The sequence below is a fragment of the Pinus tabuliformis genome, chromosome 1_1, assembly GCF_031772625.1.
Source record: "Pinus tabuliformis cultivar Carrire ecotype Pingquan chromosome 1_1, CPIR1, whole genome shotgun sequence".
Taxonomy (NCBI): Eukaryota; Viridiplantae; Streptophyta; class Pinopsida; order Pinales; family Pinaceae; genus Pinus; species Pinus tabuliformis.
The window spans coordinates 792,901,469-793,045,647 of record NC_142297.1 but is presented as its reverse complement, the minus strand read 5'-3'; the positions used below and the strand labels follow the sequence as shown (position 1 = coordinate 793,045,647).

General features: G+C 39.3%; 1 protein-coding gene and 2 pseudogenes across 5 annotated transcripts in view; all 3 read right to left on the bottom strand.

Annotated features, from left to right (window-relative positions):
• The window catches only part of LOC149216383 (uncharacterized), a 51,048-nt gene extending 11,883 nt beyond the window's left edge, over positions 1-39,165 (bottom strand). Inside the window, exons 1-2 of one of the 5 annotated variants that reach the window (XM_089392782.1) lie at positions 38,939-39,165; positions 38,492-38,678 (exon numbers count right to left, since the gene is read on the bottom strand). The gene's annotated coding sequence lies outside the window, so the exon portion shown is untranslated. Of the gene's footprint in view, positions 1-38,260; positions 38,396-38,491; positions 38,853-38,938 lie in introns of those variants that run through there. The other 4 variants (XM_089392783.1, XM_089392780.1, XM_089392784.1 and 1 more) reach the window with 4 other exon arrangements.
• An 11,018-nt stretch (positions 39,166-50,183) lies between these two features.
• Positions 50,184-99,607, bottom strand: LOC149216382 (ultraviolet-B receptor UVR8-like; annotated as a pseudogene).
• A 30,053-nt stretch (positions 99,608-129,660) lies between these two features.
• On the bottom strand, positions 129,661-131,739 carry LOC149216381 (putative serine/threonine protein kinase IREH1; annotated as a pseudogene).
• Positions 131,740-144,179: the final 12,440 nt, after the last annotated feature.

Below are 144,179 nucleotides of genomic sequence, written 5' to 3'. Positions count from 1 at the left end.
GGAGCGATTTTCGGGAGCGCGCTCCCGTAAAAAAATTTGCGCTCCCTGGTCTGTGAGGGAGCGCTTCAGGGAGCGATCGCTCCCGCGCTCCCGAAGCGCTTTTTAATGCTCGGGAGCGATCGGGGAGCGATCGCTCCCTGATCGCTCCCGGGCATTAAAAAACGCTCCGGGAGCGAATTTTAAAATTCTGGGAGCGATTCGGGCGGAAAAAAATTCCGCGGACCCGAAAAAAAAACAAAAAATTAAACTAATTTTTTTGGATTTATAAGCCCAATGGGCCAAAACAAAATCATTTCAATGAGATTGAGCTTGAGTTTGAGAGCAAAGGAGCAAGGAGCAAGGAGCCAGAGCTGAGGAGCGAGGAGCAAGTGCCAAGGAGCGAGGAGCAAGCTTGCAGAGGTAAGTAACTTAATCATTTAGTTAGTTTAGCTGGTTAGGTAGTTAATTTGGTTAGTTTCATTTACCTGTTTGAGTTTAAAGATCATTAATTTAAATTAAATTAATAAATTAAATGAATTAATCCCAATAAACTAAATTAATTTGCAGATTCAAGACTCAAACCCTACCAACATCAAACACGATGGACCTGAGCATTTTTATTGGCATTTTCCTCTTCCTGGTCCCCTTTCTGGTTATTATGGTGGTGGAGAGTAGGAAACGGAGGGGGCCTGAAACTGAAGAGGTGGATGAAGAAGCCGGAGGAAGTCAAATAGGTGAAAACCCCAGTGAGGAGGATGTGGAGGGTGAACATGAGGGTCAAAAAACTAAACAAGACCAAACTCCATTGTGGAAATATGTTGAGAGGCCTGAAACAGGGAGAGGGGGTGGAACCACTAAATTTCATTGCCCCCATTGCAACACTGATTTCACAGGCTCATACACCCGTTTGAGAAGACACCTTTGCGGGAAAAGGGCATGGGATGGAGAGAAACAAATAGGAATCAGAACTTGCGACGCGGTGTCAACAGTTGATAGAGCCAAATACATAAAGGAAGAGGAGGACGCCCAATACAAAGCAAAAAGATCAAGGGGTTTCTTTGAACCAAGCTCACAAAGAACTCCTTCAGCATCCTCCCAAGGCAGTGGATATGGACATGGAGGCTCAGGGTCATCATCTTTACGCCGTAGAACCATATCAGATTTCCTTGATGAGGGGTGTAGGAATGATGTGGATTCAAAAATTTACAGGTTCCTCTATGCAAATGGGATACCATTCAATGTTCTACGCTCACCTTATTGGCACGAAATGGTTTCTGCCATAAATGATGCCCCTAAAGGATACAAGAGCCCTGGGTATGACAAGGCAAGAACAGTTGGCCTTGATCATGAAAAAGCAAAAATATCACATTCTTTGAATAAAATGACAAGTTCTTGGACTGACAATGGGGTGTCCATTGTATCTGATGGATGGACAAATGTAAAAGGCAAGCCATTGATAAGTGTTCTTGCTGTGTCCCGAAGTGGTCCCATTTTTCTAGCTGCACATGATTACTCAGACAAGTTCAAGACCGCTATCAACATTGCAGAAGCATTGCTTGAAACAATTGAGCGTATTGGCCCATACAATGTCATCCAAGTCATCACTGATAATGCTCCTAATTGTAAGGCAGCAGGAGCAATTATTGAGGATAGATACCCGAACATATTTTGGTCTGGATGTTTGGTTCACACATTGAACCTTCTGTTGCATGATATTGTCAAAAACAAAAATGAACAATACCAATGGATTGGGGATTTGTACAAGAGAGGAAAAAAAATGATAAAATTTATTACAAATCATAGCAATACCCATGGCCTTTTCCGCAGTCACTCGAGATTGGAGTTGTTGAAGATTGCGAGGACTAGATTTGGTAGCTATTACCTCACCTTCAGGCGCCTTTTGAAGGTAAGAGAGGGTTTAGCTAGCATGGTATCAAGTCCAAATTGGCAAGTGTTAAAGGAAAGGGCTACAAATGTAGCTGACATTGCAGGTTTTGAAACGGTGGAGGAGGCCGCTCTTGATGGGCAGTTTTGGACAGCTGTGAGACAGGTATTGGATTTCACCAAGCCAATTTATAACATGATTCGGTTTGCAGATACAGACAAACCAGTGATTGGCGAGGTGTATGAGCAAATGGATACCATGTTGGGGGAAATAAAAGACATTGTTAATAACAGAGATCCCGACTTGTACAATCTGATTCACGATTGTGTGTGTGAACGGTGGAAAAGGCTTAACCTTCCACTACATTGCTTGGCATATATCCTTACGCCAAAATACTACTCTACATCTTGGTTGGGCCAACCTGCAGCAGGGGGTGGTGTTAGGACCAAACCCCATTTAGATCGAGAGGTAACTAAAGGATATCTGGATGCATTAGAAAAGTTGGTGCCTGACAGGGAGGAATGTGCAGCTGTGCGCCTTGAAATAGGCAGATACTTCACTGGCAGTGGTTTGTATGGTAACTTCCATGCAATGGACGACAAAGATAAATTTGATTCTCTCACATGGTGGGAAACATATGGCGGCGACGGACTTTTGCGAAAATTGGCATTGAAAGTTCTTGCACAGGTTGTAAATTCTTCTTCTGCAGAGAGGTGTTGGAGCACCTACAGTTATATACATAATGTGAAAAGAAACAGGCTCAACGAAAACCGAGCAGAAAGCTTGGTTTATGTGCACTACAATTTGAGGTTGTTGAGCCATTACTGTGATCGGGCTAATGAAGATCCCACATATAAAATTTGGGACAATCACCCTGAGGACGACAATTTAGAGGATGGCATTGTACATATGGAAGAACTAGAGGATGAGCTTGTACGGGATGAAGCTGAAGCAGCTGCAGCAGCCATGCCACCTCCACCTCCACCATCCAGTAGCAGTTCTCGGGGCCCGAGTCTTGTTCCATTGCTGTCACCACCTCCATCGACACCCTCGCGTGGAGGCTCTAGTTCTGGTCGTCGGTCTGGGCGGGAGACTCCTAGAAGACCGCCAAGACCTACTTATACTCCTGGAGACTCTCGTGGCAAGGGCCACTTGTAGATTTACAGTTTACTTGTCTTTTTTAGTTTCTATTAGACTTGTCACTTTAGTTTTCATAACTGTTCAGTGTTGAGTTTTGAGTCCTTGACTCTTGACTCTTGACTCTTTCATATCATTATGACATTATGATATTTTTTGTAAACATTATATCACTGTGACAATGAAAATTTGAAGTTTGAAGTTGGGCCTTGGCAATTATAACTCATTGGTAATGATTGTGAATTATGAATATGATGCTTTGTGAAAGACTAAAGTTGTTTCATTTCATCTCATTATTCATGTTTCATTTTATAAATTTTTAACATTTCATATCATGTTAACAGTTAGAAGTTAGGACTTAGAAATATCTTCGATATTACTTCTTGTAATGGTTAAACTTGGCTTACAAGTACAACTTGTTACTTTGGTGATCAATGATGATAAATGTTATTGAATTGAATGTTATTTTAATTTAATATTTTACTAAGGTTGATGACGATTATAATTTCTAGATGATTGATGTGATATGGTTCAATGATCAATTTATGTTTTTTTATGTTTTTTAAGTCTATTTCATCATTCTACATGTTTTTGTTGACATATATGTATCAAAAATTAAAAAATATAAAAATATATATATATTTTTAAAAAATCGCTCCGGGATTCGCTCCCAAACCGGGAGCTTCTGAAAATGGTCGCTCCCGCTCCCGCTCCCGCTTCCGCTCCCGCTCCCAAGTAACATTGCTTTTGTGTAATCTGCAAACTTTCCTACCTAAGGAAATATATATAAAGAAAAAGGTTATTAGCATATAATACAAACAAATCTTAATGTGAGGAGGAAACCAAACATGAAAAGATGAAACAACGAACAAAATACTTATCTTTTGGTAAAATGGTGGAGGCTCCCTCTTAATCCAATCTTTTGAGGGACACCTACAACTTATCAAAATAATTCAAACATGTTCCAACAAGACATGTTAGACCTGCTTCAAAACTTAAAATAAAAAACTATGAGAGATATGTGAGAGAGAGGATTAGTAGTATAAGTCCTTTCTTGAGAAATAGAGGGCATCAAGATTAGGTGATTTCTCTATTAATGATAACCACTTGTGAATGTTTTTCACTTCAATAGATTAGGATCTTCTCTTTCGTTAGATTATTATAGTGTTCTTTTTCATCAAACAGCTACCAAAGCATAAACAAAATAGAGATAAGAGACACGAAATGTAAGCTATCAGATAGGGCCAAAACCTCTCCAACTTGAGAGGAAAACCCAAACGAAATCTTCTTTTTCAATTGACGAATACCAAGACTAAGACCCTTGACCTATTTGACCTCTCCAAGACCAAGTCACAAAACTTACTCTTCTTCCTCGAATCAACGATAGTCAAACTCCTTGTTTATTCCTCCTTCTCGGCTACCTTGTAGTGTTTCGGCTCCTAGGACAAACCTGCAACTTTCGGCCCTAATTCAGAAGCCCTAATTGCAGCACCTTCTACCACTTCGCTTGAATGGGGAGACTTCCTTCTACACTTCGGCTTGATTATTGCAATGTCTTCTCTTTGACTCGGCTTCTAGAATGAACTTACTAACCTTGGCCCTTCCTGCAGCAGATGATGCCTCTCTTCTTCACACGTGACAAGAAATAGTCCTAAAATAGACCAAAAGAAACACCAAAGACTTTGCTCTTCCTTCACTTTTCTTCTCTTGGATATAGGGTTGTTATTGACCCTTAAATCGAACTTATTCACACCTTTCTCACTCAGATTGCCTTGATCGAAAATCTTGCTTCTGAAATGAGGTCGAGCTGCCTATTTATAGTGGTTTGCCAATGTAAATAAGTCAACTTGACAGTCTGACGTGTCATTTGGAGTATTTTTATTATTTCATTTTGTAGCTTACTTGAAGCAGATGTTTTTGCTTGGTCTTGGAGGGCCTTCATATCCTTTTAATGACTCATACAAAAACGTAACATGCCCAAGAAGGGTCCTTCATACATGACATTGACTCAATTTGACTTTATGACCAAATCTAAGGGCTCACAATGGGAGCCATAGCTAAAATAAAATCCCTTGCTCATGAAACCCATGAGACAAGCATTAGAAACATAATTGTATTTTCTTCTTTACATTGATTACATAAAATCACAATTACACATGTCATTATGAAGACCGCACCTAGTTACACTTTTCAACACTCCCTCTTAACTAGGGAGGTATTCAAAATCGATACAAGGTACTTGGACATTCTCAATCTGAAGAATTCTCATAAGAAGAGTCGGATTGGTAACCCATTTGTTTAGCATCATATCAACCAACATTGTCACATAGCAAGGCCTTGACTAACAGCACTATCTCTCCACAAGATCTAAGCTCAATGTTGGCGAGACCAATGATGTATAAACACCCTCATCATTGTCTCTCTCGGAACATACCCACCCGAGTTCTCAGGGTGTGTTCCACCAGGACTATTCTTATCTTGGATTCCCAGTCCTCAAAGAATATCGGTCCTCTACGACTACTCTTATCTTGGATGCCCTAACTCATCCTCAAAGAGCATCGGATGCCAGATGTTTACCCAATCCTCCATTATGTTTTCCCAAGTGAAGACAAGAATGATGTGTCTATCTCTCCCTCTTAATTAGGGAGGACATACCTATTCCAATGAATGAATGTACCTAAACTCCCTCTTGTCTTAAGAATTTTGCTTCCAAATTTCTACAAAGTAAGAAACTTGTTTCCAGGCTCACTCTTAATTAGGAATATACAGCAACTTTCTTATGTTTTTCTTTTATCTTAGTTTCATTAAGTAATTACCCAATCAAAACTCTTCCTTCCGTAGATTCAAAATGAGATAAACCCAATCAAAACTCTTCCTTCAATAGATTCAAAATGAGATAAACCAAGACCTTAGACCAAAGACCTTCCTCCTCCACCAAGTCAACCTTCCAATAAGATACAGCAGCCTTCAATAGTCTCTTCTTGTCCAACAGCTACAGCCCAGCATCAAACCAAAAATTTCGGCCCCAGCTTCACCAGAATTTCAGCCCAGCTTCAGATTTTCGGCCTCCCAACTTCTACAGAATTTTGGCCCCCTACAACACTCCAGAACTTCGCATGTGTAGGATACGAGAGAGAAATTTTGATTTCTTTGCATGATAATGACCTCCTTCTTGTCCATTGAATTTCGCACCTTTTTCTTGCCCAGAAGTTGCAAAGTGAACTTGGAGAGTGAGTGGTCCAAATGAGGTCTAATTGTTTTCTTTATATAGGAGTTTCTGCCCCTTAGTTAGGTCGACTTGTCCAATTTGAGGCCTACTTGGTGGAGGAGAACTAATTGACCTATTTTATAAATAAATTAAATTTCTTCTTTGACAAATGCAGTGTTGCGAAAATTGCGATATAATCGCGATAATATCGAAAAATAGCAATTTTTTGAAAATGGCGATATTATCACCTGATTATTACGTGAATTTTTTTTGGCAAAAAATCGCAAAATAATCACGATAACTTGAAATTATCGAGATTATTACGAAAAAATCCCATTTTTGGGGAGAAAATCTTGAATTTTTTTTTTTGGTCGATTTTTTGATGAGGATGAGGAGCAACAGGAGGAGGAGGTGACACAACCTACCCAGGCTACCCCTGTCACCAGTAGAGGATGTGGTCTACCTCCTGTAGACCCTAGTTCTTCAGCCTCTAGAGCACAGCAGAGTCCACTGCCAACTCCACCGGTGTCTACATCTAGAGGGAAAGCTATTGCATTTTCTCGCAAGAGGGGTAGAGGAAATCAGTGGTATTAGTTATTTGGTTCATTTCATTGTATATGACATTATGACTCATGATATGAGATACATTATTATATTTTTTGTTGATATTTTGAGGCTAAGTTGGGACTCAGGAGTCAAGACTGACTGTTCAGGACATGATTCACTGTTATGTGTGATGTAGCACTAGAAATGATATTACACATCTTATACTAAGTCACCTGACACGGGGATTCGGGACACGTAGGATTCGAGATTCGTGGTTTCGGATTCGGACACGCTGACCCCCCAGAACAGGACATGTTAGGACACGTTATATATTATTTTATTATATATATATATATATATATATTAAAAATTAGATATTATCATATTTCTTACACAAATTTTAATTAATGATACAAATTTATTGATTTCAAACATAGATCTTCATCTATAGCTATTAGCATGCATAGTACATACAAAATTCAAATACATGTTAATCTATTATCTATTTCTTATGCTTGGCCCTCTTGCCACCACGAGAAATGTCTAATTTTTTAGTCTTGTTGGAAAATCAGGATCTTTGTCATTAATATCACCCTCTAAGCATTAATATCCAGAGGTATCTTTGTCATTACCTCTGTATCTGTATAGGGATCTTTGTCATTAATATCACCCTTTAAGCATTAACAAAAGATAGAACAAGCATAACATGTCAAGTCAAGATTTTGTTTGAGTGATGCGTACATTTTTAGGAGGGTCATCATACAGGAGTTTGACAACCAATGTCACTAACATCAAGGTACATAGAGGGATTGGTGCTCTTGATTAGATACGAGTTCCATACCCTAATACATGACAAAATTCAATGGAAACATTGCAATCCCCCAATCCTGAAATCCTGAAAAACTGATAACTCTGCTGGATTTTGAATGAAATCTAAAATTCTACTTTCTCCATATGAAATCCAATGAGGTCGGAACCACTCTCAAACATCTTGAGTCATTTCATGGTAATGTTTAAGAATTTAACATTACCATGAACAGGACACGTTTCCCAAAATCGCGACACGCTTTTGAAAATCGTGACACGACCTCGGATTCTGACGTGTCGGAAAAGGACACGACGTGTCATATGATTTGGACACGAATCCGGACCGAATCGTGTCGGATTCGCTGGATTCAGGATTCGTAGGGGGTTTAGGACGAATCCGGTGACTTAGATCTTATATATTAGTTCTTTTATCATATTTATGTGTCAATGTATGTATTCTATGTTGTAGATGCTTTAGATATTAAAAATTTGAAAAAAAAAATGAATATTTTTGTATTTTACGATTTTTTCCTGATTTTTACGATTTTTTCCGATTTTTTCCCTCGCCGATATTATCCCGATAACGATTACTGCAACATTGGACAAATGAAGCCCAAGAAAGGTCTTTTACATTATGACATGGGAAAGGACACTTGACATAAACCCTAGAAGCCTACAATGGAGGCTTTGACCTATAAACAATTGACCCAAGCATGAAACCCATGCTTTAATAAGTCAATTTCTTTAATAATAAAATTTATTTTTCTTTCTTTTGACAAATACATTACATCATGACTTAAATACTATTATGAAGACTGACACTAGTTACATTCTTCAACACCTACAATCAACACATCTACACTAGTCATGCAAGAAAATGCATAGACTAGTATTCAAGTGCAAAGGAAAACACATAAAATCTTAAATGGGAACAATTTTTGCTGCAAGCTAACAACAAACAACCAATCCAGCCTTCTAATATCCCATCTGCACAACTACAAAACAAATTCACCAATGACAAAACTCATGGGAACTCATTCAGTGTAAAAATGTGATTGGAAAATTTAACTCCTATAATGGCTCTTCACAATCTGAAGATAATGGCCTCCTTCTTGTCCATTGAATTCCGCAACTTTTCCTTGCCCAGAAGTTGCAAATCGAACTTGGTCAGTGAGTGCTCCAAATGAGGTCGAGTTGTTGTCTTTATATAGGAGTTTATGCCCCTTAGTTAGGTCGACTTGTCCAGTTTGAGGCCGACTTGGTGGAGGAGAACTAATTGGCCTATTTTACAAATAAATTACATTTCTTCTTTGACAAATGGGCAAGGACACTTGACATAAACCCTAGAAGCCTACAATAGAGGCTTTGACATATAAACAATTGACCCAAGCATGAAACCCATGCTTTAATAAGTCAAATTCTTTAATAATAAAATTTATTTTTCTTTCTTTTGACAAATACATTACATCATGACTTGAATACTATTATGAAGACTGACACTAGTTACATTCTTCAACACCTACAATTAACACATGTACACTAGTCATGCAAGAAAATGCATAGACTAGTATTCAGGTGCAAAGCAAAGCACAGAAAATCTTAAATGGGAACAATTTTTGCTGCAAGCTAACAACAAACAACCAATCCAGCCTTCTAATATCCCATCTGCACAACTACAAAGCAAATTCATCAATGACAAAACTCATGGGAACTCATTCAATGTAAAAATGTGATTGGAAAATTTAACTCCTATAATGGCTCTTCACAATCTGAAGAGTATACACAAAGTCTTGACAATTGCTCAAGAATATATGCAAATTATCTAAATAGTAAATATATATCTTTTTCATGTGGTAATGAATGTGCGCGCTATTCAAAAACTTATATGAAGCTGAAACTTCTATGTGAACATGTAATGAACCTAGATAATAATTTACTAAATATCCATGGAAAGAGAAATAACATTATCCATGTATTATGTCACCTTTTTTCAATGTAAATACTAAATACGGGTAACAGTCACTCTGGCTTCTGGAATCTAAAGACATTACTCTATCATGTATTAAATAACAATTGGGGTAATCTCTTTCAGCCCTCAAGAATTGCCTCATACTGTCCGAAAGATCTGGTACCAAGTGCCCAATTTTGCTGTTAGAAATCCTCACTGTGAGTGTTCCCTTTCTCCCTCACCAGCCAACCAGGGAATCAATCAAGGACCCTAAGCATTCATGGCCTCCACCCATAATTGCCTCTCCTCTTCACCAGCCAACCGGGGAATAAATCGAGGACCCTAAGCATTCATGGCTTCCACCCTTAATTGCATCTACTCTTCACTCTGCGCAATTAAGTGACATGGAGGATAGTGACAAAGCAACAAAGGACAGCACTGAAACAAAGTAAAGATTCTGAGGAGACTGAGAAGGAAAAGAAGCTAATCCAGAATGTGCAGTCACCAGTGTATACAAAATAATCTCCAAAAATATTTATATACTAAAAAACGGTAGCCTACTCCAACAATTTTGAACTTCTCAACTACTCTCCTACCAAAATGCTTGCCCAAACTGACTTTCATCTTTAATTTTAAAATTGAGAATTAGAAGTCTTCTATTTAAGAATTAAACAAGTTAACATAAGATGTCATATGTAAGGCGTGATTTATCCTCACAGAATCATGAAAAAAGATTGGACATAAACCCCAAAGGTAAAAAGATATGAGGCCCGATTTTGGACTAGTGTGTTAGAAGCCACCCATGTCTATTAATCATGTTGGGATCCTTACACGAGCACACCTACAAGGGGTTGGACAAATCCTTTACATTTTGTATGGGCTCTTAATTTTCAAACCATGCTGAGAAGATTCTGCACTCAGCAAGAACAAACTAGATACTAGGTAGCTGAAAACTTGAAAGCTTCAATCAAAACAGCAGATCTAAGTACAATAATCTACAAACACTACTGCTAAAAATTCGAACAGCAAATACACAGATCTGAACTCTCAATCACATCTATCTTCTCTTGAATACTGAAGGAAGAAAATACCTTGCAACAGCTCAAAGCAAAAACTCACTAACCAACACGGTGGTGTGCTCTGCATGTCTCTTACAGAATAGGAAGAAGAGGGAAAATACAATGTATCTGATCACATGCATGAAGCACTCAAGGTGACTCAGTCAAACCTTAATCCTAGTCTGATCACCCTAGCTGCGTGATAAGAGTGCCAAGTATGTGTGCCTCAACTGGAAGACGAACTGGAGCATGCACCCCCTTCCTTAAGATCTGTGCCATCTACCTAAACTGCAAACTTATAATGCATGAGCACTCCTAACTTACTAGGGATTAGCGTCCTCCTACAAACAACAGATCATGCATGTGAAGACTAACAAAAGCAAAGCTCCAACAATAAACAAGCTCTAACAAAAATGGAATTGCTAAAAACTGAAACAAAATTTAAACTGGAAATAATTGATGGTGAAGGCATGCATGTGCTCTCTACCCAACAGCAGAGTCTATATCTCTGTCTCCTGTTCCCTCATTCAATCAGTTCATCATTACTGTAAGGAAAGGCTGGATATGGGAAAGGTCAAAAAGTCTTCCACAAATTTCATTGGATTGTATGTTTTACATCAAGAGATCAGGATTCTATGGGTATCCTTGATACTCATTCAAGGACTAGTTCTGTGCAACTAAGTGGATAATCTGATCTTTGGACAGCCAGGCAGCTTCGAAAGTGCTACTATAAAAGACCAGTACTACTCGAAGAGCTCCCAATGGAAAGAAATGTTGGGTCAGGCCTAAGCTTTCGAGATCTCAATCTCACCCTGACCAGAGTTAAAATGAAAAACGCAATTCTGGCTCAAAGCACCTATAGAGTCTAAGAGGCCAGTAAACCATTCTTACACTGGAAGGGCGACAGTTTCAGTAACATCTAACTTTCAATGAATATTCCATCTGGTGGTCACCCACTGTGTTAGAAAATAGCAAGCTGCTAGCAAAGACCACATGGTTCTAAGACTTGAGGTCCTTCCAAAAAGGGATTAAGACTATTCATGATATTTTTGGTGTTGCTTCCAAGGATTGTATGCCGTGGACAGAACTGAGAGAGGTCAAAACCAGTATTATCAGAACCGGACCAGTGAACAAGCCAGTTGACCCCAAAAACTGGAAGAGGACTAGAAGCAGACAAAAATCAAAAACCAGTATTATCAGAACTGGACCAGTGATCAAGCCAGTTGACCCCAAAAACTGGAAGAGGACTAGAAGCAGACAAAATTGAAAAATCAGAAACAGACCCCAACCAAAAAATACATAAAATAATCAAATGATATATATATCCATGTGAATCCAAACCATTACACATAAAATATGCAAAGTTTCTCATGTAATAGCAAGGGTGCATACAACCAAAATGGCACCGAGTACAATCCACTTTCGAACCAAAATACATCGAGAATAGGGTTCTACATGGCCTCTAGAATCCAGAAATATACAGTACTAATTAATAACTATAGGCCCTAGACTCAGTAACGAAAATAGCACCAACTGCAATCTACATCCAAACCAACATACATCAACAAAGAGGCTCTAAATGGCCCCCATAGTCCAAAAATAGGCATAGTACTAATTAATAACCATATTCTAGAGTCTAGACTCTAGACTTTACAATCTAATCATAATAGAATCATCTGAATTCTCATCATCTACATCCTCAACATAAGTATATTAAAAAAGGGACTCTGACTTGATTCCCTTGGCCCTGAAGGTAGTTGTCCAACAGCAATGATCAAATCATCTGGCTGTGGAAGTGGATCAAAGTCCCTCCAAGATTTGTCAAGCACTGCTAGCTGAGTCTCCATAACCCTCTTTTACAAAAGATCAATATCATCCAAGACTATGCTACTCGATTCGGTGGTCATGTTCAACCACTGGGTGCACATCTTCAAATCAACCCTTCTATCAGCCCTCCAAATCAGCCCAAGAAACTCAGCTCAAAAACTACAAATTGCTCACATGAATTTTGAGTCTTATGGAGGAGTGGGGACCTATTTAAATAGAGTCGAGGTGGGCCTAGTTAGGTTTAGTGTTTTACTTTTTTCCATTTTATTGATTTTTTTTTTAAATTTAAGTTCAAGTGGTCCCCATCACTTGTTATACAATTCTATACAAAATCAACTAGTTTTGACATTTATGACCAATTCAGGAACAAAACCTGCCAATTCAGGTGCAGAACCTGAAAATTGAGCTCGATGGTACCCATCTCTAGCAACTCCTTAAATATTTAGGTAGGGCCCCCTGTATCTTACACTTGGAGCCTCCTGTCCCATTGCCAACTCCCTCTCTCCATTTTCATCAGTCACAAACAGCGGCTATCACAGACACATTGCTGGACACACAAAGAGGAGTCGAGGACACATCAACAATGCTATCACAGTTGCCCTTACAGTCCCCAGAACAAGCCAATAATGTTAGTTCCCTAATGAGACTTGGCTGGTTGTGATAAGACCAGAAGGGTAGACAGAGGGATGAAGACCACTCAGGTGCCTCGGCCCTTGCTAAGTTATAGGTTATTGGTGTATCTAGCATGCGGGCTATTAGATATACTCTTGGATTATAGTGGCAGCCAGTTGGTTTGATCCCAGGCCTAGACCAAAGCATTCGAACAAATTACTGATTCCCATGGCTAAAAAAATGGTAAGTTCCCAACATTAACCCTAGGAATTTCTACAACTAAGAAGCATCCACAGAGAAAGATTGCCGGGTGGAAGATCAAAGCCACAGATAGATGGTGGGGGTGTCTTGCAAAAACAATGATTACAATAATCCTCCAGCGACAGGCATATTGCTTGCAGTTTCCCTATATATTTTGTGCCTTGTATGTTGGTTTTTGCATCCATGATGACAGTTTTATTTTTAATAATTCCACAGAGAAAGATCGCCGGGTGGAAGATCAAAGCCACAGATAGATGGTGGGGGTGTCTTGCAAAAACAATGATTACAATAATCCTCCAGCGACAGGAATATTGCTTGCAGTTTCCCTATATATTTTGTGCCTTGTATGTTGGTTTTTGCATCCATGATGGCAGTTTTATTTTTAATAATTGTAACCCTGGATTTATTCACCAATTCCAGCTGGATAATTGATAAATTTTGTTAGATATGGTAGTTAAAACATTTTTGCCATAAAATTTGGGGCAACTAAGGCCTTTGTTGCTAGTGTTTGTGCTTGTGGCATGTGCAACACTATTTTTTTTGTACACAAATGCTCATGTGTGTCTATATATATACTGTTTTATTACTAGTTAAAAGTAAGCACCTTTACAAAAAATGAGTAAAAGAATAGATGCAGACACAAATCAACTATTTTGGAAGAACATGGAAACCAAGACAAGCAGAAGACAATTGTCACATCTCTCAACATCTGAAACTAGCTATTCAACTTTATGGAAATGTGTTGTCAAACATAAATTATATTTGAGTATTACACCACAAACAAAATAAAATTGACATCTTGACAAATTATCAAAGCCACAGATGGCAAGAATTAAGTAGCAGCACTCTAGAGTCTAGAGTCTAATGACTAATATAACCTAAAGCTGCATAAAAAAAACATGGTTAAGACTTGCACTACAATAAATGCAGACATAACTAAGCACACTGGCACAATATAGCCAACAAATAACAACCTCCATAAGCCTTTGGATAAATCCAAAAAATATTAAACCAACTGTAGCTGACTAGACAGAAAAGGAAACCAATCAAAAAAATTTAGGAGTGATAGAGACCTATAATTCAATCAACAATTTACTACCAATAACAAGAAACTATTGAAAAGTTATAAGAGAAACAGAGGTAGTACTTCCACTACAATATTATATCTGTAAACAGGTAAAACTGAGTACTAAACAATCTCATATATAGAAAACAATCAACCAAAAGGAAATACTAGAAATATATTGCTAAAATATAACGGGGAAATCATAAGTTTGAATCCAAAAGATGAACTAAACAATCCAAAGGGGTGTTCAACTGTAACTAGAGAACTCACAATTAAACCCATGGAACTCCTAGAGGTAGAATAGGACAAGTTGGAAATGACCCAATTCCAAATGGTACCAAAAAAAAGAAAAAAGCCCAAATAGAGAGAATTCTTATTAACACACCAAGTGAAGAACAATCACAATAGATCATAAGATTTTTTTACCAAGAAAAAGAGAGAGCACATTTCTAGGGGAATATCATTCTAAATAAAGAATATCTACAAATAGCAGAACACCATCGCCCCTTAAACTAATTATGAGACAACAATACTTGCTAGATGACACCTAGAAAATGAAGGTTCAATGAAACTAGTTGTGAAGGTATTGGTCTTAACGAGTCATCATTAAACCATGCATTCAAGACCTAATTGTCAAACAGGCTCAATTGACCTATATCTATGAGGAAGAGATTGTTGCCACTCAACTCCAAAACCCCTAGATAAGCAACCAATTTTTGGATGATTACACAACATGGTAACATACAATTCAACATTAAGCCTGAGTCAAAGATTCCATGGTCTAAAAACAATAACCCCAAAACCCCGTCCTAATTAGTTATATATTCCAATGTGATGGTTAAAAGAAAAATATAGTACTGTTATTTTTTAAGATGAAAATGAGCACTGTTAGGGTCTACAGTAAGAGAGATAACAAGACAAAAGATCAATACACACAATGCAACCATACCAGTGCTTCTAAGAACTCAAACTCCACATAAAACTCCTATTAGGTGTGCCTATTTATAGGCTCATTGATACAAGATCAAAATAAAAAATCAGTGTCCCATAAATGACCCTGACAATAAGTACAGTAAATTATTAACAAAAGGTAGGCTGAAAGAGGTCATCATGTGGTCTTTAAACATTCTAACACCCCCTTAATGGTCAACTCATTGACCAGAACTCCAAGTGCTGATATAAATTTCTCAAACTTGTCCTTACCCAGTGATATTACTTGTTTGGTCATCAATAAAATGCTATCTCAACTCAATCTCTATTTTCCATTTCCTCTCCGATGTCATGGAAATGTGTACCTCACAATAATGTGGCACATGCATGTACATTGGTTCTTCACAAACTCCAACACACTTCGATTATCACAACGGAGGGTAGAGGGAAAAATATGCTTCTAATTCATACTCACATATTCGTTGAAGCCAAACCACTTCACAAGTAGCATCCATAGTTGCCATGTACTCTACCTTTGTCGTGGACAATGCCATTACCTATGGCCCTAATGGTTCTTATTGCACCTACTACCACACTAAATATGTACTTTGGTATCAACTTCTTATCATCATGTGACCTATTTGATTTGCATCTGTATACCTTGTCCACTTGAAATCGCCATTTTTGTTGTACTTGATCCCATAATCAATGGTACCCATCACATATTGAAAGATCATCTTAGCATGTATGCAATATGTGGTCTTTGGAGAAGATAAAACTCTTGCAACCAATGAAATTGCATAAGCCAGATATATTCATGTGTTGATCAAGTAAAACAAGCTATCAACCAATTAGTTATAAATAGTTACATTCATTGGCTTAGAAGTATCCTCCATTGTCAACCTCAAAACAATGCCAATGAACGTTGACGATAACCTACAATTGATCATCTTAAACCCTATGAAGTAACTCATTTACATGCTTACTCTATGTCATAGATATATGTTGTCCCCATATTCCCATACCTCCAAACCTAGGAAAGAATGCATCAATCCCAAGTCTATCATCTTAAAAGTACTTCGTAGTTTCTTCTAGATCAACACTAAAAGCGAGAAAGGATAAAAAACCCTATGAAGTAACTCATTTACATGCTTACTCTATGTCATAGATATATGTTGTCCCCATATTCCCATACCTCCAAACCTAGGAAAGAATGCATCAATCCCAAGTCTATCATCTTAAAAGTACTTTGTAGTTTCTTCTAGATCAACATTAAAAGCAAAAAGGGATAAAAAACTAAGTGTCTGGCTAAAAGGTATATGTACTACCTTAAAGAAGATATAAAATAAGGTACAAGCAATGTCACAGGGTTCGCTGAATTTCGGACCTCAATCTCAATAAAATAATTTTAAGTTCATTGCAATTCGGCAATGGCATTCACCAGCTAATCATACAACCAATTTTCTGAAGAACGAATGCTCTTTATTTCTTCTTGACTATTGAAAAAGTCGAGATGAGAAGGTATAACACGCTCAGTAAATAAGAGATTCAGTTGATCAATCTCGCTCGACATTCCAAGGCAGAAAACTAATTGATCCTTCAAATAGAACCAATATGCGACCAAGGGGATGCGGTCGGCACGTGACTGCAACTGTGACGATGAATATTCTTTAATTGTGCAACTATGGCAGTTAATTTTTGAATCTATCCCTTGAACCTTTGCCACAGTCTGGTTAATTTCTATGAGTTCTTTAAATTTTTGCAACAGTCCTTTAAGTTTTAGCAACAATGCTTTGAATTTTAAAATATGTTATATATATTAGATATTAACCATATATGTTAGAATGTTATTTTTTATATTTTTTATTTTATGATAATTTGTAATATTGTATTATATAATGATATAAAATATTTTATATATTATATATTTAGTATATATGTTACAAAGTTTTACATATATATACAAAATGTTATTTATTATATATAAAATAGAAATATATAGAACATATTATAAAATATTTATATTTTGAAAATATGTATAAATATATAAAATGTGTTATAAAATATTTATATTTTGAAAATATTGTATTATATAATGATATAAAATATTTTATATATTATATATTTAGTATATATGTTACAAAGTTTTACATATATATACAAAATGTTATTTATTATATATAAAATAGAAATATATAAAACATATTATAAAATATTTATATTTTGAAAATATGTATAAATATATAAAATGTGTTATAAAATATTTATATTTTGAAAATATGTATATGGACGAACCTAATGGTGAACCTTATTGAAAAATTCAAATTCAAATCGAACTTTATTCTTGTCGAACCTTAACCATGTGATTTAGGATTGATCTAAATTGGATCCATAAAGAACTATCAAAAGAACCATGTCTGTATCAGGTCGAGACCAACATCAAAGAATTCAAAACAGCGATCAAAAAACCTTTGAACCAGTGGCAGTTGGCAGCTAGCGTGGAACGACGAGGACCTCGATCAAAGCGCGCTGACCGAGGCCCATGGAGATTGCGCGGGAGGCGAAATTAGCCCCTGGGAGGCCCAGATCAGGAAACAGAGGAGGTTTTTGATGCATGATTAGCACTACTCGCGCATCGCTGGGCGAAAAGGCTCGAAATGGAGAAGCCCAGAGCACCTGGTCGCATGGAGAGCCGGAGAACCGAAGGGCAAAAGGCAAAAAGGCTAAAAGCTAAATGGCGAGACCCGCTCTGAAACCAGTGGTATTGATCAGGGGCTCCTTGAACGATAAGTGATTTTGGATGAAAGCGGAGCTATTCCACTCAGCGATTGACGTGTGGCAAGCGGAGGAGAGAGAAAAACGCCGCTCATCGCGGGCTAACGGTCGAGCAAGTCAACCGCGGGAAATGAGCGGATGGCGTTGGATCTGGGGGATCCAAATCGGACGGTTGACATCGTGCCCAATGACAAGACTGGATTTAACGAGGGAATAAGCCGCAGTTTCTAAAGATTTGAGGTCTGCTTTGACCACCACGGTGGAGGAAGACTCATTCCACGACGTAACCGAAGAACTGAACCGTAGAAGCAGGCTGGCGCAGTTACAGGAGGACATGTGGCCACTCCCTGTGAGCTTGGTGATGACGCCGAACAGGGAACTCCAAGTGCAACTGCAGAAGGCGATTCGACGGAGGTGGAAGAGGAACCGAACAGACATGGGAACAAATGGCCTTAAAGCCATGCACAGGTAAAGCAGAAACAGACCAAAACCCCGAGAGGAGGACGAAACACAGAGAGGAAGAACAGAGAACAGAAGAAGACAGTGAAGCAAAAGCAGAAAGAAGACAGAGGGCCGAGCTAACCAAAGGCAGCATCGAGCACCAAAGAGCTTGAGAGATTCAAGCCATCCCCGAAAGGATCTGTCAGACCAGAGAGGTCAAAGGGCTGGTACGCAGCAGAGTCTGTGCACTCCAGTGGCTTGGGGAAGCCAAAAACCACCCAGTCAAGCAAATCTGTTTCAGGTGACTCATATTGAGCTCCTGAATTGTAAATTCTCTGCTTAAGACACAATAAAATAAGGCCACCACTGAGAGCTGGACCGGAGATGTAGCCCTGGAGGATAGGGTGAACTCCTTATTAATTTCCCGTGTTCGTGTATTTGCTTACTGTATTTCTTTGTTGTCTTTCCATTTCAAGTGTCTGTGTATTTGCAATCTAATCGATCTGTTGCTTAGATAACATAGACACACACACCAGCGCATGAGTCTGTAATACCTTTATTTAATAAATCTTTAACTAATGTCACTCATAGGGTGATTATCAAATCAAGTGGTATCAGAGTTTTAGGCTGTAACGTTAGACAAGCTTGTGTTGGTTTAGCTGTTGAATACTCACTAGATCAAAGCTCAAATTAGGAGATGGAGAGTTGGTGGAAACTAATCTTGAAATTGGAAGAGTCTACCCTCGGAAGACAATGTCAGAGGAAGGTTCTGTGGGGCCAGACCCTCAATTCATAAAAAGTTTCCTAGCTATAAAGTCTATGGTAGAAGAAATGTATAGGGACTTTAGAAAGCATAAGGTTGAAGATTCATCAGGTTCTAAACAAGATAAAGAAGAAAATGAGTCTCACTTCCATGACCACTCCAAAGGAAAAGGGAAAGAAGAAAGCTTTCTCACCCCTCCTAATAGCCCTGTGCATAACAAGAAAGCATCTTTGATCAAGCTAGATGTTAAATTTGATTTGCCTATATATGATGGAGAGCTAAATGCTGAAAAGTTGGACAATTGGATCAGACAAATTGATGTGTATTTCAGGGTACAGAACATAGACTCAAACAAGAATAAGATTCAGTTGGCAAGCCTACGCCTAGGAGGCACTGCCTTGGTTTGGTGGGAAGGCAGAACCCAAGCTGATATGAAAAGACATGTTAAGACTAACTCTGTCTGGAGTGAGTTTGTTTCTGCAATTAAAAAGCAGTTCTATTCATTGGCCTACATGCAACAAGCCATGATGAGTTGGAAAACTCTTCGACAACTGAAAGGGCAAAGTGTGCAAGGGTATACTCAAGAATTCAGAAAGAGAGCATTGATGTTGGGTATCTCATTAGACTCACCAGAGACTCTTTTGAAGTACATTGGTGGTCTACACAGCTACATGAAGCATACCATCCTCATGTTTAATCCCACTAGTATAGATGAGGTATCTGTACAAGCTACTCATCTAGAAGCTAGAGGAAAGAATGGAAATCCAAAAGTTGGGGGAACATCCCAATGCAAGCAAGAGCAAGGAGAAAAGAAAGCAAAAATGTAAGGCAAGGAAGGCTAACATTGCACAGAAAAGCAAAGCTTCATGCACTCACTGTAAAAAGGATGGACATGATGATGAGCATTGTTGGATTCTGCATCCAGAGCTGAAACTTAAGAAGTCTGAGGACAAGAAGAAGAAGACTGTTGCAGCTATTCAGAATGATTTGGGGTCAGACTCAGGAGATGAAACAATTATTGCAGCCACAGGTATGGAAAGAATTCTGAAGCATCTACTAGTAATTCTGCTCAATCTGTTATTTATGAAGAAAATGAGAGAAAAAGACATGAACTTTTCCATATTCGAGTTGTTTCCAAAAATCAAAAGATTGATACTTTGTTTGATAGTGGCTCACAAGTAAATCTAATTTCTGAAGCAATTGTAAAGAAATTGGGAGTAACAACTACACCTCACAAGAAACCATACCCATTAGGATGGTTGAATGATAAAGCACAACTACAAGTCACTAGACAGTGCAAACTCAAGTTTTCTTTTGGGTTAGCATTTGTAGATGAGGTTGAGTTAGACATTATTCCTTTGGATATATGTGGGATTGTTTTAAGAAGTCCTTACTTGTATGATAGAAAGGCTATCTTCTATAGAGTTAAGAACAAGTATCTACTTGTTAAAGATGGAATCGAATACTTTGTAAGAGCTCACAAGCTCAAGAATAATTATACTCTCATAAACTCAGGGCAGATGAAAAGAATGATAAATTCATGTAAACAGTTCTTACTAATGGTTGTAAAGGAAAAGAAACCTGATAAAACCAATGTATTTGAGGGTTGTAATGCTGAACAGCAAGCTGATATAGAAAAGGTTGTTTCAGAGTATGATGTCTTACTTCAAAAACCTAAAGGTCTGCCACCCAAAAAGGGAATAGTACATGATATCATTTTGCAGCAAGATGTTCCATGCCTAACATTGGTATGTACAGGTTGTCTACTTTAGAGAATGTTGAAAGCAAGAAGCAGGTGCAGGAGTTGCTCGAGAAGGGATTCATCAGGCCTAAGCACATCACCATGTGGGTCACCAATCGTTTTGGTGAGAAAGAAAGATGGCTCGTGGAGAATGTGCATTGACTACCGAGAACTGAATAAGATAACAATCAAAAATCGTTATCCCCTTCCTCGCATAGATGATCTTTTAGATCAATTGAAGGAAGTTGTTTATTTCACCAAGCTGGATTTGCACAGTGGATACCATCAGGTCAGAGTTGCAAAGCAAGATGCATGGAAGACTGCTTTCAAAACAAAGCAGGGATTGTATGAATGGCTGGTTATGCATTTTGGCTTGACTAATGCTCCTGCTACTTTCATGAATGATGAGATTAATGAATGATGTACTTAGACCTTTTCTTGATGATTTTGTTATTGTGTACCTGGATGACATTCTGATTTTTAGTAAAACGTGGGAAGAACATTTAAAGCATGTTAAGCAGACATTAGATGTTTTGAAAAGAGAAAAACTTTATGTTAAACTCTCAAAATGTGAATTTGGCAAGACATCTCTAAACTACTTGGGTCATATAATAGGGGGAAGTGAATTGAAAATAGATCCCTCTAAAGTGGCAGTCATTATAAACTGGCCTACACCCAAGTCTGCTACAGAAGTGAGAAGCTTCTTAGGAGCAGCACAATTTCTAACTTTTCCTCAATTGCAACTCCCTTACATGCTTTAACAGGATTGAATAAGATGTTTCAGTGGGGAGGCAAACCTCAGAAAGCCTTCGACACTTTGAAAGAAAAGATTAGTACAGCACCTGTACTAGCACTGCCTGATCTACAAAGACCATTTGAGATCCAAATTGATGCCAGTGACTATGCCATGGGAGCAGTGTTGACACAGCACGGTAAACCCATATGTTATCATTCTGAGACTTTTAATCCTGCAGTAGTTAACTATCCTACATATGATAAAGAATTGTATGCGTTAGTTCAGAGTGTGAAAAAGTGAAATCATTACTTAATGGGCAAAGAGACAGTAATACATATTGATCATCAATCACTTCAATATCTACACTTCCAAACTAAGTTGCAGCGATCAAGACATTACAGATGGATGGGTTTTCTATAACAGTTTCATTTAGTCATCAGATATAAAAAGGGCATGCATAACAAGGTTGCAAACATGTTATCTAGACCCATTATAAATGCATCTACCATACTTAAGCATAATTTTGTACTACATGAAAGCTACATTGAACAATATGCTCAGGATATGGACTTTAAAGATGTATATGAAACTTTGGGTCAAGGCAAAAGAGTAGAAGAATTGGATTATCATGTGAAGGACCAACTCTTATATCATTGTGGGAAACTCTGCATTCCACAAACTGAAAGAGTAAAGATAATTAGGGAAGCACATACTTCTCTAATATCAGGTCACTTTGGGGTAAGTAAAACAGTTGCACAGCTGCAAAGGTTTTGTTATTGGCCGAAAACGAATGAGACAGTTTCTAGATAAGTGAGAGGATGTACTATGTGTGCTAAAAGCAAGCCCAGTAATAGAAAACTAGGCTTGTACACTCCATTGCCAGTTCCTTCTCACCCTTGGGAAAGTGTTTCCATGGATTTTGTTGGAGGACTACCTAAATCTAGGAAAGGTCATGATTATCTATATGTTGTTGTGGATAGGTTCAACAAAATGTGTATTTTGATACCTTGTAATAAACAAATTACCGCTGAACAGACTACAAAATTATTCTTTGAACATGTATGAGTTCATTTTGGATTACCCACTTCTATTGTATCTGATCGAGACACCCGATTTGTGGGGAAGTTTTGGTCAAGTCTGTGGGAACTGATGGACACCAAATTGAAGAAAAGCACAGCTTTTCATTCACAAACAGATGGCCAAACAGAAGTAGTTAACAGGACAGTAATCCAGTTACTGAGAGGATATTGCAGCAAACATCCTAAGCTTTGGGATGAACACTTGTGTTATGTGCAGCATGCTTACAACAGAGCAAAACATTCTTCTACACAGAGATCTCCTTTTGAGACCTGTTTTGGTTTCATACCAAGGTCTCCTTTGGATTTTGTCTTTGGTAAAGATATCATGGTTGATGGACACAGTGATGTGGACAGGGCAACTAGGGTCATTGAACAAATCCAGGAGATCCACCAGGCAGTACAGGAACAGCTGGAAAAGAGCCAAGCCAAGTACAAGGCTAGGCATGACAAGCAGCGGATGGAGCATAGTTTCCAAGTTGGTGACCAGGTTTGGCTGTATATTAGCAAGGACAGAATGCAAGGTGAAGGTAAAAAGCTAGAGCCTATCAAGTATGGACCCTTTAGGATACTTGAGAAGATTGGTGAAAAAGCTTTTCGCCTTGATTTACCAGCTTATATGCACATCTACTTAGTCATAAATGCAGATTGCTTGAGATTGTTTGAACCTTCAATGATTGAGGACCCTGAAGAGCAAAGTCAATTGTCTTCATTTGATGACCTGCTACCTAAATATCTTAATGAATTGCAGAAAGACACAGTGTTGGATAGGAAGGTGAGGACGACAGGTAGGGGAGATGTGGAATACCTCAGGATTGGGCTCAAAGGTTCAAAGCCAAGCAGCGCAAAGTGGATTGAGATGGGGCAAGTGAGAAAGCAATACCCTCACTTAGTCGATGCTTGAAAGCCAACTTTTGGTGGTCCAAAAAATTTTTCAGTGGGAAGGTCGTGATTCGAATTGGATCCATAAAGAACTATCAAAAGAACCATGATTGTATCAGGTCGGGACCAACATCAAAGAATTCAAAACAGCGATCAAAAAACCTCTTAACCAGTGGCAGTTGGCAGCCAACGTGGAACGACAAGGACCTCAGTCAAAGCGCGCTGACCGCCCATGGAGACTGCGTGGGAGACGAAATTAACCCCTTGGAGGCCTAAATCGGGAAACAAAGGAGGTTTTTGATGCGCATTTAGCGCTTCGCTGGGCGAAATGGAGAAGCCCCGAGTGCCTAGTCACGTGGAGAGCCGAAGAACCAAAGGGTGAAAGGCAAAAAGGCTAAAAGCTAAACGGCAGGACCCGCTCCAAAACCAGTAGTATTGGTCGGGGGCTCCTTGAACGGTAAGCGGTTTTGCATGAAAGCGGAGCAATTCCACTCAGCGATCGACGCGTGGCAAGCGAAGGAGAGAGAAAATCGTTGCTCATCGCACGCTAACAGTTGAGCAAGTCAACCGCGGGAAATGAGCGGATGGCGTTGGATCTAGGGGATCCAGATCGGACAATTGACATCTCGCCCGACGACAAGACTGGATTTAATGAGGGAATAAAACGTAGTTTGTAAAGATTTGAGGTCTGCTTTGACCGCCACGGTGGAGGAAGACTCATTCCACGACATAACCGAAGAATTGAACCAACGAAGCAGGCTGGCGCAGTTACAGGAGGACATGTGGCCACTTCTTGTGAGCTTGGGGATGACGTCGAACAAGGAACTCCAAGCGCAACTGCAGAAGGCGATTCGACGGAGGTGGAAGAGGAACCGAACAGACATGGGAACGAATGGCCTTAAAGCCATGCACAGGTAAAGCAAAAACAGACCAAAACCCCGAGAGGAGGACGAAACACAGAGAGGAAGAACAGAGAACAGAAGAAGACAGTGAAGCAAAAGCAGAAAGAAGACAGAGGGCCGAGCTAACCAAAGGCAGCGTCGAGCACCAGAGAGCTTGAGAGATTCAAGCCATCCCCAAGAGGATCTGTCAGACTAGAGAGGTCAAAGGGCTGGTAGGCAACAGAGTCTGTGCACTCTAGTGGCTTGGGGAATCCAAGAACCACCCTACCAAGCAAATCTGTTTCAGGTGACTCATATTGAGCTCCTGCATTGTAAATTCTCTGCTTAAGACACAATAAAATAAGGCCACCACTGAGAGCTAGACCGGAGATGTAGCCCTGGAGGATAGGGTGGACTCCTTGTTAATTTCTTGTGTTCTTGTATTTACTTACTGTATTTCTCTGTTGTCTTTCCATTTCAAGTGTCTGTGTATTTGCAATCTGATCGATCCGTTGCTTAAATAACATAGACACACACACCAACACATGAGTCTATAATACCTTTATTTAATAAATCTTTAACAGATGTCACTCATAGGGTGATTATCAAATCAAGGATACAAGACATAGGAGATAAGATAAGATAATTATATTAATGTTCAACAAATGACCACAAAAGTAGGTCCCTGGGACTCAAGAGTACGACTAGTATGAATACAATGTGGCAATGCAAGCACAGCTCCTATATATATATATATATATATGTTATGAGCTTATATAATTTCAACATTTATAGGAGTTGTGCTTGCATTGCCACATTGTATTCATATGTATATGTATATGTATGTGTATGTGTGTGTGTGATCATGAAAAAGGTACAATGTTACAAAATACTAAGTAAGTTTGGACAACTCAAGAGTCTGTCAAGAGAGAGTGAGAGAAGGAGATTGAACAATGATGTCGATGATATCAAGGTATCCTGAATCTTATGGCCAAGGGCAAAGGGGGTGAACAGGGCACTGGCTCACTCTCAAAGTCCTTTGGAACCATTGGGGCCTCCAATTGTATGGTCCAAGGGGGGGAATGTACGAGCTAGGGATACTCATGATATCTAAAATTGGAAAAATGGAAACCCTAAATGGATCATTGATTGCTCCTCGGAGCCTAGAAGGTAGTCTGACGAGCAAAAGGTACTCTAATCTGAGTTCGTCTAGAATTGGTCCCTCTACAACTCTGAGAATGTGTGGCCTAATGTACAAATTGATATCATATTATCATCAATGCAATCTCGATGATGTCAGTTGGCCTCTCAGAGGGGGAGGATAAGGAGAAACCCAATGCCTCACCATTATGTTGTTTGGTGCCTTGTGGAACTTTGCCTGCCATTTGTTGCGTCAATCTAACAAATCAACGAGGCAAGGAAGTATGAGGTGAACAATTTGGTCATCTCAAGGCAAGGCATGGTGTGCAGAAGTTGAAATCTATGGCTAAAGATCTCCCTGATGAAGAGGACTAAGCATCTTTGGTCCTGAAACACAAAGAAAGTAGAGAGGGAGTCCCCCGAGTCCCTATAAAGGAAAGATAGTATCTTCTAATCTTGTATATAAGGGGCACCAAAATAAGGTGCATCTACGTCTCCAGCTCCTAAAGGTGGCACACTTAGCAGACCCTATCAGATCATGGTAAATGGTGATTTGTCTCAATCTAGATTCGATGGGATCTAACCCAAAGTTATCCCAAAGGGATCCTAAGAGAGTGCATCCAATGCCTACACGTCTAAGGGGAAGAAACAATGATTCCATCCCACAGCTCCAGAAAGTGTTATAAGTAGGACATATTCAAGCCCAAGTTTGTCAAAGGTGAGAAACTAATAAGTTTTTGTGCTAAATAGAAAGGATGTCAAGGCATCCTACAGTTTGTTGTTGAGGACAACTAAGGGGACCACAAAACATGCTCCTCGTCAGAGTCATCAATAACTATGAAAGGGCCAATAATATGCACTAGTAAATGATATCCCATACATGAACTGACAGGCACTGAGAGTGCCTACTTGCAAGATCCTGGGGCGGACACAAGAGCACGAAGCCCAACACTACTAACATCCAAGGCCATGGGTAATAAACTGTAGATGGAAGCTTGGCTACTCAAACAAACCTAGGGAGTAGAGTGTTGGATGAGGGTAACCCAACTTTGAGACCCTGAATCAATTTGTTCACTAGTTTGGTGGTGTTCCAAAAAAGGTTACACCTCATGAGTCTCATGGAGTATAACATACCCAACCCCCTAATGCCTTATTAGGGATGTGGGGCGTAACTAGACCCGACCTTCACGATTTATTACGAAAATGGGGTTATTAAATTTCCTCTTTCTTCCATCACTTCAAATCACTATTGTGACACCACCATCATCTCCTGCTTGTCAAGAGCTTTCCAACATTATAAATTTCCTCATTTTGAGCTCTGGGCACCAAGTTATGCCCATTTGAAGACTTCTCCCCTTAAGGGCCATATAAGCATTCGTACTTGCCCACATCGCTGACATGTGGTAGCTCGTAGCCATGTGTCGCCCACACACTAGTCCACGCCCCAGGCCCACTTGTGATGTCAACCCTCGCCATATCATTGTTTCTATGAAATGGGCCTTATCCCAATCTCTGAAGGTTTCAATAAACTGATACTTTGGCTAACCCAATATGTCAATATTCCAAGTGACCCAATATGCTAATATGGAATATCGAGTATCGACAAATTCCTACAACTACGAACTTTTGCAATTCTCAATAGGCCAATGGCCCGATGGCCAACTCAGCATGCCATCTCAAAACTATCAAATCCAACCACAGACCGACACGTGGCAAATACTAATGTCCTTTGCCACATGGCACTACTAATGTGTGCCACATGTCAGTGACCTTTAAATAGTTGGCATGCCAAAAACCCCAAATCTACATGACACATGTTCTCCACTTGGTACTGCCATGTCATTGATTCTGATATCATCCCTCAAAAGTCCCACACTTTGATGCTTCGATGTCATCGTTTACTGTGTCTAATTCGATTAACAAAGATTTTTCCATCCAGTAAGGACCATCAACGGAGGGCCACACCATATCAAGACTTCTACAAAATATGCTTTCAACATACTTCTAAGGTCTTGATATATGGTAAGCCCTCCATATACCTGCCTTTTGGTCATAGCCCCTATGTCAGCCATGCTACCAGGGGCTAAGGCCGAGGCCTTCAAACCAATGCTTTCAAACCAATATTGCACTAATCGTTATCGGGATTAATTCGGCACAGGGAAAAAATTGGAAAAAATCATAACATACAAAAATATTCATTTTTTTCAACTTTTTTAATATCTAAAGCATCTACAACATAAAATAAATACATTGAAACATAAATATGATAAAAGAACTAATATATAAGATGTTTAATATCATTTCTAGTGCCACATCACACATAACAGTGAATCATGTCCTGAATAGTAAGTCCTGACTCATGACTCCCAACTCAGCCTCAAAATATCAACAAAAAATATAATAATTTATCTCATATCATGAGTCATAATGTCATATACAATGAAATGAACCAAATAACTAAAGTCTAATACTACTAATTTCCTTTGCCCCTCTAGATGTAGAGGTCGGTGGAGTTGGCAGTAGACTCTGCTGTGCTCTAGAAGCTAAAGAACTAGGAGCTACAGGATGTAGACACGTCCTCTACTGGTGACAAGGGTAGCTTGGGTCACCTCCTCCTCCTCATAAAAAATAAATAAACAATTTTTTTTCGCCAAAAAAAAATTGCGATTTAATCGACCAATAATATCTCCGATTTGAAAAAATCGTGATTTTCCGATTTAATCGCGATTAGTGCAACACTGCTTCAAACCCCAAATCTCCAATGAAACATTGTGTTAAGGGTCTCTACCTCAAATCCCTTTTCACCCAAAGCAATGGAATCAAAACCCCGACTTTTCTCTCTCCCATACCAAGGATCTCACAACTAAATTGCGGCCCAAACCAATATACATAATGGTTGTTTTGAACCATTAGCTAGCCCCAAACAGTGCCAAAGTTCTTTAGTTCACTCTTTCATGATTCCATCACATGTTCTGGGAAGACTCTTTCCCTTATGTTTCCCCTTTGAAGTCAAGGCTTCTGCTCCTGCCTTTGACATCCACATCATTCACAAGACCCTCTAATAAAACTCAGCTAGTTTGGGGTTTCCCCAGTCTAAGAACCAACCATCGTCATTGGCCATATGGCCAGGATTAGAACTCCTTCAATCCCTTACTTAAGGAACCATTTACTTCTTGTCCATAACATGAAAGGCATGTCACAAAAATATATTAATGATTGAATATGGGCATATGAGCATTATACAGCCATTCCAACTTGATGTACTGCTTCACATCATACATAGACATTGTATAGACCATATTGTCCATTAAGCAGGAACGCATATAAATACAATACATTTCAACAATGATCTTATCTTTCTTATTAACATAGTTTACATCGCAGAGATGAAATCCACGCTAATTACAATTTTATGATGTCTGCAATAATGAAGGGTGAGCCACATTCCACCCCACCATACGCTCAGTTGCACTGTGTTCTTTCTTGTAGCTACACATCCACGAGGCCAAACCAAGAGACCATGAGGGGAGTTCTACTCAGCATTATAGGTTGAATTCATGAAATCCATTCTCCTTCAACAAGTTAACTCATCGGTTTCCTTTAAGATCACACAATGCCCAAAGTCATTGCCTACTTGTTATGGGTGATTTCTTAGTTGCTCTACACAACAACCACCCCAAGGGGCAACATCTCTCATGCTACTAGTAGTGTAACGATGAAGGCCACTGTCCTTCATCCACTCAATGGTCTGTATTGAGTTTTTTTAGCATGTAGAGCCATGGCCTAATCCCATTCCCAATGTGGTCACAACAGAACCTGCACAACACAAGGAGAACCCTTTTGCTCGGCCAAGAGTTCCTCAATGCCCCTTCCAAGTGCTCAAGTGCATGACTTCCAACATTTCACTCGTCAAATGGCCATTCCAAGCCTGCATAGCATGAAAGGAGCCCTTCCCACTCAATCATAAGTCCCTTAGCACCTCCTTTCGATGTCTTCGTGCATTACACAAACAGTCCTCAACAAAATTTATTCAACCCTCTAACTCAAGCTAAGACTCGCCCCCTGACCTTACTCATCGAAATTAGGCAAACCCGATCATGCACGAGGTTCCCTTCTCCTTCACACGAGAGCCCTCCTCTCATCTCTGGTCTTCTCTGCACCCATGCGCTATGCGCTTCTCTCTCCTCTAGCGCACCCACTTGTGCTATATTTCGCTCTCCTCTCTTCCCCTTGCTTTTTAGCTCTACTCTTCTCTGTCCTCAAGCACAAGTGCTTCTCTCTCCCTTCTTTTTTTTTCTCTGCCTTTTCTTGTCTTTCACAATCAACTTCCATAGGTTTCTTCCCTTGATGGGATTGCATGTCATGTTTTCCCATGCTGGTCAGATCAGAGACTTCTAGTGAAAGTATTCAAGAGGTACGTTGCCCATACTCATTATGCAGTTTTGGTACTACTGCCCACTCCACTCATAACTATTGGCAATTATTGTTGCACCTTCCCATTAGATATTTTCTTAGAAAATGTTAACAATGTTGGTCCTTATGAACATTTGGCTCGACCAATAATCCATTGGCAACTACTAACCTCCAATTTCCCTTTGTTTGCTTCCCTCTCCTCATGGCCTCACATGGTTTGTATCATATCAAGGCTTCACTGCTTCATCAGCTACTATTTAAATTGTAATTACAATTATTTTGGGTCTTTGCCCATTTACATGCCCATACAACGATCAATAGTATAATTAAGTACAATTACAATATCAACAGGGTTTTAATATCCCTTATCAGGAATATTCCTCAAACACAAGCAAACTCCAACCAGAGATGGACTGGGAGGGCATTTACCAGATATGTCGCCTCTAAAAAGAGGACGAGATCTGGAGGCTACCTGGCCCTTTCCAAACTCTGTCTAAGAGTATAGGAGAAAACACACAAGTGTTATAGTAGTCGGGAAGCTCAAAGAGATAAAAATAACAATGGTGCAACATATAACAATATAACCATGAGCAGATACTCAAGAAATGCAGAGAGAAATGCTAAGCCATTTTATTATACTGAGTAATAGAATGAGTACAGGAGGTGATCAGAAAGATGGCACCTCGACTTGCACAAGGCAAGTGAAGAAATACACTCAGAATAGCAAAGGATTGGCCTCTCTCTGAACTGCGTCCAAGCTGCCAGAGAACTACCCTGCTGCTGCTAGAAATCAAATGAGCATTTGGGGTTGTTCCCCTCCTCAGAAAATGTTGAAACTCTGGAATCAGACTCCACTCAAGAAACCCAGAAAAACCCAGAAAGCTTTTCTGAAATGGCCAACCCCCCAAAATCGCCCCCTTGAGGACCCATGCAATCCCTCAAGGCTTTGCGCTGCTACTGAAATAAACCCACCACAACTCTGCCTGAAACTCAGCAAAAATCCTCCAATATGCAAGGGTTGATCCCCTGCTCAACCTCCCAGCACAAATCCCCCTGCAAAACCTCAATCCAAAACTCCTGCCAGAAAAAACTGCGTCATCCCTCTCAAGACTGCGCAGTCATCTAAGATGCTCAATCCTTCTACCAAAATACTGATGAAACTACTGCAAAAACACTGATGGAAATACCTTGCCCGAGCAGGCACTCGAAGTCCCCCAAGGCTAAGGGTGAGATCTCCGAACGGAGACACTCAATGCACTAAACAGTGTTGCAGACTAGCTAAACAGCCAGCGTGCTCTAAGTCGAAGTGACTAGCTCAAATGCACATAATCAAATGCCAAAATGAGGAGGCTCCTCTATCCTTTATAGCATTGGCCTCTCTCAATCCCAAGGCTCACCTCCTCCAACGTAGCTTCCATCTTGCCACATGTTTCTCACCATCTGCATAGTCACTCCAAGTGTCTACGTGGGCCCCTCCTCTACGTGGTTCTTTGGGCCCCCTTGGCTCACCTTTTAAGTTACAATGTTGTGCTACTAGGGAGTGTCTTTATTCATGAAGTGAGTATGTCCCCCTCTCCTGACCTTTTTATTTATAAATAGCTATAGAAGGCAAAATTGAGCAAAATCGAATATTCCAATTAGCCATGGCTAATTAGGAATATTACAGTCTCCCCCGGCAAAATGTTGCTTGTCCTCAAGCAACTAAAGTGATGGATGCTGCAAGATCTTCTCACTCTCCCAAGTGGCATTCTCATCCGGTAAATTCTTCCACCTCACCAAGAATTCCCGGACTTTCCTGTTCCGCAGCCGCTTCTCCCTGGTATCAATAATATCCTCTGGCTGCAACACCAAATGCCCCTCATCATCCGTGGGTGGTAGCTCATCTGTCACTGTCACATGTTGTCCCAATGCCTTCTTCAGGCATGATACATGAAAAATGTTATGAATCTTACTGCCTTGGGGCAGCTCCAACTCATATGTAACCTATCCAGTCCTGCGTATCACCCTGTATGGCCCATAAAAGTGGGGCTTGAGCTTCTCAGCCCCCTTCTGCTTCAGTGACGACTGTCAATATGGCTGTAATCGTAGGTAGACCAAGTCCCCTACCTCAAACTGTCTCTCCACCCGAGCCCTGTCAGCATACAGCTTCTGTTGGTTCTGCGTTGTAACCATATTATCCTTGAGAGCTCGGAGAATATCCTGACTCTCTTGGATCCAAATCTTGGCTCTTGGAGCCTTGCTAGCACCAAACATCACGTCAGCAAAAGATAAAGGATGATACCCATACAAAGCATAAAATGGTGACATACCGATGGACATGTGATGAGTAGTGTTGTAGCAGTACTCCCCTAGATGCAGCCACTTCAGCCATGCTCGCTGCTGCCCACTGACATAGTTACACAAGTAGCCCTCTAGCCAATTTTTAACTATCTCTGTCTGCCCGTCCGTCTGTGGGTGATAACTGGTGCTCGATGTCAACTCCGTCCCCACCAACTGAAAAAGCTCCTACCAAAATCCACCCATGAAACGGCTGTCCCTGTCACAGGTGATGGTCTTGGGAAGACCATGTAACCTGAAAATCTCTCTGAAGAACAGCTCGGCCACCTGCGCTACTGTGTAGTGTGTGGATATGGTGAAAAAGTGAGTACTTTGTCAACCGATCAACGACGACAAAGATGCAACCCTTGCCCTATACCATGGGAAACCCTGTGATGAAGTCCATCGTAATACACTCCCACTTCCCTTCCGAAATGGGAAGAGGCTGCAACAGTCCTGCTGGATGGTTCATCTCCCCCTTGTTCCTCTGGCAAACATCGCACTCCCGGACATACTAGAGTACGTCCTCCTTGAGGCCCTTCCATGAGAACCTCTCTCTAATGGCCCTGTAGGTTTTGCTAAACCCCTGATGACTTGCCAATGGTGAATCATGTGACGCCTGAAGTATCTTCTTCTTGAGCTGAGACCCCTCAGTCAAGAAGATTCGATCCCTGTAGTAGATAATCTCATCGACCACCCTATACCTGTCATCCGCCACCTGCCCATCCAGAACCTCACATGCAAATCTATCCTTGGAGTACTCTACTAAGAGTCGAGCCCTCCAGTCTGTGTCCAAGCTCATAAGAGACAACGTAGCTGGCCTGCGTGAAAGGGCATCTGCTACCACGTTGTTCTTACCCTTACATACTCAATGTCAAAATCATATGCTTAGATCTTGCTGATCCACTTCTGTTGCCTCTCCTGTAGCTGCTTCTGCTCCAAAAAGAAATTGAGGTTGTTGTGGTCAGTCTTCACCCTGAACGTGTTACCCACCAAATATTGTCGGTACTTAGCCAACGCATGCATGATGGCCAGCATCTCCTTGTCGTATATAGAATACAACCTCTCGTGCAGAAGGAGCTTCCAGCTCTCAAAGGCTATAGTGTGACCTCCCTGCATCAACACTACACCGATCCCCTCTCCTGACGCACCACACTCCAAAACAAATGGCTGCGTAAAATCTGGCAACGCAAGCACTGGGCAGCTGCTCATAACCTCCTTGAGCCTATCAAAGGCTCATTGCGCTGTATCCGACCAACTGAATGCCCCCCTCCTCGTCAAATCTGTCAGGGGTGCAGCAAGCTGTGAGAAACCCTTGACGAACTTTCGGTAGTAAGTACAAATGCCAATGAATCCTCGAAGTTCCGTCACGTTTCTCGGCTCCGGCCAATCTCTGATGGCCCTGATCTTCTCCTCGTGGACCCTCACTCTGTCCACTCCTATGATATGTCCCAAGTATAACATCTCTGTCAACCCGAACTCACATTTGGAGAGCTTGGCATAAAACTGTTGCTCCTCCAAGATGCGCAATACTGTCTCAATGTGTTGGAGATGCTCCTCCCAAGTCCTGTTGTAGATGAGGATATCATCAAAGAATACCAACACAAACTTCCTCAAGTGACTGTGGAAGATGTGATTCATGCAAAACTGGAATGTAGTTGGGGTGTTGGTTAGCCCGAAGGGCATCACCAAAAACTCAAAGTGCCCATAATGACCTGATACCACTGTAATATCCCTTATCAGGAATATTCCTCAAACAAGCAAACTCCAACCAGAGATGGACTGGGAGGGCATTTATCAGACATGTCGCCTCTGAAAAGAGGACGAGATCTGGTGGCTACCTGGCCCTTTCCAGACTCTGTCTAAGAGTATAGGAAAAAACACACAAGTGGTATAGTAGTCGGGAAGCTCAAAGAGATAAAAATAACAATGGTGCAACATATAACAATATAACCATGAGTAGATACTCAAGAAATGCAAAGAGAAATGCCAAGCCATTTTATTATACTGAGTAATAGAATGAGTACAGGAGGTGATTAGAAAGATAGCACCTCGACTTGCACAAGGCAAGTGAAGAAATACACTCAGAATAGCAAAGGAATGACCTCTCTCTGAACTGCGTCCAAGCCGTCGGAGAACTGTCGTGCTGCTACTGCTGCTAGAAATCAAATGAGGATTTGGGGTTGTTCCCCTCCTCAGAAAATGTTGAAACTCTGGAATCAAACTCTACTCAAGAAACCCAGAAAAACCCAGAAAGCTTTTCTGAAATGGCTAACCCCCTAAAATTGCCCCCTTGAGGACCCACGCAATCCCTCAAGGCTCTGCGTTGCTACTGAAATAAACCCACCACAACTCTGCCTAAAACTCAGCAAAAATCCTCCAATATGCAAGTGCTGATCCCCTGCTCAACCTCCCAGCACAAACCCCCCTGCAAAACCTCAATCCAAAACTCCTGCCAGAAAAAACTGCGTCATCCCTCTCAAGACTGCGCAGTCATCTAAGATGCTCAATCCTCCTGCCAAAATGCTGATGAAACTACAGCAAAAATACTAATGGAAATACCTTGCTCGAGCAAGCACTCGAAGTCCCCCGGGGCTAAGGGTGAGATCTTCGAACGGAGACACTCAATGCACTAAACAGTGCTGCAAACTAGCTAAACAGCGAGCATGCTCTAAGTCGAAGTGACTAGCTCAAATGCACATAATCAAATGCCAAAATGAGGAGGCTCCTCTCTCCTTTATAACATTGGCCTCTCAATCCCAAGGCTCACTTCCTCCAACGTAGCTTCCCTCTTGCCACGTGTTTCTCACCCTCTGCGCAGTCACTCCAAGTGTCTACGTGGGCCCCTCCTCTACGTGGTTCTTTGGCCCCCTTTGGCTCACCTTTTAAGTTACAACGTTGTGCTACTAGGGAGTGTCTTTATTCATGAAGTGAGTATGTCTCCCTCTCCTCCCCTTTTTATTTATAAATAGCTATAGAAGGCAAAATTGAGCAAAATCGAATATTCCAATTAACCATGGCTAATTAGGAATATTACAAGGGTTAAGTTTTGGGAATGTTATAAAGAGGTTGATTGACCACCTTTGGTTTTTTTTTTTGAAAGGGGGGTGTCAAAAGAACAAAATGTTAAATTGGGATGCCAATCCTTGCCAAAGGCCAAGACCCAAAAATCAAAAGTAAGTGAGGAACAAGATAAGTCAAAAACGAAAAGAAAAAAAAAATGATGTGCAAAACAAGATCAATCAAAAGACATCATTAATGATTAAGGCAATGAGACTAAACCCCAAAATCTACTTGAACAATGTGTCGAGGTATAATTTGTTTGTATCCAATGGTATGTATGACGAGGAGCGTCTAGAATTTGTCTAACTTGAACCCAATCAATCTGAAGCAAACTTGTTCCCCACACCTCAAAACCATAAATGACTATGGGCTTAATAATCATGTCCAAGAGGTGCATTTTGGATGAGATGTCCTTGAAATGATTTTAGAAGCACTATCTCTCAAGAAGAGCAAGGACGTTGCATCCCTTATTAAGTTGAGGCTAAAGGGCGTATCACACACTGGAACCTAAACCCTTGAATTCAACCCCTAAATATGTGTAAGTTGTAAAGAACTAAATCTCTTCCCTCTAAAAGAAACTTTTATGAACAACTAAAACTATCTTGCTATCCAAAACCAAATCAATGTCACGTTGATCATCCTAATCAAGTCCAAGGAAAAGCTAGAATGTCTCCTTGCTAACTCCACTAGATCAAGAGGTAGAAGATGCTCTTTAAAGTTTAAACAACTATTGCAATAGCAAGGATTCCCACATATATATCTCCGAACATATCTATTAGGGTTATTCTTCAAGGCTAACAATGTGTATGAAAGTGATACAAAAGAATTTCGTCAAAGACTTAACAATGCACAACTACTAACAACTATAACTATATTATCACTTGACCAAATCAAGACCTGGTTGATGATCCCAAATGAATCAATAGTAAAGCTAGAATTCCTCATTGCTATCCAAACTAGATCAAGGATCTAAACATGCTAATTTAAGTTTAAACAATCATCAATCAGCAAAGATGTATTCTCCTTAAACATGCATCTCTCTATCCTAATTGATGATTGTACATAAATAAGGCGAGGTGGCTTGGCAAAAATGATTGACCTAAATAAGGCTTTGTTCCCCAACAAGCAAAATGATCAGATTTTGCTCCATTTGATATAGCATGCTCCTCATCATCATGTCCTAAGCTAATCTATCCTGAATTTATTCCACACCTGCCCTCGTATTTTACCTAGACATGTATGCATAGTACATACCCTGCTTGATGGAGTCTTGACAATGAATTTCCCATTTCACGAAAAGGTTGTACATTCTATCCGATAACATCATTAAATTCTTAATAATAAAACTGTCTCATTATTTATTTACAAGACATTAAAACATTGAATCGGGGATATTAAATAATAAAATCTCAAGAGTGGCAAAAAAGTTCTTAAAGACTTGGAAGTTTGGGAAAGTGCCATAATATCATGGAATTTACGAGGACCAATTCCCAAAATGAAATTCATTATCCAATGAAAGTTATTTTTCAGAAAATTAGACTATCGAAAGATGTGATGAGAATATTGAGCCAAAGATTTTTTAAGGGTTACGTGAGAATAGTTGTCGATGCAAAGGAGTCAGTGAAGAGATCTGTTTACAGACTAGAAGCCAAAGCTTGTCAAGATGGTGAATTACAAAGAGAATTAGTGATCAATAACAATCTCTCTTTCTGCTTAGAGGTTACAATTAAGCCAATCTAGATATTGTTTTAAACATGTCATTGTGATCCAAAAGCAGACCGTAGTTAGAACCAACCAAAAGCAGTATGCAGATTCACAAACACAGATAATATCTAAACTGCACCTTGATCTCACATACATATACCAAGAGTTGACTGTAATATCTCAAATTAGCTATATTAACTAATTCCAATGAGTGGCATGACACTTTGCCTTGACGGACACCATCTCATCTCCTACCACAGAAGTTAGTTTTTATCCCGAATTTACATGCCGTACCACTTAGAAGTGCCCGTGTACGTTTTGTGGGTCCCTTCCCGTTGCCTTTGCGATGCCTTCTTCCTTGGCAGCTTACTAAAAACGAAGTGGCAAATCAAAGGAGTCAGTCAAGAGATCTGTTTACAGACTACAAGCCAAAGCTTGTCAAGATCGTGAATTACAAAGAGAATTAGTGATCAATAACAATCTCTCTTTCTGCTTAGAGGTTACAATTAAGTCAACCTAGATACTGTTTCAAACATGTCATTGTGATCCAGAAGCAGACCGTAGTTAGAACCAACCAAAAGCAGTATGCAGATTCACAAACACAGATAATATCTAAACTGCACCTTGATCTCACATACATATACCAAGAGTTGACTGTAATATCTCAAATTAGCTATATTAACTAATTCCAATGAGTGGCATGACACTTTGTCTTGACGGACACCATCTCATCTCCTACCACAGAAGTTAGTTTTTATCCCGAATTTACATGCCGTACCACTTAGAAGTGCCCGTGTACGTTTTGTGGGCCCCTTCCCGTTGCCTTTACGATGCCTTCATCCTTGCCAGATTACTAAAAACAAAGTGGCAAATCCCTTGTTGAGGATTCATTCCATTAAGAACTATACAGCACTGTAGGCTTTAAGGTGGAAGCCATTTGCGTTCATCCTATCTTTGGTTGCTACATGATCCATTGTTCAGCGTGTTACTTGAATCACTTGGGCTCTACTATGTGTACTGTGTCTATTTAATCTTTGAAGGCCTATTCAAGAATATGGATCATACCTTAATATGTCAAAACCCACTAGCCCATATAAGGAATAAAAGCAACAGCTCGTATTGGGGCAGGTTCTGCGTCAGTGAATGGAAGATTTTGGAGATTCTCCACAGTGAATGGCGAAACCCCTCAATAAAACAGCTCTGGTTGGAGCACATAAAACCCCAAAATCACCATTATTGGTTAAATAAAAACAAGATGAACACAGCAAGTGATAGAGGAAGGAAAATGGCATCTACCTGCCATATAAGCAGAAGCATTCAAGGCATTCTTGCTGTATTCATAAATGGGGTTTTGCACAACAAATATCATTTGCCAACAGGCAGTCACAGGATCGATTCCCGTGCAGAACCCCAAAAATTTTAACCTTCGGGACCCCCAATCACAATGGGGGTATTGTGCTTTGTTCCCATTGAACCGTCATGACTGCATTTCAACCAAAACCAAATTCGTAAATTCATCTAACGGGCACACGCACAGACCCCATGAGCAGCTCAAAGAAAAAGAGGGAAGAAAAGTGGGTATAAGTGTAACCAGCAGTAATGATCTGAGAAGGGGGCTAAATGAAAAGACTATGTGACCAGAGGGAATGACAATTTACTGAACCTCGAAGAGAGAGCCACCCACGTGACCATCTGTTAGCAGAGGAGAAGCGAAAAGGATATTATAGAGGAAGAAATATGTACCTGGAAATTTTGGGTTCTACTGCTCAGCCTCCTCAACCGCCTTCGTCCTCGTCCTCATCATCCCATCTTCCCCTCCGGTTCCTCGAGATCGAATAAAACCCTGAGCTCACACACGCCCTTGGCGTTTGTCTTTATGTAACCCCACGTTTAATTCCCTAATGTGTCTAACGTCCCCCGTTCAATCCTTGTTTCCAGTGATAATACAATGGTGGTGACCTTCAGAAATAGAAAGGGGTCCATCATTAGTGGAGCTCCCTAGGAGGTCTGAGTGTTACACTTAACTAAAGGGAGGTGGACGGTCACAAAAAATTCATTTGCTCCTTTTAATTGTCAAATGATAATGTCCATCAGCGACTAGGATTGTTAAAATAAATTTTAGAGGGAACTTTGTTTGTGTATGGAAATGTGATTTTTTTTATTGAAATTGAATATGATTTGGTAATATAGTAATTATGAAAAGTTTTTTTAAATATGAATTGAGAAAATATAGTAATTTTCAGATTATATGGTTTATGGGGTATAGAGTAGATAGTGGTTAGGTGTTTTGTTAAGGCACTCTGGATGTAAAGGTTACCAGTTTAAAATTTTATGGTCAAAATCCAGTGATGCTAAGTGTTAGTGTGGCGTAGACTAGGTCTTAGTGATTTTGACAATTTAAATGCCTCTTACTCAAGCCATAAATTAGTGGTGCAATCATCTCAAGACTCACATAAACTACTAAACAAAAAAATAAATTTTAGATGAAGTAATATTTAACAACAACAACAACAAAATTAAGTATTATTTAAATGTGAAAATAAAAGTTCAAAATTTTGATATTGAGTATAATTTAAATGTGAAAATAAATGTTTAAAATTGAGTAGGATGTAAATATAAAAATAAAATCTATAAATTAGTTAAATGGAATTATATTTAATATGTAATTTTTCCATTTTTATGTTAAATATTTTTAAGATAATTTTAAAAATAATGTTTGTTATTTAAAAAATATTTTATACAAAATTGTAAATATATAATAAAGAATTTAATGGATTATTGATTTTTTTAATCATTTAAACTTTTAATATGGGAGGAGATTGGAACTTTATACTTTCTATATATCATTAGAGATACATTTTGAGTTTAGATCTACTAAGCACTTAGAGGGATCAAATCTCTCAAGATGCAAAAATTATTTTGAGTGCAAAACTTGAGGAAAGCTTTGCTAGAGATTTAATTCCTCTTGGTGCTTGGTAGATCAGGAGATATCATGGATCTATGCTAGTTCTTAATAATACTAATGCAACCATATAAATTAAATGGTTGGTTCTTAACAAAAGCAACCATGTAAATTAAATGGTTGGTAAACACGTATAGACATCAATCCATAACAAGCATCAAAACACTTACTTCATGATACATCTCACCTTTAAAAAAATATTTAAAAAATAGCTAAATTATCACTTTATTTTAAATAATTATTATTTTTATTAATTAAAAAATATATGTGTGTGTGTGTGTGTGTGTGAATTAAACATATATACATTAAAAAAAAACATGTGACAATATTATTTATCATAGAGATTCACCCCACTTTACCATGGAGATTGTAAATAGGTTTTCTTACAATATTATGGCTTATCAATACCAAAGTCAACAAAATTATAACTCATTTCATATGACACTTGTTCATATAACATTTTTTTCAATTAATCAATTTAATTAAAAGAGTGGAAAGGGCATAACTACTTTTAAGATCAATGTCAACCTGCTATTAAAAATAGTATAGAATCCCCGATGGGGGTGAGAACCGAGACTAACATTGTTGTCGGGCCCCATGAAGAGTGACAAATGGGTCGGTGGGGAGGGTCGTACCTCCAAGTCCCCTCATACCATGCGGAGGAGGAAATGGCGTACACGAGCCTTAGCTCTCAAACGTGTGAGTATTTATGGCGCATTGGGAAAGGGAAGCGACAACGGGTTGATAAGCGAGATGAGGAAGGTGTCATGATTTCGGTTCAGTGCTCAGGTTTGGTGGTGTAAATATACTTGGCCTCCTACTCGATGGCGAAAGAGGCGTCGGAGGCATGACAAAATTGGTGGTTTCTTGATTTTCTTCGAGGAATTATGGTTTGTTGTGTATAACGAAGCCCAATTCCTTGTTTTTCTCAGGCCTTGCAAGGTCGGACTGGGTTGGCAGGTGCAGTCTAAAAGCAAATGTTATTTCTGGTTCATTTGGGGTAAGGAGTGTCTCTGTAAAAGCTGGCAGTGCCATGGTGAGGCTAGTGTTTGGGAGGCGTCAAGCTTTTGTAGAATTGTCATCCTCCTGGTAGCCAGATCTATACAGTAGAGTGACTGGTGTGGCGGGGAATGTGAAGGTGGTGTTAGCGGCGCTGCCTTAAGTTCGGTCTGGTGGACGAGAGGGCAGCAATTAATTCTCGCAGATGCGAAAACACAACCGGCAGAATTGGGTGTGATTGGCCGGCGATAGATGCATCCTAATCCTCAACGGGGGTGGCCTAACTTCCCAGCGAAGCCAGGGACGGGGAGGGAGGAGGCCCTTGCATTGGCAACCATGTTGGGTGGAAGTGGGAGCAAACCGGTGGGCAAGGCTCAGGGTGCAAGTATTGAAGCGCGCGGAGGGTGAGCTGGTGGACTTCGCGGCATTCAACGAGGTGGCTGGAGATGGGGGCAGTTGACTAAGCGTGGCAGCAGCGATGGCACGAATACACCCCGCACTGGTAGTAGTACGCGGACTCTTGGCTCTCAGAGAGGTGGCAGGCGCAGGAGGGCTCATACAGCTCAAAATGATGGTCGTTGTGATGCCCCGAACCCAAAAGGATTGTAGCACTGCTGCTTGGAAAACTGTCGAGGCCTAATCCAATCCTTGGTGGACCGGGTAGATGCAACAGAACGAATTAATTGGGAAAAGCACGATGAGCTAATGGAAACATTGGAATGCATGCATTACTTCCAGTGTTAGGTTAGGGAGCGAGTCGTGGTAGTCTGGCGAGGACAAAACCATCTAGCGGAGAAAGTGGAACAGCGGGAGACTTGGATGGCGCACTTCGAAGAGCACGTTTAGTGCAACTTTCGTCCTCCGCCTCCTCTAGGAACTGCTCCAGACAACCCAGCTTCAGTCACCTCAGATGATTATAATGTCCTCTGGCTTTCTTTATGTTTTGTTTATCTATTGGAGCCTATGGCCCTCTCATTTGTGGGCAATGTTACTGGCATCTCTTTTGTATTTTTGCCACCTTCTGTTGACTATGGTCAACAAATCCAGTCGTGGTGAGACCACATGCTTTTTGAAATATCGGATGTATATCTTTTTTTTTCTCTGAATGAATAGAATGTTGACTTGCAAAAAAAAATATTATAGAATATTCCAAATAAGTTAAATCTCTTACCATCTACCTATTAATTATTGATAATTGAATTAAAAGTTTGGAAACCTTATTCCAAAATATATATGTCTATTAACTTAATTATTTATATTTATATAAATTTCACATCTTTGTATATAGAAATATTCTTATTTTAATTTTATTAAAACCCTAAAAAAAATTCTACATATGTTGGAAACACTAGGGGGGTGAATCAATATTTTGTTATTATTAACAATTTTTATCTTTTAAAACATTTGATGCACATAATTCATGAAACACATATTTTTATAAGAAACACTTATACAAATTTTCTTTGTAAATATTTTGTAAACTTTCTCATACAAAGTAAGCACCAACTTACAACTTTTGTAGGCACCAAATTGCAAGAGATTTCAGTCCCCTAGTTGAGCATCAACTTAGAAACTTCATAGGCACCAACATACAGGAGAATCTAAGCCCCTCAGTTGAGCACCAACTCAATAATTTGTAGGCACCAACCTACTTCTTCAAGATGCTTCACAACTTCTCATAGTTCACACAAATTGCCCTTCTTCAGTAGGATTTGTCACCGCTATGTCGCTCTTAGGTTTGTACCTTCAACCTTGGTGACAACCACTTGTCCTTCCTATACACTTCCTCTAATCTTTAACTTGGCTTGACTCTTCAACTTTTGTGTAACTCCAAATGGGCTTAAAACAGGTAGTTCCTTCTCCCGCATGACGTAAAAAATATAGACCCAGTGTTAAAATATCTATGGTCACCTCTGACTTTTCACAAGGACTAATAACAGAGCTTCTCGAGCAAAGTTTGGCTTCTTCTGCCCCTTCTTCTTTTTGTACTTGTACACAACGACTGCGCGCTTCTCTTTACTAGTATCATAATCGACAAAACCTAATAGTTAGTTGCATAGACTATTTTGTCAACTCAAAACAAATCCTCTGCAACTCAACTCAACTTAGTACTGTTGAGAAATCCAAAGTGTGGCAAGTTAATTGATTTCTCTTATTATGGCATTATCTTGTGATGTTTTCATTATTATTGTTCTTTCTTTCGATTTATCTTTTCTTATCATCAAGACTAATGCTAAGAAACAAATAGAAGAGGACACAATATGTAGGCACGCAACCAAAGAAAAACCCCACTCTAGGGGAAAACCTGGTTAAAATTCTTTCTTTAGTAGATTCAATACAAGATGAGACGACCAAGCCCCTCACAACCTAGACTAGAGACTCCCTACATCAATTCAACATTGGATCTTAGTCATGTAAGTAGTATTTCATTCTTCAATGTGTACTCAACACGTCCTCCTTGCAAGAATGAGATAATCCTTTACAAATTTCCTATAAAGATATCCATATACTTGTAGTGACCAACACTGTAATATATGATGACCAACAATGACGACCAACACTGTAACATATGATGGCCAACATTGTAATGTATGTTGCCTTCAGTCTTGTGGTGACTTCCCCAAACTCTGATCTCAGTCCTGTAATTTTCTGAGTTTCCTTACTGTAATACATCAAAACTTTACTGTAATTTCGAACTCCATTACTGAGGTTCACTGAATAGTCATCTCTGCAATATCCAAAAAAATTCTTTGAGGTATGCCGAAGTTATGTACCTTCATTCCACTAAAACTTTCTCTAAAATATTTGCGTTGTCTCACTGTGATTACACTGAACTTCATCTCTGAAATACCGAACCTTTCTTATGTGATTTTCGCACTTGTCTCACGAGTTCATCTCTGCAACTAAACCGAGCTCCTTCATTGTGTCCACCGAACCTTTCTTTTGAGATTTATGCGAGTTGTCAATCTGAACTGTGGAGCAAGGCATACCCTCCTATTTATAGTTATTCTCCATAATAAATAAGTCGACATGAGTTTCTTGAACACATGTGTCTCTATATTAGGCCAATATGAGTTCATTGAGGGAAGTCAACTTGATGATGAGGCTGACATCAAAGAGACTTTGATGGAGGATTCTTTGACCAAACAAACTTTTACTTTTGACTCAAGTAAGCAATCCTAAAGCCTAAGTTAATTCAATTAATAATAAAATTCCTTTTGACAAATATATTAAATTTTGACTCAAGTACAATTTATGAAGACCGAACCTAGTTACATTCTTCAACACTCCCTCTTAACTAGGGAGGTATTCATATTTACATATAATCAAATAGGTACATGGAAGATCTCAAAACACATCATCTACGAAGAAGTTTAGGCACCGCAATGCCATGGACTAAATTCCTGACCAGGGCAATCTATCCAAGGCCTCTCAACAATTTAGGCACCGCAATGCCATGGACTAGATTCCTAACCAAGGGAATCTATTCAAGAGGGACTAAGATGTTCTCAAGCTTTCAACCTCTCTAGGTACCATCAGGCTTACTTGTTAACCATCAACCCAGGGATCTACGTGTGTATCCGAGATCAGAGCTCTATGACCAACACCACCCTCCCAACTTCAGTACCTAGACATCAGCACAAAGTGTCGTCCAGATGTCCTCCCAGGCAGTGCTTCACTCACAAAGCCTCAACACTACTTGATCTAGCAAATCAAGGACAACAAATCTCTCCCGATCAAACTGATCGGTAACCAGCATGTTATCAAAACTTCGAGAGATTTACCTGTACAAGCACAACCCCAATCAATAATATACTTTCACATGTTCAGAAATAAACACAAACCTTTGGGGTCTTTTAGACAACTGATGTTGCTTCTCAACACAGTAGGACTATCAACCGAATCATTGATAGAAGATTCTTCAATCAACTTTTCTTTCCTACTTCACATGCAACAACATATCCTCCAAAATGCATTATTCAATCAAAACTATGAAATGCCCTCCCTCTCAACCAAGGAGATTCCTTATATCTAGACTCCCTCTTAATCTCAGGGAGATATCTTATATTCAGGCTCCCTCTTAGGGAGATCATCTTCTTCTTATGAAATTGGAGAATCTTTCATGGCTTCCATTGTTCTTATTAGATTCATGCTTACCACATTTTACGATCATCTTCACCATCTTGAAGATGATGCACCTGCACAACTTAGATAGCAAGTAGAACCAAAACTATAGAAACATGAGGTTAATCATCTCAAAATCTCATAATAACATAAGCATTAGAATTTACAAACATAATCAGCAAGAGACTATACTTCAATACTTCACCTTCTTGCCCAGGTTTTGTTAAACCCTAAATCACATCAATAGCTCAAAATATTAAACTCATATAGGGTTTCAATATTTTTTCAATGATATGACAAGTTCTTTCATATAAAAAACCCTATAAACAATTCAAGCAAGTAATGCATCCAACAATTATCAGAATTCATATGTTAGAATCCTCACTAGGATTTCATACATATCCTAGATTTCACACATGAGCTTAAACAATGATCACAACTTAATCAACAACATAACTAGCTTCTACTAGGGTTTGATGTACACCCTAGATTTATCATTTACACAATCTCAATAATCACTATATAAATTCATAGATTCCAGATTGTCATATCACACATACTAGAGAATTTAACTACTACTAGGGTTTAGTTGCAAAACCCTAGATTTCCCAAACATCATCATCTTAGAATATCAAACTTTGACTAGGGCTTGTTTTGAAACCCTAGGACATATGACCATTAATAATTAGGTCAAGCACACATGTCTAGGAATTCATTATCAGGAATAAGCACATCATATGTCAGACAATACATTAGACATATACTGACCTAGACTAGGCTAGGGATTCAACCAATGGACATATACCTAGGGTTTCATTCCTAGGACCTTACATAACAAGGGTTTTGCTTATAGACCCAACCAAACCCTAAAGATCTAGGGTTTCATAACATAACAAATCAAACCCTACATTACCAAAACCATTAAAGGTTTAGAATTTCAGACAACATTATTCAACCCTAACAAGTTAGGGTTTTCATGATCATGCCAAACCCCAAACATGACATTATCATCAAAAACATGAAATAACATTTCCAATAACCCTAAGCAGGCTAGAGTTTCACACATTAACATTAGCATACCCTTAAGTTAGGGTTTCCAGAGAACCTGTCTAGGGTTCTGTAAGAACTATCAAGAATGTAAGGAGGGTAAATTTACTTAGCGATGAATCACCCTCGACAAGAATATTTATGATTCAAGACAACTAGACATAACGATGTTAGTAATGTAATGAAAATTACAAAAATAAGATGAACATACCTTTTATATTAAGAGAGTTTTTATAAGGTGTATAGTCTACGACATACCTGGAGATTGACAAACCTTTGAAGGATTCCTTAAAGTGTCTTCTTTGTATTGAGCCATGATCTTTTATACATGTAATACATACTTACAAGCAAAACATGTGGTACCAAGAACATGATTTAATTTCTCAAGTTAGATATTCTACCTAATCATGGAGGATGGAATCCTATGATATTGAAAATCAAGTTATTCCTTCTTCCAATCAATATTAGGGCTTTTGCTACACATCCTAGATTACTTATTAGGATTAAGGTTCTTATATGTTATCTAGGGATTACATTCTTTTTACCCTAGACTAACTATAAACTAGGACCATCTAAGATTAAATATATTACAAATCTAAAAGCATACCTTGTATTTACGTACCTCTCATTAGATAGCTCATTAGACTTATTGCAAGTGCATCTTGTTGAGTACAAAATACTTACTTGATTTCCTTAAGTTGGTTCCTTATGCTTGTACTTGATAGATCTTCATAGGCAGTTGTACCAAGTTCCATTCCTTCAACGAGTGGAAGATAGAATATACTTTTTTGCTACTTTGACCTTATCATTGCTTCAGCACTTAGTGCTTCAACTATAAACATATCACTGATCCTGAATCCTTCTTCTGAAATCTATAGCGAAGTCATGACTGTGACTATGACTTCACCAAAAAACTATGAACCCAATTTCTGAAGTGATCAAGTTGTCTCATTGTAGCTTACATCACATTGTAATCCTCATTTTACTTATGAGATTATATGTACTCAATGATCGAACTTGTCTCCTTGTGATTTTCACCGAAACTGATTTGAACTGTCTTGTTGAGGATAGTACTTACCTTATACTTGTGATACTAGATGTCTCGAGTTCATCACTACACTTGTTACAAATTCCTCACTGAAATTTGGTCTAGACTTCACTTGTTTCTGTGGATTATATCACTATCCTATGGAGCAAAGTTACATTTATTCTAGACTGCGAGATCATATAACCTTTCTCTCTGAAATGATTTGACTTTTTCACTGTAAATTTTTTTTTGCTCTCTGTCTCTTTGAGATATACTGAAATCCTCCTTCTTCTTCAAGGTGTCTTGAAAAGACTGAACTAGCTCTCTGTAATCTTAATTCTATAAGCCTAGAGATGTCCTTAAGCTATGAACCTTTCACTGAGAATATTTCAAAGATGCATAAGTAATCTTCAAGCTGCCTTTGATCATGACCTTAGCTCTGATACCATGTTGAGAAATCCAAAGTGTGGCAAGTTAATTGATTTATCTTATTATGACATTATTTTGTGATATTTTCTTTATTATTATTCTTTATTTTGATTTATATTTTCTTATCATCAAGACTAATGCCAAGCAACAAATAGAAGAGGACACAAGGTGTAGGCACACATCGAGGGAAAAACCCCACTCTAGGGTAAAACCGAGTCAAAATTCTTTCTTCAGTAGATTCAAAACAGGATGAGACGACCAAGGCCCTCACAACCTAGACTAGGGACTCCCTACATCAAGTCAACCTTGGCTCTTAGTCTTGTAAGTAGTATTTCATCCTCCAATGTGTACTCAACACGTCCTCCTTGCAACAATGAGGTAACCCTTTATAAATTTCCTATAAATATATCCATATACTTGTAGTGACCAACACTGTGATATATGATGACCAACAATGACGACCAACACTGTAACATATGATGACCAACATTGTAATGTATGTTGCCTTCAGTGTTGTGGTGACTGCCCCAAACTCTGATGTCAGTCCTGTAATGTTCTGAGTCTCCTTACTGTAATACATCAAAACTTTGTTGTAATTTTGGACTCCATTACTGAGGTTCATTGAATAGTCATCTCTGTAATATCCAAAAAATTTCAATGAGGTATGTCGAAGTTATGTACCTTTATTCCACTGAAACTTTCTCTAAAATATCTACACTATCTCACTGTGATTACACCAAACTTCATCTTTGAAATACCGAACCTTTCTTCTGTGATTTCTGCACTTGTATCACAAGTTCATCTCTGCAACTAAATTGAGCTCCTTCATTGTGTTCCACCGAACATTTCTTTTTAGATTTATGCGATATGTCAATCTGACCAGTGGAGCGAGGTATACCCTCCTATTTATATTTGTTCTCCATAGTAAATAAGCTGACATGAGTTTCTTGAACATATGTGTCTCTATATTAGGCCAATTTTAGTTCATTAAGGGAAGTCGACTTGATGATGAGGCCAACAACAAGGAGACTTTGACCAAACAAACTTTGACTTTTGACTCAAGTAAACAATCTTAAAGCCTACAATGGAGGCTTGACCTATAATAATTGACCCAAGCATGAAACCCATGCTTTAACAAGTCAATTCAATTAATAATAAAATTCATTTTGACAAATATATTACATTTTGACTCAAGTACAATTTATGAAGACCGAACCTAGTTACATTCTTCAACAAATACTTTGTCGATCGTTGTCAATATTTAGGCTTATTGTACGTTCAAAAGAAGATTTCCCCTCCTGGAAGCTTGTACCCACACTATACCTTTTTCCTTGATGTTCTAGCACTTAGATAGCCATTACAAATATGTTGTCACTTCATTTCAAGGTTCCCTACAGGCTTGTGGTCTAAATAAGAAGAACTCAACCCCCTCCAATACCAGATGGGATAAAATCATATAATAAAACAAACAATTTACCTTGGTAGTCTTCCTCAACTCGGCCCTGTCTCAACTCATTTGGGCCCTATTCTCTTGGCTAATCCCTGTTCTCCTAGCTCAACCTTGTCCCTTGTTCTCCTAGCTCGACATCCTTTCTCTAGGTCAGTCTACTTGTTGCTCCTCAAACTCAACCTTCTTTATAATAATTCTTTAACCCAAATCTTTGGTGGTCTATTTCATACCTTATTTCTCACGCAAACACAAAATTGGTTGCCTTAAATGAGCCACATGAGTGGCATATTTATAGTGTTTGACATCACCTTTTTAGGGGCCAATTTGTCCTGGGGTCGACCTGTTCACTGGCTAGGCTGACTTGCCCATTGGTTGGGTTGACTTATGCGACTCGCAAGATGTATAATGAATATTCAAAAAATCATTTTTCTTCAACCATGAGGATTTAGAAGGTGTAACATATATCATTGGAAAGTTCTCAAAATATGTTCTTTGACTAAGTATCTTTCTCTTTCATTTGGATAGTGTTTAAAATAAATAACAACCATTTTCAACAATATCCCCATTTATTATTGATGGCATTATTTTGACACTTGTTTCACCTATCTTCATTCTCTCCACACTTTGTGTTAGCTACTCCCCCCGACTGCATTTTCTCCCCCTTTGGCATCGATAACAAAGGATGCTCCTCCTATTTGCATATTTTAAACACTTCTTGACTAGTGTTCCTATTTTTCTGACACTGAGGATTGCTCCCCATGACTTTGTGCTTCCTAAGGACATTTGAATCCAACAGGTTGTCTGATTCAAGGTGGCAAGAACTTTCTCACCAATCACGAAATCATAAATTGGTCAATTATCATTGTCAACTCTAGGCCAAGTTGTGTACGAAGCAATGCAAATGGATATGGTCTATTATGATTGAGCATAAGTGACTTTTCTTAGCCTCTTATCTTGATTCCAGGCATTACCTCAAGGAACCTTGCCCAAGTTGTGCCCTCTCATTGTCTCCAAAACCAAAAACCAACCCTTGTTTGTAACCACAATTGTGTTATACAACCCTATGCTTACTTGAGAAACATAATAACCCTTTAGTGTGTCAAGCACTTGTAAACTTACAACTTTGTGCATAATAACTCTATTTACAAATCCCAAACTTCCAAAAGCCATCCATCCAAAAGAAAATACCAACCCGTCATCGGAGAGGAAAAGGGTTGTAACAACCTTGGGTCAAAAGTTCATGTAATAAAGTTAATAAAGGCCAAAATAAGACCAAGGTCATGGGACATGTATTCCAAGTTGAATGCTGGGAAAAAACATCCTAGTGGGTGTTCATTTGGTTTATTATGGCTAAGGGAAATTGTCAAAGGCTTTGAAAAGGAAAAGAGACACTATTTAGCATTTTATTGATAAAAATAAAGTAAAATAGGAGAAAAGGAAGGTGAAAGGTCACATGATTGCATGTGAGGAGAATTGAAGGAAAAATAAAGGAAATTGAAGAAAATATAAGCCTCAAGAATAAAAAGGCTTCTGAGGATCAGTTCACAACCTTTTTGTCTATCTTAGCTTGGAGCTCTCTCTCTATTCTCTCTCTCATACTCTTGCACACTTATAGCATTCTTGGAGCCCTCTAGCATTGGAGAATGGAAAGCAAAGGAAGGACAAGAAAGAAAAGGAAAGCAAGAATCAAGAAAAGAAAAGTTGGATCAAGCAACAAGAATACTTGCGGGTAACAGGTTGCATGTGTGATTTCCTAGTTGGTTTGTGAATGCATGGTACATGCATGTGTGTATTTGGTTCTCTTGCTGTCATTTGCATGGGTTTTGCGAAGTGTGACAATGGTTTCAGCCTTGCCTTGCCATTTTTGAATAGCCATGGTGTCATGGGGTCCTTTCATTTGGTTGAGCTTTTGATTGTCGAATGGTTTTGGAACCGGGTGAAGTGGTCTCAGGAAAATTTCCAAGGGCCTGGGAATCCCTTGACTGGTTTTGGAAGGATTGTAGTAAAGCCTGAGTGTGGAGACGGGAAAATTTCTCAAGGTATTGGTGAATAAATTCTGAGACATCCAAGCTTGTTTTGGGCCTAGTGATCCCTTTACCGGTTTTGACGAGATTGTGGTAAAGCCTGGTTGTTTATGTGCTCGTTGGGCCTAGGAATCCCTTGACCAGTTTTGGCGAGATTACAGGAAAGCCTGAGGGTGGAGGTGGTTTAATCTCCAGGAAGCCTTGGTTGTTTTTGTCTTGAGTCCCACATTCATGCTTGGAATATGCAACGAGGGTGATTTGCTAAAAGAAAGATTTGGTTCAACCCAATCTATGGTCGAGTGCTACGTGGAAGTCCCTGACTTGGTTGGCTTTTGCATATGTTAATAAAAAAAAATCTTCTTGTATTTCATGAGTATTTGTACTTGCTATTATGTGGCTTTGATGGTTGTTCTATCATGAGTAATATTCCGGTTATATGCTATTTATAAGCATGGTTTCATAACAGGTTCTAGTTATGGCTCTTGATATGTTTGATTTATTGATGAATGGTTAATGAATGCATGAGTTAACAAATGTTATGATAACTATTATGATAGGGCATTAGACCTTATTCATGATTCTCAGATAAGTACCAAACTCCTATGTTCAGATACGCATTCATGACCTATAGATTACATGTTCTCAATATGTTTGATGAAATGACTGTCATGGTTAGGCTTGGATAGGTCAAGGTTTTGACTCAAGTTTGATTGAATGGCATTGTCACCATGTTAGAAATTATTCTGGAAAGCCTCACTGAGTTATAGGATAGTGGTTTGGAGGCTAACCTGGAAATTAGGCTTAGAATCCGGGACCGCATGCTCTAAGCTTGACATTTTGGGCGACAACTGTTCGGATGCAGGCTTATGCATGCAGATGAAGACTCCCAACTGCATGGATGCCTTGTTGTGGGAGCGGTTGAGGGCTCAAGACAAGTAAAAGGCAATCAAACTCAAGATTTGGCCACTTGGGGTGGTTTCTTAGCCTCTGAGTGACCTGCAACCCTATAGGATGTGTTGATATGTCTGTTGGTTGTCAGTTGTCAACCTCACTTCCTTAATGGGACCTAGGAGGTTGGGTCATGTCATAGTATCTCTTTGTCTCATGTTTACCCGACAGACTAGTGAAAGTGGGTAAATGTGGGAGGGGTGGGTTACAGATTGGTATCATAGCATGGTTCAATACTTGGATTGAATGGCCAGAATGTGTTTGTCATGCATGCATGCCAATTTTATATGTGGTTATTGTTATTCATGCATGGTATCTAGATTGTGTTATAGTTTGTGACATCATGCATGGTAACTGGGATGATGATTGAGATGATGTCTATATATAGATATGTTGACAGTGTTGGACCCACCAACATGTCAAGGGGATCTCCTTGGTAAGAAGTCCCAATTAGACCTCAGACCGTTTGGTGTAGGAGTCCGAGCAGTGGGCCGTAAGGTAATGCCTTGACCACGATGTCGCATAGAGGCAAGTAAGATAACTCTGTCACTAGCAAGGGTGTGACTAATGCAGTGAATCAAGGGAGGTGTATAAGAGGTTCTAACACATAGGGGGTGAGATGAGGGTGAAGGTGAGTTCCAGGTTGAAAGGGACCAGTCCCAACTCGGCTAGGAACACACAACACAAAAGGACGTACACAAATTTCGGCGGAGCAGTCCACTCAAATGTGACAGCCACATCATACAAGGTAAGATAACACGTACAACACTCACAGATCAGTCCGAACGAGTGTAATGATTGTTACAACAAGGTTCACGTGAAAGGTCTGTCTGATGTCCGGCAGAGCAGTCAACACAAGCATAACAACATTAACAGCGTATACAACACATTTGCAATAAGATTTATATAATTGCATATGAATCAATTCATACACATATACGTAATTTAAACAACATATACCATTAAGGAAACCGGAGCAGTCCAACTACAAAAACAACATATGCATGAAAATGTGTTGGCTCTTATTATATAAAGAAGTGTAAGTCACAATCATACAATACATCCATGTAAACCTGCTAACCCCAACAATGGAACGTTACATCCACATCCGCCTGCTCCTCCAAAGAGATGAACTAGCTTCATGGAGTGGAGAAGCTAAGGCACGTTACAATATTGTCCAAGCTCTTTCCAAGATAGTCTTATCAGAAGCTTGGTTGACCAAAAGCCCATACAATTAGTTATGAGGGACTATTTATAGCAAAGGGTGGGGTGACCCTTGACATTCCCCTTTGTGGCAGTTCAACTACCCTAATGACTCTTCACCTACTCTATGACTGTTACATCCAACTATTGACACTTGACTTACACTTGACATGACTCAACATTATAATGCACATGTACTCATGTGAGACAACATGGCTTGAGCAAGCCTTGCAAGACATCACTGACACTTGGTCCACTATGATGAGACCAACTCTTTGACATGCTTTTGATGGTGAAGGTGGTGAGTTGATGCCAAGCTTGGTCATTCGTGATGGTGTGCATGCACCTCATGGTGAAATATTGCTGAAGTGAACTTTTGCCTCCGTTGCAACCAATGCATTGGTTCAGCTCCTTCATCTAACTCGTCTGCTAACATGCACATGGTCTTCTTGGGTGCCGCTGAACTGACAACACATTGATGCATAGTGTCCGTGCTTATCTTCAAGTGTGTTTTGGTGGTCATACACATCAACTTGCCAAAGTACATGTTCAACCCTAGTTGGACTCGCTTCGTGTCTTCGCCTTGGTGAGTGTGTTGAATGGGTTGGATTGCATGTGTGTGCTCAACGACATGCATGCTACTGAATCCCTTGCATGCAATCAACAACATTGCTCACCATGTCTGCTCCGTGTTAGCTGCTGGGATGGATCTTTAACTTGTACGGGCGCAGTTTCATTCGTGAGTGCATGTTGTGCCCACTGTTGTTCATGTTCTTCTTGCAAATCATTCGTCTGTCTATGCAGCTTCATGTCCTTCTTGAGTTGTTGCTTCAACATATGCAACTCCTTCTTTGTTCCATTGTCTGTCCTTGTGCGATCTTCATTTCATGCCGTCACCTCACCACCCGAGTCTCCAAAGTTGCTTTCATCATCAATGGATCTGCTTGAGCTTGCAACCTTGTTCTGCCTCCGTGTTGTCAACAACCCTCCTCTTCCATTCGTTGCATTTGGTATGACGTCTTCAACTATTGTTCATGATGTTGCTCGTTGTGATGCTATTGTTGTCATACCTTAATGTCCTTATCTATGAACAACTTGATGTCTTCATGGGTAGGCAAGTCCACGGACACTTGATCGACTGCATTCCCAAGCGTGCTCTGAACAGTGTATTCGTCTCTACTCTCCTGGAAACCATTGTACCTGTACTGGTGAGAGGCAGATGAACACCTGTGATACCTGGAGACATGGAAACACTCATGGCAAGCAATCTGTCAGTCTAAAACAAAAATGAACATGAGAACTGACTTGCAACATACCTGGGTGAATGATCATGAAGGTTGCGCAATTTCGGCCGGGAGGTCGGGAGACCGACTACCAAGACTACACAAGCCACAGTTTGGGTTGCTGGGAGACTAACCAACTACTGGAACTGTGCAATGCACATTCCAGTCTGGCTGTTGGCTGCTCACTGCTGGGATTGCGCAATGCGCAATCTCAGCTGGCAATGGTTGCAGGCTTAGTGACTATGTTGCGCAATTTTCTTGGCCAACAGTCACTCTCCCTTAGGATTGCACAAAATAGGCTTGGGAACAACTGTTGGGAAAAAATGTGCATTTCTGGAGAGGAAGGCAGAGCTTTCTCTCTCAGGATTGCGCATTGTTGTCTTGGTGAGGCAGAGTCTGGGCCAAGGTTGCCTAGACTCAACGACGGGCAACTAAAAGTGAATGTAAGTGCAAAAGCATGGTGATAGTGAGTGTAAGCATAAGTGAATGATTATGCATGCCAACAGCGAATGACATATTCAGAAAACGGAACAACATGCATGTGGGTGACGAGTTTCCCAGTAGGCAACCATTCGTGAAAAACAGTTTCATGCATGTGATAGTAGTGATATGTCAACAAAAATTGGAATGGTGCTAGGACAAGCTAATATACATGTAAATGGCAGCAAGCGTTCAAAGAAATCAAGCAAACAATACTCATACAAGTGAAAACACAAAAAGCGACAAAAATGCAGCACAAGGCATGGGAAGCCAGCTTACCCCAAAACAGTTGAGTTGAATGTGCCGATTGTTCCTAGATGTGATGTGGAATGTTAGAGTTGCAAGGTCGATGTGAGGAATGAGCTCTGTAGCGTCTTATTGATGAGTTTTGATAACATCGAGGTTGTGACGTGCATGCCACAAATCTAGGGGAAGCGACACTTTGTGGGATGTTTCTGAATTGCTCCTTGCATGTAACCTCCAACTGTTAAACATAGATCTCTGATACAAGGGATGCCTTTGCATGTTACCTTAGGAGAAGCAGCCTATGCATGCAAGTCTGTTTTTCTCGGTCCCGGAGGGAACCGGTCAACTCGAATACACATGCAAGAAGTTGTTCAACTACTTGAAGGAAATGCGCATTTCTGGTTGGGAGTTGGGCTGACTGCACAAGAGATTTGTGCAGTTTTTGGGCAAAGTAGCTGACCGTTGCCCAGATTTGCACAAATTCTGGGTTGAGCAGCCATGTTGGGGAAATTTGTACAAATCCTGCTGGGAGTATTGATTGGCAGGATTGCGTAATCCTGGAGCCCAGCAGGCTACCAGACAGGATTTCTGGAGGGAAGGTTGGTTGCGCAATTTTCAAAGGGAATTTGCTCAGCCTGCAGTTGGACCAAGTCCGAGTGAGTAGCCTGTGAAGGGAAAGGATAAAATTGTGATCAACAGGATGCCTTTGTGCAAGAAAGACATTGAAGCTTGAGGACTTGACAAAGCAAGGCAAGGTGTTGTGTAAGGTTGGTAGGGAGGCTCCAAAACAGGTTAAGGCAAAATTTTGGAGGGTGGTTGTAGCTGCTACAACAGGATGCAGGCTTATGCATATGGATGAAGACTCCCAACTGCATGGATGCCTTGTTGTGGGAGTGGTTGAGGGCTCAGGACAAGTAAAAGGTGGTCAAACTCAGGATTTGGCCACTTGGGGTGGTTTCTTAGCCTCTGAGTGACCTGCAACCCTATAGGATGTGTTGATATGTCTGTTGGTTGTCAGTTGTCAACCTCACTTCCTTAATGGGACATAGGAGGATTGTTCATGCCATAGTATCTCTTTGTCTCATGTTTACCCGACAGACTAGTGAAAGTGGGTAAATGTGGGAGGGGTGGGTTACAGATTGGTATCATAGCATGGTTCAATACTTGGATTGAATGGCCAGAATGTGTTTGTCATGCATGCATGCCAATTTTATATGTGGTTATTGTTATTCATGCATGGTATCTAGATTGTGTTATAGTTTGTGACATCATGCATGGTAACTGGGATGATGATTGAGATGATGTCGATATCTTGATGTGATTATTTATATACATGTATTGTGCTAATATGGAATAATTTTGCAGACGAGATAGCCTCCCCTAAACTTCACTGAGGTATGTTGATTATGTTTGTATTTGGTTTATCTAACATGGTATCTTTGCAGGAAGAAGAAGATCAAAGATGACTAGAAAAATGGTGGATTATAGTTCATGAGTCTCCCCTTATAGATCAAATGAGCAGCCAAGACATGAGTATTCTTTAGAAATAGCAGACACTTTGAGAAGTTTGAAGGCTGAAATAAGAAGTTGCAAAGAAGATAATGACAAAACCATAAATGAGCAGCCAAGAGATGAGTATTCTCTAGACATAGCAGACACTTTGAGGAGTTTGAAGGATGAGAGAAGAAGTTGCAAAGAAGAAAATGAAAAAATCATTTAGTCACAAGAGAGACTTGCCAGGGCATAGGGGAAACAAGCAGAGGTCAATGCATTTATCCTTTAGAGTTTGTCAGACTTGCAGAGACATGGACAACCACAGATCAGTTATGGACAGGAGGACACGACTAATGGGGCATATGAGAGCAAGTCTCATGGTGGACACAGGTTGGATAGAGATGGCAGATTCTTGGATACACCTGATGGGAGAGGCAGTGGACATGGATTCTACTGTAGTTATGGTTCAAATAGGTATCATGGTCATCATCACTATCATCCTTATAGGAGGAGTGATAGGGGATATTTCTCAGATGAGTTCAAGAAATCTAAGCCACCTACATTTGATGGAGAGTTGAATAAACCAAAAGATGTAGAGGCATGGTTACTTGGGATGAAGAAGTTCTTTGAGTTGCATGAATACACAGAGAACATGAAGGTTAGGATAGTTATTTTCAATCTGAAAGGGAAAGCATACATTTGGTGGGAAGATGTGAAGCGGGTCAAAGACATCAGGACAAAGGAGTCTAGTTGGCATGAATTCAAGAGACTCTCAGGAAGAAGTACTTGTCAGAGAGGTACTATGACAATAAGGCCAAGGAGTTCTATGAGCTGAAGATAGGATCGATGATAGATGAGGAGTACATGACTAAGTTCCTCGAGTTGTTGAGATATGTGTCCTATATTAAGGATGAGAAAATTAATTTTCATTGATTTTTTAGTGGATTACCATTAGCATTTAAGGATCAACATGAGTATGATGAGCCTCGGTCGCTGGAGGAAGTCACTGGAAAAATAAAACATTGTTATAAGTAATCGAAGCGTAACACTGAGTCTAAGTAGGGTTGGAAAGGGAATGACAAGATTAAAGGTGAATTAATACTGAAGTGAACAAGACCTCAAGATGCAAGTGAGAAAGAGAATGTTGCTCCTTACAAGAAGTTTAATGTAGTAGATAAGGGACACGGACCTCAGCCTGGAGAGCAACAGAATAGAAGTGATTGTAGGAGATGGTTGTAGTGTTGGATATGTGGCAAGGAGCATCTCAACAATGATTGTTTGTTATATCATGGTGGTAGGCCTTAGATCTATAGTGCTCACGAGGCATAGACAGTTGGGGATGTTGGGCAGAGCATTCCTCGGATTTATGCGGCATTGGATGATAGGCAGGCGGATCACCAGGCATTCATTATTGAGATGGAAGGTAAGCTTTGTGATCGAGTTGTTGTTATTTTGATTGACCCTGGATCTAATTATAGTTATGTTAACCCTGACCTGGTGGATAAGTGTGGCTTGAGAAAAGAAGTGCATGCAGATTCTTGGTTGGTGCAGTTGGCTACATGATTTGAACTTAAATAGGAACACAAAAATTACAAATATAATCATAAATACAGAGATGCAACATAAAAACACTTATTTTCATTAATAGAAAAATACTGAATTATGCTTACAAACAGAATGGAAATAAGATAGCTCAGGCGATGGTAACTTATCTATGAGAAGAGATGGGGCGGCTACATGCCAACTGAACTGTGTTAGAATGAGGCTCAAGGGCTTATTTATTATTGAAAAACATGAGAAAACCCTAAATAGCCAAAACCCTAACCCCAGGAGATGTAACACCAACATTTTGTGGGCCCTGTTGGGGTTAGTTAGGTAGCCAACTTCCCGGGGTCGTAACTTGGTCATATTATCTTATGGGTCACTGGAATAATGAGCTGGATTTGGAACTAGATTTGAATAAAGAGAAGAATGGGATTTAGGAAAGGAGTGTACCGAGGGACCTTATTTCTTTGCTCCTGGTGCGTATGATACCTTGTTGGAAAGGTCTCTTGGAGTACGAAAGGTTTTGTCACAAGCCCTAGCTTATGGAAAGAAGCCTGCAATGGACCTAAAAAAAATGTCGTTTAGGGGGTCAAAATTGCTTCGGAAGTTCAGTACCCGAAAAACTGCTAAAAATAGTAAATGATGAAATAAATAAGGAAACATATGAAACTGATTGGAGGGTCTAGGTGGAATAGGCGGGTGGCCACCAATATCCACCTAGATCACTACAAGTACAAAGAAAAGAGTTCATCATTGGGTAAGAGCTTGTGCATTTGAGATGAACGATATGCCTACATCAGCGCATCTGAATGTGCTTCCATTGGGATCGTACAACATGCTTATGGGTATGGATTGGTTATACTTTCATAGGACTAAGGTTGATTATTAAGAAAAGGCTATTGAGTGCGTGGATGACAATGGAGAACAAAGAATCTTGCAGGGTAAGAATAAGGTGACATCCATTAGAATGGTTACAATTATGCAAGAAAAGCGTAGTCGCAGGAAAGGGTGTATATTGTTTGCAATGCATCCTTTCAGTGATAAAGGTAAGGATGTTGAGGGTGTGGAAGTCTTGAAGAGGTACCCAGATTAGCAACAGTTTCAAGATGTATTTCCAACAGAGATTTTAGAGTTACCGCTTGACAAGGAAGTGGACTTTTCTATTGAGTTGGTACCAGGGGCAACACCAACATCAAAGGCACCTTACAAATTGAGCACTCTAGAGATAGTGGAATTGAAGTTGCAGTTGAAGGAAATGCTTGAAAAAGGATACATTAGGTCAAGTGTGTCACCTTGGGGTGCACCAATGTTGTTCGTGAAGAAGAAGGATGGTACTCTCAGGTTGTGTATTGATTACAAGCAGTTGAATAAGGTGATGATCAAGAATAGGTATTTGTTGCCTCGGATCGATGACATGTTTGACCAATTGAAGGGAGCAACAATGTCCTCAAAGATTGATTTGAGATCAGGATATCATCAGGTACGCATCAAATAAGAGGACATCTACAAGACTGGTTTCTGAACCAGGTATGGGCATTATGAGTTTGTTGAGGTTCCTTTTGGTCCAACTAATGTTCCATCTACTTTCATGTGTTTGATAAATAATGTGTTGTGTCCTTATCTGGACAAGTTTGTGATTGCATTCATTGATGACATATTGATATATTCTAAGACTGAGGAAGAGCATGTAGAACACTTAACAACAATATTGAGATTGCTAAGAGAGCATCAATTGTATGCCAAGCTTAGTAACTGTAGTTTCTTTCAAACAAAGGTACATTACTTGGGACATGTTGTTTCCAATGAAAGCACAATAGTGGTGTTGGGTTGTGTTATATTCTTTCCATGACTAGCCCACGAAGTTTGGGGGGGGAAGCCCCCCCTTCGTTGCGCCAATTGCGCAGTGGAGGGGGGGGAGCCCCCCCTTCGTTGCGCTAATTGCGCAGCGGGGGGGGGTCATAGGGGTGGCGGTAGCCCCCCTGTCTGGGGGGTTTGAGGGGGGCGGGTAGCCCCCCTCTACGGGGTCCGGAGCAGTGCCCCAGGCAAATTTTTTTTGGACACTATATTAGGTTGGGCAAACCTACCTATGGTATTGTGCATGGTTTTCGCATAAGGTTTTGGATGCGATGGTTTTTGGTCCATGGTTTTAGACGTGATGGTTTTTGGTCCATGGTATTGGATGCTTCGGCATGTATAAATATGCATTGTAACATTGAAAGGAACACAATGAAAAATCAAGGTAGTCCTGATTTTGGGATCCAGGGAAAATCTCTGTGTATATTTGTTTTATTTGTTATGCTCTCGCATTTGTTTATTTTCTATGTTTTAAAATTTGTATGCAGGTAATTTCTATACGGGGTTAAAGCCTACATTTGGTATTAGAGTTGTTTTGGCTTCAAGGGGACGCTTTTGTTGCTGAGGGGTTTCGCTTGGGCTTGTGGTAAACCCTATTCAGTAGGAGATCTACGAGATTGATTCTGGTGGTGAAACAATGGAAAGATAGAGATTGAGAAATTTAATGGTCAGAGTTTTGAGTTATGGAAACTCAAGATGGAGGATCTGTTGGTAGATAAAGATCAATGGATCGTGGTAGATCCGTGTACTAAACCAATGAGGGTGTCTGTTGAAGAATGGAAGAAGTTGGATTTGAAGGCAAAGAGCACAATACCATTGTGTGTCTCATATTCAATATTGTTGAATGTATCAAGGGAAGCTACAATGAAGGCTTTGTGGGACAAGTTAGGGACTTTGTACCAATCTAAGTCTCTGGTGAATAAATTGTTCCTACAGAAAAAATCTGTATAACCTAAGGATGAAAGATGGAGACTCGGTGACAGAGCATCTGAATGCATTTAGTATTGTGGTAAGTTAGTTATTGTTTGTTGATATTAAAATTTCAGATGAAGATAAGTGCATTAGTTTGTTGTGTTCTCTACCAGATTCATCGGATAGTCTGGTTATTGCAATAGGTAACAATGTAACTACCTTGCAGTTTGATGAAAGTCTCATCCTTGCTGACGGAGGAGATGAGACGGAAAAATATGGAGAGCCAGAATGGTGATGCCTTGTCTGTATGATGACGGTTCCAGAACAAAAACAAAAATAAGTCATCGAGTGGGAGATCTAAATCTAGAGGGAGATCTAAATCTCCAGGAAAACCTGTAAAGGTGGTTTGTTGGAAATGCGGCAAGGAAGGGCACTACAAAAGGGACTGTAAATCTAAAGCTCCTGACAAAGGAAAGGGATCTGATGATGCTCCTTTTGCAGAAGCGAAAACCACCTCAGTTGAAGGTGGGGATGTGTACTTGGATTCTTCAAGTACACATGTAGATCATGAGGCATGGTTGACTCACGTGCATCCTTTCACTTCACTCCCCATAGAGAGTGGTTCTACGAGTATGAGAAATATGATGGTGGTGATGTCTTCTTAGGGGATGATAGGAAGGCTAGAATCGTTGGTTGTGGAAAAGTAAAGTTGAAGTTGCAAGGTGGAAGGGTTAGAAAACTTCCGGGTGTTCTGCATATTCCTCATTGGCTAAAAATATGATTTTTGTAAGCAAGTTGGATGATGTAGGTGTAAAAAAAATGTTCGAGAAGGATACTTGAAAGATGGTTCGGGGAGCACTGGTATTGATGCGGGGAGTTTGGATTGGAACTTTGTACAGTTGCAAGGTAGCACTCTTGTTGATGGGTGCAACAGTTCTATGGTTCCTGAAAGTGGAGCAGAAAATCTAGTGGTCTCTGGAGAGAAGACCATGTTGTGGCATCAAAGGCTTGGACATATTGGAGAGAAGGGCCTTCGAATACTTCATGGTAAAGGTATGGTAGAAGGTATGAGTAATAACTCTCTAGATTTTGATTTTTGTGAAAATTGTGTATATGGGAAGGAGAATCGGGTGATTTTCCCCTCTAGTGGTAAGAGGGCGAAACAAATATTAGAGCTTGTGCACAGTGATGTGTTTGGACTTGTGAAGTTTCCATCACTAGGTAAGTCTGTGTAGTATGTATCATTTGTAAATGACTTCTCAAGGAATACATGGATATATTTCCTCAAGAATAAATCTAAAGTATTTGATAGGTTTAAAGAATTTAAGGCTCTGGTGGAAAACTAGACATAGAAGAAGATAAAGGTGCTGATGAAAGATAACAGTGGAGAGTTTTGCAGCAATGAATTTGAAAAATTCTGTAAGAAGTGTGGTATAGCACGACAGAAGACTACTCCATACACATTTGAGCAAAATGGAGTTGCAGAAAGAATGAACAAGATGTTGATGGAAAGGGAAAGAAGCATGCTTAGTGGTGCCGGGTTAGGACATGAATTATGGGCAAAGGCAGTGGTGACAACATGTTACCTGGTCAACGAATCACCTTCATCATCATTGGAGGATAAGACTCCACAAGAGGTATGGACTGGTAAGAAACCCTCTCTTTCACTTTTGAGGGTATTTGGATGTGATGCATATGTACATGTTTCAAAGGAGAAAAGAACCAATTTGGATAGTAAATCTGAAAAGTGCATCTTTATTGGGTAGAAGGATGGTTTAAAGGGTTATAAGCTTTGGAACCCAGTAACAAGGAAGGTTGTGTACAACAGAGATGTGGTGTTCAGAGAGGTGAAAGATGTTATCAAACATGAAGTCCAACCAAAGGAACCTGAGAAGATAGAGTTTGAGCTTAAGGAGGAAGAATCAGACTCTACAACAGAAGAGGAATCAGAAGACGAAGAGCCACAAACTCCGAGTGTGAGAAGATCAGTTCAAGAAAGAAGGCAGCCAAAAAGGTATCGTCCATATGCTTTCTGTTCAAATTTTGCTTTAGCTATTACTGATGATGATCCCAAAAATGTGAAGGAAGTAGTAGATTCAGAGGATGGAAAACTCTGGAAAGAGGCCATGGTTGATGAAATGGCATATTTGCACAAAAATGAGGCCTGGGATCTAGTGGAGTTGCTGGCTGGAAGGAAACCCATTGGCAGCAAATGGGTGTTCAAGAAGAAGACGAATGCAGAAGGAAAGGTGGAGAAATACAAAGCTCGGTTGGTAGCAAAAGGTTATTCCCAAGTGCTGGGATTTGATTTTGGTGATATTTTTTCTCTTGTTGCCAAGGTAGCTTCTACTAGATTACTTTTATCTGTTACTACTGCTTTTGATTTTGAGGTAGAACAGATGGATGTGAAGACAACATTTCTTCACGGGGATGTGGAAGAGGAGATATACATGAAGCAACCTGAAGGCTTTGTGGTGAAGGGTAAGAAAGAACTGGTATGCAATTTAAAGAAGTCTCTGTATGGGATAAAACAATCACCAAGGATGTGGTATCAAAAATTTGATACATTTATACGGGGACTTGGCTTCACTAGAAGTAAAGCAGATCACTGTGTGTATTTTAAATTAATTGATGACCATGTTATTTATCTGGTCTTGTATGTGGATGACATGTTGCTAGTTGGAAATGACAAAGAAATTATCCAGGATTTGAAGGCCCAATTGTCCTCCAAATTCGACATGAAAGATCTTGGTGCTGCAAACTATATTTTGGGTGTTGAGCCCAACAATTACCTCTCTTCTACACATTTTCCTAAACCTTTTCTCTTCTATTTTCCCATGTCAGTGCCTCATAAGCTATCAAAAGTTGTTATGTGTTGATTTCAAGAATGAATTTGAGTGATTTTCAAATTATATCATTGTGCGTGCTATTTGATCTAGGTTTTGTTTATCAACTACGGAATGTAGCCACTTTCCGCAACTAACTTGCAATTCCGCAGCTGTTTCCATTGTTCTGTAGGTTATAGGTGTCGGTAGGAGAAACGAAACACATGGGCAGCTCAGAAATGATCCACACATGGACGAGGTCCTATCTGCTTAGCCGAATTCATGAAGAAAGGTACCAGTCAAAGGATAGTCAACAGAGAGTCCTACGTCAACTAGGACTCTGTTCCAGCGCGCAAGAAAACCCGAAACCGTTCCTGAACTCATGGATCCATTTTTTCCACCTACAGGCCATCTCCATAACGCAATCCAACATCCACTTTGCATATATTTACTGTTTATGGCAACCGAGAGGCCGAACTTTCGGATTCTGACCTGTTCACGTGTCCATTGCTGAAATTTTTTCTCTAAAATACAGCTATCTATTTCCTCTATAAATATAAGCGTTTGCAACACAAATAGTTAGTCTTGATACTGTTGTTTTAGCGTTATTTTGCTATTGTAACCGAGAGACATATCCTCTGTTTTCATAATACAAAAACTCTATTTTTCACATGGTTGTTTAAAGCGTGGTTTGAAGTGACAGCGTGTTAATCCAAGGTTGTGCAGAGGGCCCATGTGTGGCTGAGGTTCTTCTTTTGTTTTGTATAGTTTTCATGCATATTTTCTCTTATTTGAGCTGTACATTTTTCATGTTTTGTTTATGGTTCTAATCGTTTTATTCCTGTACATGTTTTTGCAACATTGTTATATTTTCCACTAACACTATTCAATGCATTTCAGGATAGGTTATGCTCGAGCTTTTTAATGTAGTTTTTGCATTGAGTGGTGATCTGAGACTTGCTTCCTTTGCTGAACTTTAGTTTTCAATTCCAGTTTTGATGCTTTTATTTAGTGAGATTTGCTTACTGCTTTTAGATAGTTTAAATATCAGTTCTTCATGCTATATGATGATATCTCCAAAGCCTTTAGCTTAATCCCATTTTAGAAGTTAATTGGCGAGCTTTTGTGATTATAGGTGAAGTAATTTGATTTTTCTTTCATTAGTCTGCAAGTAGATAATTTAGATATCAGTTCTTCATGCTATATGATGATATCTCCGGAGCCTTTAGCTTAACCCCATTTTAGAAGTTAATTGGCAAGCTATTGTGATTATAGGTGAAGTGATTGATTTTGCTTTCATTAGCTTGCAAGTAGATAATTTAAATGTCATTCTTTCATGCCATATGATGATATTTCCGGAGTCTTTAACTTAACCCCGTTTTAGAAGTTAATTGACGAAATATTGTGATTATGGGTGAAATCAGTGACTAGTTTCCAGCTTCTTTACTTTTTGGTTTTGAGTGCAGTAGTTTATTAGATTTCAATTCTGTAATTAGGATGGACAACAGAGATAGTAACCTCATTTTCAGTACTTCATCTTTAGCTTGATTTATGTAGCTGCATGTTTACATTTTAGTTCAAAATTTTGATTTTGTAGAAAGCATGTTTTGAGATCTTTGAAGTTCTAAGCTAGAAATTACCATAAGAAGCATAAACCTTGTCTTAAATTCTACATCCACACTTGATCTTTAAAAGTATTCTTAAAACCTTAGAATAGGATTTCCATTTGCATTAAACACTTTAGGAGACCAACAAGAACAAAGCCCAAAAACAAGATAAAAACTAAAAACAGTGAGGTGAGAAAAAGGTTGTCTTGCACATACACCGCACCACACTTCATCAGTTTACGACTCCCGGATTGATAACTTCAGTAGCAATTTAAGACACACTAAATTGACTAAACATTTTGGCACTGTTGCTGGGGAAGTGTAACTAGGTAGCCTATTTCTTACATTCAAAAAAAAGGTGGGAAAATTAGTAACTTCTTGAATTATGCTCTCCTCTTGCTCCTAGTGTGATATGGAGGATCATAAAAGAGAATTATTAGTTTAATAATTTCTTGAGTATGCTCTCTTCTTGCACCTAGTGTGATCTGGAAGATCAGAAAAAGGATTATTAGCCCAATTAAAAATCACAAAAAAAAAAATGACATGCATAAAGCAAGAGATTCTAGGGGAAGGTTTATAGCTAGGGGCAAAATTTCGATTTCTACAACTCCAACTACTTCAAGGAATAGACAAGATACACCTCCATCCCAGACTCATACTCCCAGCCTTAGGATTCCTGGAATTCAAGGGGCAGCAACTGAATTAGAAGATTCTCCCACACTATCTACTAAATCTGACCTAGGAGAAGAACCCTTCTTCACCTCCATAGGGGAGCCTATTGTAGTGAAAGAAGTAGAATTGCCTAGAGAAGAAGAGGAGGTAGAAACTCTTTCTCATCAGCCAGTAATAAAAGAGCCAGAGGAATTTGAGGAAACTATCATGGCAGAAGAAGTACAAGATGGAGAATTTTCACTATTTGGAGGAGGGGGTAGAGGTAGAGGTAGAGGAAATAACAGAGGTGGTAGAGGTAACAATGGAGGAGGTAGAGGTAATAATGGGGGAAACAGGGAAGGAGATAACTTATTTGGATTCCCTATAGTCGATGAAGAAACCCTTACAACAATGAAAACCATTTCACCATCTGTCCTCCCAAACTTTTATGGATTGCGAAGTGAGGATCCTAAAACATTTCTATTTGAGTTTGAAGTCTTATGCCGAACCCATGACTATCTAGAAGACTCTCAAAAACTCAAATTGTTCCCTTCAACATTGAAAGGGGCTGCTTTGAAATGGTTCATGGGATTAGTCACTCAATCTATTAGGACTTGGAATGATATGAGGCAAGCATTTTTGGATAGATATTTGGATTATTGTATGCCTACTAATCATAAGGATGAGGTATTCAAAATGATGCAAAAAGAAGATGAGAACTTGGAGGATTTGCTTGAAAGATTTCAATACAACTTAAAGAGAGCAAAAATGAACAATTTAGATGAGGAAACCTTGAAAGCCCTTTTATTGAAAGCCATTAGAGATGAATGGATAGATATTTTAAACATGATGGGGAAGGGAGACATCTCTCAACTTCCACTAAGTGACATAGCAGAACTATGTGTCCATCTCTCAAGGGGAAAATCTAAAACTGGAAAAGGGCCTAGAGATCCTTCTCTTATTAGAGCAAACAAATCTGCAACTAGGACAGTAAGTAGGGCATAAATTGACAATATGCTTGATGAGTTCAAAACTGATATTCTAGGGAGCCTTAGTGAACAGCTTGACACCCTAAAAATTCAAAACAAGTAGAAAACAGAAGCTGATACCTTAGCCATCTTTTGCCCAAAATGTAAAAAGAAACTTGCTCTAAGAGAATGTCCCTTAGATGCAAAAGTTGTAGAAACATGTGTGATTCGCTCAGAAAGTTATGAGACCAAGGATTGTCCTTCAATCCCGGGCCTTAAAGCTGTCTTTCAAGAGGATCTAAATTCCGTAGAATCTCTTTGTTTTGTTTCAAGACGACCTTGGCAAGGGCAACAAAATTAGGGATTTAACAATTCGATGAATTTTCAGCCCCCACCAAATTGGAATTCTTGGCAACAACCTTGCCTCAACCTCAAAATCAGTATCAATCTCAATCATGGACACAAGGGGTACAAAATCCTTATGGGAGATTTGCTCAATATTATCAATATCCTCCATCTTATCAGGGCTATCCTCCCCCACAAAACCAACAACAAAATCCACAACTTCCAAATCAAATCCCACAACTTTCATTGCCATTTCCACAACAACAACCTCCTCAACAAAATCAAAATCCTCAACTCTTGCTTCCATTTCAACAAAAACCAAATCAACTACCAGCCCAACCATTCCCAAATCCCAACAACAAAAACCCTCAGAATGCTTACATCGTAGAAGGACAACAATTTCCTACATACATGTTTGTTCCTATAGATCTTAATAATGTTCAACTTAGATCTGGTAGGATTTTAGAAAAGGAAAAACCTTCTACAGATGTTCAAGAGCAAGATGCTTCTGAGGAGGATTCTATAAAAGTCAATAAAGGTTCTGAAGAAGCATCCCTTCAAAACCAAATCATTCAAAAAGAAAAACAGAAAGAGTCAACCCCCACAACTCCTATAGTTGAGCAACCTGCATCTGCATCCACACCTCCTTTCCCTGAGAGATTACAAATTGACAAGGGGGTGGAAAAGAAATTTTGTTGCATGACTATGATTTCCTAGATGAATTAAAGAATGTCTGTATCAAGATTCCCTTGTTACAAGCCATTAGAGAAATTCCTATTCTAGCAAAAATAATAAAGGAGTTGAGTATCAAAAGACCAAGTAGGAAACCAAAAGACACAAAAAGAATCCACATGGTAGGAAAAATAGTAGATATCATGATGGGAAAGATTACCATGCAGAAATATGTGGATCCAGGTAGTCCAATTTTCAAGACATAGATAAATGGAATAGAAATTCCAAATACATTGATTGACTTAGGGGCTGCTATAAACATTATGAGTAGACAGACTATGGAACAACTTAAACTTCCTAATCTTCTTTTCACACCTACCTTACTGCAACTTGCAGATAGATTAGTAATCAAGCCAGATGGTGTACTGGAAGATATTTCGGTCTCCTTAGATTCTTGGGAATATCCAGTGGATTTCATGATTTTAACCCCCAAGAATAATCTAGGAGGACACCCACTCATTTTAGGAAGGCCTTGGCTAGCCACAACTGATGCTTTTATTAGTTGTAGATCTGGTGACATGTACATTTCTGATGGTAGTTCAACAAAGAAATTTACTTTGTATCCCCCAGCAAAAGTAATTACAGAAGTAGGAGACAACGAATGGGTCGATGACGAAGATACTATACAACCTGTCTTTACTGTCTCTGAAGTTAGTGAAGATAATCAAATTCTGAACACATCAAAAAACTTTGAAATATCTTCAGAATATGACCACACACAATTTCAGTTAGATTCTAATATTGAATACTTGTCATCAAGGCAAATGTCTCTCTACTCTATGGAAGAGTTTTGCAGTTCCGCAGTTGAAATTTTTCCAGGTAAAACATTGAATATCAACAAAAATTTGGAAAAGTTACAACAGGAAGAGCTGACCAAAATCTTACAAAAACATTATGCTGCATTTGCGTGGGAGTATACTGACATGAAAGGTATTGACCCTAAGACTTGCATCCATCATATCTATATTGAGGAAAACAATAGACCAATCAAACAACCTCAGAGAAGGATGAATCCAAATCTTAGGGAGATTGTGAAAGAAGAGCTCCAAAAACTGCTCAATGTCAACTTCATGTACCCAATTTCAGATAGCCGATGGGTTTCTCCCTTGGTGATAGTACCCAAAAAGAACGGTAAATGGAGGGTGTGCATTGATTACAGAGAATTGAATAAAGCAACCTTGAAGGATCACTTTCCTTTGCCCTTTATCGATCAAGTATTAGATACATTAGCAGGCAAAAAGTACTTTTAATTTTTGGATGGTTTTAGTGGTTATAATCAAATTCACGTAGCACCCGAAGATCAAGATAAAACCACATTTACTTGTCCATGGGGAACTTTTGCCTACCGAGTGCTTCATTTTGGATAATGCAATGCATCAGCAACATTCCAAAGAGCAGTACTAGGAATTTTTTTTGATCTAATTCATGATTGTGTAGAGGTATATATGGATGATTTTACAGTTTATGGTAATACATTTGAAGAAGAATTGGAAAATTTTGAAAAAGTCCTTATAAGATGTAAAGAAACAAACCTTTCATTAAGCCATGAAAAATGCTTTATGATGTTTACTAAAGGTATTGTCTTGAGACATCACATTTCAGGGGATGGGATTAAAGTAGACAAATCAAAAGTTGAAGTCATCTCCTAGTTACCTATTACAAATTGTCAAAAAGATGTTAGAATTTTTCTGGGATTCGTTGGATATTATAGAAGATTTATAGAACACTTTACCAAAATAGCATCTCCACTCTTCAAACTTCTTACAAAAGACTGTGAATTCAAATGGAGCCCTGAGTGCCAATCAGCATTTGAAGTTTTGAAAACAAGAATATCTGAAGCACCTATCTTGAGAGGACCAAATTAGAAACTTCCTTTCCATATTTCTACAAATGCTTCAAATATAGCTCTAGGAGTTGTATTGGGACAAAAAGACTTGGTTCCTTACCATTTACTATACCAGTAAAAATTTGACTTCCATATAGTTGAATTATATTGTGACTGAAAAAGAGTTCTTAGCTGTTGTTCATGCAATTAATAAATTCAGACATTATATAACAGGCTATGAAACTTTCATTCATACTGATCATTCTGCAATTAGATATCTAATGAACAAACTTATTACTAATGGAAAAGTTACAAGACGACTCCTACTTTTACATGAATCAATATCACTGTGTTAGATAGACCAGGGAAACAAAACATAGTTGTTGATTTCTTGTCTAGGATTCAGAATATCAAAGAAGATTCTCCTGTAGAGGATAAGTTTCTTGATGAATACTTATTTGCAGTAACTACTAAAACTCCTTGGTTTGTAGATATGGCTAACAATTTGGTTACAGGGAAACTACCTCCGCATTTATTTCCTAGTTAAGGAAGAAAGATTATTTGGGAAAGTTCAAGATATTCAAGGATTTCTAACGAATTGTTTAAAATAAGGCCAGACTTTGTGATCAGAAGATGTGCCAGGGAAGATGAAATGCCTGATATTCTCAAAGCATGTCATGATGAACCGTGCAGTGGACACTTTGCTGACAAGAGGATAGCCTATAAAATCCTTTCTTTAGGATATTATTGGCCATCCCTCTTCAAAGATGCAAAACAATATGTTAAAAGGTGTGACAGCTGCCAAAGGGCAGGGAAACCTATCCCCTCAAATGAGATGCCATTACAACCTTAGGTACTCATCGAACCCTTTGAAAAATGGGCTTTAGACTTTATTGACCTATTAATCCTCCATCAAAACAGAAAAAGTATATATTGGTATGTACTGATTATGTCACTAAATGGGTAGAAGCCAAAGCATTGTTTTCTGCTATTGAAAATACAATAGTTAATTTTCTTTATGAGGATATTTTTACTCGTTTTGGTGTTCCAAGAGAAATTGTGACAGATCAGGGAAGTCAATTCACATCCAGAATGATGGAGAAGCTGATGGAAGAATACAAGGTCAAGCATAGAAAATCCACTCCTTATCATCTGCAAGCAAATGGTCAAGTGGAGTCCACAAACAAAGTAATTGAAGGCATCATTACCAAGACTGTGCAGAAAGGCTTCCTGAAGCCTTATGGGCCTACATAATTACATGGAGGAACACAACAGGACACACTCCCTATGAACTTGTTTATGGGAAGGAAGTTCTACTACCCATTGAGTTCCAAGTCAAGACCTTCAAGATGGCAGTTCAATTGGGAATGGATCTATCAGAAGCCCAAAAGCATAGACTGGAGCAGTTGAATGAACTAGATGAGATCAGACAAGAAGCAATTCAAAGAACTGATCTAGTTCAACATCAAAGAGCTAAGTGGCATGACAAATACATCAAGGACAAAAAGTTTCAAGAAGGATATTGGGCATTGCTATTTGATTCAAAGTTCAAAGATTTCCAAGGTAAATTTCAGACTCATTGGCTTGGGCCATATGAGATTGAAAAAGTTTTTAGCAATGGAGCAGTAAGAATTAAAAAAATTGATGAGCATCAAACTCCTCTCATTGTGAATGGCCACAGATTGAATATCTATCATAAGCGACTCTCAAAGGAGGAGTTTATCAAAAATTTTCAAGATAATTATGCAATGAGGCTGGTGAAGAAGAATCATTCTTCACGAGCCTAGTCTTTTTTTTTCATCATCATCTAAAAAAAATAAAAAATGTATAAGCCTAAAAACCAATCACTGATTGGTAGTCTTATACAGAAAGTACAAAGTCAAAATCAGAAGCTTCTGACGCCCTATATTTTCCAAAAAAAAATCTATCATTTCACTCATAGTTATTTCATTCCATTTCATTTCATTTCGCTTCATCTCATCATCACATTCCATCAATAAATTTCTTTCAGTTCATCTTCATGTTCACCCTTTCATATATCATTCATACAATCATTTTTCATTTCCATCCATTTCCATTCATTTCATCAAGTCATATGTTATTCACCATGTCAGTTTCCACAGCCGAATTCTGATTCTGCAACTGAATGTTGATTCCGCAGCTAATCCTCTGTTACTCTGCAGTGACAGTCAAGTGATTTGCCTAATAATGATAAAAGCAAGATGCAGGTATGGAGGAGGAAAATCTTGTGAAAATGTTAGCACCTAAAAGCACCTACAGAGGTAGCCAATCAAGAGTTAGCAAAAAGAAAGAGGTATGATTCCAAGGTATGAGCAAAACCATTTTCAAATAGCATTCCAAACACATAATTTGTATAGTTTGTAAATCACAAGCTCCATAATGTGTAATGATTTGATTTGATAGCTGCCTTAACTCCACCATATCCTCCGCATCAATTCTAATGGTCTCATAATCCTCTCCCGAGTTTAACTCGTACTTAGTCGTACATCCGCATTACACTTGTTAAAACAGCTAATCATGCAGATGTGAGCTGATTGACTATGGCTCTCTTCCACTGACGCTCCACTCCGTAGCCTTTTTATGAACCCACTGATGTCCACTCCACAGCCTTTTATGAACTCAAACTCTGTTCTGTTTCACAAGTTTCACTAGTTTCACTCTACCTCCACACTTTCATATCAGGTTTTATGATTCATGGTTTGTTTTACAAAGACTTCTGCTGTATGAAACTACTCTCATTTTATGCTCCACATTGTTCCCATTCTGGAATCACTGGTTTTCTCAGCAACCCTCTTCCATTCTCCGCTCACATAACCATTCTGCTCCCGTGAAACCATTATCTACAGAGGTATCTTCGAAGTAAGAAGGAGGAATGGGTCTTATAGTGAGAACAGAGCCTGATGGAACTAAATTTATGGAGGGATACCCGCAATTAAAGAGCACGTTAAGGAAGGCAAGATGGTTTAAGTTTATTCAGAAGTTCAAGGGTCATAATAAGGAAGTCACAAAAACGTTTGCAAGATCTTTCAATGGTATGGAAGTCGAAATTGGGGACATCAAATTTCCAGTAACAGAGTCATCCATTGCAGCAGCAATAGAGCTTCCACAAGAAGGAGAACAATGGTTTAAGAATAAGGACTTCAATGAAAAGGTCTGGAGGGTCATTCTTCGTAACCCAGGTATGGACATATCCGTTTTTAAACGAGGAATTCGTATTTCAGCCTTAAAGGAAAAATGGACTAGTCTGCTGTTGATAATTCAAAAATTCATTACATGTGAGGGCAGGTATGGCTCTATGTACATGTACCATATAAGATTATTAATGAGTTTCTTGGAAAGTGAAACCATCAATCTTCCTTATTTCTTGTTGAGTAGTTTGAGAAAAATGTCTACCATTGTGCAAAAGAATATAGATGATGTGGAGCCTCATCTCTATCATCATGGCCTTATTAAGATCTTGGTTGAGAATCAATTGAAAGAAAGGAAGAATACATGGGAAGAATTCCTAGTTAGGAATTTCTTCCAGGACCCTCCTAAAATGTCCGAGGAAAGTTCAACAAGGAAAAGTAGGAGAAAAAGAACAAATTTAACCATTGAAGATACTCCTACTGGTGTAACCAAGGAAACCAGTAAAGAAGAAATGCTTTCTGAAACATTGACTGAGATTAGAAAACAAGTAAAACAAGAAGGGAAGAGGAATATTGAAGATATTTATCAAACCCCAGAGCCTTCTTCAGAAGAAGAGCAAGTACTTTCTGAGAGATTAATTAATCTTAAGGAATAGTCAATGAAAGCAAAAGAAAAAGGAAATGAGAAACAAAGTATAGAAAAAGGAGACACAAGCTCACAGGGTTTAAGAAGAAGCTCTAGATTAAAGGGAAAAATGAAGAAAACGCAAATCAAAGGAGCCCATTTCATAGAACTGGGAGGTGAAACTCCAGATCAGTCCCCAGAAAGCACTCCTCCTGATCAAACTCCACAGTGTTCTCCTTCTCCTCAATTAGATTTTGAAATCAGTCCAAGGATTACCACACCAGAAATTGATCAATCTCAGCAATAGATGTATGATTTCATTGAATCATTGGAAAATACTGCAACAGAACAGGGCACTTAATCTAATCAGCCAGGTACAGCTCAGGAAACTTTGATCCAATCATTAAAACAAGAAATTTATTAACTGGAAGTCATGAAAAGACATATCCAAAGGGAAAATGAGACATTGAAAGAGAAAAACAAATTAGACAAAGTTATCCATGACATTACCATGCTGCATTTAGGATTATGGCACAATAAAAAAAGAAAACTGAAAAAAAAAGAATAAGAGGTTGATTAGAGCCCTCATCAATCTCAAATACAGGTGCCTCATGATGAAGCCCAGGATGACAGTAACACCAAGGAAGAAGAAGAAAAGGTTAGATGTCTTAGCAGAAGTCTCAGAGCAGATGAATTGAAGGAAGGATAGTTACAGTTTGGATGCATGAGGACATGCAACATCTTCACAGTGGGGGTATGTTGAGCCCCAGAACTACCTCTCTTCTACACATTTTCTTAAACCTTTTCTCTTCTATTTTCCCATGTCAGGTTCTTCTTTTGTTTTGTATAGTTTTCATGCATATTTTCTCTTATTTGAGTTGTACTTTTTTCATGTTTTGTTTATGGTTCTAATCATTTTACTCTTGTACATGTTTTTGTAGCATTGTTATATTTTCCACTAACACTAATCAGTGCATTTCAGGATAGGTTATGCTCGAGCTTTTTAATGTAGTTTTTGCATCAAGTGGTGATCTGAGATTTGATTCCTCTGCTGAACTTTAGTTTTGAATTCCAGTTTTGATGCTTTTATTTAGTGAGATTTGCTTACTGCTTTTAGATAGTTTAGATATCAGTTCTTCATGCTATATGATGATATCTCCGGAGCCTTTAGCTTAACCCCGTTTTAGAAGTTAATTGGCGAGCTATTGTGATTATAGGTGAAGTAATTTGATTTTTCTTTCATTAGTTTGCAAGTAGATAGTTTAGATATCAGTTCTTCATGCTATATGATGATATCTCCGGAGCCTTTAGCTTAACCCCGTTTTAGAAGTTAATTGGCGAGCTATTGTGATTATAGGTGAAGTAATTGATTTTGCTTTCATTAGTCTGCAAGTAGATAGTTTAAATGTCATTCTTTCATGCCATATGATGATATTTCCGGAGTCTTTAGCTTAACCCCGTTTTAGAAGTTAATTGACGAAATATTGTGATTATGGGTGAAATCAGTGACTAGTTTCCAGCTTCTTTACTTTTTGGTTTTGAGTGCAGTAGTTTATTAGATTTCAATTCTGTAATTAGGATGGACAATAGAGATAGTAACCTCATTTTCAGTACTTCATCTTTAGCTTGATTTATGTAGCTGCATGTTTACATTCTAGTTCAAAGTTCTAATTTTGTAGAAAGCATGTTTTGAGATCTTTGAAGTTCTAAGTTAGAAATTACCATAAGAAGCATAAACCTTGTCTTAAATTCTACATCCACACTTGATCTTTAAAAGTATTCTTAAAACTTTAGAATAGGATTTCCATTTGCATTAAACACTTTAGGAGACCAACAAGAACAAAACCCCAAAACAAGATAAAAATTGAAAACAGTGAGGTGAGAAAAAGGTTGTCTTGCACATACAATGCACTACACTTCATCAGTTTACGACCCCCGGATTGATAACTTATGTAGCAATTTAGGACACACTAAATTGACTAAACATTGGGCATGGAAATTAAAAGAGATCAAACAAAGAGGAAGCTCTGGTTAAACCAGAGGAAGTATGTCGAGACAATATTGCAGATGTTTAATATGCAGGACAGTAAACCGGTGAAGGTTCCTATTCCTGTAGGTGTAAAGCTATCTGCTGAACAGTGTCCCAAGACACAAGAAGAGGAAGAGGACATGTCTCATGTTCCATATGAAAGTGCAGTCGGTATCCTGATGTATGTGATGGTCTATACTATACTAGACATTGCACATGCAATGGGAGTATTGAGCAGGTTTATGTCATAACCAAGGAAGGAGCATTGGGCAACAGTGAAGCGGGTTTTCAAGTATTTGGTGGCACTAGTGATTATGGTTTGTGCTACCAAGGAAGACCAGGATTGGACAGAGTTTTGGATATTCGTGGCTTTGTTGATGCAGATTGGGCTGGAGATTTGGATTAGAGAAGATCTACAAGTGGGTGTGTGTTTAACATATTTGGAGGTGCAATCAGCTAGATGAGTAAGAAACAATTTGTAGTTTCATTATCAACTACAGAGATAGAATACATGGCAGCCACTCATGCAAGCAAGGAAGCAGTTTGGTTGCAGAGATTGTGTTCAATTATGGGGTAAGCACAGGGAGCTATAAGGATAGACTGTGACAGCCAAAGTGCAATTTTCTTGGCAAAGAACTTTGCTTATCATTCAAAGACAAAGCAAATTGATGTTCAGTATCACTTTGTGAGGGATATGATAGAAGACAAAAAGGTGTTGCTGGCAAAGGTGGACACTTTGAAGAATACTGTAGATGCACTGACAAAATCTGTGAGCTCTGAGAAGTTCCCTTGGTGTAGAGAAACAATGGGCGTTACGGGGCTGGGTAAATGACTAAGCTCTCCTGTGGCCCCCTATGGAAAGAAAACAACAAGTGGGAGAATGTTGGGTTGTGTTATATTCTTTCCACGACTAGCCCACGAAGTTTATGGGGGGTTAGAGGGGGAGCGAAGCCCCCCCTTTGTTGCGCCGATTGCACAATGGGGGGGTCACAGGGGTGGCGGTAGCCCCCCCTGTCTGGGGGGCTTGAGGGGGGTAGGTAGCCCCCCTCTACGGGGTTCGCTACCCCCGGGGAAATTTCTTTTGGACCCTATATTAGGTTGGGCGGACTTACCTATGGTATTGTGCATGGTTTTCGCACATGGTTTTGGACGCAATGGTTTTTGGTCCATGGTTTTGGGTGCGATGGTTTTCAGTCCATGGTATTGGATGCTTCAACATGTATAAATATGCATTGTAACATTGAAAGGAACATAATGAAAAAATAAGCTGGTAGTCCCGGTTTTGGGATCCAGGGGAGATCTCTATGTATATGTGTTTTATGTGTTATGCTCTCGCATTTGTTTATTTTCTATGTTTTATAATTTGTATGCAGGTAATTTCTGTGCAGGGTTAAAACCTATAAGTGGATCCAGAAAAGATAAGAGCCATCATGGAAAGGGAAGCTCCTAGGAATGTGGATGAGGTTAGATCATTCATGGGGTTAGCAGGTTACTACAGGAGGTTCATCAGGAACTTCTCACAGATTTCTTATCCCATTACATTATTGCGGCGAAAAGGAAATAAAATTGAATGGATAGAGTAATGTGCAACTAGTTCTGAACAATTGAAGGAGTTGCTTACAAATGCTCCAGTTCTAAAGATTGCAGATCCAGATAAAGAGTTTGTGGTATATACAAATGCTTGCAAGAGAGGACTTTGCAGAGTCCTGATGTAGAAATGGCAGATGATATGCTACAAATCAAGGAAACTAAATGAGCATGAGAAGAATTATGTGACTCATGATTTGGAGTTGGCAACGATTATTCATGCATTGAAGATGTGGAGGCACTATCTTGTCATGTCCCTTCCTAAATTAATTTGGAACAAGATTAATTATTACATTTTGGGGCCAATTTCGGAGATGATGGGGCCCATTCGATTTTATTAGGAGGTTAGACTTAATAGAAGTTATTTTTGATGTGGTTAAGTTGTACGTGGGGACCACTCACACTAGGAGAATACTCACTCCCTAGTTCGAATTGCATTGAGGGGAAGTCGATGGTTAAGTTAGGGACCCACGATGGAGGGAAAATGGAGGGAAAAGTGCTCCACAAAATCTATATAAGGAAAGCATCTCTCCTCATTTCATCATCTTTTGGCATATCTATTTTCTCTTTGGTTGCTCGAGCTGCTTAGCTGAGTCACTTGTTGTTTAGCAAGAGTTCTTCAAGCGAAGAGCTCACCCTTTCTTCGGGGGACTTCGAGTGCCACCCTGAGAGGTTCGTCTTCATTCTTCTAGAGGTGGATTTCATTGTGGTTTCCAGCAGTTGCATTCATCTCCAGGTGGTGCATATTTATGGAGGACGCAGTGAAGGGAGGCCGAGTTTGTTTATAACATCTTTCAGAGGAGTTTTGGCCGGGAGAATTTTCGAAGAGGAGGAATAAGAATTTGGCTGCCATTTTGGAGAGTTTTGGAGTTGGAGGAGAGTGCTCATATCCAGTGTGACTTTTGCACTTCCTGGCCCAGCGCAGAGGCAACATTTGGAGCACACGTGGGAGGTAGAGTATGAGTTAGTGAGGCTGGTCCTTGCCGGGGGAGTTAAGGAAAGCATTTATGGAGGACATTACTACTTTTCCGGAGCCTTGGTGGAGGAATTTTCTTGTATCTTTGCAGGTTGTGTTCTTGAGCAGTTTGGAGGGCATAGGGCATATTGGAGGCCGAATTTGGGAGGTTGGATTCAAAACAAACCCTTTCTGGGTTTTTGTGGGCTTTGGTCAAGGAACTTGGGGTTAATTTTGCAACATTTTATGAGCAGCGGAGGTGGATTTTCTTGCAGTTCCTTTCTAGCCAGCAGTGCAATTTTTTGGGCGACGTAGAGCATTAGAGGAGCAGTCATTTCCAGCATTTGAGATCATTGTCTTATCACCTGGGTTCTGTCACACTTTCCATTGAGGCAAGCCGAGGTGTATTCCTCCATACTATTGTACTTGCTCCATTAATTAATTAAATGGCTTAGTTGGTTCTTACTTTTGAAGTTCTTACGAGCATTTGCTAATTGTTTAAAAGTTGTGTGTTGTAAATCGTTTTCGCTTTGCATGTCACTGTTTATATAAGTTTGGACATTAAATACCTTCTTGGCAAGAGGTTTGTGTTGATGAGTGATCATAATGGGTTGAGATACTTGTTTGACCAACCTAATTTGAATGCCAGGAAAGCTAGGTGGTTGGCCACGCTCAGTGAGTTTGACTTCGAGATTAGGTACATTAAGGGTAAGGAGAATAGGGTTGCAGATGCTCTTAGTAGAAAAGTATAGGTAAATCACATAGCAGTTATGAGCTCATATAGGACAGATTTACAAGATCAAATATTACAGGCAGGACAACAGGATGACATGTATAGGGAGCATATGCGCAAGTTACAGCAGCAGGGTACAAGTGATCAGGATGTGGATTATCATCTTACGACAGATGGTTTGTTCAGATTTAGAGACAGGATCTATGTGTCGAACAATAGTGAACTCAAGAAGCTTATATTGTTGGAATTTCATGTTAAGTTGTATTCATGTCATACAAGATATCAGAAGATTTTGATAGTTGTGAATCTATTTTAGCCATTTGCATTAAACTAAAACTTCCTTCTTGCATACGTGCTCCTCCGGAAGCACTCACCATAATTAATGGAAGAGATTCTGTGGTAGCGCACTTGATTAGAGGGGTTATTTTCTCACCTACTACAGAGCCTATACTAACTCCCATGAACTGAAAATCCATAACTCCGAGTGCGATAGTAAGACCATTTAATTGACCTATGCATGTTTGGAAGTTATACTATTGGTCGAATATGAAGAAAGAGGGCGCAGATTTCATTGCAAGGTGTTTGGATTGTCAATAGGTAAAATTAGAGTGTAAGAATCCAGGTGGTTTTCTACAACCGATTCTGATTCCAATGTGGAAATGGGAGGTCATTTCCATGGATTTCATCACAGGTTTGTCGAGGACATCCAGACAACATGATTCTATTATGATTGTGGTTGACAAGTTGACTAAGGTAGCTCACTTCATAACAGTTAAGTCTACTTATTCAACTACTGAGGTAGCACATGTCTTCATCAGGGAGATAGTGAGATTGCATGGTATTCCTAAAAAAGATTGTATCTGATAGAGAGGCTAAGTTCACTTCCAAGTTTTGGAATGAGTTATTTGCAGGTTTGCGTATAAAGTTGGCATTCAATACATATTATCATTTGCAGACACATGGAAAGACATAGAGGGTCAACGAGATTTTGGAGGACATATTGAGAACGTATGTTAGGCACCAACAAAGGAGGTAAGAGGAGTATCTTCCATTGGTTGAGTTTGCTTGCAACAATGTGTATCAGGAGTCACTGAGGATGAGTCTGTTTGAGGCATTTTATGGGAAGAGATGTAATTATCCCATCATCTGGAGTGATCCAATGAATAGGGTACTAATAGGATCAAACATGTTGGAACAGTCAAGAATAATTTAAAGGTAGCACAGGATAGACAGAAGAGTTATGCAGATCAGAACAAGGCATTTAAGGAGTTTAAAGTTAGGGATCATGTGTACTTGCGCATCAAGCCCAAGAAGAGTTATTTGAGGATTGGGTCATGTGCTAAGTTAGCACCTCGGTATTGCGGGACTTTCGAGATCCTTGAGAGGATTAGAATAGTGGCCTATAGACTTGCACTACCGCCGACAGTGAAAGTCTATGATGTTTCCCATGTTTCTTTGCTTAAAATATATGTCAAAGATGTTGATCATGTGATTGATTGGTATGTATAGTAGGTGGATCTACAAGGAGAATAGCTGGAATCTCAGTGCATATTGCAACGAAAACAACTCATGCTCCGGAACCAAGAATTTGAGCATGTTAAAGTGTAGTGGAAGCACTTTGGGCCCGATGAAGCTACATGCGAGATGGCTGATTAGATGTAGGCTAAGTATCCTTCATTATTTGTTAGTTGAGGCAAAGGAGTTTTGGTATATATATATATATATATATATATATATATATATATATATATGGTTGTATTGTAAACACCACAATGAGTTGTGTTATAAAGATCCAATAAGCGATATGGTTATTATGTTGTCATAATTGTCATGTTGGTTTGCTTTTGAGTAGGATGTCATTGTAAATACTGCATCGAATTGAGTTACGAAGCTCCATGGGCAGTATGTTTTGGTTTTCAGTGGTCTTGCAGGTTATAGCTGTTATAGAACACCAAGGACAGTGTTCCCCTAAGGGGGAAGGGTTTGTAAATGCCCCGGGTTAAAATTTCATGTAATAAAGGTAAAAATATGACCAAGGTCACGAGACACATATTCCAAGCTGAATGTTGGGAAAAAACATCCTAGTGGGTGTTCATTTGGTTTATTATGGCTAAGGGAAATTGGAAAAGGCTTTGAAAAGGAAAAGAGGCATTATTTGGCATTTTATTTATGAAAATAAATGAAAATAGGAGAAAAGGAAGGTGAAAAGTCACATGATTGCATGTGAGGAAAATTGAAGGAAGAATAAAGGAAATTGAAGAAAATAGAAGCCTCAAGAATAAAAAGGCTTCTAAGGATCAGTTCACAACCTTTTTGTCAATTTTAGGTTGAATCTCTCTCTCATACTCTTGCACACTTATGGCATTCTTGGAGCACTCTAACATTGGAGAAAGGAAAGCAAAGGAAAGCAAGAAAAAATAAAGGAAAAGTTGAATCAAACAGCTTCAACAGGAATATTGGCAGGTAACAGGTTGCATGTGTGATTTCCCAACTGGTTTGTGAATTCATGGTACATGCATGTGTGTATTTGGTTCTCTTGTGGTCATTGGCATGGGTTTTTCCAAGTGTGACAGTGGTTTCAGCCTTGCCTTGCCATTTCCAGATAGCCATGGTGTGATGGGGTTCTTTATTTGGTCGAGCTTTGGATTTTCGGATGGTTTTGGAACTGAGTGAGGTGGTCTCAGGAAAATTCCCAAGGGCCTAGGAATCCCTTGACCGATTTTGGTAGGATTGCGGTAAAGCCTGGGGGTGGAGACTCGAAAATTCCTCAGAGTATTGGTGAAGAAATTATGAGGCATCTAAGGTTGTTTCAAGCCTAGTGATCCCTTGACTGTTTTGGCAGGATTGAAGTAAATCTTGGTAGTGTATGTTCATGTTTTGTGCCTAGTGATCTCTTGACCAGTTTTGGTGGGATTGCGGTAAAGCCTGGTTGTTTATGTGCTCATTGGGCATAGGAATCCCTTGATAAGTTTTGCTGGGATTGCGGTAAATCCTGAGGGTGGAGGTGGTTTAATCTCCTAGTAGCCCTGGTTGTTTTTTTCTTGAGACCCACATTCATGCTTGGAACATGGCACTGGGGTGATTGGCTAAAAGAAAGATTTCGTTCAACCCAATCTATGGTCAGGTGGTACGTGGAAATCCCTGACTTGGTTGGCTTTTGCATATGTTAATAAGATATTTTTCCTCTTACATTTCATGGGTATTTGTACTTGTTATTATCTGTCTTTGATGGTTGTTCTGTCATGCTTAATATTCTGGTTATATGCTTGTTATAAGCATGGTTTCATTACAGGTTCTAGCTGTGGCTCTTGATATGTTTGGTTTATTGATGAATGGTTAATGAATGCAAGAGCTAACAAATGTTATGGAAACTATTATGAGAGGGTATTAGACCTTCTTGATAATTCTTAGAGAAGTATCAGACCCCTATGTTCAAATATGCATTCATGACCTGTAGATTACATGTTCTCAATATTTTTGACGAAATGACTGTCATTGTTAGGCCTATCTAGATCAAGGTTTTGACTCAAGTTTGATTGGATGGATTTGTCACCATGTTAGGAATGATTCTAGAAATTTTCACTGAGTTATGGGAAGTGGCCTAGAGGCTGAATTTAGGCTCAAAATCTGGGACCGCATGCTCTGAACTGGACATTTTGGGTTGCAATCGCTGGGATGCAGGCTTAGGCATGTAGTTGGAGCCTCCAAACCACATAAATGTCTTGTTATGGGAGTGGTTGAGGGCTTATGGCAATGAAAAGGTGGTCAAGCTCAGGATTTGGCCTCATGGGGTGGTTGCTCAACCTCTGAGTGACCTGCAACCCTGTTGTTACACTAAAAAATGTCACCATGGCTATTTACAGTTGGTATGGCTTTATCAACAGTCATACTACCCTCTTGAGCAAGTCTTATGCCTCTGCTATTCATGTCAAACTCCAAGAAAGAGAGAAAGTCTTTATAAATATGTTTATCTCTGGGTACGCAGGTTCTCTCAAACCTTGCCTGCGGGTACGCACCTATTGTTCATAAGGTCTGCGTCCAAGGACGCTCTGTATCTAAAGGGGCAGGTGCGTCCCTCTGAAAAGGTTAAAATGCGCAAGTTTTATCTTCAAAAACTTACTTGTGGTCATTTCTAGAGCATTCTAGAAGGTTGTTTGATGTGTATTGAGCGCCTCCAGATGGTTCATGCACTCCTACCAAAGAGGAACTTATCCCATCAATAAGGGAGTGATCCCATCCAAAGAGGGGACTATCCCATTGATGGTGGACCTGATTAACTTCCTCTTGAGCACTATAAATACAGGCATTGGGCCAGAAGGAAGGAGGTTGAAAGCTATAGATTTCTAAGGGTAAATGCTGCAGGAATTAGGACTCCCATTTAGAAGCTTGTGAGGAGAGATTGTCATCTTTACTTGTTCTATTTGGAAGTAGGTGAGCTTTGTCAAAGTAGAGGAAGACTCTTGTGGACCCTGGAAGGAGCTTGCACAACACCAAGGCTCAGGTTGTAATGGTTCCTTTTGATTACCTTTAATGCAAATTGGTCCATTCTTCTCAATAACTTGTTGTTTATGGGTTATTTCATGTACTCCTTGGTCTATGTGTTGAATATGCTTTGTTTTATGTTATAATCAGGTGCTATTTAATTGTTTGACTGTTGGTGATTGCAGGTTTTGGAGAAAAGGAGGAGCTCATCCAGATCAACAAAGCTTGGACTTCTACAACAGCGTTTGGACAAAGGTAAGAACGAAACACTTGATTTCTCATATCATAATGTATGTTTAGAGAAGGATAGCTCCAGTTTGTTTTGTTTGTCATTAGAATGTCTTAGACTTCTAGGAAGGTCAGCTGTGTCCGCACCCTTGACTGATTCCGTGTGACAAATTGGCGACTCCACTGGGGATAGATTCCATTGATGAGAAGAGTCTTTTCTTTTGTGTGAACTTTGCTTTGAGAAAATTGGTTTATTTTTCTGGTTTTGGCTCTGTGACCTTGTCTCTGGGTGGGTTAGCTTAGGATTAGTTTTATTTTGGGTTTTCTTGAGTTTTTCAGTAGGACGCACCCTCTGAGTGCTGCACAGTGCGTCCCTGGATGCACTTTTGCTGTGTGCACAGAGCGGGCCCGCACCTGTGCTAACGGGTTGCCTGCGTCCCCTGCCAAAATTTGAGAAAATTCCACTTTTTGCCTTTTTTGCTCTTAGATTTTGTTTTTTCTGCCCAGATTCATCAGTCCCTTGCCCAGAATCTTCACCTGAACTGGTTTCAATAGCATTGAGTGTTTTAGTGGATTTCGTCGAAGTATAAGCCCTAGGGTTTGATTTTGAGTAGGTCTTGTAGTGACTTTAGCGGTAGGAGTTGTCAAGCCTTAGATATCTCTGGTTTTGTCAACATTCTAAGAAGTCAGAACTGTTCTAAAAGTCTACCTGTAGGAGCAACTTACCATCAATTTGTCTTTTGGGCCAATTTCGAAGTGCTTGTTGTTTAAGTCTTGAATTCCATTTTACGAAAAGAACAAAAAGATTTGAGTTTTGTTTTGACTAGTCTTTTGATTCTGCATTAGCTGGTCCTTGATTTGATTTTGATCAAGTAAAACAACCTACAATCATCTTTGTGAGCTTTTGCCTTGTTAGGTTTGCTTAGAATAATCTCTCTTTTGGTTTGCTTGTGAGTCAAGTTTTCATAGTTTTGTAGCTTTTGAGATTGTTTTTTGTTAAGATAGGTTTACATGCTTTATTAAAAAGAGAAAATACAAAAACATCTCCTTTGAAAAAGTTTTGTTTCAAGTAGCTTTGAAAGTTTTGAAAGAAAAAGAGTTTTTCGTGCAAGTAAAGAGTGGTTATGTTTGTATGCTTGAAAAGAAAAAGAGAATTGTTTCTTTGATTGTCTTTTCTAAGGAAGTTGTTTTCTCTAAAAATTGCATTCTCTCAGCTCTCTTAGTTAAGAATTTCATTGAAAAAGCAAAGTAGCATAAATCATCTTAGGTGCATCTTTGTAGTGGTTGGAGTCGAGTCTACACACCATTGGTTTCACTTCCATTACCTTGTGACTTTAAAGAACAACCGTAAAAGTAACGCTTAAAGTAAAATTGAAATAGTAACTTTTATTTACTAGGGCTCTGAAGCATCAATTTAGATCAGGCTAGTGTCTTGGAGTAGGTGAGTAATTAACTCTCCAAGACAGTAAAACCAAACAAGTAGTCGATCTTGTGATAGAATCAAATCCAATTGTTACATTTACACTCTGGGAAAGCTCCTCTTAAAGGAGAAGCACGAGCTCATGTCCGAACCAGTGAGGGGATCATTCCCCCCTCGTTGGGAACGACGCCAGACAGTACGTATTACAAACGGTAAACCTCGGATTAACCATTGTCGAGGAGCCAGGGGTCACTTATCGGTAAACCTTGGATTACTGTCAAGGAGCCGGTAAGGGGATTGAGCTTGCTACTCTGCCCTTGCGTGCTGTCGGAGTTTAGACTGTTCCCCCAGGTGTACTTGTGGCCGTTGGTAACCTTAGTGACCATAATCTTTAGGATTCTACCCAAGGTGACGGTGGAGGGAAGGTCCCACTGTACCTGGAGCAGACGTCGGCTATACTCACTTGGATTTTCTAGGGGGTTCACTTCACTCGAGACGGTTAAAGTGGAGGAACTTGGTCCAGTCTATTCATTAAGCAGGTTGTCGGCGTAACTGTTCCACCCGCCATTTCTGTACTGAATCCAACGAGGTTGGGCTTAATCACCAACTAGCGCTTTTGGTCCGGAAGAATAATGTTTGTGTTTGGTTTGACGCCCTAGATTCTTTAGGCGTGTGATTCAAATTTGTTTGGTTCTTTAGAGACTTTAGGTGGTTTGATTTGAAATTTTATTTTGTTTTCGTGTGTAGTAGTTAAAAGTTTTTAGCTGTGGCGGAATTACCGAGACAGTCCCGTAGAATTCGGGGCCAGTCTCCTGAAGTTGTTTCTGTGGCCGAATTGTTGAGAAGATCCCGTAAACTTAGGGGTGAACCTCCTCAAGACGAGTCCAGTCATTTAGAAGGTTTAAAGGTCCTTGTAACTCCTCCTAGTGGCAGTAGAGTAGGTTCACCTGAAGAAGGAGAATCTTCCTTGGTAGTCCATCCAGATTACCAAAGTTTAGAGACAGGTTATAATCCCGAAGCTGTTACAGTTTCTGAGCTTGTTGGTAGTTTTTCGTCTGCTAGTGATACAGGCGAAGAACCAGAAATATCCGAACCTGTTACTCCGACTCCTAGTGTTCCTGATTCACCGAGAATAGAAAGAATTATCACCGAAAATCTTCCTGTTGGTTTGATTGCTATTGAAGAACTTGTTCCAGAGGAAGAAATAGGCGTCTCTGATCCTGAAGATCAAATTACCCTTGATCTAAGGGAGCGTGAATCTATCTTTTACAGTCCTCCTAGAAGTACTACTTGGTACCTTTCGTTAACCAATTATTTAGGCAACTTTGGGCTAGGTTTTTCCACACCTCGTACTCCTTTTCCACCTGGAGGTATTCATACTCCTGTAAATATGTCTGGTCAGTCATCTGTGTTTACACAAAGTCCTAAATCTTTTTTACATGGCGGTCCTTCTGTTCCTACTGGGTATCAATCTCTTTCTGGTACCTTTGCGGGAGCGTCTCCTCAACCTGTTGATCATGGGTTATTAGTTGGAAACAGTGGTAATGTACCATTGGGTGTAAGAGACATTTACATGATGTCAGGTTCAGTTCCCGTTACCCAACCTCAAGGTGGCCAATTACCGCCTGGGGGGCAGCCTCCATTAATGCTTGGGGGGCAACCTCAAGGTACTTCATTCGTGTCTGGGGGGCAACCTCAAGGTCAGTACGCTCCTATGGGGCAATACATACCTCAAGGTCAACCCCAGCCTCAATATGTACCCCAAGGTCAACCTCAGTATCAATATCAACCTCAAGGATGGCAACCTCAAGGATGGCAACCCCAAGGGTATCAACCTCAAGGATACCAACCTCAAGGTCAAGGTCAACCCCAGTACCCGTATTTACCTCAAGGTTATCAACCTCAAGGTCAATACTCAGGTCAAGGTTATCAACCACCTCAAGGTCAATCATATGGTCAAGGTATGGGGACTGCACCTTACAGTTATCAATCATATCCTCAATCCGGCTATGGATCTCAGTACCCTCAACCTGTTATGGGTCAATACCCTGGAATGTTAGTGTGGGATCCGTCACAGGGTCAACAGATGTTGCAACCAAGTATACAGTCGGTACCTCAAGCAGGACAACCTGTAGTTTCTAGTCCACCCCAGCAACCGCAACCTGTCCAGTCAAGTGTTCAGACCTCTGTAACTTCGGTAGTTACTCAGCCGCCAATTGCACCTAGTACTCCATCTCAAACGGCTGCTGCAACTACCGCCACATCTACCATACTTACTTCTGGAGTATCGACGGCTCCGGTTTCTACTGTCTCTGTAACCACTCCTCAGACATCTGTACCGTTGTCTGGATCTACGATTCAAACCACAGTCCAGATGCCTGTAGGCCAACCTGGTATAAGTACGGTTGTTACTACTCAACCTCAATTTGTTCAACCTCCGTACCAGGGACAGTATCAACCTGGGCAAGCTGTACAACAACCGGTTTACCAGTATCAACCGTATCCTGGGTACACTTATCAACAACCTCAGCAATCCCAGTACGGTTCGGTTAATCCTGGTTTTCCAGGAGGATATAATATCCCAAATGCGACTCCTGTTCCTAGTTATCCTGGATATCCTCCTCCTAGGGCCGGTATTGTGACCCAGAGTTTTAGAGATCCTAACCGGCAGTTACCGTTTATCGCAACTTTGGATTTACCAGACTTGACGCGTCTAACGAACGATCCAATTCAATATCTTCCGTTCTGGCCGCCAATGCCAAATAAGTTGCCCAGCGATATACCCAAGTTCGAAGGTAAGTCTGGAGAGGATCCGTCCAATCACGTGATGACTTACCACCTCTGGTGTGCTTCAAATTCCATCTCGGATGATTCGATCCGCTTACGTCTTTTCCAGCGTACACTCATTGGTCTCGCAGCCAAGTGGTACATTGAGTTACCACGGGCCTCTTTTTACAATTTTAGCCAGTTAGCTACCTCGTTCTTAACTCACTTTCAGTTACCGGTCAGATACGATAACGGTACGGAGTTATTAACTTCACTAAAACAATCAACCTCCACGTATATTTCAGATCACATTCATGAGTGGAGACGTCGAAGAAGGCTAGTGAAAGTTTTTATCCCGGACCAAATCTTAGCTGAATGGTTTGTTAAATCATTATTACCAAGGATTACTGAAGATGTAGCTAAGGCCGGAGTAGTTACTGAGGAGCAAGTCATTGCTCAGGCACAATACCTTGACTTAGTTTACATGCAGTCGGGTACATTACACGAGAAGATTCCAGATCTTCCAAAGTCGAACCAAATCGCTGCTGCTCCTTCGGGATCTCATGCCGCTGATGGTATGATTGGTATCGTGAATACAAAGAGCAAGAAGAAGTCTTCCAAGGCTTCAACTACTCCTATTATCACTTTGCCCGATTCCCCGACAGGAGAGTCTTCTCCTGAACTTACCGCCGATATTCACGCTGTAGAGTCATCTACGGCCAAATCAAAAAACGGTGGAAAGAAGAAAGGAAAGAAGAAGGCTAAAGCAGACAAGGCTCCAAAGGAGAAAACTGAAAAGTCGGAAACCAATGACGAAAAGCGCAAACCTCGATATCCTTGTCTTATTTGTGAAGAGGATCATTTTACGAGAGATTGCCCTCATCGGGCCGAGGTAGTGAAAATAGTCAAAGGTTCTCCCACTCCTGCTGTGTTAAAAAATCCATTTCGGAGCAGGAGAATAAGATGATAGGTTCTTCCTCGAATGCCAGTGAAGAACCCATTTTGATGATGTCTCATGTGAGGATTGCGACTCGATCGCAAGATTATGGTAGTAAGAATCCTGTTGATGGTAAGGAAGCAAAATCTTCTCACTCTAACCCATCAACCTCAGCTCCTGGTTCCGATCCACTACAGATCGAGAAACCTAACCCAGACTTAGTAATTAAACCGCCCGCCAAGGGTGTACTTCGAAGGTCTGCTTTCAATCCACATGCGAGAGCGGCCCAGAATTACAACATTGTTGAGGACTTAGCTGTTTCACCCTCAGCAATGTCGGCGTTAGAAGTGCTGCAATCATGTCCAGCACAACGAAAATTGCTTTTGTCGGCTATAGGAGCTGTTGATGTTCAGGATCCGAATCTAATGATCTTCGATCTAGAAAATAGTACACCACGACTCCCCCATCAAATGGCTTTCCAAATTCCAGTGATAGTAAAAAACAGGCCTATTCATCGAACTGTGATTGATGAGGGAGCTTCTACGTGTATTATGTCAATTCAATGTTGGAGATCCCTTGGTTCTCCTTCGTTGAACCAATCCCCCACCATCCTTAAGGCCTTTGATGGCCGTGGGTTCCGTCCGTTTGGTATTCTACAGGAATTGCCTATAGGGGTAGAAGGTAAAACCGTTAGTCTGGATGTGGAAGTGGTTGATGCCCCTCTAGACTACAACCTTCTTTTGGGTCGAAGTTGGTCATATGCTATGACAACGGTCGTTTCATCGGTCTTCAGAGTAATTAAGTTTCCACATAACGGTAAGATCGTGACTATTGATCAGCTGACATACTTTTCATCCGACCCAGCCTCTTCAGAGAGTATCCAGCATGTCGGTAAGACGACAATCCCTTATAGGGACGTTGGTGTAGGTTTAGTTAAGGATTCCGGTTTACTGGGAACTTTTCCTCTCCCTCCACTCAGCGTAGAACCTTCGTTTGCAACAATTCATATGATTACATCAGAAAACATTGTTTATGATGATCCTTGGTATGTCCCATCTGACTCTGAGATAGACTCATTCGGTAATGCTATGCCTTTGAGTCCATATGAAATTGCTTATGAAGCTCTCATGTCTTTTACCGAATTTCATTCAACCGAAGTCGACCAAATGAATGTGGTCAGTGAAGAATCACTTTTCACCTCAACCTTAGAACGGATAGCGTTTCCCGAAGTCGTGTCATCTGACGAACAACTTCGCGAAATCCTAAGTGTAGACGATCTACCATGGGAAGATCTCCATCACAGATCTTCGTTTTTACCTAAGGATGATGCATTTGAAAATGATTTTTCATCTATCTTTACCGCTGAATATGTCAAAGACGCTCAGGATCCAACGAAACATTCTGATTCAGAGTTGAATTTAGGGAATATTTCTCGTACTATTCCCATTGATATTTCAGTGAAGCCCGGAATTGAGGAGAACATTCATATAGGTGCCGCATGTACAGAAGAAGAAATCCAAACTTACAAGGCCCTATTCCAAGAATTCCGCGATGTGTTTGCCTGGTCTTACGAGGAAATGCCGAGAATCGATCCTGCCATTGTTGTTCATGAAATCAAAACCTACCCGGATGCTAAACCCTTCCGGCAACGGTTGCGTCAGATTCACCCTCGAAAAGCGGCTGCGATTAAAGCAGAAGTCGAAAAGTTGTTGAAAGCAGGTTTCATTTATCCGATCCCGTTAACGGATTGGGTATCGAATATTGTTCCGGTCAATAAGAAACAAGGAACAATAAGAATCTGTATCGACTATAGGGATATCAATCGAGCTTGTCCAAAAGACAACTATCCTACGCCTTATATCGATCAAATTATTGATGATTGTGCCGGAAGTGAAATGTTTTCCTTCATGGATGGTTTTTCGGGCTATAATCAAATCAATATTCTACCTGCCGACCAACCAAAAACGACATTCATTTGTCCATGGGGGACATTTGCTTATTGCAAATTACCTTTTGGGCTTAAGAATGCCGGGGCCACTTTTCAACGGGCGATGTCTTACGCATTTCACGACATCAAGCACATTGTGCAACCGTATCTCGATGATTTGCCTGCTCATTCTTTACGACGAGCTGATCACCTTGACCACCTACGAGCAATCTTTATGAGGTGTAGGCATTATCGAATTCGGTTGAATCCCCACAAGTGTGTTTTCTGTATAGAAACAGGTCGATTGCTGGGATTTGTTGTTTCAAAAGCCGGCATTCGCGTCGATCCCTCGAAAGTCGAGGCGATCATCAAATTGCCTCCTCCTTCGAGTTTGCGCCAACTCCAAAGTTTGCAGGGGAAAGCGAACTTTTTACGTCGATTCATCCCAAACTACGCCGAGGTCACTAAAGGTTTTACACGGTTGTTGAAACAGAACGTTCAATTCTTTTGGGACGAGATTGCCCAACAATCTTTTGATGCACTTAAACACGCGTTGACCCATGCACCGTTGTTGCATCCTCCCAACTACAACCAGGACTACTTCTTATACCTCGCAGCTTCACATTCCACCATTGGGATGGTGTTAGTTCAAGAAGATGAATTCGGAGCGGAACATGTGATATATTATCTCAGTCGAACCTTAAATCCCACTGAGCTAAAATATTCGCATGTGGAGAAATTGGCCCTGGCAGCCGTTCAAGCTGTCCAGCGTTTTCGTCACTACATTCTTCTCCGTAAAACTACAGTTATTTCGGATTGCAACCCTATGATTTACATTTTGACAAAACAATTGCTAGGGGGCAAGTACTCTAAATGGATCGTTATCCTGCAAGAGTTCGACTTGGAGTTCGAAAAGTCCAAGTCTAAGAAATCCTTAGTTTTTGCGGAATTGATGTGTGATTTCCCGCGTACTGACACAGAGACTGTGGCAGAAGAGTCCATTGCGGACGAATCTTTGTTTCTTATCAGTACTTTAGATCCGTGGTTTGGGGATATAATCATCTATCTCCAAACCCAAACCTTTCGGCCTGAAGCTTCAAAAGCGGAACGTTGAAAAATTAGGTTTCAATCCCAGCAATACAAAATTATTGGAGATACACTTTATCGCCGGGGGGCAGACTTAGTTTTTCGACGTTGTCTAACTCACGAAGAGGCTGAGAGAGTTTTGAATGATTGTCACTCTGGAGCATGTGGCGGTCATATGTCTGGGTATGCCACAGCTCAGAAGGTGTTGCGCGCTGGTTACTTCTGGCCATCTATGTTTAAAGATTGTATCATTGCAGTCCGGAAGTGCCACAACTGTCAAGTGTTTGATCGAAAGATGCGCGCACCACCTGCTCCTCTCCACCCTATAATTGCCGTTGGTCCATTCGCCAAATGGGGTATCGACTTTATTACTTGTAACCCTCACTCGGCCGGGGGGCATGCGTATATCATCCTCGCGGTTGATTATTTCACTAAATGGGCCGAGGCGATGCCTACATTCGACGCAAGCGGCAAAACAACTGCAGTTTTCATATTCAATCATATAATAACTAGGTTTGGTGTCCCACAAGCAATTATTACTGACCATGGGAGCCATTTTCGAAACACCATGATGACTGAACTTACAAGCCAGCTTGGTTTGCGCCATAACAGCTCTACTCCTTATTATCCGCAAGCCAACGGTTTGGTTGAGTCTATCAACAAAGTTCTGGTTATCATGATCCGATGAACCATTGGTATTCATCGGTCGAATTGGCACAACATGTTATTTTCGGCGCTATGGGCATACCGAACCTCAGTGAAAACCTCAACAGGGTTCACTCCTTTCCAGCTAGTTTATGGCTTAGAAGCAGTGTTACCCATTGAATGTGAAATCCCATCACTTCAAATGGCTGTCGAATTACTTCCAGCTACTTCCGAAGAGGAGAAACGTTTATTGTACTTAGCTAAATTAGATGAGACTCGACGTGACGCTGCATTGGCAATCGAGACTCACGCGAAGCGAATGAAAGCTCAGTATGATAGAAATGTGACCCCTCGAAGTTTTTCGGAGGGAGACCTAGTGCTCTTATATGATCAAACTAACGATAAGCTAGGTGCTGGAAAATTCGTTCCTATGTGGCATGGACCCTATATTGTAAAGCGAAAGCTAGCAAAAGGGGCTTATGAGCTGGTAGATTTTGATGGGGACTCTTTGGATAAACCCAGAAATGGACTTTACCTAAAGAGGTATTATGCTTAAATGGTGGGTATGGGGAATTTTTAGTTAGGTTAGGTTTTCTTTCTAGCTAGTATGATTGTTAGTTAGTCAGTGTGCTTAGCTTAGTGAGTGTGTTTTTCGTCGTTATTCTGGCTTATCTTGGTTTTGCTCTTGATATTGTAGATGTCGACGCCCCTCCAAACATACATTGGATTTGCTGATGGTGCTTGTCGTAGTACACGGAATATCTCTTCCGCAGCTTGGGTTATCTATTCACCCTCCGACGAGTTAGTTTCTATGCATGGGGTAAACCTCGGTCAAACAACGAATAACATTGCAGAATACAATGCAGTGGTTGAATTATTATCCGAATCTATTTCATTTGGAATTTGACGTTTGATAGTGAGGTTAGATTCTGAACTTGTTGTATTACAGCTTAATAGAGTTTATGCCATTAGAAATCCTGTGTTATTAAGGTTGTTTTTGAGAGTGCGTCTCTTGGAACGTAAATTTGATTACATTGAATATCAGCATATTCCAAGGTCCTTAAATACATTAGCAGATGCAATTGCTTCTCGAGTGTTGGACAGACATTTACGATAATCATGCAAGTAAATTTAAAAAAACATTTCATCATACATGTTAAACAAGATGAGCCGGTAATAGTGATATATATAGATAGGAGTGTGTCAAAAAATATAAATCGTCTTCGATCATAGGTTGAAAAACACCTTATGATCGGCAAAATGATAAGTACAAAAAGTAAAAAATGTCACATGTGTCTACAAAGTGACTAGTCAGTCACTGGTGGTGCTCCCTATACGACACCACTGCACGGGCTACCTTGCGCAAAAATCTCCTCAACGGTCCAGGGACCGCGACTACGTAGCGTTGAAGTCTGATAGGAATATCATCCATAGTAGTCTCCGGTATATCCGCCGTCAGATGCTGTAGATCATGCTCCAACTCAGCTAGTACCTCTGCAGCCGCCGCGTCCTGTGGGGCCGGTACCGGTGCAACTGGATGTCTCCTCTCGAAAGGCCGGAGGTTGGCTGGACGCTGTGGACCAACATCTGCATTTTGAAAATTCTACTGTCAGTTTTGAGACGATATATATAAAAAACAAAAAAATACATAATTTGAAAACTCGTGAAAAATAAAGTACCTCTGTCATCCCATTGTTCTCCCTGTGGAAGAACCATGTCCGGATCACCTCGAAAATCTATTCCGGCATACGGAAAGTCCTGAATCGCAAACACCTAGTCCTCTAACCAGTGAAAATAACTGTCAGTGAATCGAACAACTACCGCACCCTCGTCCGGATGTCGAGCCATCACCGCAACTCATCGTACCAGCTTTGGCTCCTGAGGACCCGAAATATCAACAGTGAGATGCTGAGGGATCAGCATTGGAATCCTCTCTAAGGCAAAGCTCACGACTATAGGCCCATATCCAAAGGACTTTAGTCTCCCGGTCTTTGCCTTGGTCAGTTAGGCTTTCAAGTTAGCCAACAACGCATCACACCAGTTGAAAATGGTGCCTTGGAGACAATCAATTGCCATCCGAAATTGAGACCCAGTAGCAATATGTAAAGTGGCTGAGCCACAAATCCTGGTCACAGTGAAAGCTAAGACCATGAGTTCACGCTGAGAGACATATTTGATCTCTATGCCTTTCTTATGCTCTCGATCAGGTAGGCACCAATCTGCTCGGAGACTATCAAGGGATTGGCCACCCGGCCTAGTCCCAGCCAGATTGAGTTGCTCACCTCTGTTCGGCAAGCCAGTGAGAAAGTAAATATCAGCAGGCTCTATCACGAGTTGTTGCCCGCTGATATAAAAGCATTGCTCTTAAACATTCCATCTCTCGACTAGCCACTCCAAGAATCTTACCTGAGCTCTCATGCCGGGTATGGCCCAATATTTGTATAAACCACATCCTCTTAGGGCATCGAGGGAAGGTTGATGATTGATTGCAGCTTCATCAACCTCCTCATGCTCTCTTTCTCTCCAATCCAGCATGATAAGTGCCCTACACATGAACAAACAGGCATTAAAATAAATTTTGGGTAATTTCAATGGTTAAATTGGGAGCTTGGGGTTTCAAAATCCGCGTTTTGTGGAGGACGCACCCCGCGTTTGGCGCACAGTGCGCCGGGACGCAGGTGGCCTGGAGGTAACCTGCGTCCCCCGACCTTTTCCCTGTGTAGGAAAAAGTCGGGGGACGCGGGCCAACCTTTAGGAAACCTGCGTCCCCCGCAGAGCGGTTTCCAAAACCCAAACCCCCCCAAAAATAAAAAATGAAACCTAAAACAAAATTCTAAACGGATGAAATTGACAAGGAGGATGTTGTGAAATACCTGGAAGAGACGGCGTTCGATTCTAACGGTCGGATTTTCCGCAGCGACCACGGGAAGTTTCTTGTCAAAAGCTCCTTTTTCAACCTCAACAGTCAAACGGTAAAAATGACATGGTAAAAAGTCTTCTTATAGGTTTTTTTGGATGGATTTGTTCATTTTTCACCATGAAAAGATGTTTTTCGATGAATTTTTGCCTATCTTAAACAGGTATGAGTAATGTGTCGCTTTTGTGCAGGACAAAGGGACTTAGAGGGAAAATTGTCATTTTTTCACAAACAAAATATCAGAGTCATCTTTTAAGCCCTTTTCTGACTCCTAAAACATGAAAAGATTGCCGAGCGTTTCTTTTACACTCGTTAAAACGGAATTAAAAGACGGTCCCCTTATAGCTCTTTTCTGACCGTAAAATCAGGAAAAGATTGCCGTGTTTTTGTCGTTTCAAACTCGATACGGAAATAAAACGACGTGTCCTTGATCGCTTTTTACTTTTCAGGTCAGTGACACTAATTATGAAAGTACTCCTTGGTCGCAAGATCAAGCGGTTCCCCCAGGTATTATTTTATACTTTTTCGGGCTTGAGGGACACAAATTTACGAAAAAGTTCAACTTGGAGTTTTCTTAAGTTTTTCAGACTCTCTAAAATTGAAAAACGCCGAGTTTCTCCTATACTGGGCTCGTTAAACATTTCATAGTAAAGGACCTGTTCAATTACAAACAGGAACGAACCACTCCTTCCTAGGGTTCGAATCAAAACTGGGTTGGACTCATCCGAAGGATGAGCTTATAATCAAGCATATGTTATCCTCCTCAAGCTTGTTAAAAAATAAAGAGGTACTTGCCAGAAATGGTGGGGGAAAAGAGAGAAGAATGAGCCTATTTGTTACCTTTTGTCTCAAAAGAAACTTTATTACCACTCTTGGACACGACACTTTTCATTCACCTGGGTTGGGAAATCCTTTACCTCACAGTTGATCAAACCACTTTTGAAAGTCTTCAACCGGGTTTCGAGGATTAACTTTGAGTTATTTAGCACCAAACCATCTGTCGTGTCGTTATGTGTCCAAGAGGTCTGCAAACAAAACTTTCATCTGCAAAATACTTGTCATCCATTTGACCATCCCTGAGTCAGTCCTTACAGCAATATTTCTTCAACTTGAACAATGATTTCGTGTTGTGGGCTTGCCCGCAACGGGTCACTTTCTATCGACATCAGCACATTATCTAGAGAGATGACTTAGAAATTCAGTGCCTTGAAGTCTGCATGCATCAATGGCAGGTTTCTCTCCTTTGACGTCAGTTTACATCATTGACTTTCGATCGAAGGATTCCGTGAAATGTTCGACATCAACTCATTCATTCACATCTCATGGATTGTACTGGGTACTTTGAGAACCATTGACATTACTGGTGGTCTCTCTCATGCTTGTTAACAGTTCACATCATCGACTGGTAATCAAGTGGTTTCTACCATGTTCGACATCGACTCATTTATTTGCATGGCTAGAATCGTACCAATTCGAGAAGTAGGAATGAAGACCCTGGATCAAATCTTTATCATCCAGGCTGCGAGGAGTTTTGTATTCATTATCTAAGTAGACTAACCATAAACAGATGGTTGCGCCCATACTGTGTCTACAAAAGTCTATGATTATGATGTACTGCAAAATCATTCCTGTATCAGAGTAGTTAGTCTGTTAGTTAAAGTTTTTATCTGAGTATGGGAATGCCTACCTCAGTGATGATATAATCTTATCCATGTATTTTGTGTTTAAAATTACAGGTTCCAACCAGGCTCTCCACGAGATAATCCTCGAAATGATAAAGCGCTTCACCCTTCCTAGATAATACAAAACCCTAATCATTCCAGGCTTCGCACTTTAGGGGGCAATCTGTTACACTAAAAAATGTCACCATGGCTATTTACAGTTGGTATGGCTCTATCAACAGTCATACTACCCTCTTGAGCAAGTCTTATGCCTCTGCTATTCATGTCAAACTCCAAGAAAGAGAGAAAGTCTTTATAAATATGTTTATCTCTGGGTACGCAGGTTCTCTCAAACCTTGCATGCGGGTACGCACCTATTGTTCATAAGGTTTGCGTCCAAGGACGCTCTGTATCTAAAGGGGCAGGTGCGTCCCTCTGAAAAGGTTAAAATGCGCAAGTTTTATCTTCAAAAACTTACTTGTGGTCATTTCTAGAGCATTCTAGAAGGTTGTTTGATGTGTATTGAGCGCCTCCAGATGGTTCATGCACTCCTACCAAAGAGGAACTTATCCCATCAATAATGGAGTGATCCCATCCAAAGAGGGGACTATCCCATTGATGGTGGACCTGATTAACTTCCTCTTGAGCACTATAAATACAGGCATTGGGCCAGAAGGAAGGAGGTTGAAAGCTATAGATTTCTAAGGGTAAATGCTGCAGGAATTAGGACTCCCATTTAGAAGCTTGTGAGGAGAGATTGTCATCTTTACTTGTTCTATTTGGAAGTAGGTGAGCTTTGTCAAAGTAGAGGAAGACTCTTGTGGACCCTGGAAGGAGCTTGCACAACACCAAGGCTCAGGTTGTAATGGTTCCTTTTGATTACCTTTAATGCAAATTGGTCCATTCTTCTCAATAACTTGTTGTTTATGGGTTATTTCATGTACTCCTTGGTCTATGTGTTGAATATTCTTTGTTTTATGTTATAATCAGGTGCTATTTAATTATTTGACTGTTGGTGATTGCAGGTTTTGGAGAAAAGGAGGAGCTCATCCAGATCAACAAAGCTTGGACTTCTACAACAACGTTTGGACAAAGGTAAGAACGAAACACTTGATTTCTCATATCATAATGTATGTTTAGAGAAGGATAGCTCCAGTTTGTTTTGTTTGTCATTAGAATGTCTTAGACTTCTAGGAAGGTCAGCTGTGTCCGCACCCTTGACTGATTCCGTGTGACACCTGTAAGATGTGTTGAGATGTTAGTTAGTTGTCAGTTGTCGACCCCACTTCCTTAATGGGACCTAGGAGGTTGGGTCATGCCATAGTAGCTCTCTGTCTCATGTTTACTTAGCAGACCGGTGAAAGTGGGTAAATATGGGATGGGTGGGTTACAAAAGTGTTCTTTTTCCTAGCACAAACCTACATTGCCTAATGGTCCCTAAGAATAACCACAAATATTAATATTAACTTATATATTAGTTTTTTAGGCATTAATATTAATTTTGTTTTTAGTTTAAAGTTTTTGTTTTATAGATATTAATATATGTTATTAATTTATTAAAATTAAACAAATGAAATTAAATTAAAAATTAAAATTAAAAATTAAAATTAAAAATTAAAATTAAAAATTAAAATTAAAATTAGGTTTCATTATAAATCTTTCTTGCCGACATATGTTGTTCCTTTAATATTCCTCCCTCTTGAGTATTTATCTCTTCCTTCTAGCTCTTCTTTTATCATCTTTCTCTTACCCTGATGATGGATCCCATTTGGGATTCGAAACGTTGGTGTAAAAATTCTATTACTGTGGATTCTCCGGTCAAATATTCAAAAATAACCACAAAATTTGGAACCATCTTATCATTCTCATCACCATGCCCCAAGGATCCAACATAACCTTTCCCTTATATATACACATATCCATTAGAGTCAAATGCAACTGAATGTTCATCTTCAACAGATACACGATTTACATGAATATTATTCCTCTTGAAAGATTGCAATTCTTGTGGTTGCAACTCATCTCGTGGATCATTATTTCCAAGTAAATTGGAACCATGACCAAAAGAATATAACATACCATCCTCAGTGATTGCCATAGTATGGCTGACACATTCAAAACTTTAAACAACAAGACCAAGACTATTGAATCTCTAGGCCTTCCTTGGAATAGGTCTCTCTAGAGTATAACCATAACCTGACTAACCATGTGAGTTGTTGCCACATGTGTTAACTCACCCATGTCTTGTAGGAATGATAGTGAAACCAATACATGTTGAAACCATTCTACTAAAGAGCCTCCAACCTAGGCAACTCAAACACTTTTATATAATGGTCCTAATTTGTAGTTTTATCCATAAGACCAAAGACCGTGAATTTTTCTTCCACGTATATAGTGGTTTTGTCTTTTGCTTAGTTGGAGAATGCCATAGAAAACCCTAATTATGATTTGGATAGCAAGGAATAGAGTGCAAAAATTTATACATAAGATGATTGTTATGATCATGGGAAGAAAACTAATGAGTGATCAAAGAATAACTGACATGTGTAAGTTATCCTAGTAAACCCAACTACACCATTATGATGTGAAAGTGTCAACACCAACAACCCATCTTAATCATCAACATGGTGGGAAACAAGTAGTATGACATGCCCCTCCTTTCATGGTTTCCATATGTTTACCTCGAAACTACCAACTCAAGTCTTGGAAAATACATGGCGTTTATTTAGACCTCCAATTCTAATCTCATAGGATTGTTGGAACATTGATGTGAGTGAGGGAACAAGACATGATGAAATCCTAGTATAATTACCGAAAATGATAAAACATGTATTCGTCTAAGTGAACATAGAATTGTCAACTATACATGAAATTTTAATGAGTGTGCATGATGCTCATGCATCACATATGTCCAATAAAACCCAACCTTTATGCTTCCCATAATGATGTTGTGTATTATGGTTCCAACCCTTTTTTAGAGAATGAAAAGCATTCAAATAAGTTTGGGAATCCATGTTGCCAATGGTTGGTCACTAGCCTTACTTCAAGACTACCATGAAACTGGGTTAGAATCAAGCCATCTGTTGGCATGTGGGATTTTGACAGACCCGAGTTTTGCAACACAGTGGCCAATATGACCCACTTAACATCGACCCTTTCGGCAACACCGACGATGTGAGTGAAGTCTCACTCAAGATTCTAATGGGTGACTGTCGGAACTAGGTTTCCCCAATCTGATAGGATTGTATTATGGCTTGTGACATGTTATTATTCACTGACACATGTTATAATGCCTAACTATTACTGCGCAGAGTACTAAACCTTGTTCACCCAACCCACCGCGCAAGACCGCAACAGTTATTCATGGTAGATCACCCCATACACAGAATTAGTCATTAAAGGTAGAGATGGTGCCAGACCCTAACAATGTTACCATTGACACCTGACATTTATTAGCACCCTGACCCCTGTTGGTCATTCAATCCTTCACACTTAGTCAGAAAGACTCATAAAAAAAAGCATTATGGGGCCATACCAAACTAGATCACCGCCATAAACCACCATTCCAAAATAATATGAATAATATCAACATTTGGATTATTAATAAGTTATAAATCATTAATAGAGTTGTAAACCATCACAAGCGACACCAAAAAATAATGCATAGAACATTCACATCAATATGCAACAAGAGACTAAAGTACTTTCCCAAACACTGGTTTATATTCATATTCATATTCATAGAAGAGGCATGGTGTCCAAGACTAGACAAGTTAATTCAACAGGCTTGTTGGCCTTTCATGTGAGCACTACACGACAATAGTAACCTGATAGTAATAATCACTATGAAGCTCATACCGCCAAAGACCAAAATCATTACAACAAGGTTGCGAAGCAATGACAGACTTACATGCATGCCCACAGATTACATCTAAAAGGCACTGGCACAAAAATAGACTCTAAGACTCATCTCCTTTTGTGTTTGGTTGTCTAGCCACCGCTCAACCTTCCATTATCATCTATTGTTTCTAATTCTTCAGACCAACTCATCCAACCCCAGCTTCATCTTTAACGGGTTGTCATTTAGCTACTCAGAACCCTCTGAAATCCTCTTAGCTTCCCGCCTAACCAGTGCAGCTGTCCTGGAGGACCATTAAGATATTTATCTTGTCCTCCTAAGTTGTCCAATGCCTACTAATGGTTGTTTAAAATATATCTTCCCCTATTCGAATCCTCTCCTTCTTGTCTCTTCCTACTCCAAAATATCTCTAGTTTCATTCTTGCCACGATTTCCCTGGTTTGCTCCATATTATACAAAATTGTAACCATTAATATTCCTTTGCACACATCCTTCTTCTTCAGATGTCACTGTCATCCTTATGCGTGACATCCATCTTCGTCATGCCCTACCTACTATGCCATCCCCATGCTACGCTTTGTCTATTATGTCATCCCTATGTTGCACTCCATCTCACTACGCCAACCCTACATTGCGGCCCATCTTGTCCTTTTCGTGCTTCCATCCCCGCTACGGAGTCCTACCATACCAAAATTTTTCAAAAAATATATGGGATCCAAGAAGCCTCAATAGAAAAATGTGGCTCCTCCTCGAGCCACTCAACCTTGCATTGAAGTGATATTCCCCTTCACAACCTTCTCCAAATTTTCCCATATTTCTTCTTGGGCTTTGATCTTTTCTTTTATGTGCTCTATTCCAGTTGTTAGTTCCCTAATGACAACATCAACATCCTCATTATTTATAGTCTGCACCTTCTTCAATAGTTTTCTTAATTCATTCACAATCATCATAACCTAATCCTGGACATCTATCAAGGGTTTTTGTTCCTCACAGAGTTTACCTACAAATTCCCTGAGTTGTGCCTTATCATGCATCCCTTACATTCTATTGGTGGGGTTCATCTTCCCCACATTTTGATCAATTTGACAAATTTCGTCATCCACCTCTTGTATTTGCTTTATCACCCGTTTGACAGCCGAAATCTCAGACATTGCTTTCCACAACTGATGACTTTTCTCTGCGACATCCTGACACTTCCTCTCATATTCAACCAATTGTTCTCTGTTTTGTCGATCTAGTTCCTCCCGATGTTGATCCTCCAATGACACTTTCCGTTGCTACTTGGATTTTACCTCTACCACTAATTCTTTTAGTCCTTGGATAACTTCCTTAATTCCCGATGCTACCTCTTAGGCAGGGGGTTGTTACATCCATTGATCCTTCAATGCACTTCTCATAAACATGGGTAAGGGCATTTTGACATTCCAAATCATCTTCCATCAACTTTTGGTGCTCCTAGCGCAGTTGTTCACCTTCCTTCTGATTATGTTCCAAGTTTTCCTATGTGGTAGCAAGTATGTCCTATAACACTCGAGTTGCATGGTGTTGTAGCTACGTCAAATCACTTAAACCCAACTCTGAGAGTGTAATCTCGATCTTTGCATAGGTAGCTCTGGGTTTTTGCGTAGGCCCTTCCCAGATTTATAGTGCAACACTTGGAACCTTATATAACCTTCTTGGCTGCTGGAATTATGAGTTCGCATGGGTATGTTCTTGAGCCTGGGGCTATGACCTAGGTGTCACAGAAGGCCTACCCCCTAATCCTATTGTTGTTGAAGAAAAATTTAGTTTAACATCCATTTTCATTATTAGTTGTTATAATTTATCATACCTAGTTGCAACGGCATCTACAATTTGGTCCCCAACGTGCTCGAAGCCATCCTTGTCAATACTGTCTGGACTAGGGATGCACGAGTAACATTCTACTTTTTCCTCACCTTTGTTATAGACGCACTCCCCATGCTGCTTCCCATAATTCTCTCCTTTCCTGGCTGTTGTTTCCCTTGAGGAGTTACAGGTTCCTCTTGTGGTTTTTTCTTTGGATCAATTAGCGACTTGGATTCCTGCTGATCTTGGCCTAAAGGGGTTCCATTCGTTTCTTCCCCACTCAAGATTGTCTCGAAATCAGAGGAATCTTCCTTTGGGGTTCTCCATGCAAGGCCTAGTGCCTCTACTATACCCTCAATTTCTTCTGCAATTAGTCTATAGGGTTGCTTTTGCTAACACTTATGTGGGTCTCTTCATGCGAAAACCCAAATATGGGGAGGGTATGCCCTAAATTTCACTATACCTTTATACCTTTTCACATTCTCAACAGGAAAGCGTAATGTTTCCTCAATGATATTCCGTGTCACATCCCCGTACAAGCAAAACACTAGAGTGATGAGATTTTTATGCTCAGGCTCATTAGACACCCAAAAAATCTGAAACTCAATCATCGTGATGGATTTTTCTAGATCCACTACTGAATGGAAGTGTTATGTCATTTCCCATTCAACTAGTGCTATCAGAATCAATAGCCATGGATAATGAAACTTTGTGTTTAGCTCCTGAGTGTCCAAGCAATCTTACTTGAATTCCTGCAATAGAAATAGGAGCCCATGCAAATTTCTCCCCTTTGTCACACTTGTTCAATAGATTACAGGCGATGGCTTGTGTTGCAAACCAGATAGCTTGCTTAGGTATCATTGAGATTAGGAACCCTCGGTTCCCCCTCTTAGTCTTATATGTAATGGTCATAGTTGCAGTATGAGCTTTATTGTTAATAAGCAAGCTTGGGTCCTCTCCTTCAATGGGAAGACCAGTAATCTTATGGATTACCTCGATGGTAATAAGTACCATTTAGTTGAGCCATAAATATCCATCATGCACATAGGCCAGTAGGCACTTGGTAACAAAGATTACCTCATCCCCCTCATTGAAGTGTAGAATATGAAATGAATTCAAAATACTAGCAATTTCCAACCCTTTGGCCCACTCCCGTAGTTTCAGCTTCGGTACATTGTGCACATTCGACACGTACTGCATATAATCATGAATATCAAGATGTCCAGAAGGATCACATATATCATAATCAGAGTATTTAATCCACTCCATAATATTAGAACTTTTCCCTGGCGAAGCACTCTTGATGGCAAAGGCGACATTCACACTATATACTTTCTTCCCTTAGGTGTCATAATTTGTTCCTGAGGTCATGGCAATGGTGGCATATACTTGGGCTTTTATCTATAACCCACAGCTGTTGCTGAATCTATTGCTTCTTTAATCGGCTTCGAGCTTGTACCATATGGTATTGGCTCAGAGCTTTTCTTCTTTGAAGTTACGCTTTTTACCACTCGTTTTTCCTTTTCTTTTGGCAAGGATAGATGACATTTTTTGCACATTTTCCACTCTTCTACAACTGAACTTTCCTCTTCCATATTGACCTTCACTTCTTCCTTCGACTCTCCTCTCTTCTCAATCCTTTTGTTTCACAATTTTGAACTTTTCCTCCAACTTGTGGTATATGACCTTCTCGATAGCTAAAAGCTTACTTGCTTGCATTTTACCCACTTGTCCATCTTCATATTCCAAGGCATTACTTCCCTCTAATGCCACCACCTAACACGACCTACCATTTTAATGGTTACTCTGCTCGTTATAGGTGAATAGGATGGTCGCCTTTCCTTGCCATGATTGCAATCTTTTTTATAGCAGTTTCCCCATATGCCACCGATTCGCTTCATAATTGTCGATTATCTGCCTAAAGCATGTTCATTAACTGGCAGCTATGCATTTTCACTGGTTAATTTTCTCGCCACCCTTTCGCATCAACCCCAACTAAATTGACATGACTTGGAACCCCCTTGTTAGTGTCGTTTATGCTAGTTGTCTAGTTACATTATCCCCTTCAACAGTTAATCTTAGACACAAGCACCCCAATCCATGACCATCACCCTAATTCCATAGGCCCTAGATGAGCCTCCTTTATCATTCAAGAACCCATGATTATCCCCACCCATGGAGGGAAATGGACCGCCCTACCCAAAAGGGGTAATCATTGCTATATCTTACACATCATGCTCTTGTCCTTTGAGCCCCAAGCACTTAATTAAGCAAAATTCATAAAAGGAAAAAGGCATATAAATAAGGGTGGAGAAATCAAGGTCGGGGCATCTCATGTACCCCGATTGCTCCCTCCTACACATTACATACCCAGGTGTGGGCTTCCCTTTATCTAGCTACCCCTATGCCCCAATATGTGGCTCAGGATTTCCCCTCTCATTCCCTATTCCATTCTACTTATTTATCACTTGCCACCCCCATTAGAGGGATGTACCTTGGACATACCATCCCATTTAAGGGTTGAAACCACCTAATAAGGTACTTGGTTAACCCCTTTTGGAGCTTGGGGGCACTAGCACATGTAAAAACCCACTATGGAAGGGCAAGCCATTATGAAGTGCCTACTTTGTTATCCATGTTTTGTAAGCTCTTTTACCCATTATTTTAATGACTGGTTGTATTGGAAGCCTAGGGGACTCATTGGATCTTATGCAGGATTACAAGTGGTTTCCGTTTGGGTTTGGTCTCCCTATACGAGATCCTAAACCCTAGAGGTCTACATTGGAGCGTATAGGGTGTGCATAGAGAGCCATTGGCCTTCACAACATCAGACAACACTCCAGAGATCTTCATCGATGCTTAGAGACTACTAGTGATCCACTTTTGGGATGATGGTGATATGTTTTGCCTAGCAGGCCCCCACAGGAGCCCCACACTCTTGGCAGGTGTCTGAGGAGTTGTATGATGTCATGACAACATTCATTCCACCACTCAGACCCTTGCAGAGGATCTACAGGCATCTCTGATTGATATGGAAACCCATGGGGTCATTTATGTGCCCTTAGACCCACTGGGAGCACCACGGGTCTACTACTTGGAGAACAAGAGGTCACCCCCTTGTCCATCATATTTCGAAGAATTTATTCCTCAATATGGCACTTCAGGATATTATTAGGCCTTTTGAGGACCCCATGACATGTACATATTATTATTTGGCCCCTTGTGAGGCTTATTTTTACACTTGTGAGTTAATTTGGTGGGCTTTTCACCAATAGGGGTTTTATTTGCACATTATTTTATCATTAGGGGCCAATGTAGGCCCATAGGCTAATTTGAACTCCTTAGGAGGCTATATATTAATGTTAGATGCATTCATTTGGATGATCACTTGACATGGGATCTCTCTAATCATAGAGAACTTCACATTTTTTCCTTAGAGGATATTTTTTGGAGATGGATGAATTTTTACATATGGATTTGGGTATTTTTCTTGTCTTGGATCTTTGTCTTGCAAATGAAATGTTGGTTGGATACATTGTATAATGTTGTAATTCAAGACCTTCTTATTCTTGTTGTTGCATACTACTAAAATTAGGGCTAGTTGCTGCATAATTGAAATGTGGAATTAAACAGGTTTTAGCTAATTTAATGTATGGGCCAATGTTACATGAATGAAATGTCCTAGTGATTATTTGTCTCGATAGTTTTGCATCATTTGCTTTGAAGTATAAGTGCTTGAAGGTCAAATTTATTTTCTTTCTCTCAATGTTGGATGAAGTTGACTTTCTAGACCTTCTTGATCAAGATACCAGGTTCTTACTCATCAGCATCCTTGACTCCATATCCCCTAGTCAATTAGGCATTAATCCCTGAAAAAGTGTGATCATTTTAACCCTATTTTTACCTCATTTTCTTTGAAGTATAAATGCTTGAAGGTCAATTTTATTTTCTTTCTCTCAACATTGGATGAAGTTGACTTTCTGGACCTTCTTGATCAAGACACCAGGTTCTTACTCATCATCATCCTTGACTCCATATCCCTTATTGAATTAGGCATTGATCTCTCAAAAAGTGTGATCATTTTAACCCTCTTTTTACCCTCTTCCACTTTTTCCCTAGGTTTAGCCCCATTAGGTCACCTAGGGCATCAGTTCCTGGGAATTGACCCAAGGGAAAATTTGGATCTTCTAAAGGCTACTGCGTTGGTGAGTCCCCTCCATCTCCTCCAAATTTGAGGCAATTCTAACGATGGAATCTTCGGGAATCCCAAGCCCTAGCTCTAAGATCAAATTTTGCCTAGGGATCCCCAAGGCTAGACCTCATAAGGATCAATTCAGCCTTTTGAAGTAAATATTCTTGTTTGGTCCTTTCCTTTCACCTTTTTTGGGATAGCAACATCATTGGTTGCTACATTCCATCCCCGAACCTGGACTGGGTCCACTTGGTCCCACTTCTCAATAAAGATTATTTTTCAAGGACCATTTGGGAATCCAAGTTTCCCAAGGATTATAGGGATTGAGAACATCATCTATAAGCCTATTCCTTCTCCCTTAACCATCCAATCGTCACCCCTTACCCTTAGAGGACCAAGTTCCTTGCTTAAAGAGCAAGCAAGTTCCATTCTTCACTCCATCCTTGGGAAAGGGTTTCCAGGGTCACTTTCCACCTATCCATTGACATATACTTTACAAGTGGTCCCTACACTATCGGGACTTCTCCCATCGGTGAAATTCTGTAAAGAGCAGGGAGGCTTAACTGTGGTGACAATGGGCTAAGCCTCCACCGTTTCCCTTAACCTAGCTGCTGCGTTTCCCTTAACCTAGCTGCTGCCCTCTTAGGAACCCCTTTTAGGTCCCCGTTTGGATTGAGTGGTAACATTTTTGGTGCCATTGTCGGAGATCGAAATGCATGTTTTGTTCCCCATATGACATATTGACATATAATTATTGGCGACTCCATTAGAAGAACGAAGCCCTAGTTTTTCATTGAACTCTAAGGTCGATGCTTGTAGGGTGAAGCAAGCATTTTTCTTAATTTCACCCTGGCGACTCCTACATATGGTTCATTTATACCTCAAATAGGTTTTCATTCTTTCGTAAATTTCCTGATTTGTACATTGCTAGTATCCTTGGTCATCCTAATCATGTCACAGGAAGGATGTTACGTGGGATGCCCATGTTTGATGGTGATCCACTCTCCGCAATTAACCATGTAGAAAGATTTAATGCACATGCTTCAAGAGATAAGGTTGTCCACCAAGATGTCCTTATGCTGTTTTTCATGGGGTTGCTCAGTGGTCATAACTCATCGCTCAATGATCACGAACCTAGGATCATTTCATTTATTTAAGAGTTCGTTAAGGGATTTCTTAGACATTTTCAATTACACCCTGCATTAGGAATCCAAGAGGAAGCTTTCATCGAGCATTATCAAGAAATTGAGAATCAAGGTAATGAGCAAGAAGACGAGTCCTCCTAGGGTCCACATGATGAAAATGATGATTTTGAGCAGACATGTGCTGGGAAGGATGAATTTATGGAAAGTGAAATTGAGACCAACCCTACTTTTCTCAAGGATATTACTCCCGATGAATTCTCTCTTGAAAACCTTGAGAGAGATGATCCCATTAGCCCCTCGAAAAATGACATTGAATATTATTTCCACATTGAAAAGGAGAAATGGGAAATTGTCGGTCCTCAATTTGATTGTGCTCCCATTTATGACACCGACAAGGAGGATGAGGATAAGATTGGTCTTCCCTTCCCCTTAGGCGTTATTTATGATGACATACCCATTGATACCCTTGGCAAGGAGAATTATTATTTTCCATTGCATAAAGAAGAACAATCTTTGATGGAAGTCATTGACTCTCCTTTTAATGAAAGCCTAATATTTGACTCTCCTTTTAATGAAGGCCCAATCTTTAATGCTTATAATGAGGGAAGCAACGAGGCTCTTATCTACCCACCTTATGATTATGTATTCAAATCACTTGAGCCTTTAGATTGTGGTGAAGGAAAACCCGTTGAATATGAAACTTCACCTTCCCCTTTGCCTTTCCCTCTTGTTGATCACCTTGAATCTTTTTCGAGTAAGTCCCTCATCCCTTTTGGTATCACCTCCAATGACCATGCCCCTTTTCCCCTTTCTAAATATGGTGTCAACAAAGGGACCTTAATTGAATACACTTTATCCCCTTTGACCCATCCTCAAAATTATGATCACTCCACGACCTCCCCTCTCCTATGTGACCATCACATTGAGCGACTTGTTCGTTGCACTCCTTCTTTCTCTCACCCTTTGTTCCCATCTCATCACAACCATGTGACATCTTCGAAGCATGATATTACAAACAATGATTATGATGAGGAGTTCTTCAGAGTGATCATTCATTCCACCATTGTGTACCTAGAGGGAAAGCTTGAGACCTCTAGATTGACCTGTTTTATTTCCCCTAGAACTTCCCTTTATCTCGAATGGAGATCATATTTTCCCACCTACTTCGTTTGCCATGTGACTATATCCACATTCAATTTTGGGGTTGTTACATGAGTAATCATATTGACAAGCATATGTATATTGAAGTGATGATATGTTGGTTGTACTGGCTTTATGATTACACTTAGTATTAACATTACTATATGCATGTTAGGGTAGGATGCATTGCATGCTGATTTTCCTTATTAGAACTAATCACATATGATGTTTCTCATGATAGAATAGATTTAGGGTACAAAATAAAAATAAAAATAAAAATTGCATATTTTATTTCTTGTTGGTTTATGGGTTAACATTAAGCATGGGTGATCATAAGACCCAGAGAAAAACATGTTACCCCATGGCTTTGGTCTTTGAGATGTGCAGATAACAGGTCTTTGGTGACCAAGAGATTATTGGAGTTCTCGTGACCTCCCGTTTGAGTAGCCTCATCCACTTATTCAAGAGATCACATCCTAGTTGGAGCCAAATGTTACCCACCATTTCGTGGGTAATATCCCTAGGAGAAATTTTTCTCCATGATCGACCTCAGCTGACAGTAAACAACCCCTTGCAACCTCCTGCTAGCTCGTAGTGCCATTTCTCTACCACCTGAGCCAGTCATGTGGTCCCTCACCCACCTATATTGATCGTATGTTTGAAGGTGGGCCTCCCGAATCTAAAGGTATGTCTTGTCATTTGGTAATTGAGTATTGAGTTTACTTATCATGGATACTTCTGGGTATGGATTGATGGGGGGATTTGGTGGAAAGAGTGGGCTTAGTTTGTACTCTTGTCTCCTTGATCTCTTTTGGTTGTTACCCTTGGATCTTAGTCTCGTGGGATCTCCTTTATTGACCATTTGGTTCTAGGGTGGTACTACTTGGGAAACCCCGACTTTGGGTGCGTGGTCCTGCTCCTTTACCCACATATATTACTCCCTTTCCACTCACTATACCCCATTCATCATTTCTCCCACCCGGGTCCACATTCCCATTCTGGGTCCACATAGGGCTAGCCTCCCTATCCCCTTGCCCCCACCTTGGGTTAGGCCTAAAATGATGCCCTGGAGGTTCAAGAAATTAAAGAAAAATAAAAAGCATAATTGGCCACATTTAATAGGAAATTGTACCACAAAATGAAAAAGATGGCCGAGACAAAAATAATTAGCACGTGGCAAAAGGCCAATACATGAGCTCTAACCTAATCCATGGTCATCACGCTAGTTCCATAGGCCCTAGATGAGCCTCCTTTATCATTCAGGAACCCATGATTGTCCCAACCCCTGGAGGGCAATTAAATTCCCTACCTAAAAGGGGTAATTATTGTTATATCTTACACGTCATGCTCTTGTCCTTTGAGACCTGAGCAATTAATTAAAGAAAATTAATTAAAGGCAAAAGGCATATAAATAAGGGTGGAAAAAGAAAGGTCGGAGCACCTCATGTACCACAATTTCTCCCTCCTACACATTACATACCCAGGTGTGGGCTTCCCCTGATCGCCCCTTCCCTACTCCATTCCACTTATTTATCACTTGCCACCCCCATTGGAGGGATGTACCTTGGACATACCATCCCCTTTAAGGGCTGAAACCACCTAATAAGGTAATTGGTTAACCCCCTTTGGAGCTTGGAGACACTAGCAAATTCCGAAGCCCACTACGAAAGGAAATGCCATTATGAAGTGCCTACTTTGTTATCCATGATTTGTAAGCTATTTTATCCAATTATTTTAATGACTGGCTGTATTGGGAGCCTAGGGGATGCATTGGATCTTATGCAGGATTACAGGTGGTTTCCATTTGGGTTTAGTCTCCCTATATGAGATCCTAAACCCCAAAGGTCTACACTGGCACGTATAGGGTGTTCATATAGAGCCATTGGCCTCCACAGCAACAAACAACACTCCACAGATCTTCATCGATGCTCAGATACTACTAGTGATCCACTTTTGGGATGATGGTGATATGCTATGCCCAGCGGGCTCCCACAGGAGCCCCACACTCTTGGCAGGTGTCCTAGGACTTGTACGATGTCATGGCAACATTCATTCCACCGCTCGAAACCTTGCAGAGGATCTACATGCATCTCCGATTCTTATGGAGATCCATGGGGTCATTTATGTGCCCTAAGACCCACTGGGAGCACCACAGGTCTACTACTTGGAGAACAAGGGGCCACCCCTTGTTCATCATATTCCAAGGAATTTATTCCTTAGTATGGCACTTCAAGATATTATTAGGCCTTTGGAGGGCCCCACGACATGTACATATTATTATTTGGCCCCTTGTGAGGCTTATTTTTACACTTGTGAGCTAGTTTGGTGGGCTTGTCACCAATAGGGGTTTTATTTGCACATTATTTTATCATTAGGGGCTAATGTAGGCCCATAGGCTAATTCAAACTCCTTAGGAGGCTATATATTGATGTTAGATACATTCATTTGGATGATCACTTGACTTGGGATCTCTCTAATCATAGAGAACTTCACATTTTTTCCTTAGAAGATATTTTTTTGGAGATGGATGAACTTTGACTTATGGATTTGGGCTATTTTTCTTGTCTTGGAGCTTTGTCTTGCAAATGAAATGGTGGTTGGATACATTCTATAACTTTGTAAATATATTTTGACGTTGTTATTATTGTTGTTGCATATTGCTGAAATTAGGGCTAGTTGCCGCATAATTGAAATGTGGAATTAAGCATGTTTTAGCTAATTTAATGTATGCGCCAATATTATATGAATGAAATGTCCTAGAGATTGTTTGTCTTGATAAGTTTGCATCATTTTATTTGTAGTATAAATGATTTAAGGCCACTTTTCTCTTCTTTCTCTCAATATTGGATGAAGCTAACTCTTCGGGCCTCCTTGATCAAGAAACCAAGTTCTTAATCATCATCCTCCTTAACTCCATATCCCAAGTGAATTAGGCATTGATCACTCAAAAAGGGTGATCATTTTAACCCTCTTTTTACCATTTCCCCCTTTTCGCTAGGTCTAACCCCATTAGGTCGCCTAGGGCATCAGTTTCCCGGGAATCGATCCAAGGACAAATTTCAATCTCCTACAGGATATCGCGTTGGTGGGTCCCCTCCCTCTCCTCCAAATTTGAGGTAGTTCTAACGGTGGAATATCTGGGAATCCCAAGCCCTAGCTCTAGGATCAAATTTTCCAAAGGCATCCCGAAGGATAGAACTCATCAAGATAAATTTAACCTTTTGAAGTAAATATTCTTGTTTGGTCCTTTACTTTCACCTTGTCCAGGATAGGAACATCATTGGTTGCTACATTCCATCCCCAAACTTGCACTGGGTCCACTTGGTCCCGTGTGGTCCCACTTCTCTATAAAGATTATTTGTTAAGGACCATTTGGGAATCCAAGTTTCCCAAGGATTATATGGATTGAGAACCTCATCTATAAGCCTATTCCTTCTCCCTCAACCCTCCAATCCTCACCCCTTACCCCAGGAGGACCAAGTTCCTTGCTTGAAGAGAAAGCAAGTTCCATTCTTCACTCCATCCTTGGGAAAGGGTTTCCAGGGTCACTTTCCACCTATCCATTGACATATGATTTACAAGTGATCCTGTAATGCCCCACTTAATCTTATCATGCAAATTTTATTAGTGTTTAAATTACCTGAAAATATTGATTTATAATTATCAAGAGATATTGGTAAATACCTTCATTGAGAAACTGTAATTTTTATTTACTGATATAAAATTTATTATTGTTATTATTCAATTGCCAACTTGCCTTCTCAAATTTAATCTTGGATAGGATATGGCCTGCTTCCATTATTCCAATTTAAATATCCATATCCCCAAAATGTCCTCTCAAAATCTCCTTGGGAGACGATATGGTAAGAAAAGTAAAATGAAAGGATGGGGGGGTAGTTATGACATTAATGATAGGTGGTTGAGGTGGATTGGAGGAAGAGGCATAAAAGGGGAAGGATGATGAGAGGAGAGGGGGATCCTTGGTCTTGGTTTTGGTTTGGTTCTATTTGGGAGGATTTTGTTTTGGAGGAGGGATGTGGAGAAAGAGGAGGGAGATCAAACTTGGATCTGGAGAGTGTTTGTTAAACTTGGACACACTACATCTGGTTGGACTTGGGCTCGGAGGGCTAGGGAACTTGTGGAGGTTTCCTGTGCTAGGAATTACTTCCTAGTTGGCTGGGAGGCAAATCCATTCGGTTAGTCAAGAAGAGCATGGAGTTGAGGAGCATCTTAACTAAGCTATTGGAATAGGTATTATTGGTCATCTATTTTAGTTATGTAAATTATTACAAGTTATACATGTTGCAGATAAATTGTTACAAGTTATACATGTTGTAGATTAAATTAATTTATGTTCATGCTTATGATGTTTTATAAACCTGAAATTTTCCTTGTTATGAAAATTAGTGAAATTTATTTGAATGGGTGTAGTAGTAATTAGAGGACCTATAGTTAGGTCGTCACGCATGGTATCAGAGCTTAGGTTCAAAATCTGGACCTTGAAGCCTGTTACTTTGTCGAAAGTCATAGCCAAAACCAAAGAGAGTAGTACCCTCTTGATATCCCCAACCTAGCATCTTTCCTATCATGTCGTGGAAGTAGTAAACAATATTCATCTGAATAATCAGATCAGAATGTAAGGAATGTCACCTCTGATTCGCATTTTCAAATCATCAGATATAGCTAAAGGTATGCAATGTGTTGCAAGAATATCAGGAGTTGCTTCCTTCGATTTTTTTGTTGTTGCCAAAACAACAATCTGTTGATACTCCAGGTCAAATCTTAGAAATTCATCCTCACAATTTTCCACCATGTCTGCAAGATGCCTGGGATTTTTTTTACATGCACTCCATTGGAAGCCAGGACTTGTGTATTTACAATATCCTCATAACCAATATTTATATATGCAACCAGAACCTGAGAAATCATCACCAATTGTTCATATTCTATTCGCGCCATATAATGCAGTAGCTTGTCCAACAGTTTTACTAGAGCATCGTAGTCATAATCTTTTCCATATTCAGAACGAAGGTATGGCACGGACAGAGCTGAAAATACAAATCTAGCTATGATGTAATAAGATGGAGGCTTTCCCTTTATATGTGCAGGGTTGGGTCAGAAAACTTACGACGATTCAAATCAATATTCTCAATCTCCAGAACATATTGCTTTGAAGGGCATCGAGATTAACATTAACAAAATTTGAATAGAAGAGGAGAAGAGATTGTGTTGGTACTAGCTCTCGGTGACCTGCATATTCCACATAGGGCACCTGACTTGCCCACTAAATTTAAATCTATGCTTGTACCCGAAAGAATTCAGCACATTATTAGTATTGGGAATCTTTGCATCAAGGTATGTCCCTCATTATAAATTCTTATCACTTAGTAAATGGAACATAAGTACCCCGACACCAATTTGATATTTCGGCGTGGACCTACCTTTACAAGTATAAAGTTAATGTCTTGAGATCAAACAGAATAAGGCGTTTCTTTAGCTCAGCTGTGTCATCTGTATATGTTTAGAGTAGTGCTGGGGTTTTGGTTTCTGTTCGGGGATTTGGGATACTGAGCAACAATTCTCAAGCATACCCGTAACATAACTACTAGGCTACAAGAAGTAACTCAGTTGACAAATATGACATGTGCCTAAATTATGTGAGAGGCTAGCCTCAACATTTATTTAAGATTATTATGCTCTTTGTGCACATCATTTATTTAATTGATATACTCCAAAATACTATGAGCTGTCCTTACCTCATATCACATATTAGTTGTGAGAACTGATCTGCAGTAGCATGCAAGCCCCAGTATACCATGATTGAACCAAAAGTAATGACGTGCTTGTACAATCTAGGTAGACGTGTCAAATTGAATTGTTGAAAAAATTGAAGTCCATAAAAGTTAACTTTTTAGTTCACTATAACAATAAAATAAAACTTGCATAGATTCATCTGAACCTTGATTTTTAAGCACCTATAGGTTGTGCTTCTATTTTTTTTTATCCCTTATGGTGCTTATTAGATATGGGATTAAAATGGATGTACGTTGATTCTTATTTAAGCAAAAATGTCCATAGAGGGAATGATCCCCCTATTAACATAGTGGTTGATTGATTGTGGGTTGATTATGCTTGTTTGCAAGACTTTCCTTCCCCTCCCTTATCTGTGCGTTGTGTGTGAATAGTCTTTTTTTTTTTTAAACAAAAACTCATAAAATTTGTATAGAAAAAGCTACAGCTAAGCTGAACAGTGAGGTAATACAAAAAAAAACTCATAAAATTTGTATAGAAAAAGCTACAACTAAGCTGAACAGTGAGGTAATACAAAAGAGTACTGTCTTGTAAGTAAACCAGCTATACAAGCATACGGTATATATGTTGGAAACGGAAATTCAAAGTCATACTTTGCTAGGGATTCCAAAAAGTTGTTGTAGTATAAACTCAAAAAAAAAGAGACTCCTAAAATAAGTATTGTTCTACCTAACATGAAAAATAATGAAAATCATGTTTACTGAGGGCTTCATCTTATTCCATGTTGGTGGGATGGGATTCTTGGATACCCAAGTCCATATCTTCCATCATTTGATGTAAAATTTCTTCTTTCATGAGATCTTCTTGGGTTGAATTCACTGACATTCTAAAATTGGAGGCCGCTGAGTGTGAGCCTTCATTAAGATTGCAGACCACATTCCTTAACACGGAACAATCAGTTTCCAAAACTTGAATTTGCCTCCTTTACTGAACATGAATTTCCATAACCAAAGATTTTGGGGATACATTGATGTTCATTCTCATAAACCTTGGTGGTCATCAGGAAAATTTATGTTCTGTTCATATAAGATATTTATGAACTCCTCATGCTTGCAGAGCACCCTGTGTAACACTTGAACTTCCCTATAGTCCATATTTAGAAATTTCCTTTGTTGCCTAGCTAGAAGAAAATTCAAAGTTATTCAATGGAGCAATTTTAGAAGACCAACCCAGAATTTCCTTAGAAACAGATGTAGTAGACTGGAGTGTAATGCCAACCCAAGAAGAAAACTACACTAGACAAGAGTATAGTTAGGCATTAGAAGTAACATTTTTTTTGTGGAGTCAAAAATAGCAAAGTTGAATATAGAATCAGCCTAGTTCGAAATAGGAAGCATGGAACCGATACATAATGCATTTTTTTCCCTATAATATATGTGCTTTGAACCTGTAAGGTGTGAATAGGCTATCATGCTCTGAACGTTATCTGGTTTTGTGATTGAATGCATGTTTTATTTGTATTAGTAACATCTCTGTATGACCTTTAGAATTGTAGGGTGTTGTGTAATAGAGGTAAGAGAGTTGGGAACTTGGGAGATGTTCCTCATTGACCTCCCATACCATGGTGAATGGTGAGAATATGTGTGTCTAATAACACATATTCACGTTTGAGCCTAAGCGTCACTGACCTAAAATCAAAATGAAACCAAGATGTCCTCCTTGTTTACGTTCAGCTAGTGAGACAAATGGTTGCACAAAGTGATTGTTTTTCAAGGAGAATTGTTAATGCTGCAAGTAGTCTTTGATGTAGACACGATCTAAGTAAGGTATGGCAAGTAGATTATCACTCTTATCTGAATCGATGCCCTTTTTATAAATAAGCCAAGTTGCTGACTGACAATAAAGAGTGTTTGGTTAAAACTATTGATGTTCATTTCTCTGAGAAGTTCACTTGCCAACTAGGAAGTAGAGGTGGAGATATGCATTTGGATATTGAATCGTATTGAGTGCAGTTAAACCCTTATGAGGATTAGGATTGATGATCACTTGATTACCTAGGATCTCTTGATCTTGTCCAATTGTCTATGAGGCAACTTGCTTAGCACAATTAACATCTTTCTATATAGCTTTTTAAAATAAGGGTGGTATAATTAAGTTGATATGTCTTTTCTCATTGTGAAATTGGAAGGTGCTTGGTAGAGTCTATAGGAATCACGTCACATTGTCACAATCCACAATGTCGTAAAATATTCCATGGAAAAAGTTACATTGCAAACTATATCTACCTTGGTTGGTTGGTCCATTCATCCTCAACCATCCAAGGTTATCGTAACATACCTGGCTGCTTTCCTTGGCTACCAGGACACCCACTCTTGAAGTATTTTCTTTATCAATGCTGTAGCTATGTCTAGAGCTTATAATGGCTACCCTTAGAATTTTTTTGCAAAAACTAAATGTGGAATATTTAGGCATATACAGAAATCTGATGCATATGCAGTTCTTGTGATGTACAACTCAATTGGTTTAGCCATATCATTTCGTATGCAACAAAGTCCGAATAATAGCATAGACATTCATACAACATAAATCCATTTACTCAAGAAAAATACCCAAGTTCCCTACAAAAGTAGCATGTTAGTGATTTTATTTTAGCTGTACCAATAATTTGTGTCTTACTTAGGGATAGCTGATTTTCCTGTGTTACATATGTGTTTAGCTGGAGAAAAGAAGACGTACATTTCTTGTCTTTTCCCTCGTTTTTCTACTTTCTACTTTGCCCCTTCTTATGTGATTTTGCTATGAGATTCATCATACCTAACTTTCAGTATAGGCCACAACCTTCCCTGAAGCTCTAGGTGGTTTGGCCTTGTGGAGTATTGTATGCTATTTTCATTGTGATGTTATTTTCTTCCATGGCTATCCCAGAGGATTGAGGAATGTTTACAAATTCATCAGATGCATACCACTTGCTCATCAAAGATTCCAATGGCATTGAATGATTTGTCACCAAGAGGTGATATTTTTAGTTCATAGGATTTTTAATGAGAATCTCTTCTATAATACCTCCGACTCCTATCCTCATGATTGGAATCATTCCTCTTCTGTAACTGTTTTTCCATATTTGTCAAAGTTGAAGTGTCAGGGTTGTGGCTCTGTTATGTTCTCCCTGAGCTTTTATAGCTTCTTTTTTAGGAAACTAGCTCACAAAAATATAGAAAAGATAGATCAACGCCTTATAATTCAACCTCTTTGAGGGGGCAACCTCCTTTACATTACACAAATGAACAATTCTTGGATGATACAAATGACTAAACCTCCCTTCTACATATATGAGTCTAAGGGGTCACAATATAATCAAGCCGACCTAACAGTAATAACATAAGGGCACAAAAATAACAATAGTGGGTTTCTATGGGGCACACTAATAACAATATGGGGACAATAGGGGCACAATAATAACAATAAGGGATACATTGACAATAGTAATGGGGGAATCACTAGTATTATAGGGACCTAACATGTCCCTCTCCTTTCGAAAAGCATTGCCCTCAACACTTGAGTAATTCTGGATGCTTCTATATAAAATTATCATCCTCCCATGTGGAATCTTTAGCGGATAAGTTCTTCCACTTGATGAGATACTCCGAACTTGATCAATTTCGTAGCTATTGAGTTCTTATTTCTGTGAATGCTTCCGGTTCCAATATGATTTTTCCTTCCTGGTCAAGTTTTGGCAATATTGTTTGAACTGGGAGCTTGTCACCTATAACCTTCTTTAAACATGAAACATGGAAAACTGGGTGCACTCGAGAAGCTGCAGGAAGCTCCAATTTGTATGCCATAGTACCAATCTTTTGCAACACCTTGTACGAACCATAATACTTTGGTGATAATTTATTATCCTTCTTAGATTGTTTGAGGGACATTTGTTTATATGGTTGTAGCTGTAGGAATACCCAGTCACTTACATCAAAACTTCTTTCGCTGCGATGTTGATTTGCTTGTTGTTTCATTCTATTCCGCACCAACGCAAGGTTATCCTTTAAGAGTTGGAGAACTTGTTGTTAATTCTCGATGTGATGTTCCACTGCTTGAACCTTAGAATTTTCTCTTAAATATGATGTGATGGATGGTGGATGATATCCATAAAGTGCCATAAATGGGGTCATTTTTGTTGCAGTATGGAAGGAAGTGTTATACCACCATTCAGCCAGAGGCAACCATTTGACCCATTGTGTCTGTTTATCAGATATAAAGCAACGAATATATCCTTCCAAACATTCATCTACTATCTCAGTTTGCCCATCAGATTGACGATGATAAGATGAGCTATCAGCTAACTGAGTACCGAGACAAGAAAATAATTATGTCCAAAAATTTCTAGTGAAAATGGGATCTCTGTTGCTTACAATAATCTTTGGGTTTCCATGTAGCTTTTGAATTGTTTCCATAAATGCACTAGAAACTGTATTGGCTTTAAATGGATCCGATAATGCACAAAAGTGTGCATACTTGGTAAGTCTGTCAACTACCACCATGATGACACTCTTTCCTTCGGACTTGGGTAAACCTCTGATAAAATCCATTGACCTCCTCCGAACGTTGGCTTGGAATGGATAAAGGTTGTAATAGACCTGGGGTCTTAATTGTTTCAACTTTATTTTGTTGGAAAACCAAACATTCCGCCTCAAACTTTTGAATATCCGATTTAAGGCCATCAAAAAAAATTCCTTCTTAACCCTGTGGTATGTTTTTAAAAATCCCGAGTGCCCTCCTAAGGTAGAAGTGTGCAATTCCATAAGAATCTTTTGTTTGAGTTGGGAATTCTTACATAGGTATAAGCGATCTTTGTACCATAACGAATCATTTTTCCAGCTAAATGTATCAGATGTACTGGGATCTTGTTGTAACTTTTGAATGAGTGCCCACACTTCTTCGTCATTCTTCCATTCATCCCTTACTTCGTTTATCCAATCTGGTTGGATAATAGAAATGGCGCACAATAATGCTTCCACATCCTCATCCTTTCTTGAGAGTGCATCTACCACAACATTTTGCTTCCCTTTTTTGTAGATGATTTCAAAGTCATAACCCAACATCTTTGTGACCCATTTTTGTTGCTCTTCAGAGGATAATCTTTGTTCTAAAAAGTATTTAAGACTATCATGATCCGTTTTTACCTTGAAGTGTCTTCCCATTAGGTAGGGTTGCCATTTCTTAAGTGCATGTAGTATTGCCAACATTTCCTTCTCATAAATAGCTTTGTGTAAATACTTTCCTTTGATTGGACGACTTTCGAAAGAAATGGGTCTTTCATCTTGCATTAAAACAACACCAATTCCATTTCCTGAAGCATCACATTCCACAATAAGCATTTTTGTGAAGTCCGGCATAGCTAAGATCGGTGCTTGGCACATTGCCTCTTTAAGATGTTCGAAGGCCTTTGTTGCTTCTGGAGTCCATGAAAATGCATCTTTCTTCAATAACGTTGTTAGAGGTGCTACTTTTCTCCCATAATTATTAACAAACTTGCGATAATACCCTGTCAACCCGAGAAATCCTCTCAGATGCTTTTGGAGCTTTTTGCATATAATTGTTTCTCCTTCAATAGTTTGAGCACCCTGTCAACATGTTCAACATGATCCTTCCAAGACTTGCTGTAGATTAGTATATCATCAAAAAATAGTAACACAACTTTTCTAAGGGTGGGTTTGAAAATGGAATTCATCAAACCTTGAACTGTAGAAGGTGCATTGGTAAGGCCAAAAGGCATGACCAAAAAATTCATAATGACCCTCATGAGTTCTAAATGTTGTTTTCAGAATGTCTTCAGTTTTCATTCTGATTTGATGATACTCTGAACGAAGATCCAATTTGGTGAAGTAAATTGATCCATGCAATTCATCCAATAATTCATCAATGACAGGAATGGGAAATTTATCTTTAATAGTGAGCTTGTTGAGCTCCCTATAATTCGGACACATGTGCCATGATCCATCCTTCTTATGCACCAATACTACTGGAGCAGAGAAAGAACTTTGAATAGGTTGAATTATGTAGTTATTGGAGGTTACTAAACAAGAAAGAAAATGCAACTTAACACAACCATACAGGTAAAAACTCAAGATTTACGTGGTAAAACCCTGACAGGGTGTCAAGGAAACATCCACGGGGCAAGGGATTGAAATTTCTATTCAATCAATAAATGATTCTCCTTACAATAGTTCGGGAATTCATTAGTTTTATATATGAGCCTCCTCAGTTACATAACTACTGATTCGGTATGAAACTAACTTATCAATAACTAATACAATTTACCCAAATTTACATTAATTAGTTGTCAATTACCAACAAACTCCACCTTGACAACAATTTTCCTAATCCCTTGCCCATGCCCATTCATCATCTCTTTTTCAAGCCAAGAGAAGCTAAACACCATCGTAACTTCTCTATTGTAACTGGATTTGTGAATATATTTGCACAATTCTCCCGTGTATGAACCTTTTGAAAAGCTACTTTTCCGCCATCGATCACATGTCTTAGAAAATGATACCTTACATCAATGTGCTTGGTTCTGTTGTGATAAGCAAGATTTGTAGCCAAGTGAATAACACTCTGACAGTCACAAAGTACATTCACTTTCTCCTGTCTCCTTCCAATCTCATCAAGTAGACCCTTTAACCAGGTTGCTTCTTTACTGGCATCTGAAGTAGCTATATGTTCTGCTTCGGTAGTGGACAACGCAACTGTCTCTTGAAGCTTTGACATCCAACTAATTGCTCCACCTGCAAGAGTAAAGACATTACATGTAGTAGATCTTCTTTTGTCCAAATCACTTACATAATCAACATCTACATATCCGCAGATTGATCCTTCACTACCATTAAAGATGATGCAATGGTCACTTGTGCCTTTTAGATATCAAAGCACCCATTTCAGTGCTCGCCAATGTTCTTCACTTGGATTTGCCATGAACTTGATGAAAACTCCAACTGCATGTGAAACGTTAGGTCTTGTAGATACCATCGCATACATTAAGTTGCCTACAACATTTGCATATGGTACATGAGACATATACTGCTTTTCTTCATCAGTTTTAGGACTCAAAACCAAAGAAAGCTTAAAATGGGAAGCTAATGGAACATTAACAGGTTTCACATTGTTCATACAAAACTTTTCAAGTACTTTCTCCACATACTTCTGCTGTGATAACCAAAGCTTACCATTTTTCCTATCTCCATGCCCAAGATATGTTTTACTGCTCCAAGATCCTTCATATCAAACGTCCTAGAGAGCTGAGCCTTAAACTGGTTGATATCTTCCATGATTTTTCTTGCACTAAGCATATCGTCAACATAAAAATCTAAGATAATGAATATGACATTGAAACTCTTGAAGTACACACAATGATCATACTCACTTCTAATAAAGTTTTGGCTCACCATGAAGGAGTCAAACTTCTTGTACCATTGTTTGGGAGACTGCCTTAGACCATACAATGATTTCCTGAGCTTGCAAAGTAATCTTTTGTTGCGACCTTGTACAAAACCTTCTGGTTGTTCCATATATAACTCTTCATTCAAATCACCATGTAGAAAATTTGTTTTAACATCTAACTGTTCTAACTCAAGGTTAAGTAATGCAGTTAGTGCCAACACAATACGAATAGAAACAAGTTTTACAACTGGTGAAAAAATCTCATGAAAGTCGATGCCTTCACCCTGAGAATATCCTTTTGCTACCAGTCTCACCTTATACCTTTCGATACTTCCATCAACTTTCCATTTCAGTTTGAAGATCCATTTGCATCCAACAACACTTCTCCCTTCAAGAAGTTCTACAAGATCCCAGGTATTGTTCTTGGCTAAGGAATCCATTTCTTCTTCCATAGTCGTTTTCCATTTTTCGCTATCCATATCATCTACTGCTTCCTGATAACAAGAACGTTCCCCATATTCAGTAATCAAAGAAAAAGATGAAGCAGAATCTTCATACCTTTTGGGAGTTTCTCTTTCCCTTGTATACCTTCTTAGAGTGGCTAGTTGCTAAATTGGTTCAGAAACTTCAGCAGTTTCCTTTGTATCTTCAACACCTTTTTCTCCAGAAGTCTCTTCTTCCTTTTGATTGTCACCGAAAGGTCTAGCCTCCAACTAAATTTGTTGATTTGGCAATACCTGTTCCTGTTCAATTCTTTCAACATTTGATTTTAAAAGAGAAGATTAATCAAATGTTACATCTCTACTAATGATTGTCTTCTGCAATGTAGGATCCCACAACCTGTATCCTTTCACCGCATAGTCATACCCAACAAAGACATAACATTTCGATTTTGGATCTAATTTTGAACGCTGATTTTTAGGAATAAGAGCATAAGCATCACAACCAAATATCCTTAAATGTGAATAATCACAAGACTGACCTGACCAAACTTCTTTAGGAATTTTACAATTAATTTCTACTGAAGGTGATCTGTTAACTAAATAACAAGCAATGGATATTGCTTTTGCCCACAACTCCTTTTGCAAGTTAGCATTGCTGATCATGCTTCTAGCTCTTTCCATAAGAGTCTGATTCATACGTTCAGCAACACCATTTTGCTGAGGAGTATAAACAACAGTTTTTTGTCTAACAATTCCTTCATCCTTACAATATTGTTCAAATTCTATTGAAGTAAATTCACCACCATTGTTAGTTCTTAAACATTTAATTGATTTTCCTGTTCTTTTCTTTACCATTGCTTTAAATTGTTTAAAGATATTGAATACATCAACTTTCCTTTTTAGCATAAAGACCCAAACTTTACGGGAGAAATCATCAATAAACGTTAAAAAATATAGAGCACCTCCATATGATACAATAGTAGATGGTCCCCACAGATCAGAGTGAATATAGTCTAAAATATCTTTACTATTACGATTTCCAATTTTAAATCTATGTTCACACTGTTTTCCATACACACAATGTTTACAGAAATCCAACTTCAAAGATTTCAGACCAGGAAATGATTTACATTTCATCAGTACCTAAACACCTTTCTCGCTCATGTGACCCAATCGCTGATGCCATAGGCGAGTACCTTCTTCTACTTTTTCTGACACAATTGTTGCTTCACTAACTTGAGTACTTCCTTTGAGTCTGTAAAGATTTTTGACCTTTTCTGTTTTCATAACAACTAGGGCACCTTTAGAGACTTTCAACACTCCATTCTGACCTGTAAACTTATAATGATCCGAATACAACACTCCTAAATAAATCAAATTTTTCTTCAATTCAGGTACATGTCTAACACTAGTTAATGTTCTAACTGTGTTATCATACATTTTAATCCTGACATTTCCCATCCCAATAGTCTGACATGATACATTATTACCCATAAACACAACACTACCATTTACATCTTCATATGAAGTAAACCAATTTCTGTGTGGACACATGCGATGGGAAGCACCAAAGTCTAACAACCAACTTTCAAAACCCTGAGAGACATTACATACAAGTATATATAATTCTTTAGCAGATAAAACTTTGTCTGTCATACCTGAATCAACCTGATATGCTTCCTTCTTCGGGTTATCAAAGTCTTTTCGTTTCCAACAGTCTTTCTTAAGGTGTCCAATTTTGTTGCAGTGCCAACATTTTGCCTTACACTTCTTTCCCTTTGATTTAGATCTGGAAGACCCCCTTGTTTTTTCTCGTCTTCCCTTTGGCTGTCCTCTAGCTATCATGGCTTATGGTGTTGCTGTTTCAGTACTGGATTTCCTTCGTACTTCTTCAGACAAGAGAGCTCCCACAACTGATTCAAATTTCAAAGAATTAGCAGTGCTCAAACTGATTGAAGTTACGAAGTGGTCCCATGACTCGGGCAAAGAACACAACAAGGTTATAACTTTGTCTTCTTCCTGAATTTTAACTTCCATATCTGATAATTGGCATATAAGTGAATTAAAAACATTTAAACGCTCTGCAACCTTTGAACCCTCTTTCATTCGAAGATTTTACAATTGTCTTTTCAAATAAATTCTATTGGTTAACGACTTCGTCATATATAGTTTTTCCAGTTTTTCCCATAAGCTTGAAGCTGTACTCTCTTCTACAATGTTGAAGAGAACTTCATCCGCTAGGAATAACCTGATGGTACTGAGAGCTCGGGCATCCAAGTCCTCCCAGTCCAAATCTTTCATGCTAGCAGGTTTCTTATTTGCCCCGTCCAAAGCTTTGTGCAACCCTTGTTGCACCAATAAATCCCTAACTTTTAGTTTCCAGAGAGAAACTTGTTTTGGCCAGTGAATTTCTCCACCTTGAACTTTGCATTCGTCATCTTAGCCATTTCTTTCCTACAAACCCTTTTTTTTTAACTAGGTTTCTAAAAAAAACAAGGGTTTAGGGTTTCTTCAATCTCTGGTTTCCTCTTCAGAAGTCTGAGTTTTTTTTGTTGTTTAAAAAACAAAAAATCCGTATTCAGATTTTTCTGCAGCTCTTCCAGAAAAAAAAAAATTGCCTCCTTTTTTTTATAAATAAAAAAAACCCTTCAACAGATTTGAAAAAAAATACCCGATGTCAGTAGGCAGATGGCGAGTAATAACTCCTCCTTGATGGACCCTCACCAGTCTACGCAAAAAATATGGGCCTCTAGCTTCACGCATACACAGACAGGCTCTACGCAGCAGTAGTTTAACACGTAGAGAGCACACCAGGCATACGCAGAGCAGGATTGCTTCCTGGATAGATGGAAACAGGAGAGAACGAGCTTCCTTGGTAGCACATTGGGTTGGGCAGCAGTTCCCTTCACACACAGGAGCAACATTGCGGAAAACTTCCTAGGGTTCCCATAGGGGATAATGGGGATGGACTTGACAGAGAAATTGAAGGAGCAGAGTCGCCGTTTCAGGACACGGGTTTTCACGGAGACAGTTGTGCACCTTGATTTGTCTATGAGGTCATTCAGGCTTTACACAGACACCAAGCAGGTGGACGCCAATACTGTCATCATTGCCACGGGGGAAGTGGTAAAGCACCTAGATTTTCTTGGTGCCGGCGAGGGAGAAGACGAGTTTTGGAACAAGGGGGAAACTGTAGGAGGCGATAAAGGGCGTGAAGGTAGCCACGTGGATTCCTCGCCAGACAACGCAGAGAACCCTCCTTGACGTTGCCTTGTTTACACAAGCACGCAGCCTCTGATGGGCACGAACATCATTCCTAGTTCATATGCACTCCAAACTCATTCATACGCACTCAAAACTCAACTCAAAACCTTGCTCTAATACTAATTTTAGTTATTGGAGTTTACTAAACAAGAAGGAAAATGCAATTGAACACAACCATATAGGTAAAAACTCAAGATTTACGTGGTAAAACCCTAACAGGGTGTCAAGGAAACATCCATGGGGCAAGGGATTGGAATTTCTATTCAATCAACAAATGATTCTCCTTACAATAGTTCGGGCATTCATCAGTTTTATATATGAGCCTCCTCAGTTACATAACTGTTGATTCGGTATGAAACTAACTTGTGAATAACTAATACAATTTACCCAAATTTACATTAATTAGTTGTCAATTACTAACAAATTATACTAGCCTCTAACATTTCTGCAACCATACGTTCAATTTCACTCTTTTGGGCATAGGGATATCTGTACGGCCTAATGTTTGGAGGAACACTTCCTGGAACCAAATGAATAGCATGATCATGATCAAAAATAGGTGGGAGGCCTTTGGGAGTCTCAAATACCTTGGAATGATTGTCCAATACTTTTTGGAGATCTAGAGAAATAAATGATTTTGATGTGGGAACCTCTAGCGAACATAATTGTGCAATTACGCCTCGTTGTTCTTTCTTTAGAAGCTTTGTCATACCGTTAGAGATGATTATCTTTCTTGGTTTCCCTGCAATACCCCTTAATTTAACTTCCTTTCCTTTCGCACAAAATTTCATGAAAAGCATTTGAAAATTAAAACCTAGTGTACCCAAGGATTGTAGCCATTGGACACCTAGTACAACATCAGCACCACCCATTAGAATGGAAAGATTTGGGCTATTCAATACATATTCTCCCATGGATAGCTTGATATTATGGCACTTTCCAGAGCAATTTATGGTTCCTCCACTTGCAACCATCACTTGACACTCTGGTGGTAGATATAGGAAGCAATTCATTTTCTTAGCTATCTTACAATGAATAAAATTATGGGTATTTCCTGAACGAATCAACACTATTACCTTTTTCTTCTTGATATGTACTTCTATCTTGATAATTTAAGGAGTGGTAATTCCAGCCAATGCATTACAAGATATGGTCGGATTCATTTCTTCTTTATCTAGGGTTTGTTACTGGAGTATATCCTCTTCTTTTGACATTTATTGTACCTTTTCTTCCTCCTCTTCACAATCTATGTAGAATAATTTCTTCTCAGCACACTTATGACCTTTAGTGTATTTGCTATCACAACTTTTACAAAGCCTTTTTTTCTCTTTTTTCTTCCAACTGTTGTGGTGTCAACCTTGTAGGTTGTGGAAGGCTAGGGGCAACAACACTTCCATATTTATAGTTGTGAGTGGTAGGCTTCCTAGTTGCCATAATTTTGCTTTCCATTTTTCTTGCTAACCTGAATGCCTTCTCTAATGAATCAAGTTCCCAAAGGCGAACCTCATGTTGGATATTATCCTTTAAAGTCCCTATAAGCACATCAATCCTATGCTCTGGAATATCTTTTACCCTTATGTTCAATTTTTGGAAGTCCTCAATGTGCTCCATTATTGAACCCTTTTGTTTGAGATTTATTAATTGGCTAAAAAAGGTGTTGCTTTTGTATCCTCATAAAGTGCTATCATTTCTTTCATAAAAATTGCCCAAGTGACAATTTGCTTACGAAAGCAAAGCCATCGATACCATACAAACTGACTTGGTTCCAAATATAAAGTTGCAATACGTACCTTTTGTGTGTTTTGCACATTATGGAGATCGAAAAGTTGCTCCATCTGTAGTATGCATGTTCCGGGATCCTTGCCATCAAGCTTCCTCATATCGATTTTTGGAACATGGTGGGCCTTTAATCCAACATTAGAGCCTATGAAATCATGATTAACATTTGTTTTGTTCTCATCACGAGTCTCCTTTACTACCATTTCACCATTAGTAACCATTTCTTGTAGCAACCTATTCAAATTTATCTTCAATTCTTCCATCTTAGCGACCATGCCATTCATCTTAGCTTCCATGCCATCCATCTTATCTTGCACAACATTCATGTTAGCTTCCATGCCATTCATATTGGCTTCATTTACCTTTTGTGAGAGTGAAATTTGTTGTACTTGGTCTTTTAATTTTGATATATCATGTTGCATTTCTTCCTCTTCTTCACGAGTCATGCTAGAGCTTTCAAGTTGCTTACTAGGTGTTTCCATTTTATTTCTTCGGGGCATCAATTAATGATAATAATTCTTCACTATTCCCTTTGAGTTCCTTCAAACTAATTTTTCAAACCAATCTTATGCAAAATTTAAAAAAAACTACACATTTTTCTTTTTTCACTTTGTAAGAACTCGATATTGAATCTATTGTATCTCTGTAACTACAGATCTTGAATATCTAAAATCGTGTCCTGTAGTAGCCCTTTGAGTCCTTTTTCTAACCCCGCAATTCTGATCAATATTGGATTCTCCAAGGAAGATTTATGCCAAATCTCCCACGGTGACCTGATTATAGACTAGTTCAGTAGAGAGAACTTGTACGAATTGCCACGTGTCAATGTTTCGACCTTAGTACCTGAAAGTGATATACAAAAAACTACAGGTTGTCCTCTTTCTAAAACTTCTTACGGAATTTAAATCTGATGCTCAGAACAAAAGTTATGACGATTATCCCCAGGTCACATGTTTGGAATGCAATTCGGGAGTCTGCAAAAACCCTAACTTCCTTAGATCATATCTTTGAAAATATAGCGGGACAAGATCTGAAATTCTAACCCGAAGTTCATAACGATTTCGACTCAAATGGGTTCTTTTTTAGCTTCTAAAATGTTGCATAATTTTTTTTATAGTGAAAATGCCATGATGACCTGTTTGGAGCAGCAAAACCCTAGAATCCAAAGCTCTGATACCAAATGTTATGAAACTAGGTCACAAAAAGATAGAAAAGATAGATGAACGCCTTAGAATTTAGCCTCTTTAAGGGGGCAACCTCCTTTGCATTATACAAATGAACAATTCTTGTATGATACAAATGACTAAACCTCCCTTCTATATATAGGAGTCTAAGGGGTCACAATATAATCAAGACGACATAACAGTAATAACATAAGGGCACAACATTAACAATAGTTGGTTTCTATGGGGCACACTAATAACAATATGGGGACAATAAGGGCACAATAATAACAATAAGAGCTACAATGACAATAATAATGGGGGAATCACTAGTATTTTAGGGACCTAACATTCTCAATAAGCCAGCAAACAAATCACCAGTCGTTCTTTTCCTTGCCAAAAATACTTTACCAAAGGCACCTCTACTAATTGGTTTGAAAATTTCAAAATCACTAATATTTGTTCTCTGTTCAGGAGCATGATGCATGGGTGTTGACATGACACTACGAGACCCATCATCTGCCAGTGACCCCTCCTCCTCCTGCACAACACTTGATTGCTCAAAGCCTTTCTGATCTAGTGCCTCACAAGCAGATATCTCTCCCTTAAAGGTTTTTCTAGCTGACGTCCAATTGTATCCGCAACTAGAGCTTTAACCTTGCAGTGTTGCAAAATATCCTGTAAATCTTGCATGCAAGCAGTCAAGTATTCCGTGGCTCCTTCTTCAATGGGATTTATATTTGTCACACAATTTGCAATATCTACAAGCTCTGTCATCTGTGATTAATCTTCAACTTCTACTAAATTATAACGTTCCAACCAGAATAAATCAATGTGATTGGTTCATGGGGTATTTATGCCCGAACGTGGAGTCATACTTCCTATTTATGATGGTGCAAAACCTAGATCATGTTTAAAAAAAAAATTACTTTTCAAATTCCATGAACTGGGGCCTTTAAACTCATCAATACTAGTTGTATCCATCTCATGAAGGTCTTCAACCATTCCTTCAACACTTTTATACTGCCAATCACTAAATAAGGGGAAAGTGACTTTCATATCCATTTGTAGTGTAAAAATTTTGCATTTTTGCAATGTCTGGACTGCTTAAAGATGTTCGAAGCTTCTTGGAGTGTACAATTCTAATATTTGTTCAAGGGTTCTGGCCATCTTTAACAACCTTTCATCCACATTTAAACTATTGCAATCACACCTGTCAACATATGCACATATGTAAGAATGGGGTTCTAAATGTGAGGTTGGTACTACCTCTTCACATATTCTACAAATTACTGATTCAAGATCTTCGACATTAGTCTCTTGATCACCAAAAGTACCCAATGTTGTCTTATAATTAATCTTGGAAGGGGAACTACTATGTGCTCAAGAGTCCTATGATCCAGCATTCTCATCCCAGTTCACAAATGAATTGTTTTTCGGACTGCTATTTTGACATAAAATTTGCTTGAATCTTCCATGAAGCTTTCCATGGATTTGCTCTAAATTTGTGATGCCAAGGATGTCATGTCTTTTGTTAAATCCACATAATCCTCTGTGAGGGGAACATTTCTTTGATCAATAGAATAAATACTTTTTGTTGTTGGACATTCAAGTCCACAAGGAGCAGATTCTTTTTGCACTGTTTGTTTATCTGAAAACATACTTGACCCATTTGTATCCCTCCTATTTATGGGAACATCTCCATGCTTTTGAAAATTCTCAGAACTAGCTACTACTTTGGTTTTCTTGCTAGCACCTTGCATCCAACTGATTTGAACAGAAGGAACTCCTTTCAAACATTGTTGAAACTTATGAATTGAGACTTCCTGGTCTGGACCACTCTCTTTTTTGAACTGTAATAACCTAGTATATTGTGTTAAAATAAAAAGCATCCTTGTGTGCAGTTGCTTCAGTAACCCCATAGGAATCTATTGCCTCTTATCAGCGAAATCTTGTACAATGCTTTCACAATGTCTTCGAAATCATTGGGGGACATCATTGCACACTCACGTGCCAGAATAAGAAGATCTTCAGTTTTCTCCCACCAATCTAGACTAAGAGAATTTTTTTTTGTCAAGAATTTCAACAACATCTCGAGCAAATACTTCAAGTTTTGAGTTCGCTTCTTCTTTAGCAGTGTTGAACCTAGGAGTTCCTTCAAATCATTGTCACTATGTGCTCGTGGGCAGACTGGACGCATGCCACCCCGGGGTCCTAATTCATGTGAGTAGCTCTTGAAACATTTAGGGAATTTTCTAATGTCTGATATTTGAACTGAAGGTTTTTTCCCCAACTTATCATTCTCATTATAAGTATTTTCATCTTCATTGGAAATCTGAGTGTCCTTTGGAAATGTATCAAAATTATGGTTCGACTCCTGACTGTACATGTCTTGCCAATAACAATAAGCATCCATTTCCTCTTTTACTAGTTGTTTCAATTGTTTTTAAAAGACCAAAAAAAAAAACAGATAATGTTTGACAGGTAGTCAATTTGTTTTTCATTTTATAGTTCTGTTGTGTATGGCCCCTGTTTCAACGTATTTTATACTAAGGGAGACTTTTAAAGTATAAATCCTTGTACCACTGTAATATTTGTGTTAATACACATGCTTCCTAAAAAGCAAACAAATAGTAAATATTTCCAAACCACTCTAAGAAGTGATTCCATTACCTTCCCAACTATCAAACAAGTAATGTAAAATTTACTCAAACAAGTAATATAAAATTTACTCAAACAAGTAATGTAAAATTTACTCAACATATTTCAGGCCACTAAAAATGTTAGGGGTTGCTGGCCTAATGTCAACACCTTTTCTGGCTCGTTCACCTTTCTCTTCATATGCTTTAGTTAGCCAGGAAACATAACGACCACTACCACCATGTGAAACAACCATTTGAATTGTATAGAAATCATGAGCTCAAAGTCTGTCAATTCTAGACAACATTTTCTAGTTGCCATTAATATTATAATATTTTTATTATTATTATTTAGAGTTGGTCCATAGTTGGTTGAATGCAAATCATGGGTAAATTCTACTTTAAAGTAGTTAGTTAAGCACTAATCCAGATGTGCCTTTTTCTATTCTTATATTAAGTACTCAAAGTAAATAGCTACCAAACATATACAATTTTTTTTTTGGTACAAGACTATTAATTAGCACAAAACATGACATAAAAAGCAACTATATCCTTTAATTCTTAGTGAAGAGGAAATTTGTCTAAAAAAAAGAAGAATCTAGAAACATGCCTTTCCCCATTACTGCCAAACTAAGAGTCCTCAACCCATCTATGAAAACAGATGGTCCTCTTATCATCGTGAATATGAGAAGCCATATCATAATCACCAAAGTTGCTCCGTGCTGTGATTCTCTGCTTCTTCTTATTCCTACGAAATAAGAAGTCTTCTATGTCTAAAACATAAGAAACCTTAGATGTATTGCATGTTATCTTATACTCCAATCCATTGACCACTGAAACACCCTTCATTGACTTGCAGGTTGATGTGTACTCATCATCACATGCATATTTGCGCTTGTTTCTTGCAAGGAAAACATTATGGATTTCCTTGGTATCAATTGGCAACTATCAATTGAGCTAGCCCCTTCAAGGATTATATATATATATATATATATATATATATATATAAAAGAAATAAAAAATATATAAAGCTTGTGAATGGCATTCATCTCCCTAGCCTTTTGGCATCATGTTATTACATTAGTTGCTTTATTAGTCTAATCCATATACTTTTTTTCACAATATTGAATAAAGAGTTATTCCTTTTTAAATCAAGGTTGAGTGCTAGATGGTGTTTGTTAACCCTAACCAAGCATGTTGCACATGGAGTATTGATTTTTTTTGCATATCTTGTTACCCAAGGCACTTATATAAGTGACTATCAATTAACATCTTCTTTATACTAAGCTTGCAATTGAAGGATTATTTGATGGAGCTTAATGCTTTTATTGATGGAAGTCATGGTTTGTGCTTACATTCTCCTTGACACTTCCCTCATGACATTGTTGATCACCTCGGGTAAGTGTTGAGGCGTCTTAAGGACAATTCTTCTTATGCGTACTTACCCAGTGTCGTTGCCCTTGAAATCACATAACCATGGGGGTTTGTTACTATGACTTATTATGGATATCCCATGTTAGATAATGCACATTATGTCCGTGGTTGGCATCATCATTTCTTGCTTGGGGACTTGCATCTAGCACATATGGTGTCTGAAATGTGATTGAGGGCCTTGCATAACATTGCTCAAACATTTGATTTACCCTTAGCACAATTATGATGAGGGATATCCATCATCTAAGAGTTTCCTTAAATATTGTTGGTTAATTATTGCTCCTTGACATAGCGAATTAGTTAATAGGCATGTTTGCATTTGTTCATAGGGTTTCACTTGGATTATTGTTTCATGATTTTTATTAGTGGACCTTGAAGTAGTACGCCCACCCTTTGTTGCATAATTGATGTCCATTTTGACTTAGATAGCTACCTATGCTAAGGGTCTATTTGTAGTTCCATGTTATATATTTATGAACACTATGTAATATTGATGCAATTAGTTGAACAAGTGAAACTACTTATATAAATCATTAGATAAATTAGGTATTGGTGATTGAAATGTTTGATGTATGACCTAATGTATGACTTACTTGGCTATGATTTAACTAGTAAATGACTTATTAGAGTTATTATTATTTCAAGAATGACTAGGTGAAATTATGATTTATCTAATGTAAGATTTATTTCCAGTATGAACTACAAAATTGACACGTGGATACTAGACTTAATAACATGATGTTTAAAATCACGTATCTATATCTATTTTGTTGTTATATATATGGATGGATGAGAACTAACCTGCATACTGGAAATAACCATATTGTTAGTGTCGGTCATTGTGCCCTCCATCAGTGATCAAAAAACTCTTTACATATGCATAAGTAGGTGTCTCATCGATGTCAGTTTTGCATTCCATTAGGCATGCCATAAAACTGATGGAGGAGCTGGTCCTTGTTCCCTTCTTGGCTTTGCTGGATCAGGTCATATCAGCTAATGAACTTGTGTCACGCTTGTTTTGTTTTGTCTTGAAGTCCAAAGTCTTAGGTCTAGGGTTTCAGTCAAATGTCATTGCAAGATCATGAGTCAGAGGTCCATGGGTCCCAGCAAGCCGGAAGGAGGTATGTAAATATGTTTCATGGATATTTTAATCAGGTACAACTCATTTATACCTTGGATTTAAAAACCATGTTTTTAAAGCCAAGGTCATGTCAATTTTGTAAAAAATAAGGAAATTTTCAAAATTCTTCAAAATGCCGGCAATAACCCTTGTCTCCTCACTAGAGTCCATCAGATGGTGAACCTGCAAAAGAACGAAGTTAAAGCACCCAAAAAGTCAAATTCAGGACAAAGCAAACTCAAAACAGTGCTAAAGAGAATGTCAAAACAAAACATTAGAAAGTGGGTTTGGTAAGTAAATTTTTTCAAATTGGGCTTATAAAGAGTCAAATTCCCTCTAAAACACCCTCATTGTGCATCTAAGAGCTTACAAAGAAGAGTGAGAGGGCGAAGAAGGCGAAAGGAGGCGAATTGCAGAGAATTTGGGTCATTTTCAGGTGCGCGACCACTCAGGAGCTGTGCGCGACCAGTTGGGCAGTGCGCGACCAGTCAGCAGCTCCTCCGCAGTGTTAATTCCTAACAGGCGCGACCAGTCAGGCTGTGCGCGACCAGTCAAAGCCCGTGCGCGACTAGTCAAACTGTCTTCCACAAAACCACTTCAAATTTGCTCAATCGCCCTCTTGCTTGCTAAATTGATCGAGGTAGGGTTTTCTAACATGCTGGATGCTTGAAATCAAGGATGTTGGGCTTGTGCTTATATATATTTGCTACCAAGAATGTAAAGAGGAATGGATTTTAGTTATTGCTTGTTCATGTAGGCATTATGCTAGGGTTGGTGTTCTTTTTCAAGGTTTTAAACTCCCATTTATTCCCTCCATTGTTTCCCATTAAATTCAAAATTGTTATGATATGTCTCTATCTTATGTCATTTGCAAAGAATGTTAAATTTCCCATCCCCAATACCTAAACCCTATCCCTCCGTCACATACATTCCCTAAACCCTAATGCCCTCCATCTAATCTACCCAAAACCCTAACGTCCTTCACACAGCAAGGATAACAAATAAACACAGCAAGAATAAAATGATGTGCAAAAAGAAAAAGGCAATATGATGGCAAAATGACAAAAACTAAAAGAAAGGCAATATGACTGTGCATAGTCATTACAAAACAGAGAACATATTTGCTGTGTATATTCAAAGCAAAAACAAAGACAATGCAGCTGTGTATATTTATCAAAAAGACATATTGCTTTGAGTATTCATTACAAAAATAATGTTGCTATGTCTCCCAAAACCAAACCCTGTTTTTCCTTTTCCCTTCTATCCCCTAATATCCTTGTTTCAATACAACTTTTTTTCCTGTTGAAGTTGTCAATGAAATCCCTTTTCCCCTTTTGACAAAAATGTAAATAAATCCCTCCTTCCCCTATGACAAATGTAAAAGAATCCCTTGTTTCCCTTAGCATCAAATGTACATGAATCCCTTGAAAAACAGAGTATGCCTTATAATGTACAGTCAAAAGACAAAATCAAAGAGCAAGTTGTTGATGCTAGTGATCTATGCTGCGCCATACCCCTGTTATACATGCTGTCCCTTACCCCCTGCTGAGCATGTATATCCTTTCTCTTGGTTATTATCATCCATGTTTCCATAATAAAAACATTTCATTGCAAATGATTTCCCGGTGATTAAGATGAGATTGTATGTTTGACAATTTGTGAATTGTCCCTTAGAAATTCCCTATTTTTATATGTTTCCCTTTCCTTATGAAAAATCCCCTCCCCTAACATTTCCTTCATCATTTTGTTCCCCTTGAAAACAGCATACAACTCAGTATTTTTGCAGGCAAGGGTAGCAGTTTACTTTATATATTTTCTCCAGTTTGCTCAAAAGCACCATGTCAACCATTGAAACCTATGAGCAAGGTGATGACCAGTCTTCTTCCACAGAGGTTGAGGTACAGTGGAGGCCTCGTAGGGGAGGCAAAGGTGGTCATCATAAAAGAGAGGAGCCCAAGAAATTTTGAGAGTTTTGAGGCATTTTTAGCATTTTTGGGAATTTTACAGGTTTTGGCCATTTGACTGGTCTCACCCCGCGCGCGACCAGTCATGGGGGCAACTCAGAACGGGGAAAAATTTGCATTTTTGGAATTTTCATGCAAAAATACACTTGCCTATGGATGGGTTTCAGATTTTATGGAGATTTGGGCTTCCAAAAGCTCAAAATACATGCAATTTTTGACTTTCTGCTCCTATTTTGAGTTGCAGAAAGCTGTCTTGGGAGAAATGACTTTTTAGGGGTCAAATCAACTCCAAATTCAAAAATTCCGGTGGGGTTGGAAAGTAGACTCACAGACCTTTCCAACGAGCTATCTTGCACCTGATTTGGACACCGGGAAGGCCCGAAAATAGAGCTGTGAATGTGCGCGACCAGTCAGGCAGTTTTTTGCCAGATTGCACTGTACAGCCCAGAAAACGCAGATTTGACTCAGTTTGACTTTTTGGGGTGGAAGATGATTATCTTTGATGTAATTATTGTAACTCTAAGACACTTTTACTCTTGTTTATCACTTCTAGAAGATTCTTTGATGTAAATGGTAAATATTTAATGCATGGATAGGTTCCCTAAGTTTTAGAGGCAAGTTGTTTTGACTGCCTATTATCTAGTGCTCAATTTAGAATTAGTTGAAACAGCTCCTAGGAAGCTGAGCTCGACCCCTAGAGGTGGGGAAAGGAGTTAGATCATCTATATTATGCCTTCTCTTGCTCATTTTCATGGTTGGACTCTTGAGGGAGAAGCTCCTATTGTATATTTTACTTGTATCTCTGCAATTTGAGGAAAAGGAAGACTAGGGTTTTGCAGACATCATTGGGATTCTTGTGGACTCTTGTGTTGATGGTGTGTTCTATTATTGTAATTGTAAGTGTGTTTATGTGTTCCATGCCTTTCTTTACTGCTGCTTATTAAACAAATGAAGTGATAAAGTTTGAATTCATGCATGTCATGCTCAACTTTCAAATTTGTTTAATGTTTATGTTTTCCACTGTCTAAAGAGGATTCAAAGTCATTGTTTGCCCTCTTTAGCTTCTCTTCTTTCCTCCTTGATCATCCATCTCAGCTAAAGGCATCAGCACAAACTCCTACCTTGCCCCAAAGACCTACCTGCAAAACCTGAGCTCAATCCCCGCACCCTGAATTGCACTCCCTCCAATTGCCACCAAAAACCCCAAAAACTTTAAATCAACCTTCCTAATCAGTTTACTAGCCTAATATCAGTGTTAACTTGTTGGTCATCTCACCCCATTGAAAATTTTCTGAGATAGACCAGAGAGAGCCTTCTCATACCCCGTAGGGCTAGCTACGAGGTGAAATGGTTTGATGTTGCCTTGAAGGTTTACCTTCCTCAGCCTAGGGTGAAATCTCAAGCGCTAACATAGTGGCGACCATACTGGGGAGAACAACTGATCGTTTGCTCATTGACGTGTTATTTCATAAGTCTTAGACGGAGCCTGAAGTTACGCCAGGTAGCCTTTGAAAACGCTCTTGTTTTACATCAGCGTTAGTAGACAAACGCTGCTTCAGTCAATCTCCGTGAGCTTGTGAACGTAGCGCTTCATTGACTCTTTACCCCAGTACATGTATCAAGTTCAGATCTGATTGTTGATGGTGAACAACGATCCGACACTTGACAGGATGAAATCATTCACTTGGCGACTCTAAATCAGTTTTGAAGATCAGATCCAAAGACTCCACTGGAGGATGATCCCGACCAGCAGAAACATGAAAGGAGAATATGGCAAGATCAGGTACTCAAGTTGGAATTTCATCCAGGACATTTTGTTCTTTGTTGTAAATTATTTCTTCTCTTTTCCCGAGAATGTCAAGACTGTTTTGCAAAGCATATTGTATTTGAGAAGAGATCCTCGACCTGCAGTTGATTCTTTCCCTTTGAAGATTGTGAATACCAAAGATTTGCATGCTTTTGAGCTTGATCACGATCCTTTTTCCGAATTTTGTGATGACCATATTCAAATTGATTAATCTCAAAAGACTAAGACTGATTATATACCTGTTGTACATACCCATACACCTTGTAAAATTCCAGATCGGTATAAACCTCTTGTTTTACCTTCGGTTCTTCATGCTTTCCCCAAAAACTATGATCTATACTTGCCGATGTTTGATGGTGAATGTAAGAATGTCAACGCTGAGCAACATGTACAGAATTTTGAGTCCTTTCTTAATCTTTTTGAAGTTGATGATGAAGATGTTAGTATAAGGCTTTTTGCTCTTTCTTTGCAAGCCAAAGTGAAGAGTTGGTTCAAAGCCTTGCCTGATGCAAGCATCTCAGATTTCCAGCAGTTTGTTAAAGTTTTTCTCGACAGGTGGATGATCGGGCAGAACCTTTTCTTGATTGTAGAAGAGTATAACTAGCTGAAAAGATTTCCAGGGGAGACAGTACAACAGCTTTCAGCCAGATTTAACCAAGTTTATTATTCAATGCCAGTTGATATAAGACCTACTACTAGATCTGCTCTCTTGCACTACCCGGGTGCCTTTGATCCAGAGATGGAGTTTCAGCTGAGAGAAAGGGATATTGCAACACTTCACGAGATGCAAAACAGTGCAGTAAATGTAGAGGCTAATCTGCTGATCCGAAGGGCAAGGATGAAGGAAGAAGAGATGAAAAACATAGATCCGGCCGAATCTCTAAAGGTAAAGCTTGACGTTTTGGTAAGTGCAGTAGAAGAGATGATGGACAAGATCACCGCAAGGAATGATTATGATGTTCATGGCTCGCTGATTGAAGAAGAACAAGTTGCTGATCCAAAACATTTTGCTTCCCATCCTAGTTGTCATAGCACTCATAGTGATTGTTTTGTAGATCATCTAGGAGAAGAAAGAACTGTTGATATGACCTGCATGCTTGATGATATGTTTTATACCGTTGATTTGCCTCAGTTTGATGAGTATGATGATGATTATGTTCTCCAAACAGAAGCTAATCTTAAAGATAAATCAGCAGCTCGTTTGTGGGAGGAAGAAGTTCATTTTCAACAGCTCAAATATAATGATCACCCATCACATATCAGCTATGACAGTGACGAGGAAAGTGTAGCAAATTTTGAAGTAAGTGAAGGATCTTTACCTTTTTGTTTTGGTTCATGTCAGTTCATTAGAGACAACTTCCATGAAATCAGAAATCAAATGTCAACAAGTCTTGATTTGAAACATATTGAAGGCAATAAAAACCTTGTTCAAGACTTCTCATATTCAGATTTGCAACCTCTGAAAGCCATTGATTGTCCAGTTGCAGCTGAAGACTTGGAAGTGGACACACATGATTTAATGATTCAGGGTGACTCTGTACCATTTTGTTTTGAATCAATTCAGTTTTTGAAGGGTAGATTGCATAGTAAATCATTTAATGTTGAGGATGAGACAAATAACAAAATGCTTGAGCAGCCTGTAGCATCAGATTTGCAGCCACCAAATGAAATTGAAGGGCAGATTACAGATGAAGGTATAGCAGCCGAAATACATGATTTGATGATGCAGCAAGATTCTATTCCCTTTTGTTTCGAAACATTTCAGTTTATAAGGCAGAATCTTCGTAAAATCTCTCAAGAAAAAGATGAACAACTAGAAGGATGTCATACATTTTCAATGGATACATTGCAACAGTCTTTTCAAGTTTTTCATGATCCAATAGCTGATGTTCTGGATGAGGTTTGCAGTCAAAGTCTTTCTCCATTGACTACATGTGAGCTTGAAAAATGTGCTGATATGAATTTGATCTGGCAGCCAGTTTCTTCGTCATTTTCAGCAGGGGTCTCATCACAAGGCTCAGATCAAAGTTTGCATGCATGGTATGAGGAAAAGAGAAGTAATCCATTGGATGAGCTAAGTTCCAGTGAGCTTGAATTTCAAGATCCTTATGCAGTGTTTTTGGAGGCAGATAGAGAGTTCGTATCATTCAACGGATCTGTTTCTAAGTTGTCATGGGAGTTGCCTTTCAGTAGTTCTCTCTTGTTGTTCATAAGCGAACACTTGCGGAGAATTCAAACAGCAGATGGTATACTTACTTGGTTGCATTGGTTGTTTCATTTCACTTGATCAGGTGATGAATGAAACTGTTAGAGTAGGTTTTGATGAATAAGCTCCCATTTGAGCATCATTTTCAGTTTGTCGGTTGTGTTTAAGTATCGAGTCAGTTTCTAGTTGAGTCATGAGTCCTTTATGAGTCAATTTTTAGTCTTGTTGTTAAGTTAGTTTGTGTCAGTTTTCAGTCATGCATTTCAGCTTGAGTTTATGACTCCATTGCCCAATGAGTAAGGCACTGGTCTGCTCTCCCAGAGGTCTAGGGTTCTTGGCACCTCCAAGGAGCTACCATCCCCATTGGAGCCAATGTTAGTGTCGGTCATTGTGCCCTCCATCAGTGATAAAAAAACTCTTTGCATATGCATAAGTAGGTGTCTCATCGATGTCAGTTTTGCATTCCATTAGGCATGCCATAAAACTGATGGAGGAGCCGGTCCTTGTTCCCTTCTTGGCTTTGCTGGATCAGGTCATATCAGCTAATGAACTTGTGTCACACTTGTTTTGTTTTGTCTTGAAGTCCAAAGTCTTAGGTCTAGGGTTTCAGTCAAATGTCATTGCAAGATCATGAGTCAGAGGTCCATGGGTCCCAGCAAGCCGGAAGGAGGTATGTAAATATGTTTCATGGATATTTTAATCAGGTACAACTCATTTATACCTTGGATTTAAAAACCATGTTTTTAAAGCCAAGGTCATGTCAATTTTGTAAAAAATAAGGAAATTTTCAAAATTCTTCAAAATTCCGGCAATAACCCTGGTCTCCTCACTAGAGTCCATCAGATGGTCAACCTGCAAAAGAACGAAGTTAAAGCACACAAAAAGTCAAATTCAGGACAAAGCAAACTCAAAACAGTGTTAAAGAGAATGTCAAAACAAAACATTAGAAAGTGGGTTTGGTAAGTAAATTTTTTCAAATTGGGCTTATAAAGAGTCAAATTCCTTCTAAAACACCCTCATTGTGCATCTAAGAGCTTACAAAGAAGAGTGAGAGGGCGAAGAAGGCGAAAGGAGGTGAATTGCAGAGAATTTGGGTCATTTTCAGGTGCGCGACCACTCAGGAGCTGTGCGCGACCAGTTGGGCAGTGCGCGACCAGTCAGCAACTCCTCCGCAGTGTTAATTCCTAACGGGCACGACCAGTCAGGCTGTGCGCAACCAGTCAAAGCCCGTGCGCGACTAGTCAAACTGTCTTCCACAAAACCACTTCAAATTTGCTCAATCGCCCTCTTGCTTGCTAAATTGATCGAGGTAGGGTTTTCTAACATGCTGGATGCTTGAAATCAAGGATGTTGGGCTTGTGCTTATATATATTTGCCACCAAGAATGTAAAGAGGAATGGATTTTAGTTATTGCTTGTTCATGTAGGCATTATGCTAGGGTTGGTGTTCTTTTTCAAGGTTTTAAACTCCCATTTATTCCCTCCATTGTTTCCCATTAAATTCACAATTGTTATGGTATGTCTCTATCTTATGTCATTTGCAAAGAATGTTAAATTTCCCATCCCCAATACCTAAACCCTATCCCTCCCTCACATACATTCCCTAAACGCTAATGCCCTCCATCTAATCTACCCAAAACCCTAACGTCCTTCACACAACAAGGATAACAAATAAACGTAGCAAGAATAAAATGATGTGCAAAAAGAAAAAGGCAATATGATGGCAAAATGACAAAAACTAAAAGAAAGGCAATATGACTGTGCATAGTCATTTTAAAACAAAGAACATATTTGCTGTGTATATTCAAAGCAAAAACAAAGACAATGCAGCTATGTATTTATCAAAAAGACATATTGCTTTGAGTATTCATTACAAAAATAATGTTGTTGTGTCTCCCAAAACCAAACCCTGTTTTTCCTTTTCCCTTCTATCCCCTAATATCCTTGTTTCAATACAACTTTTTTTCCTGTTGAAGTTGTCAATGAAATCCCTTTTCCCCTTTTGAAAAAAATGTAAATAAAGCCCTCCTTCCCCTATGACAAATGTAAAATAATCCCTTGTTTCAATTAGCATCAAATGTACATGAATCCCTTGAAAAATAGAGTATGCCTTATAATGTACAGTCAAAAGACAAAATCAAAGAGCAAGTTGTTGATGCTAGTGATCTATGCTGCCCCATACCCCTGTTATACATGCTGTCCCTTACCCCCTGTTGAGCATGTATATCCTTTCTCTTGGTTATTATCATCCATGTTTCCCTAATAAAAACATTTCTTTGCAAATGATTTCGCGGTGATTAAGATGAGATTGTATGTTTGACAGTTTGTGAATTGTCCCTTAGAAATTCCCTATTTTTATATGTTTCCCTTTCCTTATGAAAAATCCCCTCCCCTAACATTTCCTTCATGATTTTGTTCCCCTTGAAAACAGCATACAACTCAGTATTTTTGCAGGCAAGGGCAGCAGTTTACTTTATCTATTTTCTCCACTTTGCTCAAAAGCACCATGTCAACCACTGAAACCTATGAGCAAGGTGATGACCGGTCTTCTTCCATAGAGGTTGAGGTACAGCGGAGGCCTCGTAGGGGAGGCAAAGGTGGTCATCATAAAAGAGAGGAGCCCAAGAAATTTTGAGAGTTTTGAGGCATTTTTAGCATTTTTGGGAATTTTACAGGTTTTGGCCATTTGACTGGTCTCACCCCGCGCGCGACTAGTCATGGGGGCAACTCAGAACGGGGAAAACTTTGCATTTTTGGAATTTTCATGCAAAAATACACTTGCCTATGGATGGGTTTCAGATTTTATGGAGATTTGGGCTTCCAAAAGCTCAAAATACATGCAATTTTTGACTTTCTGCTCCTATTTTGAGTTGCAGAAAGCTGTCTTTGGAGAAATGACTTTTGAGGGGTCAAATCAACTCCAAATTCAAAACTTCCAGTGGGGTTGGAAAGTAGACTCGCAGAACTTTCCAACGAGCTATCTTGCACCTGATTTGGACACTGGAAGGCCCCCAAACAGAGTTGTGAATGTGCGCGACCAGTCAGGCAGGGGGGCGCGACCAGTCAGGCAGTTTTTTGCCAGATTGCACTGTACAGCCCAGAAAACGCAGATTTGACTCAGTTTGACTTTTTGGGGTGGAAGATGATTATCTTTGATGTAATTATTGTAACTCTAAGACACTTTTACTCTTGTTTATCACTTCTAGAAGATTCTTTGATGTAAATGGTAAATATTTAATGCATGGATAGGTTCCCTAAGTTTTAGAGGCAAGTTGTTTTGACTGCCTATTATCTAGTGCTCAATTTAGAATTAGTTGAAACAGCTCCTAGGAAGCTGAGCTTGACCCCTAGAGGTGGGGAAAGGAGTTAGATCATCTATATTATGCCTTCTCTTGCTCATTTTCATGGTTGGACTCTTGAGGGAGAAGCTCCTATTGTATATTTTACTTGTATCTCTGCAATTTGAGGAAAAGGAAGACTAGGGTTTTGCAGACATCATTGGGATTCTTGTGGACTCTTGTGTTGATGGTGTGTTCTCTTATTGTAATTGTAAGTGTGTTTATGTGTTCCATCCCTTTCTTTACTGCTGCTTATTAAACAAATGAAGTGATAAAGTTTGAATTCATGCATGTCATGCTCAGCTTTCAAATTTGTTTAATGTTTATGTTTTCCACTGTCTAAATAGGA